The sequence below is a fragment of the Phoenix dactylifera genome, chromosome 3 (genome assembly GCF_009389715.1).
Source record: "Phoenix dactylifera cultivar Barhee BC4 chromosome 3, palm_55x_up_171113_PBpolish2nd_filt_p, whole genome shotgun sequence".
NCBI lineage: Eukaryota > Viridiplantae > Streptophyta > Magnoliopsida > Arecales > Arecaceae > Phoenix > Phoenix dactylifera.
This window is the reverse complement of record NC_052394.1, coordinates 17,208,680-17,350,774: the sequence shown is the minus strand read 5'-3', so window position 1 is coordinate 17,350,774 and position 142,095 is coordinate 17,208,680. Positions and strand designations below refer to the sequence as shown.

Here is a 142,095-nt window from a genome sequence, read left to right as displayed (position 1 = left end):
AGAATAGCAACATCATTGGCACATCAAACCTTGTGTTTCGATCTTCATGCTTCTCAATAGGACAAGTTAGCATGTTAAAATAACCTAAGACATCAGATCCATATGACTGATGTTGTCTGTAATCATATTGCATGCTTGCTTCCAGATTTGACTGATCTTGAGATGGTATCTCTATACAACAAACTATCATCCCTATGAGAAAGCTTTCATCTAGTAAATGAAGAACTTTCAGTCAACCGTCATGTTTATCACCTTATCAGCTTTCATGCCCATCATCTATTTCCTTTGTTCACAACTTGTCACCATTACCTCGCGCTTGTCCTTTATTGTTGAATATCTGTCATATCAGATGCCTTTTTTCATATGGCTGCATAGTTTCTGGAGTTGGCTAGAAGTTTTATCATTGACAACATTCAGGCACTTTCTTTAAAGGCACTTATTCCAGAACTTTTGAGGTTAAACTAAGAAATTATACAAGTACATGATAGATGGAATAAAGCTACGGAAACATGTTTGTATGTTTTCAATATATTAAATTATAGAACCTATAACTGCAGGATGTAAAAATAATCTAGCTTACATTCTCAAGGTCATTTCTAATCTCAGAAACCGCTCTGCGTACTTCTGACCGAACAGTTTCATATATTCCATCAGTTCCAGTATCCTCAGAGGATTGGTCAATCTGAAAAGATTCACAACCATAGACAAATAAACCTTAAATCAGGGTAATAAACCAATGACATCAAGAGTTACAACTGAAGATCTAAAATGTAAACATCCTGAATAGTAACCTTATGCATTAGCTACAAATGACAACTGAAAGAATCAAAAGCACCTTCATCTCTTCGCAGAATGCCCTGATAGTTGCCTCCTCTGATTCAGACAAAGAACTTGTTGAAATCCCATCCTCCCAATTCCGAACTAGCGTGCATGTCTTAAAGAGTCCAAACCAACTATATTATACATCTACAGATCACACAAATTCGACTACTAATAATCAACAAAAAAGGCTTTAATAATCCATTAGTGACTCACACTAGAGGTATCCCACGTCTCAGAAATTGGGTGCCTACTTGTCCATGTTTGCAAATTCCTCGTTTGTTCCGGCAGTTCAAAGTCATTCACAGCCATGTCGGTCTTCTTCTCATGACCATTGTGTGAAAAGCTACCTGTCTCTGTGTTTCTCAAACTTGAAGATGACCCATATCCGTGTTCTATTTCATTCTGATTGAAAAAAATAAGAATGAAGCCTCAAACACAACGCATAAGCTTCAACCAGAAATCAAATTTTGACATGAATACGTTCAAACCTCAGAATTCCCATGGTGCCCCCTCGAAACGGACCGGAGCCGCCTCCCGGTACCAATCCTCGACAAACTCCGACCGGATTCACTCCGACTGCCCGAGCCTTCAGCCCCAATACCCGAGCTTCTCGACATCGACCGCCCTTTCCTGCTTCCAGAAACATCACTACCCCCTTTCGTAGCACTAACCCTACCTTCAGATTCCGGCGACGACGAACTTGAGCAGCCGAACAGGGGATTATCCCTCGTATTCGAGTACTCCGACACCACGGACGAAGCCAGCGGTGGCTTGGCATAACTTCTCGGTACGGCGCTCACGCTCCTCGACCTCCGATTTGGGATCTTCTTCCGGGAATCCTCTGTGGGCCGATCCTTTGAGCTAGAAATGGTACGAGAAGAGGACGCGTAGCTCCCCCTCTTGGACGCCGATTTGAAGGCCGAGGCCGACATTTTCGAGCGAAATCCAGCGAGAAAGATGAAACCTCGCAAAGGTTTGACCTTTGGATTCGAGCCGGAGGAACCAATGCAGCAGGGGAGGCCAACAAGAGGCTGTTTTTAAGGATCGGAAAGCCCTAGGAACGGCTTTCGAGGAGGATTTAGAGGGTTTTGGTGAAGGGATCCGAAAGGGAGAAGGGGTTGAACGCGGAACAGGGGAGGAGAGGAGGTCGCTTTGGGCTGGAAATGGAATCTTTGAGGAAAGGGGGAGGGACCGAGCTGTACAAATATGGCCCAATTGGTCTCTGATACTGCACCATGTGGCTTATAGTTTTATGGAAGTGGATTAACCATCTAAGTATTTTTTTTTAGTGATAATGCACCAGAATAACAAGGATAGTGGTGGGTTAAATGTTGGGGGAAAAAAAGATCAAGATTAGACTAGTAATTATCAATAGGTTATATTCATTGTAAAATGATTTATGTACGTATTTATTAAACCGTGAGTAGTATTTTACATGCTATTAGTCAACTCGCGAATATGTAATATATTTTTTTTTTGTCCCTTATCTAGTGTTTGTGAATTATTCAATGTACTTCGTTTCTCAGAAATATATTCACTAACAATGAAATATATAAAAATATACTTATTATGGTTCAAGCGCCTAATTTATTGGAATATTTTTAGTTTGTACAACAAAGACATGATATGTGAGTGATGATTTTATACTATGAGAATAATGTAGTTTATATATAAATAGAAAAGATATTGTACTTTATGTAGCTCTTAGTTTCGCAAAAGTATATTCACTAAAAATGGAATATATACAAATTTTACAAAATATAGTTATGGGATGATAATATATTGCAAGAATAATGTAATTTATATGTAAATTAAAAGGACAAATTACGAACAAAAACTTTATGCAGTTATTAAAGAGGCACGTTGATTCAACGGACTCTACCTAAATGTCTAGTTTAAGGTCAAATTTACAGTGGTCTTTGTCTAAGTAAGTTGGCAGGCTAGTCATATCTTTGTTAAGGTATAAAAAATAAGGTGACGTCACGTTGGGCTTTCCTCATGGTTGGTTTATACGTACCCAACTGACCGTTATGCGACAGAAAAAACTTGCAAATGAATAAAAAATCATAAATATAAAGGAAAAAAGGCAAATTGGAGATGCAGGGGATCGAACCCTGTACCTCTCGCATGCAAAGCGAGCGCTCTACCATTTGAGCTACATCCCCAGTTGGGAGCCTTTCCCTATAGATAAAAGTGATGTAATTACATTAGACTTGTAGCGAAAAAAAAAAAAAAGATTTTGCTAGGTATGTCAAAATTACTTATTTATCCATCTCCATGGCTCTCGAAGCAAAATAAAATAGTAAATTCCATAGCAACAACCTTCCTTGAATTTTCTAATGGGTATGGTGTACTTAACTACCCAAGAGTCCCATGCAAATCGGATGCAAGCTCCAACATAAAACAGTGGAATCCCCCTGCTCGCTAGGAGGATTATCAGGCCGGATGATGGTTTTTGTGAGCTATGTTCTGATCAGTAGGAGGACATTAACTAAGTATGTTTCCATTCACTGTGTCTTTGCACAAACTTGCTGGTCGGTCTTTCACGATTGCATACATTTGTTGCCAGTGCCCATCTCTTTGCTGGCACTACAAAATTAATATTCTAACCAGTGCCTTCGTAGAGAGGGGCAATAAGGCTCTATGCTTATATATTTTGTGGTCACTATGGAAAGCAAGGAATCAATGACTGTTTGAACATGTAATGGTAAGCCCTCTACAACCAGTAAGGTCTGTGGTATATTTTGTAGATGATCTCTATTCAATATAGTGGCAATAGGGCCTTTCAGCATTGTCAGGGAACTAGGATATGTTGCCTAATTCTTCTCAGCCTTCTATTTCTCCAATATATGCCCACTGGGTACACCCTGCCCCCTAGGTGTCGTTAGTTAGGAGAATCTTAATGTTCCTAATATCTAATACTTACCCAGCAGCGGCTTTTATTATCAAAGATGCTCGGTACATTGATTAGAGTAGCTGAATTGAGGTTAAACCAGTGCATGCATGGTGCTGATGGCCAAGCTTCTAGGCGGTTGGGCAGAACTGTGGCTTCATCTTAAAGCATCGAAAGGTGGGCTTAAAGGCGACTCGTCTACAGTTATTGGTAGGATTAGGAACCCTTTATCACCTAAATGTGCAGGTCACCTGTTACTTAGGGCTTGTTTGGTTCGCGGGAAAAGAAGGGGGGAAAGTGTGGTCAATAGAAAAATAATGAGATGCCTCTTGTTTGGTTGGAGTTTTCAAAGGAAAGAGATGAGAAAGTTGTATTTACATGGGAATATGATTCCCACATTTCGGGCTCGTTTGGTTCGCAGGAAAAGAAGAGGGGAAAGCGTGGTCAACGGGAAAGTAATGAGATGCCTCTTATTTGGTTGGAGTTTTCAAAGGAGAGAGATGGAAAAGTTGTATTCCAATGGGAATATGATTCCCACATTTCATGGAAAAGTCTTTCCCATGAGAAACATGAGAAAGTTACTTTCCCATGAGGTGGGAATCACTCCTTTTTTATTTTTTCCCAAAAAGACCCTTCAGCATTAAAGAGGTATTAAAAACCTAACTTTTATTAAGGGCATAATAGGAATTATACATAACTTTTCCAGAAAAGTGGATGGTTAACCAAATATAAGCACTTTGGAAATTTGTCACTTTCCCATGTTCAACCGAACATGCCAAAAATACTTTTCTAGGTATTCTCTTCCTGGGAATCAGGAATCATATTCCTAATGAGGGAAAATATTTTCGGCGAACCAAACGAGCCCTTCATGGGAAAGTTACGGAAATCACTCCATTTTTATTTTTTCCCAAAAAGGCCCTTCAGCATTAAAGAGGCATTAAAGACCTAATTTTTATTAAGGGCATAATAGGAATTATACATAACTTTTCCAAAAAAGTGGATGGCCAACTAAACATAAGCACTTTGGACTTCCCATGGTCAACCAAACATGCCAAATGTACTTTTCTAGGCATTCTCTTCCTAGAAATTTGTTTCTCAGAAATTATATTCCTAGGAGGAAAAATGCTTCCCGCGAACCAAACGAGCCCTTAAAGATAACCTTCAATGGAAAAAATATATTCTATGTCTATCTTGAGGCTAATCAGGCGGCAGACTGGATTGTTGCACATACATAGAAGTTTACTAGGGATCTCTATATTGGGGACCAAATCCCTTATTTGCTGCAGCACTAACCATTAGTTGATTGCTTGGGTGTATATTTTGTAAGATTTTAACTTATTTCACACGCTATGCCTCTTACCGTATCAAATATATATATATATATATATATATATATATATATATATATATATATATATATATATATATATATATATAATAGTGGAGGGGGGCATTTTTTTTTTCTTTCCATTTTGTTGGATGACGGCATTTTCGTATAGGTTGTCCACCTTTTATATATATATATATAATAGTGGAGAGGGGCTCTTTTTTTTTTCTTTCCATTTTGTTGGATGACGACATTTTCGTATAGGTTGTCCACCTTGGGCCTATCTCAATATAACAATAAAACAGTCAACTAAGAAAATTCTATATGAAAGAATACAATTGAGCCATCCATGCAGTGACATGATATATATTAGATGCCATTAGACATGGGAGCGTGAAAACAAAGGTGCTGCCAGACAAGTCTTCGGACCAATACTACGTGACACCTTAATTTCGATCATGAAATCTTAAAATTATGGGACCTCAAATGCTTTTCTGTCTAATAAGCTGGAGGACTCTAAAAAAAAACAGTGAAAAGAAAAGGAGAGAAACTTTGGAGTTGCATCCCACATTGGGTCCTAGCTCTTAATATTTTCTAAAACAATAAATGCAGAATTTCGCATATCTTTGCCATGTCATTCTTAATACCAGAATGAGATTCCTCCAACCCCAAATATTTTTATGTTTTGCAATTCAAATTAAGAGAAGAAAACCTTCTGTTGAAAGAAAAGTTCTCTAGAGAAGGAGGGAGAGAGAGAGAGAGAGAGAGAGAGTCCTTTGGTGGAACCTGGATTCCTTTTTCTTCTAATAGGGGGTGGGGGCGTGGGGGGTCTAGAATTTTGAATGGTCCCTTAGCAAGAAAGCAACAAGCACTGCAATCATATTTGGTGGTTCTTTTAGCAGCAGGAGGAGACATGAAGGATTCATACGTACCGGGGACCGACGCCTGAGGAAATTTTAAACGTCCATAGTGTGCATGCCCTTGGAGGACCCAGCGACGATCTCCTCGTCACGAGTTTAATATAGCTCATGGCATGTAACTTAAATATAAGTGGGAGATTCTGATATGTTTGAACGTAGGTCATGTAAGCTTAATTTGGGAAAGGTTGCATAAGGGATTATGTAATTCTAAGAGGTTAATCATTGCCAAATATCATTATTAGCACCATCCCTCATCACTGTCATTATTATAAATTTATAATCCCTTCAATTTGAAGGGTTAACAGAAGGGAAAATGCTCTTTTCTTTTTATCTCTTGCGTCCCTATTGTAAAAAGGCCCGAACTGGTGCTGTTTTCTTTTCCTTTACAATTATATATCTTTCCAGAAGATGCATTTGATATGTGGGAAATAGACATAAAAAGCTAAAGCAAATAATCGACAGGAAGTGAAACAAATCTTGTATCAAAAGTAGCTTGAGAGCATCATAATTGTAGCACATGGTTCTTCACTTCATTTGGTTTAGGGTTTACAGTATGTTGTTAAAGTTAAGGTAGTTCAACTATCATTTGTTTGTAAGAGCATTTATTTGCTTAAAATCTTTATTGTCTGTGATTTCTGAGCTAAATTTGTTAAGCCTAAATAAATGATTCAATTATGTAGGTGCAAACATATCATCCAAATAATTAACCCTAAGGTCAAAACTTCACATTTTTATTTTGAGAATTTAATCATGCATGATAGGACTCCTAGCCAAACTCATTGCAAACTGAGCAGCCAAGGGGCATCTCTCTCTCTCTCTCTCAATACAGTGGTAGCGTCTCACCATTGGGATTGAACATTGGACTCCTCATAGGGGTAAGCTCAGTAAGTCAATTAGGAGAGAGGTGCCAACCATTATTTCCAAGTCCCAATGGTGCATGGGCTATTTCTTTTGATCTCCTGGAGTCACTCAACTTATTAGTGCAATGAGATTTTGAAAACAAGCATTAGAAAAGTCAAGGGATGAGCTTTAAAGAACAAGATTATAGCAATCTATTGAGCCTTATGTGAAATGATCTTCCTTATAAGGGAATATGCCTTTAAATCTCCAGACTAATTGATTTTAAAATATTCAAAAGCTTGGATACAGGAATTCTATATCTAGCATATAAAATATGTGATTTTTAATTGCCACAGTCACCTGGTAATAAAGAAAGATTTTACAAATTTGTTTGCAGGATGTGTTTTTTGTGGGGAACATCAGTTTGGACTCTTAAAAAAAAATAATGTTTGGTGTTCCCTAAAGCGCACCTTAATTGGATTTTTTTTTGCTCGACTGCCAGGGATAAAATGGGCAATGAAGCTTATTTTAATGCACTTAGCATTGTATCCATTGGCTAAATGTTAGATTCTCATTGATACATAAAACAAAGGCTGGGGCCTCCCTCTCTCTCTCACCATCAGAAAGATTGCATTAAAAAAAAAGGGGCCGTCCTAGGTTTAACAAAAGATAATGCCTTAAATATAAAGAAGTATGGAACCACTCCAGTCATGCAGGCACTTTCATGACTTAAAATAGTTTAAAGGAAGCAGAGCAAGTGAGCGAGCCCGAACTCATCTCGATCTAACCTATATTCCATATTACAAAATTGTTTCGAGTGTGGATGCCAAATCTAGATCAAGATTTCTGATAAATTTAGATATAGATACGGCAGTGGACATGACATGATCAAACTTGATTAGAGCCCATTAGATGCAGCAAATATTAAACAAGAAACACCTAGATGTGGGCGTGTGATGCTTCTTAGACGATATTGGAACCCAACAAGTCCTGATCCAACAAGTAGATGGATCAAATCTAGATCGAAGCTGTTGGCCTTGTAGTGGCTCAAGGGCTTGGGGAAGGGAACTACCCGGTCGTTGGTTCTTATTTTCACCAACTCTCATTTCTCCCTTCATCACCTCCTTTCCAATTTGTTGGAATGGTAGAACTATTCTCTTCTATTTGAAGCCCCAAATGCTCTACAAAGTATTTGACCTCCTTTTCTCAACTTCATTTACTCTTCTCAATATGAGACCTCAAGTATATTTTTCCATATGTAGGATATCATACATGGACAGTTATTATGCATGCACAAACCCCCTAAGGCTAATGACAATACAAAAAGTTCGCATGAACATCATTTAAGGTATAACTTTATGCAGTCCTTTAATCAAACTTCACCATTTCTTTGCAACAAAGAAGTCATCATAATGTAGAAGAAGAACCAAAAGTAACCATTGGTTTTTCATGCACTATAGCACCTAGCAACTACCATAAGCACATCAAAACCTCAAAATGTTTAAAATTACACACGCACACACATATAAGAAATTCTACATGTGTTAAATCCTAGCAACAATATATCCCCAATGCACTTGGTAGGTTGAGATTGCCAAATAATCAATATTTATATTAATATAGATTAATGTCTACTAGAAATTCAAAATGGGGAGTGGTCAAATGGTAAGGTAGTAGATTTTGGTCCCGTTACTCGGATGTTCGCATCCTTTTGTCCTAGATCGTTTCAATTAGAAACAAAAGATGTATCCCACATGAAACATATATTTGTTAACGAGAACATAAACGTAGATGATGAAGAAATTGGTTGTATGTAGACGTAGATGAAGCAAAAATTGGCTATATATTTTTTCATGACGATAGATGTCGGCATCTCCTTATATCAATCATGAGCGAAGTTTTTTGTTGCCAATTAGATGCACATAAGATTTGTTAATTTTGTCATGTTACAAGAGCATAGACGTGGATAATGAAAAATTGGTTATGCGTAGATATCGATGAAGCAAAAATTGGCTATATGCCTTTTCATGACGATAGATGTCGGCATCTCCTTATATCAATCATGAGCGAATCTTTTTGCCGCCAATTAGATATGCATAAGATTTGCTAATTTTGTCGTGTTACAAGAGCATAGACATGGATAATGAAGAAATTGGCTGTGCGTAGACGTCTATGAAGCAAAAATTGGCTATATGTTTTTTCACGACGACAGATGTCAGCATCTCCTTATATCGATCATGAGTGAATCTTTTTGTCGCCAATTAGATACGCACAAGATTTGCAAATTTTGTCATATTACAAGTGCTTGATCTTAGATCAAGACCAGCAAAATAATAGAATGCACCTTCCTAATCTATTGTTCATAACTTAACAGGTGTTTAGCAAGCCTAAACCCTCACAAATATATTGGAAGCCATGTCTCCACCTTGAGCTCTGATGAGATTCAGATTGTCCCATTGCATGCATCTTTAGGGTTTCTCTGATGAGATTGTGAGAAAATGAAGCACAAGTCCACCTTGGTGGGGCCCACCTCTAGGAGTCCCTTCCCTCAGATCTACAAGTACTTACCATTCCCTATCAAATATATACATAAATATATAAATACTGACCATTTTCTACAAAAAGAAAACATATATATTACTATATATAAATACCCACCTCGGGGAGTTTAGTGGAGAGTGAGTTTTTGTCACCCTTTCTCTCTCCGTCACTCCCTATCAGTTCGACTCGATTCGAGGAAGACAATGGGGGAATGAGTGGTGGTGTTCAGAGGATCTGATCCAATTGATGGTGAGTACCGAAAAAAGTTCGGATTTTGCTTTATATCTAGTCAGAATTTCTCGCATTTTGTGTTCTTTCATGGATTGTGGAGGAGTTCGGGGGTGGAAGTTTGCGGAAAAGGAAAAGATCGAGGGCAAAGGGTTCTTATTCCTAGAGGCCTTTTTGGGGAGGCAAGGTCACATTTTGGGGGGTGGGCTTTGTTGGATGTGTTTGCTTCCATTCCAAATTGGATGCCCTCAATCTCCTTTTATGCCTGCTGGATTGAATTCTTGTTCCGTGGGGTTGCTTTCAGTGCGGTCTTTTCCTCTTTCTTTTTTTTTTTGTTGGTTTTCTGTTTAAACCGTTTTTTCTTTGCTTAAAATGAGATTTTTCATTTTTGGCCATTTCGAGATGTTCAGGTTTGAATTCATGATGGGATTGTTCTGGTTTTGGGGTTTTGGGATTGGGGATTGGATTGGGATTGGAAGGAATGGCTTCGATGTGGGAAAGTTGGTATTTTTAACTTTTTATTTTATTTTATTTTATTTTGGTGTTGGAATTGATGAAAACTTTCAGCCTTTTTTTAAGTATTCGGGAATCTCTTTTTTAAGGGCATCTTGAGTTCTTTTATGGGTAGACCAAGATGGGGTGCTCTGAACAGAGTTCTTAGGATCACTGGGTTTGTTTCATGAGTTGTGTTCTTTTGATCGGCAGATTGGGTGTTGGAAGGATAGAAGGTATTTGTAGGTGATTTGAACAAAAAAAAAACATTAGAAGATAAGATTTTTTTTTCTTTTTTGGTGCATTTTTAGGTCCTTTGTGCATTTTAGGGTGTTCAAAGATTTTGCACGTGGAGTCTGAGCCTGAGTCTCTGATTGCTGAGATTTGGGTGAGGAGCCGGTGAATGGGGATTCAGACAATGGGGTCGCAGGGCAGCGGCGGCACTGGCGAGCAGCGATCTGAGATTCAGAGCTTGGCGAGGCAAGGATCCCTTTATTGTCTCACTCTCAATGAGGTTCAGAACCACTTGGGGGAACCCTTGAGCAGTATGAACCTTGATGAGCTCCTCAAAAGTGTGTTCCCGGAGAGCAACCAATCCTTGGGAATGAACCTTGACTGTGCCACCAGCCAATATACCTCTGGTTCTGGCCTCCAGCGCCAGGGAAGCATTACCATGCCACGGGCCCTAAGCAAGAAGACAGTGGATGAGGTGTGGAGAGACATCCAGCAGGTGCAGCAGAAGAGCAACGAGGAGCAGAGATCGGGCCATGGGAGGCAGTTGACGCTTGGGGAGATGACACTGGAGGACTTTCTGGTGAAGGCTGGGGTGGTCGTAGAGGGCTCTGCTAAGGATGCGAATGATATAATGGGGAATGTAGGTCCTGGTGGAAGTTCTGACCCGATGGCTGGGGTGCAGGATTTTGGACAACGGGTACATTGGTTGCAGCAGTACCATCAGATGGCTGCTGTGGATCAGCAGCAGCAGGGGCAGCAAAGCTTGATGGGTGCTTATGTGCCAAGCCATCCAGTCCCACAGCCTTTGGCTTTGGGTGTTGGCACCAGCCCCATTCTGGATGCCGTCTTCCCTGATGGCCAGTTGAACATTTCATCTCCAGGGATGGGGGCATTCTCTGATCCACAGACACCAGGTCGTAAACGAGCTGCTTCAGGGGACATGCTTGATAAATTAATGGAGAGGAGGCAGAAGAGGATGATCAAGAATCGGGAGTCTGCTGCCCGTTCAAGAGCTAGGAAGCAGGTCGGGGTCCATTTTGTGTTTTTCTAAAGCTTGTTTTTGTGCACCTTCCTTCAGTTTGCTATAATGTGGTATATGATGCTCAGTATTTGTTATCATTTTATTCAACCATTAGTTATCTTACAAAAGGTTTATATTGTTATGGTAGGCCTACACAAATGAGCTGGAACATAAGGTTTCTCGCCTGGAAGAGGAAAATGAGAGGCTGAAGAAGCAGAAGGTAAATTTGTATTCTTGTCTGTTAGGATTTTGATGGATGTAGCCTTATTCATGAGTATTTAGTATTCCATATTGTCAGACACAAATTTCTTGTGGTGGCCTCTTATTTCATTATTTGATGGTTATCTAAGATGCTGAAACTTTTGATTTCTTGACTCATTTCGCTTAAGATTTCGTATGTTGCTGTCATGAGCCAAGAGTTTTAACAATAAGATTACTGTATCTATTCTGGCAATTGCTCATAGTTTGACTCTACTGAGTAGCACTCACTGTTGAAAAAGTGGTTCTTCAAAATTCAGATACTTGGTGCATGGATGTACATTTTATATATTCCATTTTTACAGAATACATTAGCAATTCAACTAACATTCATTAAGTGTTTGCATAACTTGGTGGTGAAGTGTGAGTGCAACAAAGTACTTTGAATTGGATATTTACTTGACAAATTGTTGGTGAATGTATGTTCCTGTCATTAAAAATCTTATGGTCTATTACTTCTTTCTGTCAATTTGCAATCTCCTAATGCTTAGACTGAATATTCCCCCCATCACTATCAGACTAAACTTGAAATCTTTTATTGGTTTATTTGGTTGAGAGATTTGTGAGGGATATATCTTTTTGTGAATGTGTTCTGATTGTTAACATGTTTCTTGTAATCAATTTTAGAAGGTTAACGACACCATCTTGAGTAGACAAGCAAGCATTTTATTATGTAGTTCTCATCCTGAATGATCTTCTTGCTTTTGTAAAACAAATAGGAGATCATATATTTTAGCACCATTCGTAAATTTGTGTACTTTATTTTTTAGTTGTCTGTAGTGATCTCTGCAATAATCATCTTAGACATCAGATCTTCTTGATACACCCCAAATTAATATTATTGTTTTTTAGTTATCACCATTCTATCTCTAAGTGGATGGAAAAACACATTTGGATTTTTTTTTGCTTTTGGATTATATAACTTTTGTAACAAAACTGCCCAAGTAAAGAAATTTCAATATTTGACCATGCTACCAAACATATCTCTCATGGATCTTAATCTATGCCCGCCATATCTCTTTTACCTATGTGATATATGAATGCTAACCAACTTTTGCATTCGTACTTAATCATTTTATGGCTTAATCATATCTCTTGTTTAATAAGCTTGAAAACTACCAAGAATTTTTGTTTGCCTTTGGTATTTACAAAAACTTCTCTTAGTTGCTACATATTCTCTCTTTTTCTGTTATTCATATTACACTTTGATGCAAATGCATTCCCAATGTGAGATTCTTAATCGAGGTAAACTTTCATTTGACAAGCCTTTGTTTTTCCCCTATCCTTGTCAATGCTCTGAGTGAGATCTGTATTTCCAATTATCCTCTTCTAAGTTGGCTAATTTTTAGAATTTATCACTCATACATAAAGTGACAAATGTTGGATGTGTATATGCATGGATGCGCATAAATATATACACATTTATCTAAGTTGGTTTAGTTGCTGAACCCCACATAGCTGGGAAAAGGCTGGATGGCTATGGCATGGTATCAAAACTGATTTACTCTGGTGCCAAGAAAAAAACTGACCTATTCTTCTAATAATTTTTCTAGAAAAGATCCCAATCTGTGATAACCCAAGAAAAAGATGAAAGTAGTTAGATAACATTTGCTTGCATGTCATTTTTGCTTTTTTCTTTTTCCTTTTTTTTAAGTTAAATCAACTGTTCAGAATCTTACAATTTCACCAGTTTGCTTGTGATTTGGAAATAGACAAGGGTTATGGGCTGTTTCAATTCTATTTGGGATCTCATGTCTATATCTGACGTAAGGAGTTTTGGGATATTAATGAATTTTATAAGAAAAGCATATGGGTCATGCATAGAATATGTGCGTCAAGTTGGAAGGGTATGGAGAGGGGCTGAGATTTTGTTGTGTTTATGTTTTCTTAGGTTTGAGGGCCATACCCTTTTTTTTCCGCATGCACGTGTGTGTGTGTGTGTGTTACTAATGTGGATCCAGTTGTAGGTGGGAGTTGCCCTTAAACCATTTGAATATTACAGTTCAAATCTTAGATAATTTGGCCGAGGAGAAGGTTCAAATTGTTTTCTTTCATATCCTTCGCAGCCACCCTGATTTACCAAGTAAAATCACTTTTAGTTGGTTTGCACCAAACTTGTCTTGTCCACATGCAAATATTGCTTGAGGAATTCTGCCTACAGGAATGCCTGTAAGAAACTCACTAAAAATAAGAGGGCTCTGACTTCCTCTGATCTTTTTCAACTCTTCTTGATTTCTTTCCACTCTAGTGGCTCCTTAGAAAGGCTGTTATACACCCCAACCTCACATTCTGCATAATATGAACTAAAGTCTCTTAATTATATAATACTTCAAATGATGAATATTGAAGAATGTGTTTGATGACAATAAGAAATCTTGACAATTTATGGGTGCATGACATGTGCTCATGTTCTTACTAACTAGATCTTTACCCCATGTCTTTTACTCACTGTTGCACACTGAAACTTTTTGTGTTATAAGATAGTGAACATGGTAGGTGAGTTAAAACTCATATCTAAGCTATGAGCAATAGTGTGGCTTAAATAGTAGGTCATATATTTTAGCACCATTGCTTAAATTTGTGTACTTTATTTTTTAGTTGTCTGTACTGATCTCTGCAATAATCATCTTAGACATCAGATCTTCTTGATACACCCCAAATTAATATTATTGTTTTTCGCTTTTGGATTATATAGCTTTTGCAACAAAACTGCCCAAGTAAGAAATTTCAATATTTGACCATGCTACCAAACGTACCTCTCATGGATCTTAATCTATGCCCACCATATCTCTTTTACCTATGTGGTATATGAATGCTGACCAACTTTTGCATTCCATACTTAATCATTTTATAGCTTAATCATATCTCTTGTTTAATAAGCTAGAAAACTACCAAGAATTTTTGTTTGTCCTTGGTATTTACAAAACCTGTCTTATTTGCTACATATTCTCTCTTTTTCTGTTATTCATATTACACTTTGATGCAAATGCATTCCCAATGTGAGATTCTTAATCGAGGTAAACTTTGTTTTTTCCCCCTTTTGTAAAACAATTAGGAGGTCATATATTTTAGCACCATTGCTTAAATTTGTGTACTTTATTTTTTAGTTGTCTGTAGTGATCTCTGCAATGTTGACATTAACTTGATTGATATGAGAATCTTGAAGCACATTCACATTAACTTTTTTTCCCCAAAAAAATATAATATGCAAACACATTCTAAAACTTTTGCGTCAGTTGGCCTTTATTGATGCCCTAGTTTGTATCCATTTGCAATTTATTATATAAGGTCGAGAAGCCTATGCTGGGCACATACCTTGTCATTGTAAGCTGCTTCATGTATATTGAAATGCTCGAAGTTTCTCATAGATCATTAGCCCTTCACCTTCATCCATCGATAGTTTTTCTGCTTTTTTATGCCTTTGCAGCCCCCACTGTCTCAAGAACATGCCTTGGCATCTCTGACAACCTTAATAATCAAGCATTTACATGTCATTGGACCATTCCTTCTTCTTCAATTCTTCCTTTAGTTCTTCCTTAATTATCATATTCTATAAGCAAACAGCTTCAGTATAGCAGCGAATAGTGAAGAGTAAAAGGGTAGTGTCAACTATTTTTTGGCCTGCATTATTGAGTTCTCTTTGACCCAGGTGTGTTTCGAAAAGATAAAGTTCATCCCTAGAGGGTGATTCTGCCACCGTTATCAGTTGGATCCGAGAGGGTCCTAAGGGTGACGGTAGTGACCACCCTTTGCTTCGTGATATATGGACTATGGCGAGGGATGGAGGGGCCTTTCAGGCCAAGCACATCTACCGTGAAGCCAATGGGGCTGCGGATTGGGTGGCTGCATTTGTAGCTCGCCATTCCGGAGACACATTGTGGACTGGTGATGGGGAGTTGCCTTTGGCACTCCGAGGTATCCTATTTTTTGACTTTATTGGGTGTATCCGTACCCGACAGGTATGATCCACCCGTATTAGCAAAAAAAAAAAAAAAAAAAAAAAAAAAAAAAAAAAAAAGAAGATAAAGTTCATGACCAATTCTGGGTATGGGAGGGTAGTAGCTTGATGATGATGATGTTGTAGACAAATTGGTTTAACTACTTCATACTACTAACTATTTAGCATGCATGCATAACCATAACGAACATAGGTTAACCTGTCAACGAGGACTAGGGTTAACAATTTTTCATCTCGAGCTTTTCCAATCCATTATATTCTTTCTTCTCAAGCTTCATTCTATCCCTTTCTCTGCTTCAGCCTAGCTCCTTCCTGTTTCTTTTCTTTTATTTTTTTCAGACCATCAGTAGAAATTAGAATTCTTGTCCTCACTGGTCACTTCTGCTCTCCATGTACATAATCTTTTTTTTTTTTTTAATCTAAGTGAGATTTCCCTTTTAATATCATACATTCATGCTATCCTTGTAACTTAATGGAGCATAAAATTTTGTTAATATAGCCTTCCTGATGTTTCACCTTAGCCACTTGAAGCATTGTTTGCATGTGGCAGTCAAACAAAAATGTGGGAATGGATCAGTTTGCTTTGTTGTTCCAGGACAGCAAATTTTCAAACCCAAATGAAAGGCAGGTTGCCTTAGCCTCCACTAGAATGCCAAAAGCAACGGTCGACAGTGAAGTGTCTCTGCATTGCATGTTTTGAAGCGGGTCTTTATTAAACTCACCAATTTCTGCTCTGATAGAGTGTACTTTTCATGTCGGTTGCATTTTATTAGGATCATCTGTAACTAGACTAACATAATAGTTAATTTTCAAGCGAATAATAACACTGATCTTATCTGGGTGAACCTACGTACTTCATTATTTTTATTTCTTATGTTAGTGCTCTTTACAGTTGGGAAATATTTTTTGTCAGTGCTTATTGAGGTGTTTGGAGGAGAGTTTTCTATTAGTCTGTACTTCTTGTTAAAAATTAAAAAGCCATAGTTTTGTTATTTTGTTTCATTCCAACAAGCAAAGATATATTCAGAAATAGTGAGTCAAATTTGCTAAGCAGCACTAGGGTTGTGTAGGTTAGTTTGGGGCTTCTGAAGCAGGTCTAGTTATTCATATTTTCTGTGAATGAAAGTTGAATTGGCATATTTTAGTTTTATCTTCCTTGTAGGGACACATGCGGTCTTTGAGTGGGAAAAGCATCTCTATTGGTGACTGATCATGAAGACTAGAATTTCTGAATGGCAAATTCAATAAGAAAGGATAAGATGCCAACAGTTGTTTGCATAGTTGGTTAGCCTCCCCTCTCCTGAAGGCTTCCTTGGGGAGGTCCAGGGTTTGAATCTTGATGGTGGCACATTGTCTCTGTATTTCTCCCAAAGTAAGATTGGAAAAAAGGAATATGATGTAACCTGACTTCAATGATTCTTATTCCATTCTGCATCCTAGTGATACAATTGAGCATTTTCCCACATTAGACAAGAAAAGTGTTAAATCATCAATTGCTCCTTGAATAAATCTGTGTTAAGGATAATACCTTAAGCTATATCATAAAGAATTATACCTACTTTTACATGATAGATAAAGGTTGATATGGAGGCACCTGGAAGTAGCTGCTCAAATTTGTGTACGATCCTATGACTCAGTAATTGTTGTTGGAACAGATACAGTTTTTTCCCCCTTTTTTTTTTTAAGATCGTGCGGTGCCAGTTTCTGTTTCTGTTTAATTCCCCTTTCACATTTTAATGCCTGCTATTCTAAGATTCTGCAGGACTGGTTTGTGCCACTAATTCTTTGAAATTTTCACTTGACAATTGTCTTATTGGTATCTTTGCATACTCATTGGCTTCTCTTTTTACCAAGACACCTCTGCATCTCACCACACGTATTACTAATTCATCTTCTACAATCTTGTGGTTGTTTTTATGTTCATTTTGTTAAGAATATTGCTTCTGACAGTTACAATCAAAGGAAATAATTAAGTTTCTTTTGTACATTCTCTTATTAATAAATATTTCCAACCTATATGGGGAAAAGAACTTTAGTTTTGATCCTGTAGAATTTCTCCCTTAGTTTATTCAGTGCAAAAAACCAGATACGTATATTTCCATAGGATATTCCATTTGCGGGTATAAAGAACAATAAAGTGGTTCATGACCAGGGTTTTATGTATTTAGCTTCTGATCATTGGTGAAAGCTGGATGCTTTTTTTTTTACCAACTTGCAGAATTGGACAAGTTACTGTTCTCGTACCTCTACCAGAGCGAGGTATCAGCTCGGCGACCAAGTTCAACCCCCTTCTGATCATGTTCATATTGAGTTTTGTAGATTGAAATGGGATGTTATCTTGCATTTGGGTTAGAAATAATTCGGTAGGTTTGAGTTTTTAGCTGTCCAACTCTGGGTATTAAGATTCTGGGAGGCCCCTGCATATGCTGGTGCTGCCATTACTCCCTGTTTTCAGCTTCTATTAAGGCTTTGTTCGATGTAAATCTGCTGACACATGAGCACTTCTATGAATTCTTTTATATATCTTCATGTGTCGTTTTTTTTACATTTTAGCATTGGTGGCTATTAAACTAGGGGATAAAAGGTGAAGATGTGCGCAAACTGCAGCTCTGATAATTATGGGGGGTAAGATATATAAAAATGCTGCAGCACTTGAAAGGTTAATTTCAGTACTCTTTGTATGTTTAAGTGAATTCTTCCTGAACCGTAAACGGAGACATCATGCTTTTTCATATAAAGTTGCTGCAGGATTTGTATGATACATATGGCTTGTAAATTCCAACTTGAACATTGGAGGTTCGGTTAAAAAAATTTTGTAGTCCAAGATATTTGCCATGCCTGAGTTTTGTCGGTTGATGCAATCAGAATTCATATGATGTATTTGATACGGCATTATCTTCTTTGAAACATTTATTTGGATAATGAGATGAAGCATTAGTAATGGATGTGAAGCAGGTTGCGGGTATCATTCAGACCTCTTGGATTTGAAGCCAATTCTGGAGTTAATTGTTTTGGAGAACCGAGATTTGAAGCAATCATTCATAACGAGGCATGCTGACCAAATGTTTGCCTTCAGAGGTAATTTAGTGGTAATCTCCTTCTAAGAATTTTAGCCAATGGGAAAATCCATTGGACTCACTCAGCATGGCATCTACCATGGGCAGGAGTTTGTTATATCACCCTCCTTCTGGAACTTTGTTTACCTAAGGAGCTAAGAATTTCTTATGAGGGCTGTTGTCATAGGTTTCCAACGCAATCTCCTTAGAGAGGAGCCTCACAAAAGGGTTAAGATGGGTTAATCACTGCAAACACTAGGCCTGTCATTGAAAATTGGGCACTTGCATGCTGCAAGGAAATTAGTTAAAACGTATCTCATGTCATTGCTATAGGGATTTATCAATGTCTTAGAAAACCTTGTAGCATTTCTCTTTACTTGTAAAAAGCACAGAGCTTAATCAGAAACATTCTATTCATTAATGAAAATTCTCTTGATGTGTTAATGAACATATTCTAAAGAAAAACCATCCAAGTTTCTCTCTCATTGCATGTTTCTGAAGGATGTCATGGTCAATGTTGTTATCAAAGATGCTGTAGCCTGTCTGACTAAACATTAAAGAGGAAATTGATCATGGTACACCTTTCTTTACGAGACAACCGGCTAGACTTTTCTGCAAAAGGGAGCCAAAGGGGTATAAAATGGAAGCTCCAACCAAACATGAACCCACCGGAGAAATACGTGTAGAATTATCTCCCCCAAATGAAGCATCTTTCGTTATTGATCTACTAACTATGTAGTGGACGAGGCATCTGACCTATTTACATGTTTCGGCCGATCTCCCAAATATTTTAAGGGTATTATTTATAAAATTCATGAACACCATTTTTTTCTTTTGTAGGAAGAGTCTAGAATTGAACATGTTAATTTGGATATTTTTTTATTCTTCTATAAAAGACAGCCCAGTGCACAAGGCTTCTGCTATCTATGGTCCGGGTGAGATTCAAATGTACATAACCTTATCCTTATATGTGGAAAGGCTGTGTACTTTAAATATGTAATCTTCATATTAGGATGGACCGATTTTATTATTGCGCTAAGACTCATCCTTTTTGCCGTTAACAAAAAAAAAGAAAAAAAAGTACTAGCAATCAAAAGTAGAAGCACCGTATCATCTAATTTAATGCTAAAATCCTCGTGATCTTGACATCACAGCTATTCATTTTACTTTAACATGCACACATTTGTTCAACGCTTGTATGCAATCAAAGTCATTTCTATGTGCATGATTGAACAACGTAAAATAGGAATCATAATTTCCCACTAGATTACTAAGTGGGGATAGTAGAGGGCACGATGATGTTCCCTCTTTGAGCAAACAATTCAACATGCAACGAGACAGCGCAAAAGCTAGAAGTCATCAAGATCCACATGTGTTTAGAGTGGTTTTAAAAATCAAATCAGAACCATGTGTTTACATCATATAGCAGTCAATGGAACTATAGATGACATATAATAACTATTACCATGACAATGGCATTCTCCATCCTCAGAAAGCTCAATCATTTAGACATGGTTTCTTCTATAGCAAACTTCTAACTTGCAAAGGGCAGATAGAAAAAAAATACACTGTTGACAAAATCTAACACATATCCTTTACCTTATTCCACCCATGTATTCCTCAAGGCTAGGATCACCAAAAGGAGAAGAATATAACAGTGTCCTCTTCACCATGTATCACCTTAAGTTTGCTTCCTCTCTTAGCCTCCTTGCCCGAATATATATGCTCTCGGCACAATCTATCTAAGCAAGATTTTATATATGGAAGAGATGTTGGCATTTGACATCACTAGTTTTTTCAACCTTTTTTGTTTATGCTACAAAGGCAAACGACACCTTCTGCAGCTCTGATGAACAAACCATTCATGGCTCAAGGGAAAATTCTTCCTCCAATTAGTAGGACAGTCCTATAAAGGCTCGAGGGGATCCATCATTCATGGTGATAGAAACATAATATGGCACATCCAGCCTTCTATCTAAAAGGAGTTAGCTAAGCTAGACCATATTCGAACAATGTCAGACTACCTGAACCAAGGGGGTTAGCTGCAGGGGTGTCAAACAAGCAAGACATTCACAAGCTAGCTCGATTTTGTCTTAAGTTGGCTCGCTCGATTATCAATTAAGCTATTAAGCTCGAGCTAGGGTTTTGCTCGCTCGAATTCAGCTCGTGAAATATCAATGATTTACATATATTATATACTATTTAACTATCATCATCTATGCATAATTTTATTTTTACACATAAATCAATATAAAGTCGTATAAAATAGAATGTATTTCAGCTATAAAATTAAAATATAACCAGGATTATTAGTCCAAAGTGTATGAATGAAAAGTTTTGAAGGCCTTATCTCTCACTTGATCTCTTAAACCAGTTGTTTCTAAAAAGGCTTGAATTAATTAGCTGGCTCTGCATTGACTCGATTATAGAATAAGCTGAGCTAGGGCTAGGCCTAACTTGCTGGCTTCAGCTTGTTTGCACCCATGTTAGCTGCACTTTAACTATACAATTAGAATGGAACGTATATTGCTTTATTGGCAAACTAGAAGTTATATCTTAAGATAATCATGTAAACTGACTGAAAATTTCAGCCAATCATCCCCTGTCCTAAAATGTGGAGCCCAATGGCATGGCATCTCTTGACATTTGTGGGTGGAATTATTCATGAGGTTAATCCGATGGGGCAAAACAGTGGTCTGAGACCATCATTTTCGGTTTTTAGATGACAACTAAGGTTTTGTTCAATATAACAGCATTGGTGGTTATCAAACTAGTGGATAGAAGGTGAATATGTGCACCATGGCAGCTCTGACAATTTGTGGGCATAAGAATTAGCGAAATGCTGCAGCAGTCAAGTGTAATTCAGTACTCTCTTTATGTTGAAAGTGAATGTTTCCTGAACTATGTGCCGATTCATCATTTCAGAAACAAATTGTGCTTTTTTGAGATGCAAAGTTGCTGCCGGATTAACTTCATTCATTTGACTTGTAAATTCTGCCTTGCAGGTTGGGGATTATCAGTTTCTTAAAAAAAAATGCAGTTCAAGATATTTGCCATGCTAAATTGGTTTTTCCAGTTCATGTAATCAGCATTGCATAATGGAGTTGATGATGCATTACCTTCATCCAAACGTTTATTTAAGGAATGAGGTGAGACATTAATATACTTGACTGTAGGGAAGCAAGTTGGGAGTACTTCGAGGACTATGGATTTGAAGCCAATTATTAGATAAAGTTACATTACTTGATTGCTTGAAGGACTCAATCACATGCTTATTATTATGGATTTTCGAAGGAGGCACTCATTTGGTTTGCGCAAAGAGGTGGAAAGACTGAAAAATAAAAAAATGACTCATATTTGGTTGGAGCTTTCAAAGAAAAAGAGATGGAAAAGTAGCTTTTCTATGAAAATAAATTCTATGTTTTATGAGAAGGAAAAATCCATGTAGGATATGGAAAAGTCTAATTTTCACTGGTTGAAAATTAGGATTTTTTTTCTAAAAGCGCCTTTAAGGCTTTAGATAGAATAGAGTAAGAGCTTTTCTTTATTAAAAGCATAACATATACTTTATATAACTTTTTCTTAGAAAAACAAATGCTCAACCAAATATAAGCCATTTTGGAATGTGCCACACTTTTATGGTCAACCAAACCAACAAAAACCACTTTTTCAGTCATCATATACCCGGGCATCAGCTTTCCAGTAAAAATATTCCAATAAAGAGGAATTCCTTTTGCGAACGCAAAGGAGTCCTTCCTAAGCACTAACCAATTGTTTCGCCTAAGCAATATTGTTAACATGGCCCTCCAATTGCCTTTTTCCCAATTTCAAATGAGAAAAATCCACAGAGACTTGCTTAGGCGTGAAATCTACTCACCAGAGTTTGTGGCATCACCATCTATCTGGAATCTACTTACCTGCGAGCAGAATTCCATTGATGTCCAAAGCACTGCTTTGCAGGGAGAAAGATCACACAAAGGCAGGATAATCACTGCAAACACCAGGCATAGCTTCTTCATACTGGGAATGTGCAAAGGAGATTACTTCAACACTTTTGCCCAAGATTTTAAGCACCGATTGTGGTGCTTGTACCAAAGCATGCCCAACTGATACACAGCATTGATTCCTACTATTACAGCATACGACGTACCGGCCAGTATAGTCTAATACTCAAAACCATACTTTTATCATCATATCATTTCTATATGATTTATCAAAGTCTTGGCCAACTTTAGACCATTTATCTTATCCTTTATCTATAATAAAGTATGAAAAAACGAAAAAAAAAAAAACATCAACTAAGATAGACATGCTTTTATTCTTATAACAACCTTTTAACTTGGCAGGGCAGAAATTTGCTATAGATAAAATCCAACTCATATCTTTACCCTATCCACCATGTATCCTTATGGCTAGAGTCGCCAAATGGGGAGATGATGATCATATCCACTTCACCATGGATCACCTCAAGTTTGCTTCCTCTCTCGGCCTCCTTCACCAAATATAGATGATCTCGGCATATGGGACAGGTCCTTCCTTGATGCTCCACCCATCTATCCAAGCAAACTTTGTGAAAGAGATGTTGGCACTTGAGATCTCTAATCTTTTCGCCTTTTTCAATACTACGGAGGCAAAACAACGCATTCCACTTCATCACTTAGCTCGACGGAGCTGACCAGAATTTTTCTGAAAGATGAGGCCAGAAAGCTGGCATGAGCCTCTGAAGGATGGATTTGATGGAGAGGAAGAAGATGGCAAGGTGTTTGGAGCAGGAGTTTGGGAAAAGGTTGAGGAAGAGTTGATGTTGGCAAAGCCATTGGCTAGGACTTGGGAGTAGTGGCTGTGAAAGTTTTTAATCCTCTAATATTCTTACAGGAGAGTAGTGGAAGGACCTCTTAATAAATAGAAGGAGGACTGCTCTATTGGTGGTGTGTTTTGAATGTTCCTTGAGGTCCTTGGGAGCTTGCCATGTCATCCTTATCTCGGATAGCAAACAGCTTTTGTGCTATGATGGAAATATTGGGCAGGGACTCCATTGGTAAATTCCTGCATCAGTGGAGCCGATAGATGCGTCGACGTCCAATCTTAAACTCCTGCCCACGCAATACTGGACACCAATGGAATCCACACTATTGAACCCATGTGGTTCCATAACACATTTTCTTTTTCTTTTTCTCAAAGGAGTGTCCGACATAAAAGCCACTGAATTGGATCTGTCTCAAAGAATCTACCCCCCGAGTCTCTGTTCTCTCAAACTTCCTTTCCGCGCAAAGGACCTACCTACTATTGAATAATGTGGCCCACTCCTCAGGGACATCCGCAGACTGTAACTTATTTCGTATTGTTTATGTATATCGAAAGACAAATAGAGCTGCAGACTGGATCGCTTCTTTCACTGTTCACCATTCAGAAAAGATTCTTTGGATATGCTTTGTAACCGCCCCTCCAATCTTATACATCTCATTTCTCTCGACTCTATTGCTTGCACTCATACTAGAGCAGTATCAACAATCATCGTACGAAAAAAAAAGGGCGATAGATATATTATTGTTTCTCTCTCAAGGAGTCCTCATGAACCTCTTTCTTGGGCATAACATTTCTCTCTCTAAGCAATGTCTAACATACTAGCAAAGAAAAACAAACGTGTAGTCTTTTTCAAGTGAGAAAAAACCACTCTTTTCATGGAGCGGGTTCAGATTCTAGCGTGGCTTGGGAAAGAAAAAGAAATGAAAATTCCTAAACAAGAAAGAAGAGATGATCGATCGATCTCTCTCCCCTAGGGGGACGTTTGGTAACCCCAACAGGATCGCATGGTGATCTAAAATCCATAATGATCTAAGATCAATGTGTTTGGTAGGCCATAGTCCAGTGATTAAAAATTTCTGACTATCCATGAGTAACTTGTTTGGTATGGTACGAAGATCCAAAATCACCGACCACATAATACTACAAATACCCCTGTGAATTTTTTGTGTTTTTAATTCTCATGAATAAAAAATATAAGTCAATATGCTAATTCCTATAATAGCTCCATAATTTTGTCACATATTCTACTTTTAGTAGCCCTTATCATATATTTATTAATCATATAAAATATATTATAATAAAATATTAATATATTTATTAATATATTAATTATTAATATATTCTATAAAAATATATTTGTTACTCCTATAAATTATTAATTATATAAAAATATGTTGTTTTTCATTATAGAATTAATATTTTTATTTATACTTATAATTATTTTGATAAGAAAAATAAGGTAAATAAGAGTAATATGTTAAATATTTTCATTATATAAATATAAAATATAATAATATATTCTACTATAATTTAAAATTATCCTTCAATAATAATATGATTAGTAATATATTATAATATAATATATATCATTAATATAATATATAATATCAATATAATAATATATATATATATATAATATTTACATAATATATTGATGGTATATTAATATATCAATTTTTCTGTTAAATTGAGAGATATTTTTTGTCTTTAACTTTCAACCCCAGGATCACTGCTCTAGGATGATCTTGAATTTCCGACCTTAAGGATGGACATCCCATCACCGGATTGGACAGTAATTTGAGGAGTGGATGTAATTTAAGATCACCGTCACGTAAGATCACCATAGTGCAATCAAATGCGGTGATCTCATCACCTCTACCTACATCACTCTTGATTCTGGGACGATCAACCCGTACCAAACGTCTCTTAGAGTTTGAAAGGAGACAGACTTTTAAAACCTCCCTCAATAATATCCATGAGAAAGGGCAATTGTATTGGCACCAAAGATAAAGGGAAAGCGACCGCACCGCTTGTTTCCATAAGGTCGTTTTTGGAAGACAGAAGAAGAAATATCATTCTTCGTAGTCGTAGATGATGGTGTGGAGTACAATGATGTGAAAGATACTGCCACTAAGTTTGGCATTTTCTTGAGTGATCTTTTTGGATATGCCCACTCTCCCTTGATTTTTTATTAAAGTTGTCTATAGGATGGGCTTGAGCATAGAAAATGACAAATTTTATGTAGAACTGACCTACAGCCCGATTAAAAATGAATAGAATTTAGGCTTGAAGCCCGGCTCATGAGCAGTTCTAATCTCCATCAATTGGAGTTCTCTCTTTGTGTAAACCCCGGACCAGATGGACCGAAGTCGGCGGTCCATCTGGGTGATTTCGAGAATAAGGCGGTGGAGAACGGCAGCTGTTGAGGCAGTTAAAACTGCCTAACAGCCGCGGTCCCCCACCCCTCCGAGCTGGATGAGGAGCTACAAAAGCCCATGGAGTCACAGAGAACTCCATCGACCACCTCTTACCTCCCTTACTCTTTGTCTTCTGTGCAAGGAGCCGGACCGAGAGCAGTGGCGCCGGAGGAGGGAGGATCTCCAGCTTGTCATCACCTTCTGCCGCCGGAGCAGGCACAGTAGTCGCCGGGAATACTTCACGGCTCATCGGAATGAGGTAAACCCTAACCCTTCTCCCCATTCATGATTTACATGTTAATAGCTTAGATCCAATCTAGCTAGAAGAGGATTAACAGAGAAAGATGGGTAGGGAGATGATGTAGAGGGGAAGATCTTATCATGGGCGGCATTCATCCGGCACTGGGTCCATCGACCGAAAACCATTGACGGCCCGTGTTGAAGAACCTTCCCCTCCACTCAACAGTGGCTTCCCCTTCCCATTAAAACCCTAGATCTAAAGATGTAAAGAATCAACCTACCTTAGATGCACGGAAGGACCCTCGGCTCGGACAGATCTGGTTCCCAGGGGTGGAACCGGTGTGATCTTCGCTGGAGGGGATCGGAGAAGACGGCCGAAGGGAGATTTCCCTGTTGACCGTGGGTGGCTGCCGGCTTGAAGCATGATGGACGCCATCAGGCTGACCGTGGACGTCGGCCGTACATTTCGCGGGCACCACCGGCTTCGGCGGGGCTCCTCTACATCTCGGTGGTACCCGCAACCCACCTCCTCCACCGGAGGTGGAGAAGGAGAGGGGCCAGCCGGGCCGCGGCCGCTGCAGGCACCGCCGGTTGGCTGCAGCGCCGCCGGCTTCGGGCCGGCCTCATCCCGAGCCCCCTTCCGAGCTCGCCCCTAGCTTCGTGGGGGGAAAGAAGAGAAGAGGAGGAGGGGATCGGGATGGAAAATGGAAGAAGAAAGAAAGAGAAGAGAAGAAAAAGAAAGAAAAAAAAGGAAAAGAAAAGAAAAAAAAAAAAGAGGCTGTGGGCCTGATTCCGGAGTGGGCTTCAAATAAACTTGGATTTAGAAGCCTGAAGCCGGGCTGGGCCCTGGCCCGAGCTAAATAATTTTTAACCCAGAATTTACTGAACCATTAATTGGGTCAGATCTGAGCCAATATGCAATTGACTCAGACCTGAACCAGAAATTGGGTCAAACCTGAACCAATATGCAACGGACCCAGATCTGAACTAGAAATGGAATCAAATCCAAACCAGAAATTAGCTTAGGCCTGAACCAGAAATTGAATTAGGCTATGGACCCGAAAATGAAATTGAGTCCTATGGATGGGTTGTAAATGACTTTAAGATTATAAATAAATAGAAATTAAATATATAAGTGACATGTAATTTAATGATCTTGCTAGGTCTTGAAGAATTGGCATTTGATGGGCAAATTAAGGTAAGTAACATGTCTTAATCTCATTATGGATCATGTATCACGTTTTATATGGTGAAAAAGTATTATTTATAGAATTGGAATTGTGAATATGAATTGTGGAAAATATAAGTAACCCGGATATAATCTTATGTTTTATCAAATACTTGTGACTATTTGATTATAAAATTGTATATGATTATTTATATTTTCACAAAATTATGATCCAACATGTGTTAGCAAATGATTGCATGATTTTGGATAAATAGCATCCATAATGATTATTATATTATTTACACATTATTATGATGAGGTAGAAAGATGCATGAAAAGAAAAATAAAGTTTTCAGCATGATCATGAATTTTATTCAGCATGATGCCATTACTCACTTTCCAATGTACCGATGAGAAAAGATTTATGAAAAGCATGATATGTTTTTAAGAACTCTCAGATCGCTATGTACGGCCCTCGCCAGCGGGTTATAGTAGCTTGGTTTAGACCCTGCCAACGGGGAACCACTACCAGAAAACACGCGTATAGTGACGGAAATTCCCGTCACTATACCATGTTTTCGGTCACTAATACGAAATTTGTGACCGGAGCTTCCGTCACTGAATTGGTTACAAAAACACGCGTCACTAAATTCTCAGTGACGGTGGCGATTCCCGTCACTAAACTCCGTGACAGAATCACCGTCACTAAACCATTACAAATCCAAAAATTAAATATTTAAGAATTATGTATTTCCCGTCACTAACCAGTCATTGAGTTAGTGACAAAGATAACTTGGTCACTGATTTGTCACAGAATTCGGTCACAAATTTGGTCACTGATCTGTCACAACCTTCAGTGACAAATTTAGTCGTCACAGACATGGTCACAAATTTTGTCACTAAATTTGTTATTAATTCCGTCACTGATCTAGTGACAAGGTTATCGTCACTAATTTGTCACAACTCACTAAGCATAATCAATTTTTAGTAATCAAAATTCTGTCACTAAATTTATGGCTGCTCGTCACAATACTTGGTAAACAATTCAGTAAGCAAATTTAATCACTGATCACATTCCAATAATCTAGTACATTTGGTACATTGATTGGCTCATAATAATAATAATAATATCATTAATAGCAAAGGCATTCAACATTACACAAGTTTTTTAACATGTCATTCAAAATAGGCATCAACATGTCCTAAATCCATCAAAATTAAAATACAAAAAGTATGTCATAACAGAGATTTCATTCCTCCTAGAAATGCAAAGACCTATCATCTAAGGCCAAAGAAATTATAATGAAGCATGATCAGCAGAACCAGAATCACCATTACCCCCCGTTCTGCCGCCATGGTCCAAAGCCAATCTCTTCTCTCATCTTTTGAAGAACCTTCTCTTGCCATTTTTCTTTTAGTGCTCAAAAATACCTAGAAGATCTTCACGCGAGTACAGCTCTGGAGCTTGACTTGTAGAGGTAGAAGAGGATGATGATTGCCCAATAATTCCAGTGAGATCCTCCAGGGGACTAAAGCCATAGCTGAGGCGCCGGACATAAAATGGTGTCGTTCGTCAAAGGACCTAGCTCTCTTGAGGGCATCCTTAACCCTTGGCCAGCATGCTGCTCACCACATCCTCTGCCTTCCTCACTGCAGACTCAGTTGACGAGAGCTTCCCTTCCTTCTTCAAGTGAAAACTATAAGATGCTTTTCAAGTGAACACTATAAGATGCTTCAAGTGATAACCAAAATTCGGAATGAAGATGTCATGCATAAAACTTAAGAGGCACAAATAGAAGCATTTAGTTGGTTAAAATGAGTATGTTTACCTTTGCTTGCTGTTCTTCAGGAGACAAGGCTTTCTCAACAGCACTCGATCTTGATTTTCTCAAAGGCATTGTTATATAATTTAGCAAACTTCTGGAAGATCTAAAAATTAAATTAAAATGAGTACATCTGTATACCAGTAAGAAGATCAATAACAAAGACTTTTTAAAGTAGAATATTATCTCTCTTTATAGTAGTCATCTGATCATGTCATAACTGTTTGTTGTCCTAATTAATCCACAAGTCTATGCTGTTCTAACTTGTAATTTCAACATTGGATGCTTCTTTTTTCCTCCTTTTCTTTTAGCTGTGGTTCAGACTTTATTTGGATTAGTGGCAAACACTCTTGCAACCTGCTTGGATATTGAAGAATTAAAATAAAATTCTGCAAGAGGAAAGAATTAATAATAATTCAAAGTCAGACCAACTTACCAAATTAAATGCTACTTAGTGCTTATGCCACAGGACATAAATATAAGTAAAAATATGGACTGCAATACAGGTTTATTGTGCCTGAGAAAAAAAAAAAGCTTCTTGCTTTGTGTAATTTTTTTTGTTCTTGTCAGTACTTCTTTAAATGCAGTGCTTATTTGTAGAATTTAAGATATTCCCAAAGTTGGGAGAAATTTAAGAAATTGGGACTTCCTTATTGTTATTTTATTTTATTTTTTGCGACTTTTTTCTTTTAACAAGGTAAAAATCAATGAGTGATTTTTGAGAAACACTTACAATTGATGGTGAATCCGAACTGCGGTCTTGAAGGCAAGAAGTTGTTGGTCATGTTGAACCAAGAACCTTAATTTAGGTGCTATGATGGTGGTGATAAAAGAAATTTCCTGGTAGTTGTGTGATAGATTTTTTAAATGCTGTTATTTAGAGTGGTTGAGTTGAAGAAAGAATGCATATGATTGAAGTCACGTGACTATTGTTCAATGTAATATGTTCTTGATATCATTAGCAAATCTGGAATAGTTTTTTGGTTAATGGAGGAGGGCTTATGGGCAAGATTAATGAGGCAAAATGTTGATGTTGGTTTATTGAGATCCAAGATGACTCGTGTTAAGGCCCTAGAAATTAATCTGGCATGGTTTATTTTCTCTGGAAGGGCACAATGAAATATGAAGCATATAATAAAAATGGATCATACATCCAGAATCAACAGCATGACTCTGTGAAAACTGACATTGGGACTAAACAAATGCAAAACCATACCTGTACCAATGACACAAAAAGAAGAAAATAATCTCTTAGTTTGATCACTCAATCCACTACATGTTAGTTTGATAACAAATGCAAAACCATACCCGTATCATGTTAAAGAACCGTATAATCCGCTACACTATTTTGCATTGTGCTAGACCAAGTTTGAATCTTGTCACCCAATTGACCGGGATTGAACAGACAAGACTCAACCAGATTAATTCTTAAAGGCATTAACACTTTCACTTCCAGACGCAGGTATGAACTGCCCGTCTGCCCCCCAATCCCCATCAACTTTTGACCTCCGGCCAGATGCAAACAACCCTCTCGAATAAAAAGGAACAAAGCCCAGAAAACACTTCAAGAAGATGAAAGAAAACCACCATCAAACCGGATATTAAACCAGGCTCTTTACTTGTTCAATCAAAACCACAATTATTGTTCTCCCTGATGATTTAGAACGCAAACAGATCGAGCTATGAATCTATGATGGAGAATTAATAACAAGGGACATAATTTTAAAAGAAAAAAAAAACAAAACCGATCAATTTCTCAATATAGGGATCGATGCAGAGGAAATGAATGCATTTCTAAACCAAAAAAGAAAAAAAAAAACCGTTTTCTTTTCAAGGAAGTCCCGCAAGAACATGGACACAGCAGAAAAAACTGAGGGAAAGAAAAGGGAGAGATCTTGGATTCTTGATGAACAAGGAAAAGTTATCAAAAAGCCTGCCTATGGTAAGAAAAATCGTTGACTTTCCAAGCGAAGGCGGCTTAGTTGCTGTTGGCTGCGCCACATCAAAAAACCCCAACTTTCAAGAGCTCCATACCAGAAATCCACACAGAGAACATCAAGAACCAGATCTCAGATATCAAAAACCAAGAACAGAACCAAAACCTAAATGATCAAGAATGCCCTTCCTAACCAAAATCAAAAGGACCCACCAGAAAACACTTCGATCATCCACAAACGAGGAGAAAAAGAACAAAAAGGGAAAACGGAAAAAAACACAAGAGCTAATACATGGAAGATGAATCTTTCTTACCTCAGTAGAGCAGAGGATCTGACCTCGCGTAGATGGATCTTTCTTGCCCCGTCGAGCCGCCGCAGTCGCCGTCGATGGGGAGGCGGAAGTAGTCGGCAAGGGGAAGGAGAGAGCGGAGGCGGAGGTCTGGAGGAGGGGGCTCGGGAGGCGAAGAATCCGGAGGAGAGGAGAGGAGAGAGGAGAGGGGAGAGAGACGCTGAGGGAATAGACACTTGAGGGGCGGCTGCAGGGGCTAGGGTTTTGGTGTTGGCGCTGGGCGGGTCGGGGAATTAGAAATTAAGCGCGGGTCGGGGGGGGGGGTGTCGGGGAATTAGAAATTAAGCGCGGCACACTTAGTTCATTTTAGATTTCCTCCTTTTATCTTTTTTTTTAAAATTTATAATTACTTAAAAATATTATTTTTAATATTTTTGGAATTAGACATTAAATTTGGTGACGAAAATTTCTGTCAATAATCCGTCACTATCAAAAATAACCTTTTAAAAATTTATAAACATTTGGGTTACGATTTTTGTGACGGGTGAATTTGTCACTGTCTTGTTGCAATTTCGGTTACCAGTTTTGTGACAGATATCCCGTCACTACGGTGGTCACTAAATTTTGGCGCCCACCCTACCCGCGTATTTTGTGACCGGTCAGTCACTAATCTGTCACTAAGTTCACGCCACGGTGACCAAATTTCTGTCTGTCACTAATCCGTCACAAATAGTGACTGATAATGGGCCGTCACTAATTTTTCGTCACTATACGCGTGTTTTCTGGTAGTGAACAATAGTTGGCAAAGATTATGGCCCTCGTCAGCGGGTTACAGTAGCTCGGCATACGGCCCTCGCCAGCGGGTTATAGTAGCTTGGTTTAGACCCTGCCAACGGGGAACAATAGTTGGCAAAGATTATGGCCCTCGCCAGCGGGTTACAGTAGCTCGGCATACGGCCCTCGCCAGCGGGTTATAGTAGCTTGGTTTAGACCCTGCCAACGGGGAACAATAGTTGGCAAAGATTATGGCCCTCGCCAGCGGGTTACAGTAGCTCGGCATACGGCCCTCGCCAGCGGGTTATAGTAGCTTGGTTTAGACCCTGCCAACGGGGAACAATAGTTGGCAAAGATTATGGCCCTCGCCAGCGGGTTACAGTAGCTCGGCATACGGCCCTCGCCAGCGGGTTATAGTAGCTTGGCTTAGACCCTGCCAACGGGGAATAATAGTTGGTAAAGATTATGGCCTTGTCACGGGTAATAATAGTGACCATAGCTGCACTATCATCTGAGAGCACGAATTTCAAAGCATGAATAATGATGAGTACGGATTTCAAAGCATGAATAATGATGAGTATGGATTTCAAAGCATGAATAATGACGAGTACGGACTTCAAAGCATGAATAATGATGAGCATGAATTTCAAAGCATGAATAATGACGAGTACGGATTTCAAAGCATGGGATAATGACCAAAGTTTTATAATGCATAGCCATGTTTATGACGTTGCATAAATGGACATGCATAGTTTTATGACTGGTTTGTTTTATGAAATGTTTTCTTTATTACAACTGTTTGTTCTTCAAATAGTGCATTGGCATACAAAAATATTATGATTGATCAGATAAGATTATGCATGGTTACTTACTGAGCTTTATAGCTCATACCCATTTATTTATGTTCTTACAGATGAATAGGAGATGCTAGGAACGAGGAGCGTGACATGCTTCAAGGTTATGGGGAAAAGAAAATGACACATTAAATGTTTCTATTTTTAGATGCTTTGTAATCAATCTTTTATTGATGAAACATTTGTTAACATTCAAGAAAGAAATTGTTCATAATTGATTTAAAGTTTTAAAGTGGCTGCGTGTTATTGCGGGCAAGGGTTCGCAATAGCACGGCCGTGTCATGAACCGAATTCGGGGCGTGACATTTAGTGGTATCAGAGCAATAAGTTTAACCATGATTTAAAAATTTTAAAAATTAATCATGGGAATGGGTAGCTAAGTTAGCTTTCACATGATTGGAGTCACAGTAAGAACAATAATGACATTTTAAATATTAAATAAATAAAAATAATAGCAATAATAATAATAAGAGAAAATTTCTATATATATATTTAAATACATATATATATATAATGTGATGAAATGGATAATGATTAATACTATATTTTGATAGGTGACGATGAGTGATAGCGAGAATGAAGTTCTGGCTAACTATAAAAGGAAAGGAGTGAAAGCATCAACCCAAGAAGCTACCAACATGCCAGCTAGGCCAGCCCCAAATGTTGTAGCTACTCAGGCAAATCTTGCTGGGGTATGCCAAGTAGTGGCACAGCTTCTTCGATAGCAGCAGCAGACGCAGCTCTCCTTCCGACCTGTGTCGTCTACCGATACCTATTATGAGAAATTTCGGAGGCTGCACCCTCCAATGTTTGAGGGAGGTGCTGATTACTTGGCTGCGGAGGCTTGGATTCGGGAGATAGAGGAGATGTATGATGCCCTACAATTTCCCGAGGAGGTCAAGGTCAAATTGGCGGTTCCTATGCTCAAAGGAAACGCTAAGTTCTGGTGGATAGCTATGAAGGCTGCTGTTCAAGGAAATGGTGAACAACTGACATGGGAGGAATTTAAAGGTAAATTATACAACCAATACTTTCCTCAGTCAGTGAGATTGGTGAAGCAGAACGAATTCTTGGCCCTGAAACAGACCGAGAATATGACAGTATTGGAATATGCCAGCAAGTTTAATGAATTGGGCAGGTTTTGTCCTCAGTTCATGGAGGAAGAGATAAGTAAAGCTAATAGGTTTGAACAAGGCCTGAGATATGGGATCAGGTCCAGGTTGGCTGTTCTGCTTTTCACTAGTTACCAGGATGTATTGGAAAGGGCTCTAAAATTAGAAGCCGAATTGAAGAGATCAGAAAAAGAAAGAAGTGACCAGAAGAGACTCAAGATGACAGAAAGTCTGAGTGACAGGCCACAGAACCTTGAAAGTAGTACAAATAAGAAGAAGAGGTTTGAGGTCTGTACCTACTGTGGCAAGACTCATGGGGGCCTTGTTTTAAGAAGATGGGAGTCTGCTTCACTTGTGGTCAACATGGACATTTCGCACGGGATTGTCCAAATAAAAAGAAGAATGATTCGGAACCTACTAAATCGGAAGCTCAGCTTTTGCATTGACTCAGTAGAATGCTGGTACAAATGATCAAATAGTGACAAATATCATCCTAGATAATGCCATGAAGGCCAGGTGTCAATTAATTGTAAATCTTCTGACACCTTTGTATCTTCTGGGTTTCTAACCCTCTAAAATGCACGTCATAAGAATTGAACCAGTCTTTATGTGATGTCATCTCTCTTAAAAAAAAAAAAAAAAAGCTATTCTTATGGATGTTATGTTTAAGAATCTTTTCACTTAAGTGAGAAAGTTAGAGTTAATACAAATTGAGACTGAGCCTTTGATATGTTGGGCTCAATCAAAGTTGCGCAGCGGAAGTCTAGTGGAATATTAGATAAAAGACTAAGTATCTTCATTTGTTTAAGGATTAAAGTATGTAAAATTTCGAGGACGAAATTTCTTTTAAGGAGGGAAGAATGTAAACCCCGGACCAGATGGACCGAAGTCGGCGGTCCATCTGGTGATTTCGGGAATAAGGCGGTGGAGAACGGCAGCTGTTGAGGCAGTTAAAACTGCCTAACAGCCGCGGTCCCCCACCCCTCCGAGCTGGATGAGGAGCTACAAAAGCCCATGGAGTCACAGAGAACTCCATCGACCACCTCTTACCTCCCTTACTCTTTGTCTTTTGTGCAAGGAGCCGGACCGAGAGCAGTGGCGCCGGAGGAGGGAGGATCTCCAGCTTGTCATCACCTTCTGCCGCCGGAGCAGGCACAGTAGTCGCCGGGAATACTTCACGGCTCATCGGAATGAGGTAAACCCTAACCCTTCTCCCCATTCATGATTTACATGTTAATAGCTTAGATCCAATCTAGCTAGAAGAGGATTAACAGAGAAAGATGGGTAGGGAGATGATGTAGAGGGGAAGATCTTATCATGGGCGGCATTCATCCGGCACTGGGTCCATCGACCGAAAACCATTGACGGCCCGTGTTGAAGAACCTTCCCCTCCACTCAACAGTGGCTTCCCCTTTCCATTAAAACCCTAGATCTAAAGATGTAAAGAATCAACCTACCTTAGATGCACGGAAGGACCCTCGGCTCGGACAGATCTGGTTCCCAGGGGTGGAACCGGTGTGATCTTCGCTGGAGGGGATCGGAGAAGACGGCCGAAGGGAGATTTCCCTGTTGACCGTGGGTGGCTGCCGGCTTGAAGCATGATGGACGCCATCAGGCTGACCGTGGACGTCGGCCGTACATTTCGCGGGCACCACCGGCTTCGGCGGGGCTCCTCTACATCTCGGTGGTACCCGCAACCCACCTCCTCCACCGGAGGTGGAGAAGGAGAGGGGCCAGCCGGGCCGCGGCCGCTGCAGGCACCGCCGGTTGGCTGCAGCGCCGCCGGCTTCGGGCCGGCCTCATCCCGAGCCCCCTTCCGAGCTCGCCCCTAGCTTCGTGGGGGGAAAGAAGAGAAGAGGAGGAGGGGATCGGGATGGAAAATGGAAGAAGAAAGAAAGAGAAGAGAAGAAAAAGAAAGAAAAAAAAAGGAAAAGAAAAGAAAAAAAAAAAAGAGGCTGTGGGCCTGATTCCGGAGTGGGCTTCAAATAAACTTGGATTTAGAAGCCTGAAGCCGGGCTGGGCCCTGGCCCGAGCTAAATAATTTTTAACCCAGAATTTACTGAACCATTAATTGGGTCAGATCTGAGCCAATATGCAATTGACTCAGACCTGAACCAGAAATTGGGTCAAACCTGAACCAATATGCAACGGACCCAGATCTGAACTAGAAATGGAATCAAATCCAAACCAGAAATTAGCTTAGGCCTGAACCAGAAATTGAATTAGGCTATGGACCCGAAAATGAAATTGAGTCCTATGGATGGGTTGTAAATGACTTTAAGATTATAAATAAATAGAAATTAAATATGTAAGTGACATGTAATTTAATGATCTTGCTAGGTCTTGAAGAATTGGCATTTGATGGGCAAATTAAGGTAAGTAACATGTCTTAATCTCATTATGGATCATGTATCACGTTTTATATGGTGAAAAAGTATTATTTATAGAATTGGAATTATGAATATGAATTGTGGAAAATATAAGTAACCCGGATATAATCTTATGTTTTATCAAATACTTGTGACTATTTGATTATAAAATTGTATATGATTATTTATATTTTCACAAAATTATGATCCAACATGTGTTAGCAAATGATTGCATGATTTTGGATAAATAGCATCCATAATGATTATTATATTATTTACACATTATTATGATGAGGTAGAAAGATGCATGAAAAGAAAAATAAAGTTTTCAGCATGATCATGAATTTTATTCAGCATGATGTCATTACTCACTTTCCAATGTACCGATGAGAAAAGATTTATGAAAAGCATGATATGTTTTTAAGAACTCTCAGATCGCTATGTACGGCCCTCGCCAGCGGGTTATAGTAGCTTGGTTTAGACCCTGCCAACGGGGAACAATAGTTGGCAAAGATTATGGCCCTCGTCAGCGGGTTACAGTAGCTCGGCATACGGCCCTCGCCAGCGGGTTATAGTAGCTTGGTTTAGACCCTGCCAACGGGGAACAATAGTTGGCAAAGATTATGGCCCTCGCCAGCGGGTTACAGTAGCTCGGCATACGGCCCTCGCCAACGGGTTATAGTAGCTTGGTTTAGACCCTGCCAACGGGGAACAATAGTTGGCAAAGATTATGGCCCTCGCCAGCGGGTTACAGTAGCTCGGCATACGGCCCTCGCCAGCGGGTTATAGTAGCTTGGTTTAGACCCTGCCAACGGGGAACAATAGTTGGCAAAGATTATGGCCCTCGCCAGCGGGTTACAGTAGCTCGGCATACGACCCTCGCCAGCGGGTTATAGTAGCTTGGCTTAGACCCTGCCAACGGGGAATAATAGTTGGTAAAGATTATGGCCTTGTCACGGGTAATAATAGTGACCATAGCTGCACTATCATCAGAGAGCACGAATTTCAAAGCATGAATAATGATGAGTACGGATTTCAAAGCATGAATAATAATGAGTATGGATTTCAAAGCATGAATAATGACGAGTACGGACTTCAAAGCATGAATAATGATGAGCATGAATTTCAAAGCATGAATAATGACGAGTACGGATTTCAAAGCATGGGATAATGACCAAAGTTTTATAATGCATAGCCATGTTTATGAAGTTGCATAAATGGACATGCATAGTTTTATGACTGGTTTGTTTTATGAAATGTTTTCTTTATTACAACTGTTTGTTCTTCAAATAGTGCATTGGCATACAAAAATATTATGATTGATCAGATAAGATTATGCATGGTTACTTACTGAGCTTTATAGCTCATACCCATTTATTTATGTTCTTACAGATGAATAGGAGATGCTAGGAACGAGGAGCGTGACATGCTTCAGGGTTATGGGGAAAAGAAAATGACACATTAAATGTTTCTATTTTTAGATGCTTTGTAATCAATCTTTTATTGATGAAACATTTGTTAACATTCAAGAAAGAAATTGTTCATAATTGATTTAAAGTTTTAAAGTGGCTGCGTGTTATTGCGGGCAAGGGTTCGCAATAGCACGGCCGTGTCATGAACCGAATTCGGGGCGTGACACTTTGGAGATTGTCTTCTTGATCTTAGCACTCACGTAGATTAATTGAACACTGAGGAAGTAAGGAATACAGCCTTCTCTTTGGAAGGTTCAAAGGCTCATGGGCCGGATGGGTTCTCCTTCTCTTTCTTTCACAGATATTGGAGCCTCATTAGTGGTGATCTCTTGGCATTGCTGCAGGACTTTTATAGAGGTGATCTTCATCTCCACAGACGGAACTTTTCCTTTACATCCTTAATCCCCATAAAAAGAGGGTGTGCTTTCCATTCGAGACTTCATACTGATCAATCTACTCAATCACCTCTTCAAAATCATCACTAAGATCCTTGCTCCCAGATTGGCCAAATTCCTCCCTTTTTTGGTGGATGAGTCGCAATCTGCCTTCATCAAAGGCCACTCCATCGTCAAGAATTTCCTGTCAACTCATGAAATGATTGCCTACTATCGAAGAACAGGCCACTGGGGTGTTCTTTGCAAACTGGACTTTGAAAAACCATTTGATAAAGTTAACTGGGACTTCCTTATTGCAGTACTAAGGGTGAGAAACTTCCCCTCCCGATGGTTCGGTTGGATTCAGAATATTCTTTCTTCTGCCTCCATTGCAGTGTTAGTGCATGGCACGCCTAGCAATTGGATCAAATACAAACAGGGCTTGCTTCAAGGTGACCGCTTCTCTCCGGCACTTTTTATTTTAGTTACTGATGTTCTTGCTCGACTTCTCAAGCAATCTAGCTCCCTCAGAATTATTGAAGGCATTGGAAATAAGTTGAGTTTCAAGGGTACTCGTAGCCTTCATTTTGTAGATGATACACTTCTCTTCTACTGCGAAAAGAGAGATAGCATCTAGGCCACAAAGGCAATCCTTCTTGCTTTAAGGAAGCTTTGGGTCTAAAGATTAATTTTCATAAAAGCTCAGTCTTGCGCATCAGCATTGACGACGAGGAAGCTTCGAGTTTTGCTATACTTATGAACTATAAGCAAGGTTCTCTCCCTTGCACTTATCTTGGTTTGCCTACTTTTGATAGGAAACTACCCAAGCATTGTTGGATGTCCCTTATGGAAAAGATCTGTTCTAGATTGGCGTCCTGGAAAGGGCAGCTTCTTTCTTTTGGTGGCAAAGTAACCTTGATCAATGCCATTCTATCTGCCATGCCATCCTATTTTATGTCTGGTTTTAAGCTTCCACATTGGGTCATCAACAAAATCGATCCAATGAGAAGAGCCTTTCTTTGGAAGAGGAAAAAGAGCATCAGTGGATTTCATTGCCTTGTTAACTGAAACAATATTTGCCACTCTCAAGAGAAAGCTGGGCATGCTCATTGCCTTGTTGGCCAAATGAGCATGGAAAATGCTCTTTAGACTTGGTGCCATTTGGTTCAGACAGATTAAGAGTGCATACTATTCCCGAAAAAGGTTCGACATGAGAGTTAAGAAGAGCCTTACCAACCTCTCGCCAATTTGGAAAGATATCAGCAGGGATTTAGATGCCTTTTGGAATTGTACTGCATTTAAGTTGGGCAATGGAAGTTGAATCAGATTTTAGAAGATTATTGCGTCGCTTCAATTCTGCTTGCTCTCCTCTATAATATTTTTTTCTCCAGAGCAGTGAAGGAAAATACTTCAATCGCCTCCCATTGGAACCAGAGATCCCATTGTTGGAGAATTAGACTACATGGCTCGCTCATTCAGCATCAACACTCTTAATTGGTGCACCTGCTCGATCTTCTTTCTCTCATTAGACCATCATGTATAGATGATTCTCCTACTTGGAAACTCTCCAGAGATGATATCTTCTCAATAATTTTCTCAATAATTGAGGTTTGATCACCCCATTCTACAAAGTAATTTGGAAGGTTGTGAGGTGAGAGTGTTTCTTTGGCTTACCTTGAAAAACAAACTGGTGTACAAACGAAATTCTTGCGAAAAAAAGGGGTCAGTGCCATATGTCCTCTCTGCAGTTCCAATTCCAAGATGTCGACCCATTTATTATTCTTTTTGCTAAATGTTATCTATATTTAAGACGTGCCTCAATCTTGGAGGGTGGCCATCTAATCCTACTTCCTTTTAGACAACTTAGAGGCAGAAGAGATTCAAGTTATTCTCTCTCCCTAATTGGATCACTTTTGTTCCTCTATCGTTATTCTCCTTGGTTGGTAACTCCTTTCTGCTGGCTAGGGCTATATATTTGGTAAATTCCTCCCTAAATAAAAGCTAGGTGATGGCTATGCTGCCTCTAAAAGAAAAAGAAAAAGAAAAAGAAAGAATCTAAAAGAATCGTTCTTTAATTTCTGTTTGGTCGATCAATGTACAATATTCTGGATCCTCATTTCTAATGAAATTGAAAATGCTATCTATATTGAGAGAGAAATCTAAGTTAGTTTTTCATAAGGTTTCGGATCACTGCAGCAACATCTCACTGTTACACAGACATTTGGAGTCTGTGATTTGTCCGCTCAATGGCCCGGAAGTTATTTAAGAACCCTGACTCTTGGGTTTAGGGTGTATATACGATAAAGTAAGGAATTTGAGATAGAAAGCTATAGGATGGCTGTGGCAATAACTAAGATTTCGGTGACGTGAAGGTATTTTTCTACAGTTCTAGCAGGTGATCATTTATATTTGTTCCAAGGGATAAATATTGTAAGAGGATTCAATGTCCTTGCTTTCTATGTTGGATTATCTCTCTATGTTTTTGGGTTGTAGATGTAGCCTGATTTTGGATGAATCATGTAAATTTTGATGTCTTCTTTTTTAAATTTATTTCTTTACTTGCATATTTTTTTTCTTATTGTGTTTTCCATCCTCGAAGGCTATTTTCTACAACAGTTCCTGTTAGGGATGTAAAGGGGGTCACAAACCTTTAGTTTCATACTGCTTGAGTAGTGGAAAGGATTGTACTTATAAGGGGTCTCCATCCCCTTTCCCTCGCGAGGCGTCTTTTGGACAAAGCCATGAGGGGTATCTCTCATCTTGAAAAGGTGGAGGGACTTTCTAAAGTGGATAATATCTCGTGATGATGTAAAAGAGGGCCATAAACCTTTAGTTTCATACTGCTTGAGTAGTGGAAAGGATTGTGCTTATAAGGGGTCTTCATTTCTTTTTCCTTACGAGGCGCCTTTTGGATAAAGTTGTGAGGGTTATCTCTCGTCCAGAAAAGATGAGGGGACTCTCTAAAGCGGACAATATCTCGTGACAGGATGCAACTCTGAATGTTTCTATTGCTAAACTCATGGTGGCAAGGAAGGTGTTTTAGGTGGCCATGGATCAACTACAAGCTGAGAAGATTTGGATCAAAGGCGACTCCGTAGCTGGGGCGTATTGGTTGAACTCAAATCTCTACATACAGCCTCATCTACGAGCCTCCTTTGCGTTTGATTCGATAAAAAAAAAAAAATCAAACGGCCAAGATGCTGCCTACGAGTTGATAGATTCTTCGTAAGGGATACAATGACTAAAATACCCTCAATGATGAAAGCGACTCCAATCGCGGCCCAATGTGGCGAGGTTCCGCAGGGGCAATGCCGTAAAAGGCCATCCCAATTCTACAAGGGCGAGCAGGGAAGGAGGGCATGAAGGGTAGTTCTAAATACACCCCCCCTATTGCTCAGGACACCCCCCAAAAATTAAAAAAAAATTAAATACTCTCTACACCCCCCCATTTGCTAAGGACACCCCTAAAAAATTAAAAATTCCTAAATTACCCCCACCCTCCCCACCCCCCCACCCCCCGCCTCTGCCTCCTCCTCCTCCCCTCTCCTCATCCTCCTCCTCCCCCTCCCCCTCTTCCCGCCCACCTCTGCCTCCCCCTCATCCCTCTCCCCTCCTCCTCCGCTCGGCCTCTGCCTCCTCCTCCTCCCCCCTCCTCATCCTCCTCCTCCCCCTCCTCCTCTTCCCGCCCACCTCTGCCTCCCCCTCATCCCTCTCCCCTCCTCCTCCTCCCCCCTCCTCATCCTCCTCCTCCCCCTCCCCCTCTTCCCGCCCACCTCTGCCTCCCCCTCATCCCTCTCCCCTCCTCCTCCGCCTATTCACCCTCCTCCTCCTCCTCCCTCCTCCCTCCTCCCTCCTCCTACTCCTCCACCCCTCTACCTCCGCCTCCCATCCCCATCCCCTCTTACTCTGCATCCCCCTCCGCCTTCTCCCCCTTCTTTGCCTCCTCCTCCACCCCCTATTCCTCCCTGCTCCCATTCCTCCTCCTCCTCCTACCCCTCCTCCCCCTTCTCCTCCACCTCCCCCTCCTCCTCCTCCTCCACCTCCTCCTCCTCCAACTACCCCTCCTACCCCTCCCCCCTCCGCCGCCTCCTCCCCACCCTCCTACCCCTCCTCCCCTCCCCTCCGCCGAACAGAAGGATTCTGTTCGGTTGAGGGTTGCCGAACAGAAGCCTTCTGTTCGGCACCGTTCAGCCGAACAGAAGCCTTCTGTTCGGCGATCCAGTGCCGAACGAAGCACGAAACGGAGGAGGAAGGGGGTGTACTGAAAAAATTTCAAGGGCAATATGGTAATTACACTAAAGGTTAGTTTGGGTATTTTTTTTTTAATTTTTGGGGGGTGTCCTGAGCAATAGGGGGGGTGTATTTAGAACTACCCGGGCATGAACCAGGGCAGCGGGAATAACGAGAGCAGGACGAGATTTGGGGTTTTGAGCTCTCACTTCCGCCCCTCGCCCTTTCCCCCTCCTCCTCCTCGTTCTCGCATGGCCTCCTCGGAGAAGGACGCCGCTCTTGCCGCCGTTCCCTCCGATGCTCCCACCATGTGAGAGATGCTCCTCTCCTCACCCTTTCTCCCCCTCTCTCTTTTCCCCCTTTTCTTGATCCGGTTTTGGGTATTTGTGTCGATCGTTCGGTTTATTTGTTTATTCTTCTGTTTTGATCGGAGTGGTATAGATGGGGTGTTTTTTTTCTCTTTTGTTCTGATTGAATGTATAAAGTTTGGTTTTTGGATTGAGCGGAATGGACTGGAATTTGGGAGATTGAAATATTTGTAAAAAATTGAAATTTTTTGGAACATCTGAAGGTTATTTTGTTTTATTGGGGCCTATTGATGCTTCATTGGATTGAATTGTGTCAATTACGTGGTTGGATTGAGCGTAGATGACGTGAGTTTTGTTCAAAGATCGAATTAGGAAGTGAAAGGGCATAGTTCCTATTAATGCTTCATTGGATTGAATTGTGTCAATTACGTGGTTGGATTGAGCGTAGTTGACGTGAGTTTTGTTCAAAGATCGAATTAGGAAGTGAAAGGGCATAGTTTCTATTCGTGCCTTTAGTTTTTATGCGTAAATAAGAGTTTTTTTTTCTGAATTTTCTTATTGTTCCTTTATTTTCCATCCTTCTTATGGTGATTCAACCCGCGATGCATTTGATGCTACATAAGAAGCTAGTGCAATAGAAATTGTACTGGATTGCAGTTGGCGCCTGCAAGCATGTCTTGGTAGCAAACTAGCACGTGGTTTGGATCGAGGTTTTACTTGTACACGTACCCTTTGCCAGATTATTTTTTCTCTCCTTACCTTTTTTGTCATATGCGTCTTAGTATTTCTTCTGTTGCACATGTTTCCGTAGTTATTTATCTTCTCAATCTAGAGTATATTCCATGATTTTCTATTATGTGGTCATTTTATGCTGTATCTTGTTGATGGAAAAGCCAGTGTGCTTTTTAAGATCAGGCTAAACATTAATACCACTTCAGCTTTGTGCTTAAATATGATACTGATAGAAACAAGATTTTGATTGTGCTGAACTGTTTTTAATCATCAAATCCTGTTCTATGATGCAGCTTTGACAAAATTATAAAGAAGGAAATTCCTTCCACAGTGGTTTTTGAGGATGACAAGGTACTTTACAGTATTTGGAGTTATAAGTGCCACATTCTATAGGATTTCTCTTTTTTTTTGGAATGTTCAAGTGGTTTTTTTAGGATGACAAGGTACTTTACGGTATTTGGAGTTATAAGTGCCACATTCTGTAGGATTTTTTTTTGGGAATATTCAAGTTTCAAATTTTCCTAAACTAATAGAAATTTATTCATTATTTTTGTCATCTATCCTGAAATTAAATTGCTCGTGACAATATGACTCTTGAATCACCAGTGCACAAGTATGTCCATTTGCTTGTGCAGGTGGAGTGAAAAGGGTAGGGTGGTTAGTTGGAGAAAGGGATTGAAGAGAGAAAAGTAGTTTTGCTGTTCAAAGTGTACTAACTGAGCTCTTTCCAGTGTTTATCTAAGTTTCCTGATGGTTTTGATTCTAAACTTGCATGTCACATCAGCAACTGGTGAGTTGACTAAAATAATGATACGTAGTCTCGTCCATAGGAAACCAATGCGTTGCATCTTCTTTCTTTTCAATTATCTAAAGATTTCTAATTAATTTCACAATCTGTACTGTTATTTTATTTAGATCATGCTCCCTTTTAATTTACTGAGTTTCTAGGAATTTGATGGGCATTTATAGGGAGTTGGCTATTTATCTTGATTCAAAAGTTTGAAGTACTTAGTGTAGAGGTGTACCTTGTTATTTACTGGCATGGTAGGCACCACATTATGCCGCACATCCACTCATGGTTTGCTGATTTGAGATGCTATGGTGTGTAGTATGTACTGGTCGTACTGAAGTATGAGTGGTGCATATTGTGGTACGTCAAGTTTTCAAGCCTTGGTTTTTCAAATGATGTGGTTGATATATTAAGCATTTTATTTGCCACTTCTAATGAGTTTTCAAGCTTATACTTCATGGGATAATATATTTGGCAAAGCAATTTTGGTGCACAGGAGCCATTAGTCTCCAAATTCAGGGCCTTAACAATTGTGCATGCATTACTTTAAAACATGTAATAATGTTTCAATATCTCCAGGCTTGAAAAGTGTGGAATACGTGACATTTCTATATATACATACAATATAAGGATACATCCTTGTCAGGTTTGCGAATTAGTGAGCTCAGTTGGTTAAGATAAAAAGTTCTTTGAATTATTCCATGAGAACACTGAACATGCATTGTAGAACATGAGAATGTAAACATAGGCGGGAACTGGGAAGCCTTCTAATTGGCATTTCAATTGCAAGCTGACAGAGGAATCCATACAGCATAACTCATTGACTGTGACCTGCATCATCACCTGTGGCAGGTTATGGAAAATTCATTATGGAAACAATTTTTTCAAGAAAAAAGTTTGATTCATTTATGGGTATAAAAGGAAGAACTGACATGAAGCTGGCAAAGGCTTTATTCTTACAAGTTTTTTTCCTGTAAAAGAGCTTAATTCAGTGGATGGACCATGATAATTTTTTTTTAAAAAAAAAGTTTCATGAAATAGCTTTTAGGTTCTTGTATAACCTTTTAGATTTTTTCTTCCCTCTACCGAACAATGGATCTTGTCTATTATGGATTAAGCATCATGCTTTTCAAAGTTGATCATAAGATTGTTGGCCATAGTTATCTGTGGTGTGGGGGTGGGGGTGTTGGGGAGGCAGAGAGGTGGTTCTGGTATCGTATAAACATGGAACATGCATGTGGAAGTGAACTTTTTTGTGTCTTTTCCTTACTACTGAATCTTTTTTCAAGGAAAAAAAATGCGGATTTTTGGATGTTCACTTGCTTTTTCTTAACTTTTCACAATGCTTTGGATATCCATCTCTTAAATTTGCATGGTTTTGTAATATTGAAAAAGTATCTTTCAACTGTTCTGCAAATACACAGAAGGGTACTGTTTAGCTTCACTATGAAGTGAAAGATTCAGTGTGGTGGGCTGGATATCAAGAAATGTGCTAAAGGAGCATGATATGGGCTTCAGTCAGCCCCTGAACCGGTCTGCTAGCATAAATTGTCTATCATGAATCACAAAATCAATCCATATCTCACACCAAGAGGATTTTGTTGGATTTCTAGTAAATATATTCCTGAGTTGGTTGTAAATTTGTTTATCAGAAGAGTGACTTATTGCATTTAAAGAAGTTTAAATTAAGTGTATATCCATAGGCTCTCTAATGTTGCTTAGATATTCTTGTTCTCAACAAGTCATTGAAATTCTTACTTCTTAATTGATTGCTGTCATCATGAGTGTTCATTTCAACAGGTTCTTGCATTTAGAGATATATCTCCCCAAGCTCCCACGCATATCATAATCATCCCCAAAGTTAAAGATGGATTGTCTCAACTTTCAAAGGTACCTTTATATGATTCTACATTATGTGCTTCGATATATCAATGTTTCTCTTTCTTGAAACCAAGGGTCGTCGTCTTGGTACAGGATCTGGTACCAGTGCCACACTAGCACTATATCAATATGGGGTCTTTTTGGCATACTGAGTGTCGATACGCCACCTGTACTGGGTACCAGTACCAAATCAGGCAGTATGATGCCCGGTTCTGGCCGGTATGGCGAACCATGCATAAAACCTTTTTGATTGACAAGAAAAAGCACATTTTGTCAGCTTTTGTTTTGGGCATAAAGCATGCATAAGGATTGGAATAAGCCTTATGCCAGCAAACCACAACCTAGAAATATTTATGTACTCCATGGTGGAAGCTGTCATAAGCTATTTTGTGGCATAAAGGCATAATTGATCCATACATTTTTACTCTTTTTATGGACAAAAAAACTTCATCCAAAAGTTATTCCAAATATTTTAGCCAAGCAAAAATTTGAAATGTTCTTGGCATAGCAATTTCAATTTTTATTTTTCTTATTGCTGAACCAAATGTAGCCTTAATGATTAGAGCCATACAACAAAGTGACCACTTAGTTAGGACTAATAACTTTCTTTTTATTTGGTGAGAAGCAACACTTTACTAAAAGAATAGTTTACTTAATTTGCTTGAATGTGGTCAATTCACATTCAAATGAGGAGCTAGTTACTATAAATAAAATAAATGAGGATAGTCTCTATGGTTTTATTATCATTTCACTGGCCAGATTTGAGGCACAGACATATTTATGCATAGTAGCTCATATATTAGATGGCATCAATCCTGAATTTTGGTTTGGGTTGGACATGGGTCACTCTGTACTGTTTCAAGGTCCAGAAAATTTGACCCAAACTGATCTGACAACCCTACAAATTGACGACAAAGGTGATCTGAAGCTAACCTAGTAAAAGATTAGATTAGGAATGACAGCAGATCCAGGTGGGATTGGGTGGAATATGTGTAGGGTTAAAAAATCCTCAACCCATTGGATTTATAATCAGGTTGAGAAGTATAAATTCATGCACGGATCATTTATTTTATTTGGAGTAGTACCCAACCTGCCAAACATTTGTTGGTCTTGTTAGCCATACGCCTCAAAAAAATAAAACAAAATAGGGTCAGGGAAAAGGCACTTTGGGTTGGGTGCCTAAAATAATCAAGAGAGACATGTCTTGCACTCCTTTGTTCTCTTCATTTTTTTCTTTTAACGGCCGGTAGAACTAGACATTGACTAGCTTATGGCCCACTTCACTGTGACCACTACTCTTGGGACGCAGAACTAGATTTTAAAGGTTTTCCAACCTGTGGTGTTGATCTATTGGGTTGAACAACCAAATCTGTTTGTAATTAGGTAAGTCTTGGCTAACCAAATTGCACTCGATTGTTAAAAAACGCTCACCCAGATTTTTTTTCAGGCAGTTTGGTGCGTCCAGGTCAAATATGCCACCCCTAGATACCTAATCTACCTATTTCATCAGAGTCGGGGTTGCAGTTAGTTAGGGTTGGTGGGTGGATTTGGCTCGGGGATGAGCCAGAGGAGGGCAGTGGTGGTGATCATGGTTGCCCCAACTAGTAGGTCAGTTTCCAGCTGTTTGAAAGTGCTGGGCTGTGCCGCCATCATGGGCCAAGTTAGCAAGTTTTGGGACTTGGGCTGGTTGATGGCGACCAGTGCAATGCATGAGAGGTTGCACTCAATCAGCATGTGGTCCTCCAGGGAGGGCGCATCACTTTGATTGATGGCAGGCCATGGAGATCACATTGGAATGGTGAGGCATGGAGAAGTCTTTTATTTAATTTATGGGGGAAGTCAGGATGAGGGTGGGGCAGAGGTGGATGGAGGCTTTTACCATCAGAGGCCAGTGAGGGTAGAGAAAGAGAGAGGGGCAATGGACGTTTCCATATTATTCTATTTTTTATCCTTATGATCTGCTTATGGTTAATGATAACCTTCCAGCCCTGCTGGATAGTGAGCAGAAATTATGCATATGTCAATATATAATCATCTTAACAGCTCAAAGTTTTGTGTATATTAATGTCAAATGCTCAGTTACGAGGTACAGTAAATGAGGCCATCATGAGTTTTAAGTATTTTGATATATGATCACCATGATTATAGTTATAATAAACTGAACTTCCGAAATCCAAATCAAATTGTCATAGTTTATGGATGCTCTATTGCCATTGATTTCTAACTGAGACCAAGTTGTCTGAATTTAAAACATCAACAACTTCCAAATTAATCCTATTTGATCCTGCCACGCTTCCTTCAGAATCTTCACCATGAATGCCATTTAATTCCTCACCAGGCTGTCATAGACCTATCCTGCAAATATTTGAAACAATATTAAATAGTTTTCTAGGACTTCCTTGTTCTAATTGAGCCGCGGCAGTCCATTGTCTGATAAAATCACTGACTTTATCCGGGGCATTTTTATAACACTTTTTCCAATATATTTGTTTATCTAGCATTCTGTGTCCATGAACCTATCACACTGACTTTATACTTGTACCAGTAGAATTGCTGTCTATAGTATTAGTATATAATTCAAATTCATGATTTACTAATTTATTATGAATGGCAACACTGCTTTGATTCTTCTCTCCACATATGTTTTTCATAAGTAAATTCCTATATTGTGTCTTTCAAGAGAAAGAGAACACGAAATTGCTTAAAAAACAAACTGCTATGCATTAGGTGCAATTTGTCCATTTTCCTGGTAGTCAATGGCATTTCTTCCTATCTTTAACAGAGGAGCATTTCATTTTCTACAATTTATTGCTTGTTTTTGCAGGCAGAAGAGAGGCATATTGAGATACTTGGTTACCTTCTCTACGTAGCCAAACTTGTTGCAAAGCAGGAAGGGCTTGATGATGGCTTTAGAATTGTCATCAACGACGGGCCCAAAGGATGTGAGTCTCAACATGCTTTTAATTTAGATCCTGATTTGAGTTCTCTCATTCTCGTGTTGATCATTTTCGTTTTTTCTTTTTGTTTCCTCAGGCCAATCTGTCTACCATATTCATGTTCATCTTCTCGGGGGCCGACAGATGAACTGGCCTCCTGGCTGATCAGTGATTCTCAGTTCTCATAGTTTTCTAATAAAGTGAATCGATAAGTGCAGTAGTGTGGAACTGCTAGTGCCTGGGTTGTTTCTTTTTATGATCTTGAGATCCTGCACTGATGTTTGCTTGAAACTGTCTCTGCTTTTGAGGCCAAAACATTTATGTATCTCAGGATAATGCAGACTAAAGACTTGGAATCGAAATCAGATGAGGATGCACTTGTAGTTGGTATTGTCTGCACCGACATTGCTGAAGTGCTTTAATTATAATGTTCTTACTGTGATGAATGTGTCCAAATTTGAGCTGCAAAACAGTGACCTAGAGGAAATTAATGGTTAACCTCAAAGCATTTGAGACCTTGCAGCTCCTAGTTAAGTTCATGGTGGGATAATCACGCATAGGGACAAACAAAAGGTGGAAGAGGGGTCTCATATGCCTTCTAGCCTGTCTTGGGGGAGATGGACATTTCATTACCCACTTGCAATACCTAATTGGATCGAAGCAGTTATATGCTCCTCAAATTTTGATCGTACTGATGAATGCTGAACCATGTAGAAAGGTTTTCAAATGCTTACATAGAGCAATCTAAAATTGATTTTGATGCTTGAATTTTGCATTCAGATAACATAGTTAGCAATTACAAAAAAGTTATTTCAGATCATTGTACAATCGGTCTGAAATTGCTGTAGCCATATGTGACTACTTAGATAACAGAGGTTTTGTGAAGTAACAAAGGTGTAAAAGTGAAACGGATTTGCTGCACCAAAAATAGCAGGGAAGGATCATTCAAATCAAAATTCTCAGAGTCGTCAATCTTTAAGATATGTTGGTATTTGGTATTTCGGAAGCTAGTTGAATTATGACAGGTGAAGCAGACGTAGGGGAGTCAAAACGAATTTCTACTGAATGGATAAGCACATATGTTGTTATTCCTTCTTAAGGGACACAAAAGAATAATAGCAGAACGAAGACAACAATGATGCAATTAAACAAACAATGCTATGCCAACCAAAAAACGAAAAATGGGAAGCGGAGGTTGGAAGGGAGGCACGGCAGCTAAACGACCGCCTGTAAAAAAATCAGCCAAGGTTATCCAGAAGTGTCTGGCTTTCTGTTGTTCTTCACTAATCAAGATTACTTTATAAAAGAAACATTTCTTTCTATAATAAATTGAATAAATTAATTTAAGTGCGTGCATATGCAAGCACTGGTAGAATAGTTGGAGACTCTCTTTCCTAAGAAAAAAGATCCAGATATTCGGTTCAACAAGACGACATTCTCCATTCCATGATGTCAAAATGCTTCAGACAAACGGCATCATCTCAAACAAACCATCCATCAATTTCACAAACAGATTCTAAGTAAGTCGCCTATATTCTTAATAAAGATGTCGCCATTTTCGTAAGCCTATCAAAGATTCAATAATTATAATATCTCAAAAACACCATAGAAACTTGCAGATCCAAGCAACCATCTTTGTCGTAGATTGGCGTCGCAATGGTTGAGGGAGTTGCTCCGGATATATGGGTGATTTTTGTCTTAACACCAACACAGTTGAAGTACAAGAATAATATTACCTACACTACAGAAAGGCTATGAAGTAAATAAAATCATGTAAGGGTGGTGTGATGTAATTTGCTGTTTTCTGTTCATTATTTTGGGCACTCATAGGCTTAAAACATACTCCAACAGGTTACAGTTTGGTCAGTCATGCTAATTGCAGTTAATATTGATTCTGTGACATTTTAATCAAACTATGTGTTCAAGAAAAATACATGATGATATGAAACATATGAAAGATATGTTTGTGTTGCCGCCAGCATTACTTTAGAGGACACCGAGATACATGAGGAAAGAATTGCCACCCTTTTGCTGCTTTATTTCGTTATTCAACTAATAGAAATGCTATCTCATTGGGCATCTGTACAGGAGAACCATCACCTTTATAGATTATAACACCACTGCTTCCTCGGTTCCTGGTGTTGAGTTGCAAGCTATATGGGCGGGGTCTTCGATTTGCGCGACACGTCCTGCAGGCCAGCTTTATCATTTTGGAGAACAACTCCGCTACAATGATAGGTTGGATACAGGAAGCCCGAGTGGGTGGGTGGGGGGGGGGGGGGGGGGGGGCACCACTCTCTGATTCGAGATAGTTAAGAAGACCAATGAAGCCGCAGATTGGGCGGCTGCTTATGTAGCTAACCATTCGGGCGGTACTCTATGGACCCAGGAGACGGAGCTACCTAGGGCATTCCGTGATATTTTGTTTTTAGATTTTATTGGGTGTATTCGTACTCGTGTAGTAATCGTTTATTACATGCTTTGCTTTCCTTTCATCTTTTACGTCTTGAATGATGATGAAACTTGCGGGTGTTCGACACAATGCGTGATTTTTTTCCAATGAGGAACCTATTTTATGAGGTTATTAGATGATATTTTTGTTGCATTTCTTTGTGTTCTTGTCTTGATTATTGTTATTCATATTTTTCATTGGTTTCTTATAAAAAAAAAAAGAAGACGTGCTTGGCAACCAAAATCATCTACTGTTACAAACTTTCAACATCTTGTCATCAGCAACACCAAATACTGAAAACTTGCACCCTTCTTAAGCTTTTTCTCAGGTATTCATGAGACTCAGAAATACGATGCTTAATCTTCATGAAATAATATGTTACACTCTTAACCGTTAAAAAAACCATTCTATCATATGGCCCGAAATTTTTTGACATGAAGAAATGGCAACTACTTCTTAAATGAGGAACTCTTGCATCAACAGCATGCTTCCTTATTAGCATTGATTATGATTTATACCCACAAAAGATTTATTTAGATCAAATTTAGCACATTTACAAACAGATATATACGGAGCTCTGAGAAGTAAGTATATGAGTAAATCAATGACCATATTGAGCACAAGTACAAATATAAGCAAGCCTGAGGGGAACACACCGGTAATCAAAAAACCTTATTTTACAAACACAATTCTATGTTAAGCCAATCAAATTTCCAACATAATAGCTGACAACCCACACACAGAATAATAAATAATAAAATTATCATTAAGATATTTCTTCTTCCGAAATCTGTATAAGTGTTATCTCATTCAGAAGTTACAAAAAACAAAAGACAAGAGGGGTAAATCCCCAGACTGTTCATTATTCCAAAAATCCAGGACATAAATTACCCCCAACTCACAACATTCTTGCAACAAATCCCACTTGAAATAAGGATACCACATCCTTACTTCACCCTCTTTCTTTCCAAACAATTCCAATGTTTTCTGGACTTCTGGGAAAATTATAAGTTAAGAAACAGTAGCAGAAAATCACTTACTTGGCTCTCTTCTCTGCAACTCGCCATCTCCAACCTCCGCAGGAAATCCTTAAATGGCTGCTCTCTGATTCCATCAGATGCTTGAAGGCATGAACCTTGGCAGTTGCATTCTCCGGCATGGGCTTTATGGCTGAAAATCTTCGGCTCTGATACCATGACAAGCTAGTGAGAAAAAATGGCTCACACACTCCATGCGAGTCCTTTAACTTGATAAATAATGAGGAGGAGGCTACCAGAGATGACATCCTGTAGGAAATGGTCATATCAACTTACAACAACTTATTCAGTGATCACAACAATATAACTATAGTGGTTACTACATAATATATAATTAAACCTAACACATTTTATGAGAGTGGATTTTGTTTATATGAGCAAAGTTTTTTTTTCATTTTATTTTATTTTATTTTACTAAAGATTCAGATCCAGTCAGAGGACTCTAACAAATCCTAAAACAAATAACAAACGTTGGAAAGGAATTTCTCTTAGATCAAAAAATTTGGTAAATCAATGTAAGTTTAAGGGTGCCAATGTTACTGCATTTGGCTATCATTTATATAATAACATTGCAGGAGAGCTTTAGAAAATCCTCAATAAATCAATAGAAAGCGTTGGTGAAGTCAAGTTTTAGATATCAAGAAGCAAATCCAATCCTGCTATTATCTAGATTTTGACCAGATTTCCTCTCATCCAGTCATCCTAATTCATATTAAAGGAAAAAAAAACAAATATCAACATATTAACCTATGACTTGGTATCCATTCATTTCCATGGGCCGTAACGAACCGGCCATACGAACCGGTTCAGGTTCAGCAAACCTATGCACAATTTGAGCGGTTCATTTCTCAAGACGGCCTAGAAACCCTAATTTTTCTGGCCCCCTCGAGGCTATATAACTACGTTACCAAAGCCCTAAACCCCAATGTCCCAACTCTAAAAGCCCTAGTCTTCTCCTCCTTTTGGAGGTATCCTTGTTTTCTTTGCCCCGATATTCTTCGATTACCAAATCCAATACCTGTTGTTTTTCAAAACTCTAAATCCGTCACCAGAACTCCATGATCTCGTTTTATTGAAAGCTTTTAGGAGTTCTATGTGTTGGTGGAGGGTTGCTTTGGATCCGTATTTTGCGGGCAAATGAGGAATCTCATATTTAAATGGGTAATTTGCGTCTGAATGATTCCATTGATGCTATCACCTAGGAGATCTGATGCCCTGATCTTATTGTTTTATCCATTTATTTACGTTTTTTTTATTCGATGGGTTGTTGTTGTTTACAGTTTAAACTTCTTTTTAATTATAGAGTTTTGATGGAGAGTTGCTTTGGATCAGTATTTTGTGGGCAGATGAGGAATCTCATATTAAATGGGTAATTTGCGTCTGAATTATTCCATTGATGCTATCACCTAGGAGATCTGATGCCCTGATCTTATTGTTTTTTCCATTTATTTACGTTTTTTTTATTCGATGTGTTGTTGTTTACAATTTAAACTTCTTTTTAATTATAGAGTTTTGAGAATGGTACATGGGGGGCAATGAAGAGTAGGTGAGGTGATGATCATGACAAGTGTCCCTATTGGTTTGACAGCCGGGATGATGGCTTTCATTGTATTAGCTCTATCTGATCCCATCTCTTCTTGGCCTTCCCACTGTTATTTTTGTTTATTTCATATTTTGATTAAATTACTTTGTTTTTATTTGTAGGAAGGAGGTTTCATAAGTTTTGTCATCATGGTTCACTGATTTATATTTTTTTTAATTTGAAACTGTTAAAAAGCTTGCAGTTTTCCTTTTTCTTTTTGATGCAGGTAGAGGAAGGAAGACCTTCTCCCAAATTTTAATCAAAAAGCTTACAGTTTTTATTATGATTTAGTTACTTTCATCTGATTGGCTTTTGCGTTAGGATATAATCTGTTATTTATTCAAGTTTTAATGCAATGAGAGATTTGGAGAGGAGGAAGCTTGTTTTTATTGGTAGGAAGAAGGTTTGATAAGTTTTGTCATCGTGGTTCACTGATTTATATTTTTTAAATTTGAAACTGTTAAAAAAAGCTTACAGTTTTCCTTTTTCTTTTTGATGCGAGTAGAGAAAGGAAGACCTTCTCCCAAATTTTAATCAAAAAGCTTACAGTTTTCATTATGATTTAGTTACTTTAATGTGGTTGGCTTTTTTTAGGATATAATCTATTTTATTTATTCAAGTTTTAATGCAATGAGAGATTTGGAGAGGAGGAAAATGGATGAAACAACAGTTATGGAGAGAAATGGAGAGAAGAAAGTTGAACATGAGATTTTTTTCAAATTTGAAGGGAAAGGATAGGAACTCTTCCCTCACAAAAGAAGGGAAGGGGACGTTTCTTTCTCTAGCAAGATCTAACTAAAAATCTAATTTCCTGTCTCTTCTCTCATGTTCATCCTGACAAGGAGAGAGTTCTTTTTCTTATCCAAAAATTTTCTTTTCCCTACCCTGAAATTTGCATCCAAATTTTATGTAAAAGAGATAATGGTCAGAATAATGTTTTTGAAGCATAAGCAATATATAAAAAAGATAATCTGGTTTAAAACATAATCGATTTTTTAATTTGCTAAGAAATATCAATTGATGATTTGATTAGAACAAATGATTGGTGATGCTGAGGATGAAATTGGCAGACTGTAGCGTCAGAAACAGAAAGAGAAGACAAGGATAAGCTTATATGGATTGGAGATCAATTGGGGACGACTTTTGTTCGGGAGGATGGTCCGTTTCTGAGCTCTTTCATCTGCTAAGGCATCATAAGAAAGATAGGCAGAAAGATATGCTGAAAGAGGCCGCCCTGAAGCTGGTGAAAATTGGGCCAAAGTTACAGACCATATATTGTTATGAAATCAATATCCCTTCTTTAGAACATGTTTCTGTGTTCAGTTGTCCTGAACTGAAGAAGATCCTATTCCAAAGCACAGCCTGCAAACAACAAAAAGTTGCAGATATGGTGTCTTCAACAAAATTAGAATCTCCAAAACTCTTTCTTCAAAGAATGGAAGAAGGTCTGCTTCATTTGGCAACCATAACCGCAACATTCAGTTAGTTGCACCTATGGGCTAGTTTTTGCCCTCCCCTCTTGCTGTCTCATTGAGTTGGTCATAATAGCCTTCATGAAATAAGCATATGTAATTAACCCTCTTTAGATTGGTCCGAGTAGGCCTCATTATATGAGCATATTTGGTAATCGTCCTTTAAATCTATTGCTTTTTTTTGGTAAACAAATCTATTGTATTTTTACTGGGGGATATTCAGCAGAGAATTCTGTTTTGCAGGCAATGAGAAAGGAGTTTTTTTTTTTTCCATAATTCTAAGGGATGTTAACAACTAAGCACTTCATCAAAAAGGCTAATCAGAAGATGTTATTTGGGTTCTTTGGCTCTATATAAGTTTCTAAGATCTACCCAGGATGGGTTCTCATAGATATAAGATCTGTTTGAATTTTATTAAATAGAAGAAAAGAGATAGAAAAAGCTTCAGAAGTTAAACCTGCTTCCAAAAAGCTCCAGAACTCTTGTCAATATCATGGCTTTTTCTTTGATAAGAAATGTTTTGGATTCGGCGAATGTTGTTTGTTCATTTTTTTTTCATTTCTCTCCTTTGATATTGACCAGCATAAAGCACAAAGAAGCTGAATCTAATCTTTTTGAGTCTTCTTTTTCCACCAATAAGTCCAAAATGAGGGTAGAGATGGAACACCATCTCTAAGATTCAAATTATTAAACAGGGACCAGACCTTCTTGGAGTAGTGGCAAGAGAAAAGGTGGATATTTGATTCAGTCTGTGATCCACACAAAGGACAGCATGAAATATTAAGACATTTCTTCACCAATATCTGCCTGGTGTTCAGTTTATCATGAAAGGCAAGCCACATAAAGATTTTTACTCTCGCATATGCATATGGCACTTTGATATTTCATCCCCAGATCATTTTCTAAACCAAGACCTAGCAGAGCTCTCCTTTTTCCTTTCTGAATGACATATCAAGATAAGGCCAATTTAGTGGCAGATCTCCAATCCATGCAATTTAGTTTCTCCTATACACTTAAATTTTTTAATGTGGGTTGCAATTTAGCAATCCGCATCAAGAATTATTTATGCAATTGGAGTTTGGAGGTGATCTGCAATATTATTTTATTTTATTTTATTTTATTTTTATTTTTGAGAGAGAGATCAGAGTACCTAGATGTTCAGTTTTGATCAAATAAAACTAAATAAATTAGTAGTTTCCTTCTAGAAGTCATTGATCAAACATCCTCAGCTATAATAAACTAGTAGCTAGCTCAGTTTTTGTAGGACCGGTGTGAGGGTGGGGGAGCTCTCCCAGGTGCTCCGGCCGGAGCATGAGTCGGGTCCTGAGTGTGCCTGGGTCTGGTGCCTAGGCCTCCATCCGAGGGTCGCACTGTTCTTATGGAAGGTCGTTTGGAATCGGCTTCCGACGAGAGCAATACTTAGCGGACGGGGACTGAGGCTGCCCTCTGAGTGCAGGGCATGCGGAGCCGATGAGTCGGTGGACCATGCACTGTTTCAGTGCACATGGGCGAGGGCGACGTGGCGTGCGGCGGGGCTGCTACGATAGGGTTGGTCTCAGGGAGACCAGTTTTTACGGACCATCCATTGGTGGTCGGGCAACCCATTGACACGCCAAGAGGCGGTTAGAGCGACCTGCACAACATACTAGATATGACTGGCAAAGAATGCTCGAACCTTCAGCGAGCAAAACATGTCACCTAGGCTCGTAGCGGAGAGCGCCTGGCCGCAGGCGGCAGAGATTGGTTGTGTTTCCTCCTTAGTAGGACTTTTGATAGCTCGGGATATGTGGGACTCTCACTTTGCCGCGACAGCTTCTTGTACGATGTTTTTCACCAAGGAACCCCTACCCCCAAGCTTCCTCAAGGTCAATTTTGATGGATCGGTGCTGGATGGTGGCACAAAGGATGGAGCGGGTTTCGTTATTAGAGATCCGAACTCCAAGGTCGTAGCGGCGGGAGGTTGTCAGTTATTTGACTGCACGGTTTCTGGAGCAGAGCTGAGAGCTGCCTGGGCGGATCTTCGACACGCTCAGCGTGTGCTATCAGCTAATTCAGTTATTTTGGAGGGTAACTCGGCTACGGTCATCAGTTGGATCCAGGGGGGTCAGACGGTCGATGCTGCCGACCATCCCTTGATTCGCAATATCTGGATGATGATGACGGACAGAGGGGTGGTCCGGGCGAAGCATGTGTTTAGAGAAGCCAACGGAGCTACGAATTGGGTGGCTACGTATGTGGCTAACCATACCGGTAGTACCCTAGGGGCAGGGGATGGGGAGTTGCCTCGGAAGCTCTGTGATATTTTGTTTTCCGATTTTATTGGGTGCATCCATACACGTATTGTATAGTTCACTCGGCCTGGCAAAAAAAAAAAAAAAGAGGCTATTATTTCTTCTTTCATCCTCACTCATTAAGCAACTTACTTTTTCTTCTTCGACGTCGTCTCCTTCATGTTCTTATTAATATTCTATATATTCTTTTTGTTTTGTTCTTGGTAACGGCCTTTTTCTCTTCAGTTTTAGTGATGGAAATTTCTTGTTAGATAAGCTAGATTTGGTGACCATTAAACTAGATTTGTTGTTACCTAGATTATCATGATGTGCAGTAGCTTCATCATGAGCAAAGGCATCTAATTCCCACACAGGTACGTCAAAAGGAACAAGAATATAACAAAACATGTTGAGTATTAGTTAATTTGCCATACTTTTATTCGACAAACACAGCCACACCGGTACGTCAAAGTGAGCACGATTATAACAAAATATGTTGAGCTTTAGTTAATTTGTTGTACTTTTATTCGAGAAACACAGCAGAGGCATTTGTTAGGTATTTGATTAGTGATTGCAGATCTTTAATCCCGCCAACCATGAAAAAATATTTGGGATTATATCTTTTAGTTTTTTGTCAAAAAAAAAAACTTTTGTTCATGTAAAGAGATGAAAGATGCTCTCGCTAGTTGATTTATTCTCTGGTTTTTCTCTAAAATATTAAAGAGAGAGAGCTAATTATAAACTTACAAGAAATAAATCATGTTGTGCCCTAATTTCCTCCATGACCTTAATGATTGAAACTTACAAAAACAACTCAAGCGAACCTCTCTTCTTTAAAAAACCTGTTCCCTCGCTATGCGAGAATGGTGAGTGCAACAAGAAGCACAGGCTTAACTTTAGATAGTGGCGAGTTAGTAGCAGTAAAAACTTTAGTTTTTTTTGGGCCATCACATTTATGTATTTACGATTCATATAACTGTATTGATGATATTGAAGAGTGTTCTAATTAATTATTGAAGCATAAAGGCATGTTTGCATAAGGGGAAAGTTTCTTAACAAAGGCAGATGATTTCTTTGAAAAGGAGCATAAATTTCACTGACATCTTTCTTTGCGTAGTAGAAGCTTAGAACAACCAACAAGTTACCATTACCAAACACCTCTTTTGATACTATATTGATACTATTTTTTCAGAACAATTACCAAACACCAATTGCTTTGAGAATGTTTGTTCCAGAGTCTTTTTTATGAATCCCTGGCCCCTCGCGTACGGTTGATGAAGCGGTTCACCAAATCCCGCGGGTCCCAGCACATCAATACTAATGATGGAGACACTGACATCAAAAGAGAGAACCATATCTGGAATTTCTTGGGTTAAACAAACTTCTTAAGGTTTGTCACTGAAAAAACAAATCTATTACGATTTGCAATGCATTTTTGACACTAGATGATCTGCAACTTTATATCTGGCATGAATCAATGAAAAAAATAAAATAAATGATAATACATTAGCAATATACAGTGCTTATTGTACAGAAGGAAATTGGAATGATTGGTAGGAATTTGTTCAATATTTAGAAAAGATCGATAATTGAGTTGCCAAGCTAACATTATTTGCGTAATTTTGTTTATATAATTTTGCCAAGAACAGGTGAAAATGCTTTGAAAAATATAATTTATGTAATTGATTTTTTTTTTTTTGAAGAAAACTATACTTATTTGGCTTTTTCAGATTTTCTATCTAAAAGAAGAGGGATATCATGCATCATAGTAAGAGAATAAGCTACCCCACTAGCCAAAAAGGTCAATAGAGGATTATCTCCTCATTTATTCTCTATCCAAGTACTGCCTCATAAAATAATCAGACACATCAGGAGTAGTTCGGATTATATCTTTCATATGAAAGAATGATTAATTTTCCTTCTTTTCCTGTGTCATCCTTTAAATTGTATTCCACTTAAAGCATTTTAAACTTTCTCATTCATTAATTTGCACATCTCTCGAAGCAATGTTTGCTCGAACCATCGGTGGATTTATGCAAATAAAAAATATAAATATTTTTTTGCACGGAGGATACATCTCCTACTCCATTAGGAGTGGATTTGGTGGACACGAGACCCATTTTTTATTGAAACTTTTTCACATTAATTATATAAGAAAACATTTATATCACATACTAAAAGATTTAAGTGTATAAATAATGCAACATAAATGGAGGCTCTAGAAACTGCATACAGGAAACGGCGAACGGAATCAGAGAACTCCGAGTGGCCTCTTTTTATAGTGGACAAATTGGTGACACCCGACCCTCTCGTCTTAAAAAATTGTCCTCTTCCAACGGATGGATATCGACACAACTACTACCCGGCCAGCGACGGAATGGATCGTCAATGTACATAACTGCCCTTGCGTATAGTTTTATGGGCTCCTGCTTTGGTATCTCGGAGGCTTGGTAGTAAAAAATAAGGAAGATTCTATCATCCTAGGCTCATAAAATTCTCATAGCAAAACTATTTTTTACACCTTGAGTAATACATGGAATACTCTTTCAGTAGGGGCGAGGGGATTATTTGGTGCATTTCGAAATCTGTTATTTTTCGACTTTTGAACTGTATCCATACCCATAATATGTGATACATCCATTTTAGTTTTTAAAAAAAGTAATACATGAAATGAGAGTCATCTATGCTGGCGAATGTAAATAGGGTAGGTCCACTTATCTTTCAAGGGTTTTGTGTATAATCCTGTGTGACACATTGGTATTATAGTGGAACTCTACTTTATGATAACCTAATTAAGTGGATTATATAATTGGGCAATATTTTTTTTAATTTATAAATCCCATTTTGAGCACTTCTAAAAATAGATTGTTTGCTGACTTAAAAAGAAAAATACCTTTTATAACCTAATTTGCATTATATTTGGATAAATTGAGTCTTTTTTTTTTTAGGGGAGGGGGGGGGGGGGATTCATGTAAATCTTCTGAATAAAACAAACCACGAGAAGCGAGGCAAGTGTGTAATTTGTAAAATAGCGATGAATAAAGAAAAGTATGACATTAGTTATAGAAAAACAAATAATTGTCATCATATTATTTATGTAATCTCATTAGTAGTGTTAAATGATAATTTTGGATAATTAATTATGAATAAACTTAAGATTTTCATTTATTCTTGGGACGATCCCAAATTAACTTGACTAGTAGCCATCACCAATTGTTGGCTTGCACCAACTTTTAGCGGACCATACAATTTCTATAACATAGAGTTGATGTAGGAAAACTCTTTTAAGCCATCAAAATTTTGATAGGATTGATTGATACATAGCACATGTAATAAGTAAACAAACTCACCTCTTTCTTATGTACCTAATTAATGGACTAACATCAATAATTAAACATTAGTATAGCCAAAAATGAATGAATTTGAAGATCCAAAGTTAGCATCCAAATACTTTTTCTTATAGGAGGGTTCTTACCAAGGTAAATGCCTAAGTAAATGTTAACCCTAATCTTGTAGATACTATTTTGCCCATAATTGATAATCAATAATATCATAAACATCTCAAACAAAGAAATATATTATTTAATTGATACAACAAGTGCATGTCATGTGGGCCAAAACTCATGAACCTTTTTCAACGGTGACACTTGATTGCATGTATAAATATATTTAAGGATGCAACGATTAATTAAAATTTTTATCCTATACAAATATTAATAAGATCCAAGCATTGCATGAACCACTAAAAAGTCATGAGCCCAGCAAGAAAAGAGCTCCAAAATTCTAAATTAGCTTACAAAAGAATCGTGCGCAAATCAATCACATCCAAATCTTATTTAAATTATTCAAATCCAACTGCAGAATAGCTATTAAAATTTTAGTAAAATTTAAATTGATTATACGATAGAGTTTATATAGAAAAGATATATTATACTATGGGGGCATGATAGTAAATATGTGCAACAGAAATGGCAAACACCAGCTCCCACGCGCCCCATGCCATCTTCCTTAAAATCCTCCAACGCCGCCGTTTCTCTCCGCACTCTCTCTCTTCGGAGAAATTTCAAAAAAATAAAAATAAAAAGGCGAAGAAAAATTCGTTCGATCGATTCCAGCAAATCGGCACGCTTTCGCGACCATCAGAAAGCAATATTTTTCTTTAATTTCTTGGAATTTTTGAATTCTTTGGAGCTCGAAGTTCAAAAAAAAAGCGAGGGATTCGGACTTCGGAGGACAATCTAACGGTAACTTTCTTGTTCCTAGTAATTAATGAGAGAATAAACGTATTCCGTTTCGTTCCATTGATGCCCTAAAAAGTCCTTTGTTTGATTTGTTTTAGTTTTCGGGGGCTTTGGTCTGAGTCCGTGAGTAGCAAGCAGAAGAGAGCAAGCTTCGAGGTACTTTTCTTTTCTTGATTTCTGAATTTTTCTGGATTTCATCGAAATCTCTTTCTTTTTTAACTTGAATTTTATTGCGGGTTCTTTTTCTTCTTTTTTCTTCACTTGTTTTTGTTTTTTTTTGGAATTTTGGATTAAGGAGTTCGATGATTTCATTTGAAGATGTTATCGGATGACTTCGATTGGAATATCGTACTGTAGCTCGTTTTTATTTTTTCGTAATTCTGAATTTTGTTTTTAGGGTTTAAGGGAGTATAGTTAAAGGAAGTTATTTTCCGTAATTCGAAATCAAGAGTCAAGATTTGATATTTCTGTAATCTGATTATATATTTATATGAAGACATGCTAGTGGAATAACCAAAGTTTTTTCTTAAAAAAAATATTTTAAAACTCTATTTTCTTCTTACTTCTGTTCGTAGTATTTCTACTCTGCCCTCGAAGAAATAGTGATGGTTGTTGAATTCCATAGGGTACACTAGTTTATCTTTTTCTTAATTTTTCGCTCACTTTTTGATAATATTATTCCCTTGCATGTTCAAAAGGATGGGAAGGTTCTTGTTTGTCTCATCTGGGTTTGTCTTATTTCTATCATTGTTGCATCTAATAATTTCTTATTAAGTTTCTGCTTAAGATTCTTCTTTAGTTTTATACATGTATTTAATTTCTACTTCAAATTTTTAACATATTTGACATCATAATCTATCCTTTTATAGATTTTATTGACTGTGGTTTCTTTGCATCCTTAGATGGGATTCTTTCACTTCTGGATTGATTCTTTGATCTTTCTCCTTATTCCTTGACAAAGGACTTATGTTTGACCATTTTGTGTTTGTCTTTTAGGATTTTAAGTTATTGATATCAATTTTGACATCTGATAATTTTGGCAGTCTTCTATGTGCTTATATCTCATTAGGATAAGTGATTCTTAGAGGGGCTGCATCTTTTTACTTGAGATTGTGGTGGGGTTTTAAGAAGTTTCTTCACCTCCTGTCAGACCTGTTTCATTATTTTTTAAGGGTTCTTAGCTTATATGCTTCTTTTTCATTTTTTTTTGGGTTTCGTATGTTTTTTATACTCTTATTTTGTGATGTTTCTTGATCAGGGGTTCTGCTACCCTGCTGATTGAAGCTTTTGAGGAAAGAAAAGTGTTTAACTTGCCTTTTGGAAGATACCTTCTGTGACCCACATGAGCATAAATCTGCAAGTTTTCAGAAATGAGGAAGTTCTTTTCTTTTAGAGCTTCAGCATCCAGCAGTGCAAACAGCAACCCAACACCTACGGTTCCTCCATCTTCCAGCAAGGAGAACATCTATTGGGAGACACCACGGCAGAATGATGGAAAAATTCCAGTGGGTGAAAAGATTCGGGATGGCTCTCAAATGCTCAAGGATTCGGCTTTTAAACCAGTGAATCGATACCCAGAATGTGAGGTTATGCCTTGTTCGCATCATAGAAGAGACCCTTCATTTTGCTCTGCAATTCATAGTAGTACAGGAGAAGGAAATATGTATTGCTTAAGCAATTTAAGCAGATCGCCATCTGCTTATGGCAGTTCACCCTATCATGTCACTGAATGCCATGCCCAGTAAGTGTTTATATACATGAATTACTGAAATTTATGTTTGTGGTTCCTAGGGGTTTCTCTTGCTTCCGTTTCTTCGATTTTCTTGTGTTGAACTGTGATTGTAGCCGATTCTCGATAACTAGACTTGGGTGTTTTTGCTTGTTTCAGTTGAAGTCAACTTTTAGAATTCTATTTGTATTTATGAGTGAAACATCACTTGCATCTTGTAGGCACTCTTAGATTTCTAGTTTTAATTAATTAAATAGGTAATCTGGTTATTTCTTTTTTGGATAAGAATTCCTATATATAGATCAATTCGCATATGACACACTTTTATGTGTTTATTTTTATATTGCATCATTTGTTGAATTGGATATGTCCTGCATAATTACATTATGGAGCTTTACATGCTCTCTCTCTCTCTCTCTCTCTCTCTCAAGAATTGACAAGGGACCACTTATACATTTAAATCACTATGATGATGGTTTTATGATAGAAGTGCTTTTAAGGCATTTCCATCCATTTACTCCACCTACGTTTGTTTGGAGAGAAATGGACTGATTCATAATTTCTGATTGTCAAGTAGCTTGATAGCATGATCTATAATTTTATTGGGCCAACTCACCAAGCATGCAGTATGGTGATGCCAATGCATCTGCCCTTGTGGGCATGCTTGGAGTGGCATAACCTCACATTAATCTTAATTTACATTGGTTTGCTGCTTAATTGTTGCATGGTACTCCAGTTGTTTTGATAATCAAAGATAGTAAATAACAAATAACTTGTTTTAATTGATATATACATATAGTCATATATGCTACATGGTTGCTCAAGTTGTAGTTATTTTTGTTTGCTACTCCTTTCTAATTTCTTCTGCAGTCCTCTTCTGCGAGAATAAAGAACAATTCCTTTCATTGTTGCTCTAAGTTTTTAGATGCATGTGCCTCCACAAAACTTCATAGCATGTTGGAATTGAAAAGAATTGACTTTCACTGCAGTTGCATGCTGTCACATCCTACTCAGAAATTTTCTTCCTTAATTTTTGCCTAAAATGTGGGGAAACAGTTTTCTTTCATATTTGACTTATTTTCACCTCCCACGTCATACTTCATTGGCTGGTTAAAAGTTAAGTATTATTTGAAATATGACGATTTATCCTATTGCTGAAAATGGCATTTGTATCACTTTTAGTTTTTTGATCGCCTTCATACTTTCTCTTAAGCAAGAATCAGATAAAATCGAAATGCATAAAATTCAATTGGCAATATATATTGCATGATAATGATGACCCAACAATATGGGGCAGCGTGGTTGCATTTTGGATTTCTGAAAAGAAATGATGATAACTTATTTTGTGTGTTTAATGTAAAATAGAAGATGTGTGGAGCAGGAGTTCTGATTTTTGCAGAAGTCATTTTCCATATTTATTAACTTTATTATGCTTTTTATATAAAACAGGTTTTATGAAAAGTGATAGAGCAATTTCTAAAATCAACTTCTCTAATGTGTGGCAGAAGTGGGTGGAGAGGCATTAGTTTGTTTTTATAAGACTTGGGAAGCAAACAGCTTAGAAATTTAAGATTATGTTCCTTGGTTAAAAAGATTTATGATATTTCAGATTTGTTGTCTGGACCGACATCATTCTTATAAAAATATTATGATGGGGAAACTCAAATAAGCTTTACTCTAAAATTGCTTAAAATATGTGAGATAAGTCATTGATAATGTCATGTTTCTGACCCTGTTTGCAGTTTCTTGGATATGGGTTTCTCAGAATTGATAACAAAATTTCTGAAAAAAGTGCGTGAATGACGTAATATCACTTTTTGCCATCTTTATTGATTCATACAACATCTCAGAAAAGAATAGCATAAAGTGGTGGCAGTGTCCAGGATTTTTTTCTTGGAACGACGCACCTAAATGCCATTCCTCACCCTATGTTTCTAGGGAAATTTATTATTACACTCCCCTTTCTGTGATAGCATAATTTCCCCATTCTATATAAGAGTTAGAATTATATGTTAGCCACAACATCTCGCATATGCAATATATTTGGTGATGCTAGACCTGGGAATGAGTAGCATGTTGAAGTTTAAGCTGTTTGTTATGCATGCCTTGATAGGTGATAAGCTTATAGCTTCCAGCAATTTCAAATTACAGAAATTCTCACTACAAAAAATCCGAGATAGAGAAAGATTACAGTTAAGCATTCATTAGCAGTTCCCTTTTGTGTCTGTATATGTTCATTTGCATTTTTCACTAGCGATGTTTCCTGTTGGTGCTCACTGCGGCCCTAATTGATCATATGTCAGTGATATTTTTCGGTTAAATAGATCAGGCTTTTGACTGATAGAAGATTTTTGCTATGTATATTAAGATATTGCTTCTTTCTTGACAGCATTACCATTCTTGGTATCACTGCTTTCTCTTTCCCCCCTCCCTCCTGTTTTCCTTCCCCCATCTGACTCTGTTTGGTGGTAACCATTCAGTCATACATACATACATACAATTAGTCCATCCATCCATCCATCTATTTGCATGTATATATGTATAAACTGTATTTACGTACATATGTACATACATATGAATGTATAAATTGTCTCCCTTTTGGACACGCACATATGGTTGTGCACTTGGACACGGAAATGTGCATGTGTCTTTAGACATGGTGCACACTTGCTTGTGATGGATTCAAAGATGGATTCAAACTTTGCCCTCCCAAATTGGAGAGGTTTCTTAGTTCTAGAACCAACCATCTGGATGTGCTCCTTATTTGGTGTCTTTTTGGATAAATTTCTGATCTTGTTTTGAACTGTTTGTCTGACTGTATGATATTTTTCCTTTTACTTCAGCTTGGATCCCCAGACTCCGGAAGGGTGTACACAACCTAAAGGTGGTGGTCGGTCTGCGGTTCATCATTTGCATGGTGTTGAAAAATTAGATTCTCCTTGTTCATCCAGACATTGGCAATGTTCATCAGGAAATTCACCTTTCAACTCTCCAATTCCACTGAGATGCAGGACTGCTCGCCTAACTCAGGTTTTAGATAGAAACGGAATTCTAGACCGCTACGTTGATGGGGAGATTCAGGATATCAAATCCCAGAAAGATTCTCAGAAATATGTTCTCGATACTGAAAATGATTGTAGTATGTCAGAGAATAGAGTATTTCCCAGCTCAGGAAGGCCACCACAGGTTCAGTCTACAGCACCATCTTCACCATCATATTGCAAAGATCACCTTAGAACCCACTTATTTCGGGAGGTAAAAGATGTCCATCGACACCTTTCTGCACGAGATTGGACAAGAGATGATCTCAGGCCAGCATCCCCAAAGAGGCACATGAAAAAGACTCAAGAGAATTCATTGCTTGCATTGCATGAGAAATCTATGATGAAGTCTCAAGATTATGACTCTGAAACTATTACAACAATTGAAGATATTTATGAGGATTCATCAGAACCACTGCCCTCTTTGACTTTAAATGACATTGGCCAACATTGTTCTACTGATTGCACTCCACCTTTTGAGAATTTTAACAACTGTTGTAGTAAGGAGTGGTTGGGTTTTCAAAGTCAAAATTCTTTTCCCAAAAATGGTTCAATGGACACTAAAAATGATAAAGGCACAAGTTCTGTGCTATTGGAATGGGATATAGATGAAGAGTTACTTAAAAAGGTGAAGGAGGTAGAACAAATGATCATGCTTCTATCAGAGGAAGATTTTGAGCTGGAAGAACTTCAGAACCGCAGTTTGAATGTGCCATCATTGCTTCAGACTATTAGGAATATTACTGAAGAGAGGAAAAACTTGGCAGTTGAGCTCTTATCACAAATAAAGTTCCGGCTTGTAGAGAGATCATCTACAAAAGAGGGATTGAAACATGCTAAGTTAGAACTAGACATTCGAACTAGGAGGTTGGAAAAGGAGAAGAATGAACTGCAATCAAGTTTAGAGAAAGAATTGGACCGAAGGTCCGGCGACTGGTCCACGAAGCTTGAAAAGTTTCAATCTGAAGAACAGAGGCTTCGGGAACGGGTAAGGGAACTGGCAGAGCAAAATGTGTCTCTTCAGAGGGAAATATCTTCACTTAAAGGTTCTGAAGTGGATACTAGAAATAGGATTATGAATTCTGAAATGCAAGTAAATGATCTGACAGCTAGTTTGGAGCAAGTGAAGACAGAGAATCACAAGCTCCATCAAGGCTCATCTAAATTGCAGGAACAATTAAATGGCGCAGAAGAGGATCGAGATTTTATCAGAAGAAGCTACAAGGAGAAAGAGAGGGAGAACAAGGAACTGCAGAAAGTGGTTGTACGGTTGCAAAGGGTCTGCAATGAACAAGATAAGACAATTAATGGTTTGAGACAGAGCTATAATGATGAGACTGGAAAGCAATCTGTAGAGAGAGATGATCGTGTAAGTAGGTTGCAGATGGAGCAATTACGTCTGACAGGTGTGGAACAGAACCTGAGGAAGGAGGTAGAGTCTCTCAGGCATGAGCTGGAATCCCTTAGGCATGAAAACATGGGCCTCTTGAGTCGCCTGCAAGCTACTGGAAATGGCTATGGGTTCTCAGCAATTAAGCTTGACCAGGAGCTTTGTGCCCAGGTAGATTTCTTGCAGAATAAGGGCTTTTCCTTGCTCCATGATTTTGATCACTTTAGTGGTGAGCTATTGGGCTTTATAAATCGTAAGAAGTATGAACATGGCCAAGAAGCTAATGATGATCAATATTCATTTGCTGACTGCACTGTGAAATATCAGAGTTTAAGGAGGGGGCATGAAAACTTTAGAAGAAGTTTGCAAACAATAGCAGCAATATTAGTCGAGAAGTCCAGTTCACAAGCATTGGATTGTCAGCCAGAGACTACAGAAGGTGACGGGTCAAAACATTCAAAGGTATAATCTACTTTTAACTTTCTTTGATTTTTATAGACAAAATTAGAATTTTAATATTTTAAATCCAACCCCACTTCTAACATCATCTCAAGAACTCTATAAGTGGATATATCTGTAATCTGGATAGTTGATATTTGAAATGCCTGAGTCAGGTGCAATCTTGCATATTAGTCTAGGGGAGAATCTCTGATTACTGCATTGAGTACTAGACAGTTTATTCCATTTACATGTGGCGGCAAATGTGTGGACATGCAATCCATTGTCTTCTTTCTTCATGCCATCACTGCCAACCTCTCATTCATGAGCAGGGAGCAGCGGTTATGACATGAGAAAGTAGACAGATGGATGGCACATGCCCACTTATGCCTCCAGGAAAAAAAATGAAATTTTTGGTGCTGGAGATGGAATATGATATCTACAGTAATAGTAACAAAAGTCCTACAAATTATGGAATACATAATAGTGTTCAGCTTCATGATAATAAGTCTTTGGAAAGATCCTTCTCCCCTGATGGTATCTATAGGTTTTTTTCTCTTGAAATTCCTTTTTGCCTGATGTTTTCCTTCTACTGATCTAGGATGAATTAGAACTTGAATTGAAGGCAGAGACTATGGTAACGAGAGTACTGCGAGAGAAACTATGCTATAAAGAACTGGAACTTGATCAACTACAGGCAGAGATGGCTTCTTCAATAAGGGTTCATGATGTCTTGCAAACTGAGATTCAGAGGCTGCAGGATGAACTATCCTGTCTCACCCACAAGATGAAGGATATGGAGCTTCAGGTGTGGCATTGTCTGCTAAATATATCTTCCATTAGTATTATCTTGTTAACAAAATGGATATGTTCCATACATGTGCAATATAATGACCATCTGGCGCTGACAATTTCCTATACATATTAAGAATTAAATGTACAAGTAAGGGATGTCTCTACATATTAATGGCATCGCACAATGCTATACAGCTTGAATTGTTTCTAAATTGATATTTCTATTCTTCTGTGTTTGTGATATCTTTGATGAATATCTGCCTTCATATTTTATGCAAATGTCCATGTTTAGATATGTATATAGGTGTGTCTAATTCTGCTGCTTGCGATCTAGGTCAAGCATGCAGCCTGGAAGATAAAAGAGAAAACATTAGATAAAGATTATTAGATCATTTTCTACATTTTTACTTTTGGCCAGAGGGTGGGGGGGGGGGGATGGGTTGCAGCATCCTGATTTACAAGTTGAATACTTAATCTATAGCTGGCATAATGATAAAGCCTATGGATGTATGTTTATGTTTTGTACGGAACTATACATAAATGGATGCATATTTTTTCTTTTTGATTTCTTTTTTGAACCTTTTTTTCTTTTTGTAAATATACGTCTTTTGCTTTCTTAAGGCTTCTTTTTTACAGACCAAGAAAAAGGTTTCTCATCTTGTCTTTTTTAGTGTCTTGATGTAAAAAGTTACATGGTACAGTTGTTCCAGCAAAGCATTATGGATTGTATTAATAGACACTAGCCACCATGACATACATCCAGATCCCTCCCAGTTGGCTTCTGAACTTCTAATTCAGATTCACTATGTCATTCCCCTGTTGCAGATGCTTCCTACTTGCTTTACAGACCAATAGATAGAGTGTCAATTTATTGGTCTTAATGACAAAAATCTACATGGTTCACTGCTAGCAGTAAAATTTATTTAAATATACAGGACACCAGTTACCATGATCTGCACATGGTTTTTATTCTTTCCATTTATTTAATACAGAATTGAGAAAGGCTACAGTGGTATGTGTTAGCCACTAACTACCCATTTAAATTATGGTCTTTTCCTACTGTTATTTGTTCTATATCCAATAATGGTGACAGTGATAATAATAAACAGATGCTGAAGAAAAATGAAAGCATCAACCAGCTCCAGCATGACCTTCAAGAGTGCACGAAGGAACTGACTGCAACACGCAATATACTTATGAAAATTTCTGAGGAGAGGGACCATATGTGGGAGGAAGTGAAGCGTTCAAGAGAGGAAGTTATGCTTCTGAATCACGAGGTTCTTTTTCTTAAAAAGAAAATTGAAGAACTTGACGAAGAGGTTCTCACCAAAGAGGGGCAGATTGCTATCCTGAAAGACAGCCTTGGCGACAAGCCATTTGACATCCTCGGTAGTCCTAGATCAGTGAAAGAATTTTCACTGGAATGAGTAAAAATGAGATGAAGACTGATGAATGTAAGTCTGTTAACCGTTCCATGCTAGTTTTCTTTGCCTTTTCTTTTAACATGTTTTTCTTGTTTCTTTATTGGGTAACGTGAGAGTGCCAGTTTCTGCTAAAGTTTTTTTAAATATAAACTACATGTCTTTTTCAGTATTTTTTGGAAGTGTTCTTGCTTATATTTAAAAGAATTAACTGTTTGAGGAGAGTTTTTTACTCTGCTCTCAATTCAAAATATTTTTTAACCTTGCTATGAACCATATATCTCCTTGGAGTATATGTTCTATTTTATTTGAACAAGGCAGTTATATAAACAAAACTCTTGGAAATGTAGAGGACGTTTAGATGCATGTAACAGGCTAGGCCAATTATATAAGCATTCTAAGAAGTAAGAAGTTGATCATGAGCCTCAAATGGTTGTTAGTTGTTATGTTTTTTAGTAATGGTGTTGGTTATTGCTTAGAAACTTTTGAAATGGTTCCAAGGATTTGTTGATTACTTGAAAGTTTGAATTCACTCCAATGCAAAAGGAATGCTTATCCCCTGAAATTGTGGACCTATATTCTAAAAGACTAATTAAACAAAAAAAATTTATTTGGAGCTAATAATTAAACAAAAAAATGAGAAAATGTATTGTGCATAGATGTTCTGTCTATTATTTTTGTCCCTGTTCCTTGGAGACTAGTGACAATTTTATAAATTAACAATAAGCCCCTCAAGTTGCGTGAGTCAGACTGTTAAACAATAAAAATTTTCTAAGAAAAGAAGATGAATGTGATGGGAATAAGAATATTGAGATGAATATGTGGTAAAACTATGGAGGATAGAGTTAGGTCACATTAAAATAAGATGATGAAAGCATGTTCTTCGAAAATCAGAGGAGGTCCTAATAAGTAGAGGCACTTGAATATGTGGAAAAGGACCTAGGGAGTAGCCAGAAGGGCTAGAGCAGTTGTGAGAAAGGGTATGGAAAAGCTTGTAGTGATACTGAAGATAAACATTAAGACATGTTACTAGAAGAAAAGCTAACCTCAAAATTATGGTTTTGTTTATAGATTTAAACACACCGACTTTGTTGTTATGAGTGTCTGGATGGAATGCTCGATAGAAAATTGTAGATTTGTACCTACTTATATCCTTTGCCTAACAGTGGCTTTGTGTGTTGATGAACAGTGCATTTTACTCCCAATATATGCTTCTCAAGCTGACCATTGACGTCTATAAAACTTGTGTGACTGACCCTAGCATAGATACCAAAAATTGGTAGAGGTACATTTGAGACCCATTTTCCAACTAAAAAAGGAAAAGGTCTTAGCAGATCTATCATACAAGGGTTGAAAACGGGACGGACATAATCCAACCACATCCATTTCCATATCCGGTTCGATTTGAATTCGGATAGGAGTTCCAGCATCGAATGGATCCGGATCCGAATTCGAATATCTACTTATCAATCTTGTCTGATCCGGATTCGAAATCTTAGTCTAAAATCTGTAGCATATCCATTGAAAAGAATTCTTCAAACTCATATGGCAAGTGCTTAACCGCCAAGCTACAACATCCTTTTTACTTCTATATTAATAGTTTATTTTTCTTATCATATGAATTCAGGTAATTAAATAACAATTTGAAGTATATTTTCATATTTTATATTTGATCATTATTTTTATAAAATCATATTCTTTATCTTTGATAAAAAAAACTGAAAATCGAATATACTTTGTTTTATTTTCTAGAATATAACCTATTCATGAGAAAAGTCCAAAAGATTTGGATTTCTCTTTCAATAACCATCATCATAAGAGCTGCACATATGAATTCAAATTGATCAACAAATTGGTTAATATTTCAATATTAATTCAAATTATTTATTCAGTATGAAATAATTTGAAGTATTTATTCAATATAAACATATTTATTATTTAGTTAAATCAATTCAATTATAAACATATATTTATAGCCCTACCTTGCCATCCCTTATTGGTTAGACAATCATCCAGACGGTCTCACTTGAACAAGTGAAGGCATTATCTCCATACAAAAAGACGCCCTAGATCTTGGGATTCTTCTTCTCTAGCAAATTATTTACCTTTTCTTCCAGAAACAATAGAAACAAGGGTTGTGGTACCAAATAGAAGTTTTGCTTGGAAGAGGCACAGGAGGAAGTCTTCTTTCTATAATAATAATAATAAAATTATAAATAGAATAAAAATTATGATAAAAAATATTAAAAATTATATTAGTTATTATATAATATACTGTACATAATATTATAATTATAATAAAGTATAATAATAGCATATTAAATTAATTCTGAAAATTAGATTAGAATAAAAATTTATTATATGTAAAATATCAATTTATTCAACACTTCATTGTTAAAAAAATTAAAATTAATAACTTTTATGTGTTTCTACATTTATATGATTTTCTTACAAGATATATAAAAAGTAGATAATTCATGTTTATTTTATTGATGATATAATTAAAGAATAATGATGGAATTTGATGTAAAAAATTATTAATATTTTTATATAATTTTTTATTTGCAATATTCTAATACAAACTCGATCGAACTAGTGACCTGAACGATCGGTATCGGCACAGGTTTAATAACTATATCTTAGATCTTTAGTTACTTATATGTTGATTGCGATCTGCATGGTAAATTCTATTTCCGTCCTAATGGTTATATAACTAATATTAATTTTCATCACTAAATGCCACTAAAATTTGGTTTATATCTGAATAATAGCCGACTTATATTAATATTTTGATAAAAATGGATATAACTAATATTTGACTTGTATCCATATCCGTTCAGAACAAATATGGATATGCTTAATATTCGATTCGTATCCATATCCGTTGAGAGCAAATATGGATACTAATTTTGGTATTCGTTTAATATCCATATTTGTATTTCTTATGGATATAAATATGGTTATACCAGCAGCCGATTTATATCCGATCCATATTCAGCCTACATATGCTGGTACATGACTCAATTTACACTGCATTTGCTCCAATATATGCTTCTTAAGATGACCACACACATCTACGGAACTTATGCGACCAACCAGCATGAATACCAAAAAATTGGTAGTGATACTTAAGACCCAGTTACCAACCAGAAGAGGTTTTAGCAGTAACCAGCAGCGTGCAGATCTGTCATACACTGATACCTCTGTCATATACTGATACACTACTCTTGACTTCTGCGGTAATCACTATGTGACAAATACCAGATTGGCTCATTTACCTGAAATTGCAAATCTTGCATTTAATCATCTGTTAGCAATTTAGCACATCAGAGCAACGTGGATGTTTGAAATCAACTGATTCTAATGTGAGCATAACTCAAGCTTTATTTTTTTACAGGTTCCATTTGCTGGGATTGTTGTTCTAGGCTTCTTGCTGCTTAAATCAAATATCAGAAGAAATCTCTCAGAGTTTGACTGTCATGCTGGATGAACAAACATTGTTGCTAGAAAACAAATAGTACTTTTTTTGTATATATATTTTTTTAGGTATGCTTTTCCATTTTTTTCATTGATTGAACTCATATAGAGTAAGTTTATTGGTGAACAGATTTTTTTTTTTCCCCTCTAGTTTCTTTTATAGGTATCCAAAGGTTTAAGGGGGGACATTATTGATACAGGAAAGCAGGTGTTATTTGATATTTTCTGTACATATATGAGGTTGCAATCAAACTTTATGCAATAAAACTTGTCTCACTGAATTAGCTGGTAAGTGCAATGTAGATGAAATATTTAAATGTGAATTATCATGCGTGCGCTGAGGAAATTACCGGTGTTCTAACTTGAAATTTTTCGATTATATAGAACTACTAAAACAAGTTCAATGAGTTTATCCATTGCCTGCAAGGATGCAAATGGTTCGACAATTTTAACAATTTTTATATTATTTTTTCTAATTGATAAACCTATTTCTTATGTTGTTTCCTTGCAATTGAATTCATTCAACAATTTTAACAGTGAGATTAACCCGCCAGGGGACCCCACCCCAACCCACTCTCCTCTTTTTTGTATACCAGATCACTTATACTGCAAATTTTGAAGCCAAGTTCTGTTGGCATTGGTTAAATGGAATGCCACAGAAAGTTTTGTTGCGAATTAGAAGAACCTATTATGGCAGATACGTTACTCTTTTTTTGTTCATGTCACAGTTGGTATGTAGTTAACCTTCATATGTTATGTACTTCAAAGCAATTATGGATTATACTTTTGACAATTGCCAATAAAATGTGATGTGACCAATGCGAACAAGAATATAGATGTCTGTGGAAAATGCTCGGTTCATAAAACAGTCCTGATTTCCACACCTAACCTCTGCTTATAATTATTTTCTTGTATGAGTATAGAACTAGAAGATTAAATTGAAGGAACCCTGGATTGCATGGTTTTGGATTTGGTTGCTTTCATAAACTTATTAGACAAAAATCCATTTGTTTTTCGGGTATCTCCCCTAGACTCGAGAAATACAGAGATCTTCATGTGGCGGTACTCCTTTTAATTCCCCTTCTGTCATGTATTCTGAAAGCAGATAAAGAAAAAAAAAAAACAAAAGCACCCTCGTAATAATAAAAATAAGCAGAGATAACCTCACTACTGAAGCAATGATAGAAAGGAACATACTAGTTCGCTCAAAAAAAGAAATGGAGATACGTAGTAGAAGGAAAGCTACCATCTTGAGGAAGCATCGTAATTGTCCCTTGAGATGGATGCTGGTGTTAGGCATCTGAGTAATATTAAGAAGCCTACAAATTGCTGAAATCCATGATTTATATGCTAGAAATTTGACACAGAGGCAAATGACCTAATTGCTGAAATCCATTTTGCATGTGGAAGTCTATTGACTGGTTTCTTTCCACCAAACTCATGGCATTTTCGTTACAAATCTATGGGCCAAAGGAATCCAGAACACGTAACTTCTATGTCTTACCTGATTTGTTTCTGATATGTGCCCTGGAAAGCTTGCTCACCCAGCTAACCTAAGCTAAGTCAACCCATCTAAATCTTGACCTGCTTGCAAGTAAAATATCAGATGCTATTGTTTGATTACTAGTACCTCTTGACATCACTGGCATGGTCACATAGACTCGTACAAACTATGGTGAAAGTCTGATAACACCAAACCGATGCCATGTTACTATCCCAACCCAGGCGTTTAAATGGATGGTTCTAAGAGTATATAAGCACCACAAGAATGCTTAACTTATCCGATCTGGAACTATTATTCGTCAACAGTTATTAACACTATCTATAGGTAGGAGATTACATTGAATTCCAAAAAGATAAGATGAGGTTTGTTTGTTGTGGGAGTTAGTGGTCCTTTCAAGAGTGATATGTCCGTACAAAGTTGTGACTTGTAAGGTATAATACATACCACAAGGTGCATCATGCCTTTCTACCACGTGATGGGGTATGGACTGAAATCGCATGCTTCATGAGGAATTCTTTTTTCGAAACAAGAAATTTCTCTGCCTTCAATGCTGATACATCTGGTGCTGAACTTGCACATGACACAAAGCAGGCCATGATATAAATCAACATAAGCAGCTCAAAATCGAAGGATAAAAATGATTTTATTAACCAGTGGGTTTGTGTAATCCTCTTGTAACATGGTATCTCCTGCCTCAGTAATACTTTTTGTTTCTTTATTTTATTTTACTTTATTTTTGGTAGAATACTTCTTGTTTCTTTATTCAGTCAGCTGAAGTGTCATTTTTTCCCTTTATCTATTGCCTTTACTGCAAATTTGTCTTCTTAAGGTGTAATAATGGGGTCAGAGATCATATATAAATGGACATCGCTTAACCATCCCAAGTCCCAACCAACCATGAAAGCCATCTTCAGAGCTCTTTCTTTCCTCTCTGTTTTGATTCTACTGCATTTTTATGCAAGCTTTCCATCACCCCCCTCCTTGGAGAGAGAATCTCTAGAAGAGAAGGTCCAAATAAGAAGGCTGTTGGAGCCTGTGGCTACCAACTCTGGAAATCTGAGAGGCTTCCGTGCAGCAGCAGACAAGCAAACTGAGACAGAGGTCGGCGCAAGCTTGAGGAGGCTGCCACCAACTAGCAAGTCAAATCCAACACAGAATTAGGTGAAGAGATCTTAACAGGAAAGAGAAAATATTCTCTGCCAATATTTTGGTAGATAGCTTTAATCTTTCTTTGCATTTTCTGACTTTGTAGGAGAGTTCGCTCCTTGATCTTCTGTTATAGCTCTGATAACTTAATGAGTTTCTTTGTAGCCCATGGTATGTAGATGACAAGGAAGGTAAGTTTGTAATGTCCATACAAGAAATCAAAGTTAATATTTCTCCTATCAGATAGCAAAATCATCAGCACTCTACTATAAAGTTACTAGGAAGATTAATGGAAACTTAGCCTTCTGATTCAGAGAATGCATTCACTACCTGCTAATTATTCTTGAGACAAAAATTATCCAATTTCCTTTTGATCACCAGTTTATTGGAAACCTTGGTTAATAAAAATTAAAGCCAGATTTTTTTGTTGTTCTTTCACATATTCTTTTTCTATGTTTCTCGAGAATGTATTAGTAGATAGATTAGCTAATGACTTGCAAGGAGAGTGGGAGGTGATTAGTTTCATGCATATCCCCACCAAGAAGCTCTGAGACAGTGGTCGAAAGGCAGGTGGATATACAGGGAAGAAGTACAAGGAAACGATAAATCCAGCCTTTAAAGGTTAAAAGGCATATCTTCCAACATGTAAGGTCGTGGCAACATGTCCAACCTCCTTTTTCCTTCCGTACAAGTAATGCACATGAGATTTGTCCTTCTTCCTGGAAAATTTAAGGTGGTTCACACCCTGTGCCCATGAGCTTCCCAATCAGTAGCCATTCCATGGTGCGAGGAGAGACTGAAATATTCCAATTTATCAGCCAATAGGCTATCAAAATATCTACCAATTTTTTCTAATCAGTTTTTACTATATAAAATAAATATTTAAATCAGTTTCTTAATATATTATTTAATTTCTAACTCATTTTATTTATCAAAATTTTGATATTGAAATTCTCCAAACATCGGCCAAGGATATTTTGAGATCACATGGTTTCTAAACATTGTTGAAACGCGCTTCCCAGCTAATGCGCAGATGGTGCAACCTCATTTACTGAAGTTTTGTTTTTCACCATGATCATCATCAAAAAAAAAAAAAGTTACTAAAGTTTTTCTCACTCATCTTTTAAAATTTTTTGCCATCTATTTTATCCAAATTTAACACCAAAATTGCATTGAACCACGGAATCAAAATCTAAGCGCACAACACGGGTCCTACGCAATTAAACTAGGGGAAATTTTAATTTATCTATGTAAACCAAACCAAACAAACTCCATCACCGTCTTATCCTCCTATTTTGTGGATATATGAATCAGCAACAACACTGCACTTTAATCCTTTTCGTTCCAGCATTTGATGCTCTGATCCATTTCTTTAATTTTTAGGTGGTAGATCTTTTACTGATCGATTAATTGCCTTAACATCAGGCCTCTGAGCGAGGCAAAGCATGGTGTCCAAGCAATGGCAAATTAACCATAAGATATGACATTTAGGCCTAAGCATCCTTCTCACAAAAGCAACCATGCAACGGGACTGTCCGAGAACCTTTCAAAGCCACAATTATGTTAAGGGTTCACAAACCTTTGAGCAGATTTTCTTTGCACCTATATGATTGCCCATATCTATAAGATTCACCATCAAGGCTCGGTTTGCACTAATCCAAAAACAACATCGTAAGTGAGAAGTGAAAAGGCGAGGGTTGTTAAAGTTTACCTTTGCTCTCAGTGCCATCAACAGTTATTGGGTCATCCTCCGGTGAGAACAAAAACCATCTACGTTGGATATGTTGAGCTTACAGAGGATGAAGGCATGCATGCCCCCACAGATATTCTCAGGAGATCTCATATTTTATCTATGACCAACAGTTACAGATAAGAAATTCATGCTTCCGTCAACAGACATTTCCATTTCAGTGCTGATCCCTGCTTTGCCTTGACCATATCTACCTATTTCATGAAAATATGATATATTCCCAGAAAAAGGGGCTATTAATATACATATCAAGACAGAATGGGTCGTGCAAACGACCCATAGCAATTGTGGATACTTTCATTGTCGTTGGACTGGCGAAGTTGTCTGCACTTGCCCATAAAAACCAACTCCTGGGGACTGATAAAACCCTGTTGTACCTGATTGCAGCTGCTGTGGTTGCTGCTGCTGCAGCAGCGGTGGCAGCGGCGGTGGTGGCGGAGGTGGTGGAGCACCAGGTCTTGTCAAGCCCACGGATACGTGGGTCGGCAGAGGAGGCGGCGGGGGGAGAGAATTACCCACATACCCAAAAGGCACCACCCCGACCATCATTCCACTAGTCTGTACATACTGCTGCTGTACTGGTGGTGGTGGAAGTGGTGGCAGAGGTGGGGGAGGTGGTGGAAAGGGTTGAGCTGCCTGGTTAGCCTGGGATAATTGTTGCATAGTTGTGGCTGAGCCTTGGGGCAGTGAAAGAGGAACAGATGCCATTTGCTGCTGCAACTGCTGCTGGGCCTGTCCAAAATAAGAGGTACTACTCATATCAGAGACACTCATGGGTTTCTCGAGTCTAGGCCTTTTATCCACTGGGAAAATGGGTGCGCTGCTGGAGAAGGCACCAGTACTCAGACCGCTATTCTTGGAAGCGGCTTCTTCGGCAGCCAAAGATGACAGAATAGAGGTCAGCACTTGTGCTGAGGAAGATGAAGCGGTGAGCTTCGCTGCAACAGCAGCTGCGGCTTTCTTGTGTTCCTCTTCTGCACTGCTTAAGGTATTTGCAAAAGTTGTCACAGGTTGGGGTGGTTGAACTTGTGGGGCGATGGGTTTTGTGGGGGATGGACTGGGTTCTATTACAGGGGTTGTTTCTGGTGGAAGAGTCATGATAGGCTGGGTCATGTTGCGAGGGGTGGGGCTAGGGCTCAGACCGGTGCTGCTGGGGGCTGAACCAAGTCTCTGCCCCATGTTGCTGGCATGTTCAATCTCAGATTGTGCAACCTGTAAATGACACACATTCAGACCTGTGTGAATACAAGCAACAGTGGTTTCATAAAAACTAGCTCCAAGTATCAGCATGCAGATTGTGGACGATACTTAAAATTTAGTTCACTCCCCTTTGCTAGAGAAAGATGTGGAGCAAAAGCCATGACTAATCATAATATGGGATGAAAAAGGTCCTGCTACTTTAAAAAACTCATGGAGGCAGATCAACTCACCCATTCTAATGGTGTGAGAAAACACGGTCATACAAATCATCATGGTTTATTTGCTAAGATATAAAAATATATGTAGTTCAAAACTTTGACTTGAGAGGTGTGGTAGAACAAAAACGCTGCCAATATTAAAGCAGCCAGTATGACAGCATTCTAAGAACTGGCACAATGGTTGCCATCTCACAAAATGAAACATTTATATGACCCTTCGAAATCCCTATATATGATTGATTGAAGCTGCTCGTCAAGACTAACCCCAACAAAAGGCCTTCACCAAGATGCTCCTCTTGGTTTCCTGCGCATTCCTTTTTATGATGGTCAAAGCCTCTGCAGTACTAGAATAGTTCATCCTTTCCCCTTCCTGGACCATTCCATCATCAAGATCTCCGAAAACCGTTGGTCCCCACCAAAGAGAAGCACATACCATCCATGGGGCATGAGTGCAACTCTCAGTGAAAGCTAGTTTCAAGTCCCTCTTGTCCTTGGAACCATCTTCATCTCCTTCCCGTAGCAAGAGGTTAGCTTTTAGTGCTTTCAAAAAACCCAGCCTGCTAGTGACCCTCTGACATTCCATTACCATGCCTTATAACCCTTCCCGTGGTCAAAAGTTGGCACAGAAAGCTAGTACTCTAAAACTTGTGCCCCTTAACATGGCTGAACAAGGCCGCACATCAAGCAATTCTTCTTGTACCACATATATAAGAAGAATGCCTTTGCTTGAGGTAATTTGCACGTACACCAACCTTTGATTTTCTGATCCTTTGGAAGAAAGATCTAGTGAATTAATTATTTTTGTACATACAATTTACAATTTGAAGATGACTATCATTAATGACAACCATAGGGTGAATGCCAAGCAAAATACTTTCCTAGACCGGTTCACCTCATTGAAAGACTGTTCCCAGAGCTACGGCACCTTTGGCAAGAGACAAGTCCACTTAGCCAAAATGAATTTTGATGATTGATGATGATTCCACAGGGATTGTCCACATGTTTTCTAGATTGATCATTGTATGAAAGAATTATTTCAAGTGATGTCATGTCCAATGAGAGATCAGTTCGCATAGCCTACATGAATTTTTAAGAGCCAAGCTTACAAGGGAAGCAAGATAAACTGGCTCACTAAGGACCCTTGTTTAGTTCATTTGCGCAAGATGAAATAGCTCCTCAAGAAGAAATCACTACTTCCAAGGAGATTCTTGTTCCTAGGCAAGCAGTATTTTTATTGGCTACCAAAAGCCTCTTGCCAACACCGTATCTCAGAGCTATTTGGTGAATCATCAGGGAACTAAACTATTTCTACTGCTCTGACATTTGCAGAGGAGGAAATAATGATCGACTTTGAAAATTGAACCAACTTTAAAAAATAAACTTGCAGAAGGGAAAGGATTTCACAAAATCCTTCACCAGTTATATTTGCGGAGTCCAAGACCTTCTGCACTTACTGCCTATATGAAAGTTCTTTTGTAGGTTAAAATGAATTTTGCATCTGACAGGGTGATCAACATGTTCATATTGTCTGTTGAGACACCCCCACACACATACACCACAGAACTGGAGAATGCAATGATCATCCTTGTCAATAATTATGTCAAGTTTTCTTTGTGTTTTAAAAGCTTTGGAGACTCTATAGCATGATGCAATACATATGTAGGTCATGCGCTATCATCTTGACTTTTAATCTGCAACTAAGAGATGCAATATGGTGAGATGTGTACACCTTTGCCTGTGTGGAGAAGTTGTACTAGTGTGCAAGCCAATGGAGCACAAATAAAAAAGAATAGAAAAAGAAAATTTCAATGGGGTGAAAAGAGTTACATAGACAAAATTGAGTAAGAACAACAGCTTGAGCCTCAAAATGACCTATGGGAAGATACAATAGAAGATGAACAATAAGAAAGCAATTGCATAGAAACAGAGAGCAAGAAACCCAAGTGAGCTTATTGAAGAGAACGGAGCGCCATTAATATCAGATATCATGCAATTATGCCTGATGAAGGATAAGGGACATCTCTCACTTTCATCCATCTTATGATGTGACTTCCAACTAGGTCAATATGTATGACGGGATTCCTTAAAAACCAATATGAGCATGAATGGATCAGGAATATCAAACTACTATCGTATAGACTGAAGTAAAGATGAGGGCCATAAAATGAACGCCATGTTAAGATCGAAGGTACCATCTTGTCAAGCTGGTAAAATATTTGGCAGTTGTATCAAATACCTGGGATCAAATCCCACCTTCACCAGATTTGGGGGGTAGGGATATTTGGGGGAGGGCTACCCCCCGTTAAGATGGCTAAAGAACTAAAGAATTTGCAAAAAAAGAGACAAATGGCTTTTAAGGATAGAATGTTAAACGAGGGAATATACGATTTAAATAAAAAATCAGTACCCTATAGGACAAGATGGCTAACAGTATTAAGAAAAGTTTAACAAAGGAATTAGGAGAATCAAAGAGAAAAGAGTCATCTTAAAAGGAAACTTGGTAATGGAATGAGAAAGTTTAGTTGACAGATAAGGTTAAAAGAGAGTATTACAGAAGACATCTAAATATAAGAATAAAGAAGCTTATGAACACTATAAGATGGCTAGAAAGAAAGTATTGAAGGTAGTAGGAGAGGCTAGATTCAAAGCATATGAACTATAAAGAGTTATATCACAAGTTAGAAACTAAGGATAGAAAGAATCTATGGATTGCAAGATTAAGAGAAAAGGAGACTGCAAACTTGGCTCAGGTTAAAATGGTTAAGGAAGACAAGTTCAAAGAAAGATGGAGACGTTATTTTAATAAGCTATTCAATGAAAGTCACGTGACTAATTTTGGATTCCTTGCTAGTTCCATGGAAGATAGAAATATTAAGTATAACATAAAATTAGAGTACCTAAAGTAAAGGAGGGTATGAAAAATGAAACTACGAAAAGTGGTAGGAAATTCCTATTGAGGTTTAAAGTGTTTAGGTGACGTAGGAGAAACTTAGTTGACTAATTTGTTCAATAAGATTTTAAAGACCAAAGAAACCTGATGAATGAAGGAAGAGCAGCATAGTACCGCTTTACAAGAATAACAGTGATATTCAAAATTATTGTAACTATCGTGGTTTAAACTTTTGAACCACACTATGAAACTTTTGGAGAGGGTGATATGAGCACATATTGAGGTATGGCACAAAAATATCAGAAAAACGATTTGGTTTTACGGCAATTATTATGGCAGTTATTTTTCTTGTTCAGACTTTAATGGAAGAATACAGACAAAAGAGACGAGATCTTCATATAGTTTTTATTAATTTAGAAAAAGCATATGATTGAGTCCATAGAGAAGTCTCATGGAGGGCATTAGATAAGAAAGGAGTCTCCGTTAGTTATATTAATGTAATTAAGGACATCTATAATGAAGCAGCGACCAGCAAGAACTATTAGTACTGCTGGTAAGTTTCCAATTACAATAAGTTTACACCAAGGATCTGCTCTAAGTCCTTACCTTTTTGCACTAGTTATAGAGGAGCTTACTAAGCATGTTCAGGATGATATTCCTTAGTGCATACTACTCATTAACGATACAGTAGTGGATGAAACTAAGATTGGAGCTAATCATAAGTTGGAATGATGGAGGAGTGCATTAGAATCTAAAGATTCAAGTAGGACCAAAACAAAATGCATGAAATGTACTTTCAGTAAAATTAGAAATGGACATGAAAATGGAGTGAAAATTGAGGATTATAGAGTTCCTAAAATTTCATTTTAGTATTTAGGATCGATTATTCATAAAAGAAAGAAAGATTGAGGAGGATATTATTCATAGGATTAAACTAAAATGGTTAAAATGGAGAAATGCAACTGGGATATTATGCGATCACAAAATACCTACAAAATTAAAGAGAATTTTACAGGATAGCCATACAACTAGCTATGCTTTATGGTACAAAATGTTAGACAAAAAAAACATGTGCATAAGATGAGTATAGCTGAAATAAGAAAGTTGAGATAGATGTGTGGTAATTTAAGAAAAGATAGATAAGAAATGTCATTCGTAGAAGTTCAAGATAGAAGTAATTAAGAACAAACCGATAGAAGGACGACTAAGGCCATGTTTGGCAAAGCTTTTGGTGGGCTACAAAGAACTTTCTAGCCCTCCAAAAGCACTTTTGGATGATAGAGTAGTGTTTGGTAAAAAATCGAAAAGTTGTTTTGGCTTTGCTAGAAAGTTGAAAACATCTATTTGGAAAAAAACTCTATTTTGGAGCTTCTCTCCAAAAGTGCTTTTTGGCCAATGTCAGAAAGTTGTTTTGGTTTTAATAAAATTTTTCTAATAACCAAAATACCCACCAACAAATCTCATGATTACATCTTATATTATATCATATCATAATATACTATTATATTATAAATATAATATAATATAATAATCAATTAATAAAATATTGTATTATATTATATTTTATATTACATTATAATAGTATAATATATTATATTATTGTAGTAATACATTGTTATAATATAATATATTCTTATATTATATTATAAGCATAATATAACATATCATTGCAATCATAATATATATTATAATAATAATAGTTAATTTTTGATAATATAATATATTATTATTATAATATTATAGTATACTATTAATAATATAACAAGATAGTATATTATATTATATTACAATAATACAATTCAATATAATAATATTTAATAATAATATAGTATTATTATACTACAATATATTATATTATATTATAATCTATTATTAGATTAGATTCTAATCCATTATATTGTTATATTATATTACAGTATTATTATATAATATTATACTATATATTATGTCATAATTATAATAATATTATATTACATTGTAGTAATATTGTACTATTAATAATACATTATTATATCATATTATACCATATCATATTATGTTTTATTAGTATTCAATATTATATTATACTATATTATAATAATATTATACATAACAATAATATTTTAACATATAATAAAATATTATATTATATTATACTCTACTATGCAATATGCAATATCCTTTATTGTCATTTTATCATATAAAAAGCACTTTCTTATTTTGGTTATCAAATATATATTAAAGTTTCACAACACTTTGAAAATATAGTTACCAAAAAACTCTAAAAAACTCTACTGCCAACAGCAATCCGAAACAGGGCATAAGATGGTTTGGACATGTAATGTAGACCGAGGGATGCATCAGTATAAAAGAGTGATTTTACATGTAGAAAAAACGAGGGGTAAAGGCAGACCGAAAAACAAATGGAATGAAGTAATAAGCAAAAACTTAATATTGCTACATCTTTCTGAAAATGTGACCCTAAACAAAATGGAATGGAGGAAAAGGATGCATCAAGCCGACTCTAACTAGTTTGGGATTAAGGCTTAGTTGAGTTGTTTGTAGAATTCAACTTTTGAAAGATATAAGTATTATCATACCTAAAAATCCATGAGAATTTGCACGTAAGTTCTTTTGTAATTTTGTATTATTTTCTGTCTGCATTTAAGATTCTACTCAACTTCATAATTTTGTGGGTTTTCATAATTTTGCTTTAATTTCTATCTGCATTTAAGATTCTCTTAACAGAGGGGTTCAATCAAGGTTTGCCACACCATACCGAACCGGATGATATGGGACGTACTGTATTGTACCGATTCGGTACTAGTACACAGTAGGAGGGTGTATCGACACTTGGTATGCCGAACTGACCCCGTATCATATCGTACTGACATAGTGATAGTCTAGCACCGGTACTGAGATGGTGTACCTTGGATTAAATAACCTTTTAAATCAGAGCATAAGCCTTCAATAATCTCTATAGGGAAGGGGTAATTTTCTAATTATATTCTATATTTCTTGAACTACAATGACCCAAGATAACCTATATAAAAGCTACCATCCCTACTCGGGAAAAAATTAACTTCATTTAGTTCAATAAATAAATGATTCCTCTTCCTTCATAATGTGACTTAATGACTTGAAGGCATGACCCCTTTTGACTCTAGCTGCAAAATCTAGCTTTTAGAAGTGTGACTCCATTTATCCATTCTATCTTCTCTTTTTAGTTATTACATTTCTACAGAAATCACTGAAAAATAAAGTAATCCATCCCCTTGCCCTCTTCTTCATTTCTAAGGATACTACAACTTAAACAGGCCACTAAACTTGGTTCTAGCAAAACTTGAAAATGTTTAAAAGTCTATGATAGAACCTCTCGTATCCCTAAATTGCCTCCAAATTATTTTCCTTAAATCAAACTCTCCATTAGATTGATTTCTCCTAAAGGTTTGGACCTTCATAGATAAAATTAAGCAATCTCATTCATCTAAGACAAACCTTCAAACTTCAGTTTTAGTTTTGAATTTTTTTATTCATCTTTTATTGGCAAAACTCTTGAATTACACTAACAAGCTCATTTCTAATTTATTGCTCCTTGTTGTGTACCATACATCCACCACAACATTCTTATAAGTGCACATTCTTTCACCCCATAAACTGCATCCTTGATCTATATGGTAAGGTTTGACTCATAACTTTCAATGATTTAATGGTACTTAATGATTCAAACTCTCTTGAATGTAAATCAGTACATATCTACTTAGTCCACCCTATTTTGATTTTCATTTTTCTAAGACATCATATTCTATCTAGCCATCCTATCATATAAAATAACCAAGTTAGCAATAATGATGCATCTAAAGAACCATTCTTAGCTAGTAATTCTACTAGTGCTTCTCTAATTTCTTGCTTGCAATCCACTCACTTGGTCCAGCTAGTTTTTGACCTTTAATGTATTCTCAAAATTCGTGAATTACTTTAACTTCATCACTCTACCATCATAGAATCAACCCAGAAGTAATTTACCCAGGGCACTTCTACATATCAGCAACAATTGATACTTTTATTACAATGTGAAAAGATAAAAAGCTAACACTTGGTGAAGCTAGTTGCCACCAAGTACTCCTTTGTCTCTTCAAAACTCTTAATCATATAGTTGTCCCTTCATACATGTCTTAAAACTAACTATAGTGCAAGCAATATGATGCCTTATGCTTTTTCAAATTCTTTATCTGATTCAATCATTCAATTGTCCTAAGGACACAGTCATGAAAATTGGCCTTCCTCACATGGAGCATAATTGGAGGTTGATCGAACAACCTCCAATGTCCTATGTGGTGACCCCTTAGAGGCCTAGCTAGGAAGGAGCCTAAAGGTCAAACCACCTAATTTTTTTTTATGAATATAAACATTAAGAATATAACTCTGCATATATATTCCATAGTTTCCCGACAAAAAAAAAAGACACAAAACTTCGACAATTAAAATCTATGGGGTGAAAAAAAGCATCCATAATACCTAAAAAGAAAAAGGATTAACTCATGACAAGGTGTCCATAACATTCAAATAATCCATCAAACATTTTAACAAGGAAATGGCTATCTAAGGAATTGTAAATAGATTTAATTGATTCAAGGAGGAAGGAGAATGTTACGAATGGTTATTATTATCATAAACCGGTTGACTACTTAGATGGATTCACAGTCTTCATGTATCTATCTGAATTATTACTTCGAGCATATTATAAGAGTGTATTTACTAAAGAAGAGATTATGTTTACATAAGTTAATTGATAAATATTTTCCCCAGTTCTATTTTTAACTCTTATGTTTACTAGGTAACCAACCAACAAGCAGGCGAGGAACTTTGCCCACTAGACAATCAACCTACTTGGAGATATTGTACTTTTGTTGGGAAAGGAGAGATGGATGAGTAAGCACTAGTCATGTTTTGTCTATTGTACAGTGACCAGCATCACATGTGACTAATAATTGTGCACTTTAATGACTTCATTTTCTGAACTTTGGGAGGTTTTGCTATTGCACTACATTTTTATGATAATTACTGTGCATCTTATGTATTACAGCCAAAGGTGCTTTGTCGCAAGAGCTTTTGCTATAAAGATCCAATTCAAGCAACACTTATATTTATGCTTTGGCTCGAGAGGAAAGGTGTCAAAACAATTATAATGTCATAACAGTCCACACATGGCTTATTATATGCACTTTTTTTTGCAATTTATCAATGGTGTGAGCATAATCATCCTTAACCAATTCTGACAAAAATAGGTGAAAAAGGAATCATATAGCGATGCAATATGGCCAAAGGAAAAATCAACTTGGGGTTTAGAATGAAATAACAAGGTGAGGAATTATTTAATGGTTCACTAGTTTTTCTTTATTAGGGAAAAAAAGAGTGACCTGACACTACCATGAAACTAGGTCTCGCACTTAGGGCTGTAGATCTCATGTTTGTTTTAAGACATCAGAAATTGGGGAAAAAAGACAGTTATCAGAACCAGAATGGACATCGACTAAGTTATAGGACTCAACCTATAATGAGATACTTATAAAACAAAATTATGTAAGGAAAAAAGTAAAACTTATTCGCAACTTTATTAATTTTAAATACTAAAAGCCTGAAATGTATCCCTCATTAAAATACCAGAAAATAGGGCAGATTAATGATTGATTTTGGTTAGTAAGACTTTACAAAATCAACTAAAAGACCTAACGGTTGCATAAATGTCACAAATTAATTGGATAATCAGCAAAATAAATGAACTGACCTAAGCCTTTGCTAAGTAATTTTTTTTCCGAAAACAGATAAAAAAAAGAACGCACTAAATGATCATACAGAACCATCATTGTCATATTTCCTTTTGCCAAGAGGACCATTGAGGCTTGAGAACATGGAGAAAAATAGGTAACCTCAAGCTAGGGACCAGGGACGGGATGGTCGATGGCACCAGAGAGTGGATAGGAGTGTTATCAAGCTGGGTCCTGGCACCAGTCAACCTAGGCCTATTGGGACGTTTTGTTCTAAATTCTGACCCAAACTGGGTCCATCAATCAGGTCAGGTTCAGTTTGACATAAAATTGTAAGACTGATCGGGTTTATAGGTCAAGTATGCATAGAATATGGATTGAATCCAGGTCCATGTACTGAACAGGTCCACTTGCTTCAAAAGGCAAGAGGGAATCAAGGGAAAAAAATCAGAGATGACAACAGAGAATGATAGCCGAAGGTGGGATGGAGCTAGTGACGGACCCTATGGTGGGAGGTGACATGGGGACCAATCAGTCATGGTAAGAAAAAACTTTAAATTTGTTAATATATTTATAAAAATTAAAGTATAAAAGAAATTATACATTATGTAATATATATATATATAAGGTAAATCAACAAATATTTTCACCAGACCCAAATGTGAACATGAAATTCTTTATGGGCCTATCTTTGGAACCATGCCTTGTCCAAATGTCTATGAGTCCAAATTGGATTTCAAATAGTTCCTGGTTTACATATCAAAGTAATAACCCTAAAGCAAAAACGACCACAGGGGGGAGTCCAGTGTCGGTAGGCATTAGAGAATGGATCGATAGATCATTGGCCAAGCAAAGAGAAAATACATGCCTCAGGCCCTTACATGCAGTCTTCTCTTTCACTTTTGAAGATGGAATAATGGGAAAAATCAAGAACTCTTTTTTTTTCGATAATTGAGGCGGGAACTCTATTGATTGAAGCAGAGATTGCTTTCACAACACCAAACGCTATATGATATAAATGTACAAAAACATCGATAGATTTATGACTAATGGGATATTAAATTGAGGAAAACTAAACGTTTTTTGCTGACTAAAAAACCTGCCAATTATTTAGATCACCTTGTTTGCAGTTTCAAAGAAGATAAAATGATTTTCCTACATTTCGTATATTCCTAATCCTTTTGCAGGAACTAGATTGGCCAGGAAGCTGGATCACCGATATTCTTATCTGAAAGACCAGGCCTTTAAAGCTTTGATAACAACAAGAAAAAAACAATAATTTCATTAAGTTTCTGCACGAAATCCAATTACATAAAGAACTGGCCCTCTTTCTGCATTGACTTCTATTCAAACTCCCAGCTCAAGTTAGGAACTTCAAACTTCTTAGCAAAGACCTTCTTATAACCCCCAAAAAAATCATGAAATTCAGATTCCCATGAACTCCATATTGAAAGGTTGAAACAAAAAGCCTAGTATCAATGATTTGAAGCATTCTCTAACCAACCAATAGCTAAAATAGATGCAGTTAAAGAGTTACCTAAAATATAGGACTAAAAAGCTAACAAGTATAGCTTAAAAAATCAACCCAAAAATTGCAATATAATTGAAACAAAAAACCGCTTAACCATTCTTGACTCTCTTCTACTAAATCTTAGCAATGCTTCTGCACCGTTTGCTTTTGCTAAGCAGGGTTTGCAGTATTCCTATTATCATAAGTCATCACATGAGGAATGTGTTCAGATAATATGGCATAAAACTAGATAAGAGTAATAACCAACTAGCAATAAATAATGCAAATTTCTGCTCATTGAGATGAATAATGATTTATATCAGTTTCAGCAAATAGAAATATAAAAAAAAAATGTCTAGCACAATCAAAGAGTGAAGAAAAGTGCTGGCACTTTAGACCAATGGCAGCAGCGTAAAACAAGAATTAATGGAAGAATAAAAAGAGGGAGAGAGAACTTAACAAAGAAAGACATATCTACTAATATATACTAGGAAAGGCTTTTTCCTATAGAAAGGAAACCAAATGCTACTGCAACGAGATTACCAAGGTAATAATATAACAGTCGTTAAAAACAGTTTCCAAGGCCTCTTATTATGTTATTTAGCAATAACAAGCTTTAAGATAATGACTACCATTCAGCTACTATTTTGTTATAAGAGATGTTACATAATGGGGTTCATGGACTTAATTTGATATTTGCATTATTCATAGTTTTTTTATATTCAAATCTTCATGCTAGCTAGAAAAAATAATTTCTATTTAATGATTTGTAACATCAAATAACACCAATATTTTGCTGCTGTTACATGTCATTTTCCATTATAAAGCATTGTGATGGCCATGATAATGGCAATTATTCTATTGTCAAATAAACTTGATCCAAACCTGATTTGAATAAATACAAGTCAATATTTCAATTGCAACAATGGCTTTAGCAACGACCACCTAACCATCCCAAACCAGGCGATTCATGGTGCACCAGCGGACAAATGGGTTACCTAGACAGTTCGGACGGTCAATCCAGTTCAACCAAAACCTTTTTGTACAAATCTCCGTCAAACTTCTCCCTCTCGATTGTTCCCTCTCTCCCCTTCTCTCCAAATCTCTCTCTCTCTCTTGATTCTCCTCCCAATCTTCCTCTTCCCTCTCCCCTCTCTCTCAATGCTCTGTGATGACAACGAAGAGGCAATGACATCGGCTCCACGACAATGATGCAGGTTAGGGTTCCACAACAACGATGGTGATGCAACAATGTGATTATGACGGCTCTGCAACAACAATGCCGGCTAGGATTAGGGTTAAGTGACAATGACAACCAGTTCGCCTTCTTCCCCTCCCCCTCCCTCTCTCCCTCCCTCCTTTTCCTTTTTCTTTTCAAAATTTCTTCGGTTTAAAATTCTATAATTTATTTGACGCATCTCTTGTGTCTCATACACATATTAATTCTATGCCCAATCTGTATCCGGTCTGATATCTGATTCATATTCAAACCCGTTTATAGATATAGAACTAATATCCAACTTGTATTGGTATATATTTTCAACAAAAATGGAACTAATAATATCTAATTCATATCAGAATCTATTTATAAAAATTATAGATACAAACTTCAAAATTGTGTTTGTATACGTATCCATTGAATACAAACAGGTATGGATGTGGAATGCTGATACCAATCCACATCTCATCAGTTTTCAGCCCTATTTAGTATGTTAAGACCTCCGAACCTAACATATATTAGATCATCAGCAGTCCAACAACATTAAAAAATACAATGTCACACTACAACAAAATGAAAAAATGACACAAAAAGATATGCTTCTAGCATGATATCATTAAAAAAAAACATAAGAGCGAAGTGATTTTAACCGGTAGTATGATTTAGATATTACCCACTGGAGTGGGATTTCATAAAAACAGTACAACCTCAAAATAGTTCTAGTGGGAGATGACAAATTCTTACTCGTATTTGAGTGTGGATAAGCTCCAGCTTAGATTCCTGAAATATTGGAGTCCAATAAGAACATATAGAAATCATGAAACCTCAAGATTAAGTATGGATACTGCTCCATTTAACACAACCAATACCTGTTCTTTAAGTGCTTCCTTTAGCTGAGCAACCAAGGATGATCTAGCCAATTCGACACTTTCAAGTTGCTCAATGCATTGCTTTAGAATAGTTTCCTGCTCCTGAAGGTCATTTAACAATGGTAATCCTTGCTGATTACCTAAACAAGCAAAAAAATTTAATCAGGAAAAACCAGGATCAAGAGGATGAAATGGAAATGATTCCATGTGATGTTAAAAGAGGAAGCATAAAAGGAGAACTAGTAAAATTATCGGCTGTAGTCAAAATGTAAGTATATCTTCAACCATGGGTTTGTATCTCATAGTCTTGACAATGTTTATAGGAACACATACTCAGGACTAAGGTTTAGTCTGACAGGATGGAGGTAGGGAAAATTAGAAATTGAAACTTGAAAATTGAAAGATATCACAAACATCTTAATGAGGTGGAATTCAGCAAACCATCAAGAACTTTTTAAAAAAAATTCAAATTAATTCTTTGACAATAATATAAATCTTGTCATAAGACTGAAATAAACAATTATTTAATTGACAGGATAAAATGGGAGAAAACACTTTCACAATAAGCTCAGAATAAATGAAGTATTCTTTAATAATTTAAAGATCTTTGCAACTAGGCTTGGATGAGTATTCAGCAAAATCCAACAAAGATAATTAATGCACATTCCAGTAGAATTCAACACACAATATTCCACATCCAAAAAAGTTTTTCTATAGAGGACACCATTTTGTGACAAAGGTATATGTTTCAGTCAACAATATTGGCTTTAAAAGAAAAAAGATTTTTAAACTCATCAAGGATCAAGCGCGCACACGCAGTTGCTCCCCGTCCCCGCCCTGTGCAGGCCCACAGCCCCCAGCTTGCACGCAAGCATACATGTATATGTGTGCATATAAGTAATGCATATAAATGTATATATGTAGATACATATACATATATACATATGTGCGTGTGTGTGTGTGTACAGGCATACTGTTGAGAACCCCCGCAAGCCCGCACCGCAAGCCAAGCAACGATCATGCACCAACCGAGGGCCAAAGCGGCCAACTGATGTGTCTTGTGGCCGGCCGACCCTTGGCCGACCACGAGGTTCATCCACGATATCGGCACCGCGTAGGATCAGCCCGCGCGCCAGACCTCGCCCCGTCAACCCAACGGACGTTTGGCACGGATGGCCGTGCGCATAGGATAGCGCACACAGCACGACCATGCCGAGTGCAGCCCTAGCGTGCCCACGCCCGCGCGCACAACTAGCCTTGCCACTCGCGCGGCATGGCCGCCCGCTCGCGGACTGGGACCCGCTCAACTGGGATGCGTTCTGTGCATCCAGGATGCGCGTCCCAGCAAGCCATGCATCCCAGCCGTCCATCAGCTGCATCCAACGGAGGAAGACCAAGTCAAACATCCAGGACGCGTGAGCTGTGCATCCTGGACGTGGGATCCATGCAAATCCGGGAGATAGAGATTTGAGGCCTTATAGGACCCCTCCAAGCCATTGATCACATGCCAATCAACGGTGGAGAAGCCTTGGATCCGTGGGAAGACGATTTTCCATGTTTATCTTAGGAAGAGTTACTTAAATTTGTCTAGGGTCTTAGGTTTATAAAAGTTGTAAGGGGCCCCATTGTGAGGCATCCCATAGTTGAGTTTAGTCTTATTCTTTTGTGAGAGAGTCGGCCGAAACGCTTGGGCGGCGTTGTGCCGATCTTAGTCCTTAGATCTTGTATTCTAGGACTTGGGCTAGTGGTTGATACATCAATCTCCACTAGATTGGGCTAGAAAGGGATTCCTTCAATCCTTGCTAGATTTCTTTTGCTTTCATTGTTCTTGTTATTTTGTTCTTCAATTTGAGTGCAATAAAATTCAGTTTAGCCATATTGTTGATCTTGTATTGATTTATTCCACCGAGGTTACCTACAATCGGTCCATCGTTAGCAATTTTCAAAGGCGCACGCAAGGAGCGCAGGGCAAGGGGCTTGGTGAGGGGCTTTGGACCGTGAGCCCCCATCACATACATACGTACATACGTACGTATGTACGTGCATACGTAATGTATGTATGTATGTATCTGCATATGTGAGTCACATACCGTGGATATCCTGCCAAGCTGGTCCATGTCATCATATGTAGCGTGCCACCCATAAATGGCACAATGCAAAGGATACATACCTGTGTATCCTGCATGTTGGCCTGTGCTGGTCCACATTGGAAAGGTTCATGCGTGGGGGAGCTGGAAGTAGATCCCAATTAGCTTGAAGAGGGAGCAGGTTCAAGTATGGGAGAGAAATGATAGGTTTCAGAAACTTGACATTGAAAATGATGTCTTGCACCACAAAGGTTCATAGTAAATTGAAGTATCAGATTTTCTAGCATAAGCACTAAAAGAAAGACAAGTTTCTTGTGCACGACTCAAGATAAATCAGAAAAGCATCATACTTTATTATGTTGTTCTCTTTTAATACACATATTGGGTCATATAATTCAAAAGAAAAGAGTGGTTCTAATCTGTCTGTAAAAGACAAATGGAAGCGGTACAAAATTTTCTCGACCAGATTAGTATCATTACTAGCAGCCGAGGTTATTCTGACTGATTCTAGCCTTCCAGGAAAAGGCAAAATAACTGATGAATAATGCATTAAACCTTAGCATATAGGTGCTTACATGTGTACATGAATATGCATATAATATATCTTGCCAAAAAAAGTATAGGTTTCTTTAGGAAGTGGTGGCAGTAAATGAGATAGATGATCAAGCATATGATAATGAAAATTAGTTGACTGCACGACCCCGTCAAAACATTGAACTAGAACAAATCGAAAAGAAAGATTTGAAACCAAGTGGATTTATTTTTTGTCCCATATTTTTCTATTATGTTCTCTTTCCATTCATATTTTTAATATGAATCTAAATCTGGCTTTCCACCTCCCGCGGTCAATTATCAAATTTTTGAAGCGAATCTTTCTATTTCCTCATAGATGGTGCACAGTAACATCTATTTTCACTAGATTCACAAACATTCATAAGATACTGAAAATGGTCCTAAAGAACTGTTCATACCTTGAGTGCAGGCATCATCAACATCCTTCTCCATCTTCTCAACAAGTCGAGCAGCAGACTTACATTTATTTAAGGCAGTGTCTTCATTGAAATGTTCATCGAGTACAGCTTGATATGCAGTTACTATTTTCTCAGGCATTCCTCCAACAGCCAGTTTCTAAATATGGAACAAACATCATGAATTCATGATACAAATATGAATTTATGATTTTATCTGAATGGAAATCAATGAAAAGGAACAGAGAAAGGACCCATGTAGAAGGAAAATTTTAGTAACTCACAAATCTTACTGCACTCGCATCTTTCTTTACTACTTTTATGGGGTTTGAACTCTTTCCATTGTTATCCAACAAAGGAGGAGTGTTACCAAGAAGATCATCTCTAAGGCTTCGTCCACGAGAACCAAAGACTTTCCTTTCATCCCATATTTCTACCTGAACATTAAGGAAAGAGAAGATGACGATCAAAATTTCAAAATATAATTAAGTTAATTGTTAGCAGATAGATCAAGCTGCCTAGCAGGAACAATGGTCGTTTCCTCATTCTTCTAGAAACAGTCAGTATATCATTGTCTATTGAAATCCTTGGAAACCAAAGAAATAAAATCACCATTACATCACATGTATTAAATGATGAGGTAGCAGTGAATATACTACAGGAAACCCTCAATTAGTTGAAAATGGCTTTCAGCTGCAACAAAGGATTATATTTGAGAAATTCAGATAGGAAACTTGCATAAAGATCAATTAAACTAAAATTGTAATTATTTGGAATTTCAAGAACCAAAAAAATAATAATTCCAGAGCACTGCTTTCTTTTGTCACAATTAATCCAGTGTTCCTGCATAAAATCGTCAGTCCATCCTTTCCCTAAAAAGGCTTTGTCTATCAAGATCTTGGAGTAAATTGTGCATAGAAACAACAAAATCATATATATTATAATTGAGATGAAAGAGTATATTGTGCATGGGCCTACAGCAGCGAGGAAATTAAACCTAACCAAATAGGTGGCTATTTATTCATACCCTACATCCAGATGCTACGAGATAGCTACTTCATTTTACATACATTTGAATAAATATGAAACCATGCCAAATCTGATAAACCTAAAATACAGAAGTTTGCAGATCACTCTCTAAAGATGTATGTCCAGCCTAAGGGCAGAAGCTATTATATAATACCTAAATCAACATCTAAATCTTCAGAAAAAAAATATGAATTGGGTTGCAAGAACAACTGAGCACTTTCAATCCAAAATTTCTAAATTTTATTATATGTCAGCTATTTTTACACCATATTGCCAACATTATCTAGGAAACAATTTGTTTGTTATAGTCCAATCTTTATCAAAAGGACACCTACAATCAAGGGAAGTGACCTTGACTGGCAAGAACAGTAAAGATGTCAGACATTTAGAACTCAACCAAAAAATAATTGTTAAGCATCATACGAGAAAGGACAATGACATAAAATAAAACATAATATAACTGTAAAAAAGTAGATTTGAATAGAAAGGATGCAAGCAAAATGACCTAATTAATAAATCAATAGCCTAAGCATACAAGCTACAGATATAAGCATATCAATAGAGAAAAAGTGCCAAGGTCTTAAACGAAATAAAGAAGTAGAGAATATACCAATCTCATGACCACTTTCTTTCCATTTTCTTCCCCATTCTCATATGCATTTTTCAAACATCCAGGAAGGACCTTCCAAAACTCATTTACGAACTCACTCCCCTTGCGCCTGCTGTTCTGTAGAATATCATTTGCAAGATATAGAAAAGAGACTTTTTGTTCTTTTGGGGAGCTATTAAACAGCTTCTCCCATGTCTCAACAACCTGTTTGGCCTTCTTCCGGTGAAAAATGCACCAATGCGACAACGCTGATCCAGAGTTAAGAAACGCAAACAAAAACAAGCAGAACTAAGCAAAACAATGTTGCTGCATTGATTAAAGAAAAATGGCTAAAAGGTATGAGAAAACTATAAGTCCAGCCAGAGAAAGGATTATAGTTGTTATTACATGACAAGTGAATTGAAACTCAAATCCTGAAGTATATGTTCATGTTACAGAAAAGGGGGCATAATCACAAGCTATTAATATTTGTATAAATAAACAAAAAAATGCTGGAACTCCGGGCACTCTGAGCCACTTCTAAAATATGGCATGCACCAACTCATAAATGTTATCTAAATGTAGCTTTATAAGAGAGATACAAACTAATAAAAAAATTAAAACGGCTAATAATACAATAAACACATACTAGCATGATAAACTTTGCAACTTTACACACCATATAACACCATATACTAACATTCATCAAAACACTAACATTCTTGATATGACATATACAATTTTGTGGGATCTAAACATCACAAATCCAAGTTATCTCAAATGCATATGCTGAGTTGCACAAGCAATATCCACCACAAATGGCATTTTCCTAATTTTAATATTGTCACAAAACAAGTATCTTGTTAGCTTCATATAACACTGTAACACAGTAAGACAGTTGAAACAAGCACGGCATTATTTTAAAAAATTAACAAGGATAAGTACAAAGGTGACTTAGGTGAAATATGTGCAGACATAGAAGAACATGGAAGACAAAAATATCAACAAACATAAGCAACCATTTTAAATCTAATTGTGCAGGATTATCAATACAAATGTATGTAAGTATTCTCCTCATCTTTCAGAAGGACGGCTATCACTGTATTTACTCAACATATAACATAGCTACCTAAACTAAAATATAGTCATATACATGTACCCTTATATCAGTTAGACAAGAACCATCAAGCCCAAAGAAGATCAAAGACCAGAAGGTCGCCCAGGAGAAAGTGAAATTACTATTATGTGAGACTACGTGTATGTCTTGTTTGACTCCAAGAGGACAAGGTTAATGCAAAACAAACAATTTTTAAACTTAGCTTCAATTAGATGCTAAGCTGCAGGACACATAATGGAAGGCTGTTATCTTCAACGGCTGTCATGTTTTCTTGGAGACTTGCAACTAGAGGAAGCTGATTCCACTTTTCAGAATTTGGATTAGGCATGTAAAAAGGACATGTCTTAGAGTTTCAGGTATCTACCCTGTTTGTGTGAATTTCTCTATTAATTGCTGGCGACTTCATTAGTTTAGCCAGTATTCTTCTTCTCCTTCCTTTGATTGTCATAGAACATGAACGAAACACATTTTCATCAAGGAATTCATTTTTGCAGTCTTGTTTCCCTAAGCCCTAGTTTCTGTCTTCATTTATGCTCATCCACATTGCATGGTACTTCACAACAAGAGTCCAATCCCATATTTGGGTTTTCTATTCATTTTCAAATTTTATGGCCATCCATTGTCATGGTACACCACAAGTACCTTGATCTCAAGTTGACCAATATAGGCATGACATCCAGTCTGCGTAGTGTGAAAAGTAATATGAAATTCTTTTGGCAATATCTGTTAATAAGGCAAATGTAAGCCAAATAAAATCATTTTACCAATTTCTTTTTGCAATATTTCAGTTAAGTGCAGCAACCTCTACATTGTGAATAGAGCTGATTCAATAGATTGCTCAAAAGCCTACCAATTTCAATATCTAATTGAAGAGATCTACTAATAGTAATACATAAAATAATTCAAGCAAAGGATACTTTCAATGCTTTGTTGTGAAATTGTTGAGCTTTAGAGAGCTTTTCAGCTAAAACTTGGTTGTTGAAAGTGTTGTTCATTCCGCCCTTCTTACCAGCAAGTCCTCATATATATTCCAGATTCCTGTCCCAAGAGTCACAAACTAAGATACGATGTAGTAAAGTGAAAATCAGGATCAGTAAAGACAGAGTAGAAGTGCTATCAACTTGCTAAATAAAAGCCTTTTATTAACAAAGAAATCTGAAAGCCAACCAAACATACAGAATATAGTCATTTCATCTTGTAGCATGGGGTTGAAGGATGGGGGTGGGGTGGGGGCTGCAGATATGAACTGCAGTACCAGACTCTCTTCGAGATGTGCCTTTTACAAGTTGTGAAGATACTTGGAGAACTGAAATCATAATGACAAACTACTCATCTATAATACAAGAATGATCATGCTTGAAAAGAGGGAGGGAGGGGCATGGGTTGCTGTGTTCTTCAGCATTGAGAAGAATAAGACAACTAATTAAAATGGAAAAACAGGCTTACAAAGATTGATATACTTAAAAAATACATCAAAAAGAAGATATAGGAGTTGATTAAACAATCTATATAAAGTTATTAGAGTTAATCAATTTCCTCCAAAGCCCTTTAAACGGTTTCAGCATCTTATTGAAATATGCTATGATATTTCATGGTTCACACCACACTAAAGTGTGGCATACATTGGACTTTGGAGTCCATAGGTGCTCTTTTTCCCCTCAAGTATCCAAGCATTTGGTGTGTGCATTTAGAAAAGAGGAATTGAGAGTACCGCTGAACACATCATATCTGTTCAAGCTATAGGTGAGGCTAGGTATCACATCATACAGTTGCCATGTATATCATTGGAATAGGAATGATTTTGCATCAAACGAAACAAGTTGAATAGTTGCGCTACTGGTGGTTGTGTTTGACATCAACACGTTAAACATTGTCAACCTATTTCATGAAACCACTCTCGAAGATTGTGATATAAATTCCAAATGCAGAATTTGTGAGTGGTCCCCAAATTTAAAAGGCATGACCAACTACAGGTTTTTTTTTTTTACTGTGAGCAATTCTGAAAAGATAATAAAAGAGAAGGGTAGTGATCCATTAGAGGTGGATCTTCCTCCATTTTCCTCTACTCAAGACAGGAGTTTTGGTGGCTTAGATCTGATGATCAATGTCTATTTAGCATGCCAGGAAATACATTCGTATGGTGTTAACCAAATAACACGCTCCCGTTCTACTACTTACATTTGGATGACCACTCAACCACAAGTCCATCATTTTCCTACTAGAACTCAAACTAAGTTTGAGTCTTTCAACCACTACTCACGAACTTAAAATAAGACTACAACACGGATAACAGTAAATACTCAAAGAACATAATACTAATATTCATAATGTGTTACATGACACATACCATCCATAATAACCCTCCTTAGCTTCATGTTATCCTCAAGGTGAAGAAGCCTAATAATGTTTGGATCTCCCTTATTTCTATCAAGCTCATCACCATCGCTGTTAAAAAACATAGCAAGAAGAAGAAGAAGAAGAAGACTGGTATTTTAACAGTGGTGACCTGGCTGAAATTTTCATCGCAATAATAAAGCCCATTTCATGACATTGTCGAGCTTCCTCAATGATATATGCTTAGCCAATGGTGGGGCCAAAGGTGGTGGTGAAGTAGTCGGTAGAGGCCTCCATTGTGCCATCCACATGTTCTTGAAGATGATCAGTAAGATAGGCCAAACACTCAAAACTCGCATCAATAATCTTAGGCTAAGGCACCCAATATGATCCTCATACTCAGCCCAAAACATGAGTTCAGAGGCATGATAAATATAGGCCATGTCAAAGTGTTGATTTTATGTCAAAAGGCCTCCCCTACATATGAAACCAAGCAATATTAGAGCATTGGTTCAAGGGAGTTTAGTAGTAGGAGAAGAGGTTACTCTGCTTGATAGACCCGTCCTCTCTAGTTCCACCATGGTACCTACATCCTCTCTAGTTCCACCATGGTACCATTTATTGGGATCTAGTTCCACCATTCCAACTGACTACTAGTATGGATTCCTTTGCTCAACAAGGAATCCAAGGTACATAGCCCTTCAAGGATAGAATGGCCAAGCCCATGATTCTAGCTAGGCATGGATCGTATTATCAAGTTAGTGTTGCTTTTGATAACGGTAATATTTATTGAATACCTAATTTATCAAACTTTTCACATGAAATAATTTTAGGTATTGATAGGGTCTAGTCTAATATTGGGGCTTAATAGCCACAAATGAAATGGTTACAAGCAAGGTCTTAAGTATCACAGTAGGGGGCATACTGGTTTTCCATGGAACAGGACACCCCACATACCGTACTATCCTAACACATACACGCCCAAGACACTCAAGACTAGCACGCATCGAATGTCAGATCTCAAGGGTAAAATGGGCATTAAAGCCTGGAATAGCCTTTTAAAGCCTTGAATTTGCTGGTCCAAGACATTCAGTCCTCCCCTTTGTTACACAGACGAGGGGAAGGAACCCCAGCTCCCCTCCCCTTAGAACACTCAGATTGCCATCATCCCTTTCTCCCGGGTCCACCTCTACCTCTCTTGTGGTAGCTGCCTTCCCCTACTTGGCCAAAGGTGCTAGGCAATGGCAGAGTGACTGTGAAGGGTAAACCATTGTGAACCGCCATAAATGGAGACTATTGCCCTTCTCTGTCTCTACGTCCTCCACGACACCCCGCCGCCGCCTTCTTCTTCTCCAACACCACCCTATCATGTTCCACCATGTTTCCATGTCTCAAACCCCATCTCGTTCCCATTTTTCCCACTAGAACAATATCACACCATCATGTGTGTCCTGTTTCAGCAATACTTGAAACCATGTTTACAAATATGAAAATGATAAAGTAAGATGGAGACAATGGATCGCAACAAATAACTGTGCAAGGGAGGATCATCTAGTTGCAACTTGTCTATTCAAGGTCTAAATATAAAACCACATTAAAATGTAATCTGATGTTGGTCATGATAGATAAGATGTAACTTATAGTTGGCCTATATAGGGACAAGTTTCGATAAGCAAGAACAGAGGAAACTTGGTCTAAGGCCCCGTTTGGGGAGCTTTTGGAGGGCCAAAAAGCAATTTCTAGCCCTCCAAAAGCACTTTTGGATGAAAAGAGTGTTTGGTAAAAATTTCGAAAAGTTGTTTTAGCTTTCTCAGAAAGCTAAAAACAGTTTTTTTAGGAAAAGCTCCATTTTGAGACTTTCCGAAAAAGCTATTTTGAGCTTTATCGGAAAGCTATTTTTTTGACCAAAATACTCATATAAAATATAATAATTACATACTTTTTCTTTTATAAACCTAAAAATCTGTTGGAGCCCTAACAAAGAACTCTAGCCGTGGATCATACTTCCTTCCATGCAAGAAACGGTATTCTTGTTTCTTATTATTGTATTATACTATAAATATAATATTATATTACATTATATCATAATACATTAATATGTTATATTAAATAATTTAATATTATGTTATATTATAGAAAATTAATGTACGCTAATAATTATAATATTTATACCTTTATTATTGTATTATACTATAAATATAATATTATATTACATTATATCATAATATATTGACATGTTATGGTTAAATAATTTAATATTATATTAATTATTATGCTATAGTATGCAATATTATATTTGCTATATTATAATAATATTATATTATATTACAGTAATATTATATTATATCGTATATTTATGTAATTAATATGTTATATTTTATTATGCTTTGTTGTATTAATACCATGCAATGTCCTTTATGGCAATTTTATCATACAAAAGTACTTTCTCAGTTGTTTACCAAACACATGTTAAAATACCACAGCACTTTAGAAATGTAATTACCAAACAGCAAATGACTTTTTATAAAAGCTCTACTTCTAACAGCTCTACTTCCAAAAGCTTTACTGGCAGCAGCTCCCCCAAACAGGGCTCAAGTCATATTTTTTCTTTTCTTCCATTCTCACCTAAGTTTGAGCTAGCCTCAAACTCCTCTTGCTTACCTCCTTCAAGGGTGCCACATTTCTAAATCCTTGCAAAGGCCAGTTCCACATGGTATATCTCTAGTATGTATTTAAGGAGAGTGGCTTTTTGGAGCCGAAATCCCCTTCTTTCTAGTTAGACCTTCCATGCTTTGGTGGATCTCCTTCTTACTCAAGCCACCTATTTAATGCTATCTAGAATAAATCATATGCATTGTAGGTGCATGAGTCTAGTGTTTATGTGTGCATGTGTATTATAGAATATCTAATGCCCCTAGCGAGAAGGCACCAATGAAGTGAGAGGGAAGAAATAGAAGGGTATTACAATGAATACTGGCTCTGACCAAGGACTTTTGGATGAATATGGCAATTTCTTATGCTATGTAGGTCATTTCAACCAATGATTTCGGGGTACCGACCATATCGTACCAACTCGAGAGGGTACTAGTACAATTAAGGCTGCAAATGGTCGGGTCGACCGGGACCCGACCCGCGTAGACCCGACCCAACCCAAATTTTAAGACCCATGGGTCCGGATCGGGTCCTAAAATTGGACCCGAATCATTTTCTAGGTCGGGTTTGGGTTTACCGAACGGATCCGACCCGACCCGAATGGACCCGAAGAGAGAGAGAGGGGGGGGGAAGCAAAGAGAGTCTTTTCTTTTTTTGTCTGTGGGTCCATGGTACTATTGGTCGTTTTTAAGAGAATTTATGGCAGGTTTTTCAAGGCAAACAGGAAGGAGATATGGGTTTCTTAGGAGCTTGTTAGCTTGCTCCCCAAGGGATGGGAAATGCCAGCCAACGAGGAGGGAAAGCTTTGTACCCAAAAAAAAAAGAGGAAAATCCCTAAGGAGAGTAGGGTTCAAGCGTGGAAGGATAGCAACAAGCGTAGGTTCACAGAATCCAAAGGAACCTCGGCCCGTCAGGATTCTCTCTCGATCTATTACACTGTTGATACCTCTGGTGTCTCGATAGCTAGCTTTTTTTTTTCCTTTTGTTTTTGAGTTTTTGTTTCTTTTAACTTTTGAAGGGAGAAAGTGAGGGAACACTGAACTGAATATGGGTCATGTGCCAGTTTTCTGCAATGGAATTGGATTTTGGAAGAAGGTCTGGGATTTTTTTTGCCCTCGTGAGAGGGGAGCTGGGAGACACCAAGTTCCGTCCAATCATTCATATAGATAAAAATAGTGTGATATGAAATTTGGCTTGTAGACCGACTTAGTTAGAAAGTCATGGGTCATCTGTTCTGACTGGAGGTCATTTGCAAGTCTTTCAAGTAATGGGTCACCCAACACCTCATAATTATGATATGACCAAATTAGATTTGCCCAAATTCTTTCCCAAAAGCACAAAAGAAAGTGGACCCGATTCGGACCCGAACCCGGACCCGACCCAGACCCGACTCGAACCCGACCCAACCCGATCTTCAACCGGGTTGGGTCTGGGTCCAAAATTAGGACCCGAACAAAAAACCGAATCGAGTTGGGGTTCCTCAAGACCCGACCCGACTCATTTGCACCCCTAAGTACGATAGGAGGGCTTCATAAAGTGCATAGCCATTGTCCCGTCTCCAACAATGTACCATGACTAGGTATAGTGACATAACTTACCAATCTGATCCGTACCACTAAGCTAATGGTACAGGATTCCGTACCAAGATTGAAAACCTTCATTTCAACTAACTTCTATCATAAATTTAAAATGCAAGCATATGATTCTTGTTCCTCTTATACTATTCTCTTGGTTGTGTTCTTTCACTGATTACTAAGAAGGAAAAGTGTCCTTCTCATTGTGCTTGCCCCAGACCCTCGCTTGATCTATAAAATATTGTGTTCTTCAAACTGTTCATTACAAGACAATTACCTCCCACATTATTATACATACCGTCCCAAGGAACTGGCTAGACTAGCAAACCACTACCTCTAAAAACTTCGAGACATGAAGCACCCACATGAGATACTAGTTGAAATCAATATAACCTTAGAAGATCCAAGGCTCATAGAAAAGTACGAGCCTTGTTTGATAATTCCAGTGCTCTACATTAATGGTAATTTTTGTATGCATACCTTGAGGCCCTTTAAATATGTTTCTCAAAATTGCAAATTAAATGTATCAATATTAATTTTTCTCTTCATAGAGGCAAAGAGATATAAGACAACCCCTTCATCACTCGACAAATTCTAATGTAGGTTCTCAAATGCAACTTGAACTTCATTTGCAATCCCTTTTTGTTTTTCATTTCTTTTTCAATCAATCCATTGGCTTTCCTCTTCTCATTACTATCATTCAAATCTTAAGATCTCAACCCCTAGGTGTCTGAATAAATGACCTAAAAGCCTCATATATCTTGAGATCAATAAATAACTCTTCCTAATCCATCATGACATGTGCATCAAGTAAATTCTAGAAGTCTAACAGAAAGCTTCATAGCATCAAGCTTTTAAATCATATCTCTACAAAAAAAAAGGTCAGTTCAAGCTTGGAGAACAAAGCCTCCTAAGGCTGTCATTTTCAATATGTAAACCAAAGCTTCAACTACAGCCTATGTTGGTGAAAACATCGAACAAACAAATTGAGATATTGGCTCTCTAAAATGAGAATAGGTGTCCAAGTTTTTGCAAAATATGATACATTAAATGGTTAGAGCTTGACTAGCAAGCAAGTATTCCCAATTCATGAGTTATAAGTTAATTTACTCCTATTTATGAAAGAACCATTTTTCATGGGCATTAAATCAACCTAGTTCATTTCTTCTAGATGTTCCTCTTTGATTAGGATTGCTAATTCCTCTAAATTAATTGCTCTCGTCCTATTCTGAAAGGGCAAATAAACACCTTATCAATTGAAACTGATAGAAAGGATATAATTGGCTATGATGTTAGAACCAACTCAAGACACTAAAGAAACCTATAGACTACTATGACTACCACCACGAAAGACCTTAAAAACAGAATCATCGAAGGTGATAGGGTCCTTAGAATTGACCATCGAAGATCGCCAAGACATCTAAAATCTCAAAAGCATTTGTTAAACCAAATCTAGCTATTCAATTTTGCTCTCACTAACCCATCGATTAATTTGGACCATAGGAGTTATGAAGGAATTTTTTGCCATTTTCCTTCTCTTTAATCTTTTTGCACTGCATTCTCACCTAAACTTCATTTTCAATTAAAAGAATTATTGGTACCTCATCTAAATGACACCTAGGTGAGATGTCTCAGTAAACCAAGACAAATGCAATACTCCCTGACCCAATTTCAAGCAAATGTACTTGACCAACTACTACTTATTTACAGGATTGTCCTAAACTAAGCTTTAGATGCAAATGTTGAAACACAATAAGGATAACCCAAGTACCTAGTAGCTAGTTGAAACACCTACAATGAAGTCTAAGCCACCACCAAGATCAATTGCTTCCTAGCATGCATGTTCGACAAAATCAGCTGATATAATAAAACTCTACCATTAGTAGCAAGAAGCTTGTGCCTATGGTAATACACCCATTTTAGAATCTCCATAGAAACCTACACCTACTTCCAAAGCACTTCCTTATTCTAATCTGGTCCAACAAAACCATCAAAGCTAAAATATAGCTAGTAAAACTACTAGATGAATTGAAAGCCATCCCCCTTATAATTTCCTTCTTCAAGAGGAGAAAACACTTGGCAAATCAACTCCCATCCATCTCTTCTAAACATTTTATTCACATAAAAGAGTTGCATTTTCAATTTATGGCTAAGATTCTCAACTTTTAACAAATTTTTTTGCTTAGAATCTCCGAAAAATATCAATATTTGCACTTGCCCCTATGTGGCTAAATACCATAAAGCTCTTGATGCTTCAAAAAATAGAAGTATATAGTGGGACCTCCGATCTGAACTTTTTTCTGAGGGTAGCTATGAAGATAATATTTTATGATCATGAATATAATAAAACCCATTAAGGTTGACCTAATGCGAAGGAGTAATTAAAGGAAAGATGGCTCCAAAATATAAAAAGCAACAAAAGAAAAGAAAGAAAACAATCCAATTCAAGCTCAAAGTTGCAGCAAGGAAAGATGAAAATGGAGCCATCAATCAGCACCCCACATGGCCACCAAATAACTCTATCCACAATCTAACTCTTAACTTTTTAAAACCATTGTTCCCCGATAAAACATCCCATCAAATGGAAAAGTAGACAAGATCCCACCTTCCCCCCTCTTTGTCAACAGACCACAATCTAACTCTTAACTTTTTTAAAACCATTGTTCCCCAATAAAGCATCCCAAGAAATGGAAAAGTAGACAAGATCCCACTTCCTTTCTTTGTCAGCAGTAATTATGTTAATCGACATAGTGCACTTACAGATGTTGGAATAGGCCATTATTTCTAACTTAAGTCACCAAAAATCTTCCTATTAGTATGGAAAACTAGAATGAGATATCATAATCGTCCTCATATAGCAATACACATGTAGTTCAAGTTTGACCTACTTCAACAATCATCATATGCAATGATCCCCTAAATATCACAATCAAGCAAGAAATGTCTCGGCTACTCAAAGAACCAGAAGTTTCCAAATCAAACTCTAAAATTAAGAAGTCAATAATTATTTTTCTCCTTCTTTGTCCCTCGATTTTTTTTCCCTTTTGCCAATCAAAGAGGGGACAAAAAAGGAAAAAAAGAAAAAAAGAAAGGGAAGACATCATCACCCATTTATCCATTAATAAAATCACATTGAAAGGCCCCATCTTCACCACTAGAAAAGAAGGGGGAAGGGTTCTCACACCAACCCCACCTCTCTATCAGCTGCTGGTGACTGGAAGACAATATCTAGACCCATATCGCTGCCTTCCTATGACTTTTATGCTTAACATAAGTCGTCAAATCGAAGTTGGTTTGCAAACCACATCACATGTGGAAATTCCCTTGTCTTCAGACATCTAGTGAAGGCACTGGAAGTTGACGATCACTAAATTTACTCTTGGCGCATAAAAAATTTGCTCTCAGAGGCTTCTGTATCATAAAAATCATGCAGCAACAGCAAAAAAATACATAATCAGTAATTGGGGGGGGGAAGCAGCCAATGTGGACTGCAATCGTGGGTCCCTATAAACCAGATCCACCCAGAAACAGACAGACGGTAAGACCAAAACAGAAACAGCAAAAGGAGATGCCTTTCTACTCAGAGCCCATTAGCCAGAGAGAGGTTACACCAATACCCTCCAATGTTCATCACAAAACACAGCGAGAAACCTATACCCATGATTTATTTTCTCAGTCGAGGCATCAAGATTTCTCACAAACCAAACTAAATACTTCCATAGCGCGCCAAGAATGCCACATAACGCTACGAACTATTCCCCTGCTCTTCTTGAAACGGTTGATCACAGGAAAAAATGGCGCCCTTTCACTTCCTTCTTCTCCCACGCAAAACAACCGGTAAAATTCCTTGCTTCTAAAGAAAAAACAATAGAGTCCAAGAATTCAAGATAAATAACGGGCCCTGATCTGAAACAAGAAACAGCTAAAAAAACCTACCCATAGCGTCAGGAGACCAAGAAAAAGGGAAGGAAGAATTTATACCGATCCTCTTGCAGGAATTTATTTAGGGCAGAACGAGAAGAAGAACAGACGTAGTCGAAAGATTCAGCCGTTCCAAAGCTCCCCTCTAAAGCCTTCTGCGATCCGATCTACGAACCAGCGTATCCAAGAATCTCTTCGGTGGCGAGAGAAGAGGGAATATGGTTCCCTCCTCCCCTGTATCGCTCGCTCGCTGTCTCTACAGGAAAAAAGGAGAAGAAGGGATGGGTTTTTAGGACGCCATCCAAGAACCTCTTTTGGCCGAACTCCGCCGGGGCCTGGGGTTGATGCCGAACGTCTTGTAAAATCCGCGTTGTATTGGATAGATCCGGTTCAAGACGACCGGTTCACCCAAAGTCTTAAACCAAACAAAACCCTCCGCTCTAACAACCCCAAAAAAAAAAAAAAAAAAAAGAAAATTACATAAATACCCTCTTAAATATCAAATTTTATATAAATATCCTTTCAAAATTGATATTTACATGTATGTCATCTTAAAATACTTGTTTTACTATTTTACCCCTTTTTTTATCCTTATTTTTATATATACACCCACGCCATCTAACGCTATTAAAAAATTAACGGTTTCAAATTAAAATGACTAAAATATCTTTAATGGATAGATGTGCAAAAGAAAATATTTATAGCAGAATCGTAATGAAGGACAAACAAATAATTTCAAAATTTTATTTTATTTTTAATTAAAATAAATATGATTTTTATTAACAGTATTAGAAGAACCGTTATATTAGGAGCATTTGTGCAAAAACAGTGTTTTATGAGAATACAGAAATAAATATAAATTTGAAAAAAATATTCACACAAATTTAAATTTTTAGAAAAAAATTATAAAAATTGTAATTAAAAAAAAAAACCAAGGCAGTGACTTCCGGGCTTTACCATGACTGCCCTTTCTGCCAATAGATAGCATTGGCTATTACTTTGTTGCCTAGGGGTTGTGTGGGGACCATGTGCCACTGCAAGTAGTTGTGTCTCATTGGCATGTATATAGTTTTTGGTCAGATTGGATTTGTGCCAGTAGAAAAATCATCATGTAGGGGCAATAAGTAAGCTATGCAGGTGTATGCAAGTATTTACTATAGATGTTAATGCAATGTGCAATGTCCAGGAACACATGAACCTCTGCATGACCACAAAATTATGTACTAATTGTTTGAGTATGCTAGTTGCTTTTCGAGCATAACTAATTTATCTCCATCATTACATATGCACTTCGTCTAATGTATAAACATTTAATGTGTATGATTTGTTGGGTTCTCTATATAAATGTTTTCCTTATGCTTCTCTCAATAATGAAACATTTTAGACAGTTCTTACATAATTATTGTCGGTTATATATGGATTGTTGTTTAATAAATATTGATTGTTTTGGGCAAATTATGCTGCTAGTTTGTTTCTTCGTAAACTTAATTTGACACGGGATAGATAGCGTGCTTTGTTTTAACTAAAGCTTCTTTCATCATCGGCTCCACATAAACCTTTTTTCATAATGATGATGAGTTAATCATCTTGGAACTTTGTTTTTCTCGCTTTCTCTTCCATTTTTTTTTATAACCCACATGCTAGTCTCATTCGTAATATGTTTCTTGATTTTATGTCTAAACAGCAAAGCCTAATGGATGGTTTATTTCTCGCCCAAAAAGAAGGTCAATAGAATTATTTTCCATATAAAGATATGTAAAAATGTTTGTATATAAACTTGGATGCATTACATCATGATATATGAAGTAGGTGAGAAGTGATTTGGCAGAAGACTTTACCCATAATAAATTATTGACAATGATTTATTAGCTAGTCCCTAGATATATTATGCATGCATATACTACAATTGATTTAGGAAAAGTAAGGGTTAGAGAAAAGGGATCATTTATCAATATAAACAAGAAAAGATTAGTATACATATAAACATGTATTATATGCATGCGTGCATGTATTTGTGAAAAGATTAATTTTTATGTTTTATTTATGAAAATATTAGTTATTATGTTTAAACCAAAAAAAAATAAGTGATATATCTTTTTATTCACATTCCATTATAAAATTTATTGATTGCACTAAGGTCTCGTAGCTTAATGAATTAAGTTAAGCTTGTATTAAGAAAGAAGAATAAGTTTAATTGTTGGGAAACATAGGCATGCACAAAAAAATGAATTTGGGGCTCCCACTTTTTTCTTCGATAAAATTTTTTTGCATCAATCTAAAACATTGTTTAAAGGAGGAGAAGAAGAAGAAGAAGAAGAAAAAGAACTAATTATAATAACTTAATTAAATAAGATAAAATTTCTTATGATGCAACTTTTGTAATTTATCATAAAACTGAGCTATTGCTTATTTAATTTAGCGGTGGTCTAACTTGATCAGATTGCCACGAAGGATTTATGAAATAAAGTTTTAAATAGATAAAGCTAAAGATCAATTAAACACGATGAAAATAGAATCTATATGACTAATAATAACAAGGAGGATAATATAAATAACTGCAACTTTCCCTAAAATTGTATATTGAGTTGGGCAGGCTACATGTATCAAGAATCATACTAGCTATATGATTTAAACTTCAAACAAACCAATAGTTAGTATTATATATTATGTGGGGTGATCAACCCATTGGTGTATTGATTATTTGCAAAATCATCATAGTAAGCATGGAGCTTGAAACACATCTCCCCATCCCAAGATTTATAAAGTAGTGAATATGTAATAAATTCCTAAGCTTGTTATGGATGCATTTTTTCTCATTGGATGGCCTTTTGTGACAGGATTATTTTGTTTTTGTTAAGAGCCCTGACTTTACTATTGAAAGAGAATAAAATTGAGGGGGGAGAGGGGCAAAAAGAGGGATGTCTGAGAGTTCAACATGTAAGAGTTCGACACGTGTTTAAACATGGATCCAACAATGCATGCATTTGCATCAAAAGAAAAAACCTCTATTGGTTGATGGCATCATAATCATCCATTAACTGCCTTTTGAGCATACCTTGTATAACCCATATGCAGAACTAGTACTGTAAGGACCCATGCGAGAGTGTGTTAATCCCACATCAGTTATTTGTGACTAAGGAACCCAAAAAATACCTTCCACCTAGTCTTTTTGAGTAAAGTCCTGGATTGTTATAAATAGTATCAAAACAAACCCAACTTGTAGTTTATGTAAACTAGAAGACATTACAATACGGATTCATAGAGAAGGACCACGTAACTTAGTTTAACGAAGACATCAAAACTTAAACGAGAAAAGTATATGAGAACCCATGCAAGTGTGTATTTAATCCCACATTGGTTATTCGCCAAAAAGATTTTGGATACTCATACAAGACTAAATTCTCTGTGATCTGAATAGGTCAAATATTCAGTAAAAATTCTACATTAAGTTTTCTCAAGTCTCAAGCCGAACTCTATTTGATGCAGAAACCAAACTGATTGATTAATCATATGAGAAAAAAAATTAAGATCCATGGCATGAACCCTTTAACAGCATTTGCATACAGCATTTGCATATCCAATGTTACAAAATTCCTTATAAATTTGCATTGCTTGAGAATGCATGCAACACTGACATTCAGTGAGACTCATATAACTTTATTGAGGATTCAAAAATCTTTGATTATCGTGCATTAAATGCAATCAGAAATAGTTCTTACCCTTATCATGGTCAACACATAAATGAGGCAATAGAGTCAGTAGCCAATTTGAGCCCTGTAACATGCATCACTAACTTCTGGTACAGTAGATGATTGACAAAACTGAGGGACCATATTATCGTATTTGGTAAGAACTTCCATTGCGCCGCAAACATGAAATAGAAGGGCTAGAATTCCTTCACAATCCACAGTTTGAAGAGTCCTCGAGAGATGCTAGATCATTCTCAGCATAGATCAGCAAGCCTACTCAAAGTCCCCAGGCAATGAAAGCTACTAAGAATGCATCATGCAAAAAAACATCCAGCTAATGCTAACCATTAGAGCAAATCCACATGGATGGGAAACTAGTTGTGCAATCTTGAAACACAATTATTTGCATTACAAGGCCAGCAAGATAAAAAGACCCACAAGAAGTGCCTAATTTTAATAAATCTGCAGCCAATATGATGAGGGAACTTAGCATATCGTAAAGCATACCATATGCCACAAACTGATACCAATAAAGATTTAATTTCACAAAACTTATAGAAATATCATATTTCTGAAATGCCGGTGTATGAAAAATGCTCTAGCTTCAACAAATATCTGACAGTCGCAATTCATTAATAATGGTTAGCAAACCTATAAGCTCTCAATCACATCACAGAAAGCCCAAGGTTGCCAGGCAAGTAAAATACTGCTTCCTACATTGTAAATTTACAGACATGTCAAGTTGTTCGCAGATTGGCTTGGAACTCCAAATTTGCAAAGGTAGGGAGAATGATACTCAAAAAGTTAGATATCAGAAGAAGACATGCTAATGGTACAAACAATCACCAATCCTGTGTAGAGTGCTTTAATTTGTCTCATCTCACCAGTGCCTTTTCCCAGCAATTCGCCTTGCCAGCTGTATATCCTTTTGCACTGCATCAAAAAGCATCATATTTTAAACAAAAGGGTATGTCAAGCGAGTAGAGAAAATTGACTGTTAATTTCACAGCATATGCTATCTGATAGTGATGCTTTATAGAACTCGAATTGATCATATGCAGACGAATTCATAGTTGTGCTATGCACAGTTATAATCTCTTAGAATTCTCTCTATTAAACTTAAAATCAAGCTGATAACTGGAAATAATTATGGACTTGAATTTAATTTAATCACTTGACAGTTACTCATATTGGCATCCAAAGCTAGGCTTAAAACTTTAACTTGTACTGGTTTTAAAAAAAGCAATAACTTCAACGACAGTGCAGCATGCACAGTAAACATCCCCTGGCCAAGTTGATATTTTAAAGCTCCCAATCACATTTTTATCATTGGGCTCTATGTCTCATCACTTTTTTTATGGTGATGGAGAGAATTGTGATGAAGGATATGAAAAAGCTTGCAATGATAACAAAATTTGGTGATGTTTGACCATTATGTAGCCAAATATGGAGGCAATACAGTGACATGAGGAGATGTTAAAAGTCAATGCATTGTAGAGAGGGAATCATATGGGGACCATAAAAGCAGGATGTCCCAAAGCACCTCAACTATTATATATAGACAACATAGATGGCATAAGATGAGAAAGAACTGAATTTATCATAATTGCCAGATTCGGCTCAAGAAGAGGATGGTAAAGTGCAATCTGCAGGCAGAAAACAATAAAAGATGTAACAGAGAGATATAAATATCTTCCCATGAATAATTTTAGTTTTGACTAAATCATCAAGCCCTAAATGCAAATTGGAGCTTCTTAAAGTACTGCACAAAGGAAAACCTTGAGGCAACTCTGAACACGACTAGCCTGACAAAAGCCTTCTCAAGCAAACACGGTAATATTTGGGCTGCAAGAAAATAGTTATCATTCTCAAAATAGACTTGTGAAAGTTAGTTAAAATCTGGTCTCTTAATAAAAAAAGCCTCCAACTTACGGCATATCATACCTTGATCACTAAAGCCAAACCCATGCAGGTGGGACAAGACTTGTTGGTTAAGTTGCTAGGACACATGCATCTATTTAGAGACGCAACATCATGTTTGGCTTACATGAGGGTTATCATGATGATGTCAAGGCCATTTTAGCCTTCTTCCAATTGATCTACATCCAGTCCTATGAGCTTCAGTCTTCCTTTGCAGTCCTCGATGTAATACCGTTTGCCAAAATTGTAGTAATTGTCTTCCCCTTTTTCAGTAATGATCTGTCTGCTTCTCTGAAAGAGCTTGCCTATTCTTTAAAAAGTTGAAGGCATCCTTTTCTTTTGAACAATATGTTCATTGCCAAGATTTATTCAACCACAGAATCACCCTTAAAATGGGTTCCTACATCAACCCTCTTGTATCAGTTCAACTAATTTGGAGACAACCAACTTACCCTAGAATGCATCTTCATTACAAAAACCAGTCCATCAACATGGATGTATTTCTTAACAAAGAAAGTCAAAACTAGAAATTTCGATGGGGGCATATATTCACCTAGAAGCTTGACTATTAGATAGCCCTTCACTTGCAGAGACACAACCTTATCATGTTCAGCTATCCACTCGCTTCAGTTAATATTTATGACCATTAAATTTGCCATGGTCCTCGAGAGCACCCCTTGCATCTTTTAACGAAAGGTTACTCTTATTCACAAGCACTCCAAATTAATTCTTTTCCAAGAGATGGTCATTGGAACTGTCACTTGCAAGGACGTCAAAGGATACTTTCAGCCTACCGAATCTAAGGATACTTTCAGCCAACCGAATCTAGAGGAGAGGAGGGGACAAGGGAGAGACCCTAAAAGTTTCCAGATGAGAAGCCCTCAACTTGGTGGTGACAGACTTTGACCAATGCATAGGGGGCAAAGTCAAAGTCGGTGAGGTACGTGATGCAGTTGGAGAGGGGAGAAGAATGCGGGATTGGTGATGAAGAGGATGAGGCAGGATTTGGCAGAGTGGACAATGGCAGCCTAGTGGGCGGGAGACATTGTAGTGGATGATGGCGGCACTGGCAAAGGTGGCCATCTCGATGGCCATGGCAAACTAAGAGTTGGTGTCCATGCGGAAGGCGACGCAAGGGATGGAGAAGGAGATGCAGCTTGAGAGGCGGATGGAGAGGTCCTGTGAGAACCCAAGAGTTCAAAAGAAAATCATGGGTGAACCAAAGCAGATCAGCCAATCTAACCGGTTTATCCGATTCTCACGAATTTGACCGAGTTTTGACTATTTTCAAAACATCCTTTGAGTCGAATCAGACAAGCGACCAATTCCTGATTCAATTAGTCGAATCAGCCGATGCGGTCTAGCTTTCAAAATATTGCTAATTAATGGCACTCATATTGCCACTACCTAGTAAATGAATAGAGTGGCAACACTACCTACTACTCTTGGTAATAGTGGCCCATATGGCATGCAATGGAAAAAATAAGTGTCAAGGTAGTTAATGAGGATCACTTATAAATATCATATTATAATGCTAAAAAAAAGAACCCTTCAACACATTTATCAATCTAATTTATCTTTAATATCTTTGTATTATTTTTATTTTATCTTGCTCTTAGATTACCAATACGACTCTACCTTAGGGGTAGTAGTTTTCTTCAACTATAACCCCAACTACACCCTGTCCAACCCTGTCGACCTTCAAACAAGCAATTTGATGGTAGCGAAAATCCTTGAAGGTCAAGATAACTGGATCCATGTTATTCAAATCATTTTTATTCAATTATCCTCTTTTTTGCTAATTCAATACCGATAGCATGTCCACGCATCTACCTAGTCTAGCCACGGGAATTGTCACCACTCTTCGCTCGCCAACAAATTCCTTTTGGCACACCCCTTTGCCTCCAGATTGTTGAAGAAGAGAGAAAGGGGAAATGGAAGTATTTTGAATGAATTTGGTCAAATGCATTAAGATTGGTTTTGAAATTGTTTAATTCTCAAAATTGCTACAAAAAGTTTGAAAATAAAATCCTAAACATGGTAAATACCATTTATGAATTGGACAACAATAAATAGTTTTCTATATGAAAAATATGTTAGTTTACTTGAGCCATAGCACTTTGATTTGATTAGCATAGCCAAGCATGGACTCTTCATATGCATGTAAATTTTATTAGGGGTGTGCAGAATTGGGTGGTTTAAGGCCATTTTTGAAACCGAACCAACTTGAATTGATTTTTTAAGATCAAAACCAAAACCAAACTAACCATATGTGAAAATCAATTCAAACCGACCCACAAAATTTAATTCGGTTCAATTCATCGAGTTGCTAGGCTAAATAGGCTCCTGTGAAATGGGCTAGGCTAAATGGGCTTCACGAGCTTCTATCAAATTAGTAAGAAAAAGAACAAAATCTAGCGATGAAAGGAAAAAAATAATGAGAGCAAGAAGAGCAACTTCAAGGCCATTACCCACCAAGAAGAAGAAGACCACCAGCCAAACATGAGAAAGAAAGCCAATCAAAGACCTACGGTTCATAGGCTCAAAAGGGATTCTTGATCAGATGACCTTGTAGACCTTATCGTAGGCTCTCCATCAATTCTTGCAAACCTTGTCATAACCCCTGTATCATTTCATAATATTGAAGAGCCAGCAAAGATCCAATACATCACCCTCAAGCATAACAATCCACTTCTGCTTCTTGCCAAGGTGGTCCTCCAAGAACTAGCGATACTAGAGATCGAAGGTCTCAAGATCACAGGAGGGCAGGCAAGCCTGAAGTTGATAGATGGCTTGAGACTTAGTGGGGAAGGAGAAGGTGTCATGACCAAGGGAAGGGAGGGGGGGAGGAGGTTCTAGGACTTAAAGGGCACGATGTGGCAGATGCCAAAGGGCTCGGCTTGGGGCTGGATCTTGTAGATGAACTCCAAGGGATCCTTGAACGCCACCTCATTGGGGTAGAAGACGGGGGTCTAAGGACGATGGCGAAGGATGGGGAGGAGGAGTCTATAGCTATGCCCTTGAGCGCCCTACTCAACGGCACGTGGTCATCCCTTCCCGATGGAGGGAGGGAGGGCATGGGGGAGAGGGACTACAGTGTGGTTCTTGATCTAAAGCTCGACATGGATTTTGAGGGAAAAACTTATAAGGGGTTAGCACGGTTTGGTTTGCATTAGTTTTTTTTTAAAAAAAAAACTCAAATCGAAACTAAACCAAATTTTTTGGTTCAAATCTTTCTCAAACTAACACCAAACCAGATTTTAGAAGAACCGATTTAAACTGAACCAAAAAGACAAACTTAGGTTAGGTTCATGGTTCAACTAGTTTTTTGCACACCCCTAAATTTATATAACTGGACTGCCACCTAAGCATCCGTAGGAGTTGAAAATATTAAATGATATTCTGCAAAAAAGGAAGAAAAGAAGAACCATGTGTTGGTTTTTCAACTTACTGAGAGTCACACGTTTTGCATGAATTGCACATAGATTTGCATCTTCAAATAATCCTAGTATATAACACTCTGCTGCCTGCGAGAATTTGACACATGAATGATATAATGCATCAAAGACTTTGAAGGTGGATCGTATTTGATGCTATTCAGACACCTAACATACTTTTGGTCTTAAAAAATAGAAATAGGAGTACATTTGTATCACAAAAATTGTTGCATTACTACAATCACCCAAAAAAGAGGAAATAAGAGAGAGCAAAAGTAGTGGTCACCTCTTGAATTGCAACCAGAGCTTCAGGTGTCCAACGAGACACATCTCTCGAATAGAAGTTAGTAATCTCCCTCACCTAGAAATATTAACAAACACAATTAGAACCAAAGCAGACAATCATTCCATTTCTCCATAAACCCCAACTTATCATCTGAAAAGAAAGTAAACGGGCAGGATAACATACAGAACTACCCAAATCTTCAAAATCAAACTATCAGCTAATCAATTGCAGAATCCATATCAACACATAACAGTACATATACTTAAACTCACATACCACTCCAGAGTACAAGTTCCACCATCCCTGCCCTAACTATCGATCCAGAAGCTAGAATTACGGTTACCACCACTAGCATTTCGCAGATTTAACCAAATACCTAATAATTCCAGGGGGAGGGGGAAGAAGTGATTTAGTAGCAAGTACTAACAAGTCTGACGAAGGGTGCAGCCGGGATCAGCAGCGTCCAAGTCTTCTGCAGCTTCCGGATCTCACGCAGGGCCACGGTCCCCGGCCGGAACCTCCGGCGCTTGCGGGCCTGGGTTGCAGGAGTTCCTCCCTCTCCTAAAATAACCTTTTTTTTAATCAAAAAAAAGAAGGCCAATCCCCAAGAAAACTCGGAGAAACCAAAGAAGCAAAAATCAAAAACTAATATCCAACAAGAATCAAACCTGGAGTCGCCTCTGCTTCGCTGCTTCTCGCATTCGACTCCCCTCGCTGCCATTTTCACGCACAACACCAAATACTTATCAACAAAATTAGTAAAAAAGGAGTAAATATGAGACAAAATGAGGGATATTGGAGGCTCACATGCGTAGAGCGAGACGGCGTCCCCGAGGTACTCGCTTCGCCTGGACGTAAGATTGGGGATTAGGGTTTCATAGATTTAGAATCAGAGAGAGAGAGAGAGAGAAGAGTAACCGAACCAGCTTGCTGCTGCGAAGGCTGGTTCCATTGAAGCCTTTTTCTCGAGCGGGAGCGGGGCTTGTTAGAGAAGTGCTTCGTCCTCGCCATGGGAGGACGCGGAGAGAAGGAGCCAAGCCCAGAGAGGGAGGCGGGTGCGGTGGGTTTGTTTTTTTTTAATTTGGAGGGCCTTTTTTTTGTCTTCGGCGGGGCTTAATCTTTTCGAAATGGATTGTGATCCGTTCGTAAACGCGTACAGAAATTTATATGCAGGAGTCTTACCTACCGTCCGATCGGCTCGCCTGAAGCCATCTCGTCCGCTCGTTTCGGAGTCTCAGCGTGGGAGGGAGCTATAGAGCCTGTGTGCTCATAGAAATATCCGTGCGCGCGTCTGGAAGATACCGTTTATACCCACGTCTGGATCGAACAGTTGAGAGTCGCCCCGGTCCTGCTTCAGCCCTTCTGGGAAAGTTCCCGCCAAATTTTTAAGCTGGCTCGCTCGTTTGAACTTATGTACGGTTGAGCTACAACATCATAATGTGGACGTAGTTAGAATGAATTAACACCCTACTTTTTTTTTTTCTATTTGTTTCGTTTTCTCTTTCTCATATTTGTTTAATTATTCATTCTGCTGGAGGTTGTGTTGGGTCATAAGTAGATTTTATTTTTATTTATTTATTTAATATTTGCCTAATACATTTTTTATGTTTCCTATTCAATACTATTTATTAGTTAATATTTTATTTTTATTTTACATGCATGCATTTGCTGTTATATGGTGTATATTGCATATTTAAGTAATAATTGATATAATATTACAGTTCATACTCTCTGACATTGTTACTATTCTATAATAAATAATATTTTTTATAATTTTAAAGTTTTTTTATTTTATCTTAGTTACTGATAGTTAATTTTATATCAAATAAAATTTATTTATTATTATTTTATGCTGCAGATAATAACAATTAGAATGTTATTGAAAATATCATTCTTTTCTTTTCATTGTCGGAATCTTTCCTTTCTTGTACAAGTGAAATTGCCCTTCATTCAAATGATTATCTTGGTTCCAAAGAAAATGTTGTTACATCCATTGTTGTCATAACAAATATTAAAATGGGACAAAAGCTGGAAATCCTATTCCGATGCCCGTTCCATTAAACTAGATATAATGCAATACCCTTGTTTATAATTGAGGTTCCAAAGAAGTTAGGCCGAACCAAGGTATGCTTGAATTCGACCAGTTTGATATTCAAGCCATGTTTCCGGACCCAAATCCAATGCATTAGCTAATCAAGTTGGGCTAGGTCGGGTGCATGAAAAAGAACTTTAGACCTGATTGGGTTCACTTGAGGTCAAGTATAATCTAGGCCCAACCTAAAATATTTAGGTTCGAACTAGGTCGAACCAAGTTTGCCATTCGAGTCAAGCATTTATGATTAAAATATCATAATTGATAATTAAGAATGGAATATAAAATTTAAAAATAAAATAAAAATATTTAAATCAAATTTTCATTCAAAATTTTTTAATATTATCCAAGTTATTGATGCATTATAAATAAAAATCCAACAAAACAAACATTCAAATAAGAGTGTTTTTAAATAAAATTTTTAAATATAGTTAAGTGAAAATAGGCAAAAAAAGATATAATTTTTGAAACATAAAAAAGAGGACTTAGTTTAAATAAAAGTTCATTCAATAAATTAAGAAAAATATTTACAGTGAAAAAAAAGGCTTATAAAATTTAAGTTTTTGGGTCAGAGACCGGGTACAGATCAAGTGAGGTATATTTTTTTTGTTAACAAAAACTAGGCCCAAATGATACGAGGTTGGGTCGGGCCGGGTCGGATCCAGTTGACAATATTACGTTCCGAACCGGCCTAGGACTTAGATTGAATCTAATATCTGAACTTATCCCACCCTTCAAATACGGATCAAGTTTGAGTCAAATCAGGTCGGATCACATATGGATGTGACCTAAGTCCTGCTATCAACGTTCACTCGAACACCATTATCTCGGCCCCATCAAATCCCATCATGTCCCAACATCCATTGGCCCTCCACCACCCACGCCTTCTCCATCAGCCATCTCTCAAGACCCTCACCAAGGATCACCTATTGAATGGCTTTGATGGCATAAAGATTCCAGTATCCTCTTTTTTTTCCCCTCTATGACCGGTCTAACACCGACACCATAACTGCACCATCCTGCAATCACCAACGCTATCCTAGCAACTTCAATTCGGCTTTGAGACCCACCAGATCCCATGCATCTTAGATTTTCTCATAGGTATTTCATCGAGAAAGAAAAGTGAACTGGCTGGCTAAAATACTAAAGATCTATATCAGTTTGTGGTCAATATTAATGAATTCGTACTGCAGTGTCCTCTAATCCATATAAATTATGGGCACTCTAATCCATATAAATTATGGGTAGAATTCATTCTGATACCACTTTATTACAACCTATGAGCTCACCCAAACAAATTATTCGAAAAGTATTATTTGGATAGCACAGTTATTTCCATCCCGATATCTCCATTGCATTTTTCAACTTACAACGGTTGATATTTAATATTTAAAAATAATTACAATAAAAGCAAAACTCTACGTGGTCACATGTTCAGCAGCGAAGGAAAAATAAGTTGTGTACAAATAAGCGGGAAAGGTAATACCTGTGAACATGAAATACGATGCAGTGATGAACATGATGGCTGCTAAAATTCCTTGTTTTACTGGGTGAAGCCATTCTCAGGGCTCGTTTGGTTCGCGGGAAGCATTTTTCTTCCTAGAAATATGATTCCTGGGAAACAAATTCCTAGGAAGAGAATGCCTAGGAAAGTATTTTTGGCATGTTTGGTTGACCATGGGAAAGTGACAAATTTCCAAGGTGCTTATGTTTGGTTGGCCATCCACTTTCCTAGGAAAGTTATATATAATTCCTATTATGCCCTTAATAAAAATTAGGTTTTTAATGCCTCTTTAATGCTTCTTTAATGCTGAAGGGACTTTTTGGGAAAAAGTAAAAATGGAGTGATTCCCGCCTCATGGGAAAGTAACCTTCTCATGTTTCTCATGGGAAAGACTTTCTCATGAAATGTGGGAATCACATTCCCATGGGAATATAACTTTCCCTTCTCTCTCCTTTGAAAACTCCAACCAAACAAGAGGCATCTCATTACTTTCCCGTTGACCACACTTTCCCCCCTTCTTTTCCCGCGAACCAAACGAGCCCTCAGAGTCAGAGGTATGCTGGTTGCATAGAAAAACACTCCCAAGACGAGTCAGGTGGGGAGATGAAGTGATTGTTTTGGTTGCTGAATGCTTTTTTCATCTTAACTGGTATCCCAAATATCACCTATGTTGCATTGGCTATCCAAAATTGATGGTCATTGATCGATATAATGATGCTTTAGTGCCATTAAGCCATGCACTTGCGAGAGATATCCTTTATTTTGTTTTCTTAGAAGCAAGATCAAGATAATTTTTCTGCGTGCCCCAAAGCTTGCACACCAGAATTTTAGCTCTCTAAACGCATGCCAAGTTCATAAACTTTACACGGGCAATTCAGTTAGGATGCTAATAGAAAGTTACATCAGCGCCTTAATATGTTTCCATGAAAACCTTCTTTCAAATGACAAAAAACCACAAATGTTTACATGGAAAAAGCTGAGCTCTTAAAATGGATATCCAGTTGATCTAATCTGAAAGGAGACAACTTTTGCAAATTGAAGAGTGAAAAATTACCTCATGTTGTCTTTTCATGGCTTTTTCAACAACAGTTTACTGTTTTTTTATCACTGCCTTCAAAGAATAAATCCCTGAGAACAGATTAATTGAACTTTATCTGAGTTTGACATACATAACACTGCTTAGACAATAATGTTTACACAATCAACTCTGTCTATTTCGAGTCAACAAATTTTCCATCGATCCCTTACCGTGTCGTCCAAAATATTATACATTTATACCAATACATCTGTCAGATATTTCCAAGCACCTCATCGGCACCATACTTCCAAAGATTGATATATTGGTCCCAAAACTTTTCCATGACCATGACTGTCCTCATAATTATTTTAGGATAACCTCAGTTCTGACCTAGAGGGGAAGGCAAAAGGCAACAAACCTAACTGGCCAAACAACAGCTCAATTGGAACAACCAACAGTTCAAACTAACCTTTACCTTCAGAAAATCCAAATGTAACTTATGAAACAGGTTAGAGAAGACTGACAAATTCCAAACATAAACCAAGCATCGAAATTCTAGTCATTCTCAATTTTCTTTTTAAGAGAAAATCTTTACAGAAGAAAAAGTCTGGTAGCAAACCAAGGCATGACACTTAATGTGCAAAGCATACATGCTAGACTAACCGTGATTTCCAACAGAAGTTCCTCTTAGGCTACATACTTCTTCTTGGCTTTGCTCCATTCCCCAGAAGGGAAAAAAATCTTAATTCACCCTGACAACAAATAGATGACCCCCTTTTACTTATTTGAGATGAACTATTAGCACTTTTTGATCCCTTAGTAAATTCAGGAATTTTCTGTATGCATTGTAAGGACATGATCTGGGATTGATCCCATGCTTCAGTATTCTCTAATCTAAATGATGAGGCATTTCACAAAATGCCATCTGACCATCTTTGCCATTCCCTATGACTAAACAAGCAGCAAATACAGAAGCAACATGATCATTGAAATAGAAATCCAAGGCAATGACAATGAAATACCCGTCCGACAGCAAGGTCAACCATCCTGTTCTTCGATGCTTTTAGAGTACAGGATGATCCTAGTAGAAAGGCTAATTATTAGAGCTTCCCTATGTTCGTCCATTCCTCTCAATTAAAATGGATACAAGATGACCCCTGAAGGAAAGGTTAATTGCTGCTTTCTTGATTCTATAGCAAGGGACAAGGCCTGAAAAGAAGAGAGCTAGAGTGGTCGCAATGAAGATAAGACTACATCTTGCAAAGAGCTATCTCTCTGCATAGCAGCCTTAAATTCATCAAATGTGACCTTCCCATCATTGTTGACATCCATCTGATCAAAGATCTCATCCAGCTTACCAGGTTCCGCTATATCAGCTGGAAGGCAATCCTCAGGCAAGGCCTGCATATAAGATGATGCATATTACTGTTGTTGGATTAACAAAAGAACTGGTAATGGCTTGGAAGAAGAAGAGTGATGAGCAAGATTACTCGAAGCATAGATGCTAACTCTTCCTTACTGATGCATCCGGATCTGTCGGCGTCATACATCTGATGGTATCACATAACAAGTAAACCACAGGTATATTAAGAACAGATTGGACATAAGAATGTCAGAAGCATATGTTCTAAATCATTTTCTCTCAAAAAAATAGACAACCTAAAACACCATTTCCATGTATAAATTCAACCAAATATATCTCATGGATATGTTCCATAAAAAGCATGCATCTTAATATAAATATGATTGTCGTCAACCATTAGAAAAAGGTCCGGAGGTTATTACACTTGAAATGACCAGGTGATTTAGCTTCAGTCTAAGTCACAGGAGCATCAGACTTCTATGTTTCCATAGAATATAATGCATGAACCTACCAGAGTGACCATCTCTAAAAATCAAGTAGGGAATTCATGCAAACAAATGAGTGTGTTAGAACTAGTAATGGCTCTAAATGACATCTTCATAAGTGGACATATTTCAGTTTTCATTCCAAACTCCTTGATCCAAGGAATATACCGTGGAAGAAAGAAATTAGAATCAGCAACTAGTGAGCTTATTTAATCCTATGAACCAAGTTGTGGTTGACAGTTTATAAGATGATCCAGTTGTTTATTGTTCTTTCATTACAAGTTTCTTAAGGCATTTATTATTAGTATTTTGATGAATGACTACTGATGTGGGATGATAAATGAGCATAACAGGATAAAAACAAAGAGCTCAGGGTTAGAAATCCCTTTTCCTACCTCTTTAGTCAAAACATGAGATAATGAAGAGAGAGAGAGAAGAAAAAATGAGAATCAGCGTCACCTGAAAACAGAGTTGAAGAGCATCATCTCCTTGTGAATTCTTGAGACTAGATAGCCCACATAGGAGCTCTCTCATGTCCACAGTTCCATCACGATTGTTGTCAAATAAATCAAATACACGTGGAGCTAAAGGGATCAGTGAATGCATTTTCATTGCTTTCAGCACTTCCTCAAACTCAGCTAAGGTGGCATTCTCTCCATTTGCACATCTGCATCGAGGAGAATTTGCTTAAGAAATGGAAGACTGATGGAACAAATGTGTAGTGGCAAATGCAGGACTCACTTGATATGAAAGAAAGCTTGTTTCCCTGTTTCCGACATAATTCAAGAAACAATATATAGTTGTGGATGTTCTGGTACAAAAGGAATGACCGGTTCTAAGCACATGCTTTTGAATGTTCTTGTTATTTTTGAACAACAGATAGGCCATTAACTTGTGCTCCTGTGAACTAGATTAAATGAACCTTACTGGATATAAGCATCTTTAAACATTTGATGTAAGTAACTCCATTATCAAGTTGCCCTCAAACATCTATAGAAAGAGTTACACTGACAAGAAAATTGAAATGCCACTGTAGCCGCAAGAGCATCTTCTAGTTCCCCATATGTGTAAGACTGTTAATAACATAAGCATAATAATAACTCAATACTGCAAAAACTTAACCTACATTAATGAAGAGAGCCCTAAAAAGTACCTAGCAAACAAATCACAGATATTATGTGAGAAAAGGTAAAGAAACAGTAATTACACATGATAATTTATTTAGTTGTTCGATTATTTTCCATATAAATTCAGGGGCAAAACAGTGCATATATTTTGCATTATGCAAGTCTAGTAACTAGAGTAATATGGTATCATAATCTATTCAAATTTGAAACCTTTAGTCATTAGAAGGTTACCAATATTATAGAGATCTCTATTTAAACATCTCCCTGACAACAAAAACATAGAAGATTCCAGTCTGAGCATGTAATATTCAATGCTTCCTTTAATCCTCAAAATAAACTAAGCTCCTGAGACATACACTGTTTTCATTTCTAAATATCATAAAATCTCTCCATTGCAATTACATAGCAGGTAAATATCTTTGAAACCTAAATGACTTACACTGAACACTACTTACACGAAATGGAAGTCTGAGTTTGTGCAATTTAGACTTCAGGCATGGGTGATAAGCTTTTGAAATCATGGGTTCTTAAAGGAAAAAAAAAGGACTGTCAGCCATATCATTAATGTAATATGCAAAGTACCAAAAGACTTACATCCTTCTGAAGTGTGCACGTAAATTTTCAAGTTCCTCTGGGGTGAGATCATGGGATCCTAGTAGACTTTTCAGTTTCTTTGTTCTCAACATAACCTTGCTACTCAATACACTGGCTATGGCGGCTGCACGTAATTTACGCCGGGCATTGAAACTTTGCAGCTTAGAAACAACCTCTGCATCCATGAGGTCTTGTTTGGCAGAGTCCCCTATCACCCAAGGATGCTTCAAAAGCTGTTTACATACAAGATTGCCAAGGAAGAGGAAAAGAAATGATATTTGTAAGGGAGTTATATGCAATTATCAAAGATATCAGACGATAACCATCTTAAAATACAGACAAAGTACTGTCATACTTCATCAGCAGTTGGTCTTTTATATGGTTCAACAGCAAGAAGACGGGAAATCAAATCCTTTGCTGATGAAGATATGGTCTTCCATGTCTGATCCTCAAAATTGAAGTCACCCTGGATGAATAGCAAAAATCTTGATAACTAGAAACATAAAAGGAAAAAAGGGTCTTGCACGAGATATAAGTATCACAGAATGTAAAGCAAAGCCATGATTGATGAGAGAAAAAAATATAATTTAATATAGCATATAAAATGTCCAAAACTGCAACTTTGAGAAAGAATACAGATTAGTTGTATATTAAAAGGGCCCTTATTGTTAAATTTAATATTTTCGATGTATGAGTTAGTTTTTATTTTTTCTGCCACATATTCCCGTCATTTTTTTCTCATCATGGATAAAAGGCCAAGCCATTACTATGACTTGTAGACCTTTATGTAAATTATATAAGTTTGGTTGTCTTAAAATAATTGTAGTTGATGAAGCTGATTGAACAATATAAAAACTCTCATACTTTAACAATCAAGAAACATATCCCGAATATTCATTTCCATTAAGGATTACATTCTCTATCAATACAAATTCCTTTTATCCCCTCTACCAATTTTTGTCCAACTTTTCTTCAATTATCCCCTTCATTATCCCAAATCTACCAACATATATCTATGCTTTCGCATTATTACGGCTCATCAGGACTTGCCCGTGCCATCTAAATTGGCATTCCTAGTTTCTGTTGTGAATGGTTGAAGCTATAACACTTGCTATTAATTTATTCATGTTGCATTACATCATTCCTACGTCTAACAAGCATCCTTATCAACATCCTTGTCTGTTCCATATCCTGGTTTTTACAAGTAGGAATTTTGCATGTATACCTCAAAATTCCTCATTTGGGTACTTGTCCTTCAAAAAGTAGAAAGTGCATATATGCCCCTCAAGGAGTCTGGGGTTTGCAAATATATCCTTCTTGTCACGTTGTGCTCACTTCTGTTACTTTAACCTGAGAACAGTTAGGACTTAGGTCAAAAGTTAACTCAAATTGCCCGTTGTTATTTTACTCTTAATTAAACACAAATTTCAAAAGTATTGTGAGGCGCATTTGAAACTATTTTGTGTCAATGATTCTGTACTTTTCACTTTTGAATGGGTAAACAATTAAGCATTTCATAGAAAGTATATTTGCAAAAATCCTTTAAGGGATGAAACAATGTGGTTACATTATTTTTCATTTGGAGGATGTTATTTAATTGCAAGGCATATATACAACTTCAGGTTTTCGGAGGGGCATATATGCAAATTTTAGATTTTAAAAGAGAGATCTGTGCAACTTTTAGACTTTTGAGGTGTATATATGCATTTTTGCTTTTTGAAGGTCAATAAGCAACAAAGCACCTTTGAAGGGTAGAATTCAAAATTTATATTCTCAATTAGCTATGTTTTTTTCTGGAAAAAAAATACAAGCAAAGACAAGCAGTGCTCACATAATACCTTAAAACACCTCTCTATTTCAAACCTTCTATGCTTGTTCTGCAACATGTTTTCCTCACATCCGACTTCTTTTTTCTTTTGCATAATAAACCCAAAACAGCAAATTGGTCACGGTGAGGTACTTTTCCCATCCATTTCAAAAGAGGGCTCACTTTCATTTCTTTCCCCACAAAACTGTATCTCGTACACTGTTTACTTCTAACCCTGAGCACTTCCTCCAAAGAATATTTTTCTAAAATTTCACTCAATATATTTAAACTATTTTAGTCTAAGTAATTAACAGGTCGTGTCTTCATGTATACCACCACCCAAATTTACATATGACAGTTTTAAAGAGGTAAAGCTATAGGTCAAACCAAGGTAGGCCGAACTGGTACCGGTAGGCGTACCAGTCAGCCACTGGACCAGTTCGGACTGGTTTGGACCGGTACCAAACAGGTCGTGTTAACATAGCACTCGTGGTGCGCTATAGTTGACGCAATGCCCGCGCGGCGCACTGTGGCACTGGAATTGGTGCAAACCGGTTTGGTTCGCACCAGTTTCTAGCCATACCAGAACCGGCCCGGTTCCGTCCGGTATGCATCTGGTACCGGCCGGTTCTGGCCCGGTACTGCTTGGTTTCGGCCCCATAGAGGCCGGAACTATTTCTTAAGGCCGAAGTGGACCGGTTTAGTACGGGCGGAACCGGCCGGTACCGGCGGTTCAGCATACCTTGGGTCAAACTCTTTTGTCAGGTTTATTACAAGTAGACTCTTTCTTGTCTTCTCATATCTACTTTTGACATGTCTCACTAGTCTTTCATATTTTAAACTTTTGGTGAGAAAGCCAAGAATTCATCTACTATTTGTTCTATTTATTTATCCATGGGCTCCCATATGATGGGGTGGATTGTATAGAACTTTTGTTGATCAATTGAACACAAAATGGCTGGTATAAATAAAGTTAGTGTTAAAATGGATCAGAAGGCAGTAAATTTTGGATCCATACCGTTGACTATGATATCTATATCTTTAACCATTGATGGACTACAAAATAAACTTTAACAGGTATAGGTGCTTATAAATTACTTTGTCTCACACCATTCAAACTTCTACTTTTGGACCCTTCGATGCATAGGTAAAAAGCCTCCTAAATACAAGGTTTACAGTTATCAGGAATAGCCAGTGTGAACCTTAAATTTATGTTGCCCATTATTGACTTTGCATCAATAACATTGAAGTATCAATCCTACAGGGAGGAGAGTAGCATATCAATCTCCATAACATAGTTATGTGTTCCATATATCCCACCATCTCCATATCCAACTTTCAGAATTTGTAATATCAGCATATCCCTATCTTGCACTGGCAATTCATAAATGTGTCATGCTTCTTGCCTTCGATAGCTTTAATCTTTCAATACTTCTGTGTAATTAAATATCCCATTGAATTCCTAAATTATTCATCTTCTGTAGTTAATATCCAATTCTCTCTAATTCTATTTATGATAGCTACGGCCTTCCCCCCTTTCCAACATCAGGTCATACTCTCTATCGAGCTTCGCAATTTGCATAACAGATATCATGAACAAAACTCTCTCACAGACTCATGGTCATTCCCAAGTTTATGGTAAGTAAAAAGTTCAAAGTTCAAAACTACTTTTTAAGGATCTACCAAAAGTGGGGAAGGCATTAATTTACCAATTGGGGCACATCGTCTTGACCTTTTTGGATCTCTCTGTTCAAAACCCTTTTTGCTCTTACTTCCTTTTAGGTGTAAACGATTTACTTCCTATAAAAAAAAAATTATATGGGAAAATCTCTCCTGTCTGCAACTTGAACTGCTCAAAGTAAATGTTTGTGTGATATAGAACTTGAATATTGGTAAGGAAAAAAGAAGAAGAAGAATATCACTTTACACAGAATTAAAGGAGTCATTCTTGAAAAATAAATCTCCTTAAAAACATGCATCTGCTATAGAGACAAAACAAATTTATAAGGCAGCGGTATTAAATTTTGTAGCAAGAAGCAAGCATACATTATATATTAAACCAAGTAGCGAAGACATGATACAAAGAAAAAAAGACAATGAAAAATTTTCTCAGGTTTTGCACTCTTGATAGACTTACAGCCAGTATACGCTGTTGCTTTTCTCGATTTGTCGGTGCATGGAATGGTGGGCACCTGAAGCATTCAAAATTAAATAAATAAATTAAAAAAGTGGCAAACATAATCACCCGTAATGAAAGATCTAGAAATAGGGATCTCACTGTATTTATGATAAATTTCAATAACAAGATCAGCAGCATACCCGGAAAGAAGGATATACAGAATCACCCCAACAGACCACATATCACTTGCTGCAGTAACTTGCTGCCGAGACAGAGCTTCAGGAGATACGTAATCTATCGACCCAAACAATGCAACAATCGGATCGGTAAAATCCTCTACAGAACTCAAGCCAAAGTCCATTATTTTTAGACCAGAATTTGGACTGCTGTCTAAGAAAAGGCAATTCTCTGGCTTTAAGTCACGGTGAACAATGTTAGCTTTGTGAAGTGCAGTTAACCCTTCAGCTATCTGCCGAACAACCACGGCTGCTTCGAATTCTGAATAACGATCATGAGAAACAATCCTGTCAAAAAGTTCCCCACCAGAACAAAGCTCCAAAACAAGGTGAACTCCGTTCGCATCTTCATAGACATCGTAAAGGTTTATCACATTGGGGTGAGGAGAAACTTTCTCCACTATCCTCTTCATGACCAGAATTTCATTTGTAAGTAATGCATCCGATATCGATACCTTCTTCCAGGCAGGCAACCCCAAAGAGGCCAGACCCTTCTGTTCGGCTTGGTTCCGCGGCATCCCTGGGGGCATGAATCCTAATCTTCTGAGTGTCTTGATAGCAACAACATTCTTTTCGCCACTGGACTTCCTGACTCCCCTTCTCACAATGGAGAAGCCACCTCTACCGAGGACATCAGCAACTTCGTAATCATCAGACAGCTTTCTGCTTTCGTACCTCGACATTTAGCCCAGGTTTTGGATAAAAGCAACGCTAGCTTTAAAAGTTAGGTTCTAATTAGAGCAAAGTCAAACTCCCTACGCTAGTGTTCAGGTTTTCTATGAACAAATGAGCTAGCAAATGCAAAGAAAGCTATGCAATTCCTTTGGAATTTCCAATTACAATATCTTTCAAAATCAAAAGCTCAAACCAATTCAAGAAGCTGCCATGCTCTTATTATTAGATCTAATCCACTTAAGTTTGCCATGCAGCATCAAAATCCTAAAATAGAAATCAGAAAAATCCAAACTCAGTGACCTGCTTGAAATCTCAAAAACAAAACCGAACCAAATAAAATCAAGAAACAACAGAACCTAAAAAAGATAGCATCAAGACAGATTTAAACCAACAACAAAGCAGAGGAACTGAAGATGGATATTCAGAAAATAAAGAAGAACTCAATAATAAAAATACTCAAAAAAGAAGAAAAAGAAGAAGAAAACCCGGACAGCCGTTTGCCGATCAAAGATCCAGGGAGAGCCAAGCTGTCGTTTGAACCTGAAGAGCCAACTAGCGAAGTATGAGGCACGATAGGATTTTGTGGAATACTGGGGTAAAGAGAAGGGCTGGTGTGGAACCAACAAAGCTCAATGGAGAGTTTGGTGGGAGGAGAAAGGGACTGAGGGAGAAGAATAAACCCATGAACAGTGTTTGCTACTAAAAAAAAAAGGTTTACACTGTAGAGAAATGAAGGGAGAGGGATTATAGGATTATAAAAATGGAGGAGAAGGAATAATTCCAGGAGAACGGGTGATTGGGAAAAAGAGACGAGGACGAAAGGAGGACAAGGAGAAGGTGAGGTCAACTAGAAACCAGAGCAAGACCAAGACCACCATGGTTAGTTAGTTAATGGGATCTTTCCCTTCGCGGGGTGGTTTACTTCTTTCTTTTTTTTTCTTTTTTTTCTTTTTGCTTAAAAAAAAAAAAAAAAAAAAAAGAAAAAAAAAAAGGAGGATAGGCAGGAAGGAAAGGACAAGCCCACCCCCGCCCATCCTTTGATGCGGGCAAAAATGGCCGTTTGTTGGGCACCCCAATCGATTTTACTGATGCCTTTTCCACCTATGGGTCCGGCTCAGCTATCCCTCTGGGCTCTGACTCGAGTCCCAAGTATGAGTACGTCATATCTGGCACCATCCCAGCTACTAGCGGTCCAAAAATGATCATATACCTCAAATTCAAGCAATGGCCGAAGCCACATTTTAATTGTGACTGCAGCGACTCGAACTTGGGATCATGATATTAGAATTTCCGTCCAACACCACTAGGCTACCACATCGGTGACAGGGGTAATTTACTTCGGCAGCGAAATCTGGAGGCAGCTTGGCGTGGCGGCGGATCACCAGAGGCGCTAATTGACCAGGTTTGGGCCGTGTCACGTCTTGGACCGTAATAGCATAACCCTGGAACTTAAGTTTGGCTCGGGTACAAATAATTTATGAGACCGAATACTTGTACTAAACGATAACACTAAGGCGAGGTCCATATCCCTTACCAGCTACGCACTCCCATTATTTCTTGTGTCTTTTCCTAACATTTTTTTAGATAGATAGATAGAGGGTGTATGATGTCACATAAGATTTATAGTATCCAATAAGTTAAGGTCGGAAATTTTGGAACGCCAAAAAGCATTTTAGACCCTCAAATTTTTTTTATATGAAGTAAAGATATTTGATAAAAATTTTAAAAAGTTGTTTTAGCTTTCCCATAAAGCTACGAGCAGTTTTTTGGAAGAAGCTCCATTTTGGAGCTTTTCGAAAAAACACTTTTAGGCCCGGTGGGAAAGCAATTTTTTTACCCAAATACCGGTGATAAAATATAACAATTACACAAAATGTCCTTTTAATAATTTTTTAACTAATTTTATCACATAGCTAGAAAATTTGTTATACTATAAAAAATTAATTTATACTAATAATTATAACATTTTATATCTTTATTATTGTATTATACTATAAATATAATATTATATTACATTATATCATAATATATTGATATATTATGTTAAATAATTTAATATTATATTAAATTATTATGTTATAGTATATAATATAATATTACTATATTATAATAATATTATACTATATTATATATTTATGTATCAATACATATTATATCTATTATGCTCTATTGTATAATACTATGCAATATTATTTATGGTCATTTCATCGTACCAACAGTATTTTGATAGTTTGTTTACCAAATACTTGTTAAAGTGGCACAACACTTTTGTTGCTGGAAATTGGACCTGGGGGCCGCCGTGAAGCCGGGGAAGGAGGAGCTCCGCTGCTGCAGGGGGCGGACGGCGGTGCGCCGACTGGCTGCGTCCTCCGCTGCGGGGGGGGTGTGCAAGTCCTGCAAGAAAAACCGGTGGCCGGGCTCCCCGGCGCCGGCCCTCCGATGCCTAAGTCAGAGGGGGCAAGTATGTGGAGAGAGCAGGGAAGAGAGTATATGGAGAAGACAGCAAGAACATTTGGATAAGATAAAGAAGACGAAGAGGATGATGTCCTCAATTGTGTCTGTGCTTCCCGGAGGGTTCAGTCCCGGGGATCTGTTTCCGTTTTTGTTGTCCTCCCCCTCCCTTGGTTCTCCCAGGTTCCCTTTTATAGGAGGGGATTACGTTACCTGGGAGGTAACCGGGGGATTTGTCCCTGTCTGTAATAATTGGGCACGATTTGGCCCATTTATGGCGTAGTGGAGAACGCGGCCGAATCAGACCGGAACCAGGGAGTTGTCACGGTCGATCGGACCTGTTGGAGTGGTTGAACCGCCGGCCGTAGCGGGCTTGGGGTCTGTGGATGGTAAGTGCATTTATTACCGAATGAACCGGCGGTCAGGTAGAGCCATGCGCTCTGATGGTTCAGTGATCCGGAGATCGTCTTGGGCCGTGTTCATTAAATGCCTGAGTGCATCGGAGACTTGAGGGAGTCTCATGCATTAATGGCAGGTCGTGCCGAACGCCTGCGGAAATCTTATGCCTTGATGGCTTGGAGATAGTGGCAGGTCGCAAGCCGTAGGAGTTGTCAAGTCCCTTGGACTTTAGGCGGAGGTTGAACATTTGGTTAAGGCATCGGCTCGGCAAGGGTGCCGAGCCGAGCTGGTCGCCCAATGGGGCGCCCTGTGGCGGGGCTGCTTTGAGCACTCCTGGTCGGCGCCCTTTAGGCGAGCACCTTCTAGCAGAGCGCCTCGGCGCTGTCTTTGGTCGGCACTTTCTAACCGAGCAGCTTATTTTGGTTGGGCACCTCTTGGCGCGCACTCTGGTCGGCGCCCTCTAGTCGAGCACCTTCCTGGTCGGCATCCTTTGGCCGAGCAGCTTTCTGGCCGGTACTCCTTGGCCGAGCAGCTTCCGGTCGGCGCTCTTCGGCCGAGCGGCTTTCCGGTCGGCGTACTTCGGCCGAGCGCCTCCGTGGATGTATGACTTGGGGTTTTTCTCCCAACACTACCCCCCGACTTCCGAGCTCCAGTTGGCTACCAGCTGGAGCGCGGGAAGTAGCTTTAATTGGGTCATTACGAATTCCGAAAATTTCGATTTACTGCGCGTTTTGAGTTATCGAACGCTTCGAGGTGCCTTTAATAGGCGGCGTCTCTTCTTTCCCGAAGAGCCTCATTATTGGGACACCTTTTGTGAAGCGTCCTCGCGTCGTGGGCTCATGATGGGGCCGCACGATCTTCGATTGCGGACGCCTTTCCGCGCGATCCGATGGGGCACTTCGACTTTCGAAGCGCTAGCCCTAATTAAATGCGTCGTTCTGTCTTTTAGACCGACACGTGTTATCATCTAACCAGGACGCAGCGCTTTCTTCGCTGATCCGGGCCGTTGGGGAGGTCTATATAAACTCTCCCCCGGCCCCCTGTTCTCTCTCTATTGCTTTCTGCTTCCAGCTTCCTATTCTCCCAGTCTTCCTCAGACCGAAGTCCCTTCTCTCCGGCATCCTTCCCAGGTCCCCCTTCTTTTTGATTTCCCTCTCTTGCAATGGGTTCTTTGCCTAGCGAAGTAGTGTCCACCATGAGTGTCCTGGAGGTCGAGATGGCCGAAGAGTGGTTTTTCCCTCTTCACGGGTTTCGCTTGGAACCCGCCAGGCGAAGGGATCGGGTAACCGATCCTCCGGTAGGCCGGATCGGAGTGCACTCGGAGTCACTCTGGGCCGGCCTCCGATTTTCTCTCCACAGCTTTGTGAATGAGTTGCTGGCGGTATGCCAGTTGGTTCCGGCGCAACTCACTCCAAACGCTTGGAGGACAGTGATGGGTTTCCTGTCACTGTGTTTACTACAGGGGATTCCTACCTCTGTCAACGTCTTCCGGCGACTTTTTATTTTCAAGTCGAACCCGGGAGACGGGGAGTGGCTCTACATCGCCCTCCGGGCAGGTCGGCCACTTTTTCATGGTGCCCCCTCATCCATTCATGGTTGGAAGGAGAAATTCTTCTTCCTGGGCTCTGAACGGTCCTGGGGGTTTGACCCCAGGTGGAGGCCGGCCCAGCTTAAATCCATCAACAGGCTCCCCCAGCTTTCTCTGCGTGAGCAGGAGATCTTTGACACCATCCACAGCCTTGGGGACGGGATTTTGCTGAACGGCCTCATTAGCGAGGACGCCCTGGTGAACGTGGGCTTGAGCTCGGCACGTCCTCAGGGTAAGGATAGTTACAGCAACTTTTTATTTCCTTATTGTTCTAATATTCTAATTTTGCTTATCTTTGCAGACATCGCAAAAATGGTGACCAAGAGCGAAGTCCTTTACGCCCGCTTCCAGAAGAGGGCAGCCGAGCTCTCGGGGGAGCCTGCGGAGCCGAGAAAGAAGCAGAAGGTCTCGGTAACCTCGACTCCCTCGGCGGCAGTGGTGGCCGAGGCGGGTCCTTCCCGCCCTGCGCATCCCGAGGCGGGGCCTTCTCGCCCCGCTATCTCCGAGGCGGGGCCTTCTCAGCCCGCGCGCCCTGAGGCTGATCGGAGAGAGGGCGCGGGCTCTGGGGGCTCGGGCTCCAGAACCCCGATGGCGCCCCCATGCCCGGCGCCCTTGATGCAGGTCCCTGGTCGGCAGGACGCTCCAGTTGCCGACCAGGGGAGGAGTTCAGCGGGTCCCGTGCTTGCACGCCCCGCTATAGTTGTGCGGCGGTTAGACCAGCCGCTCGCCCGACCCCAGCCCCTTAGCTCCCAGCCGGGGAGCAGTCAAGGAGCCTCGGGGTCGGCTCCACCTAGGCCAGATGGCGCTGGCCTCCCGGGCCCTTTGAGCTCGGAAGAACGGGTGCCCTTCGCACCCACCTGGTCGGTGTTCGAGGGCGATTCGGCCCTCGAAAACCCGCGAGTGGCGCGCGAAGTTTTTCGGCTCGCGCTGCTCCCGGCCGACCGGGCCATGATGCAGTCCATGAGCTACAACGCTTTTATGGACGCTACGCGCTGCAACTCCGTTCGGGTAAGTAAAATTTTTCGCCTATGTAATCTGTATAGTTTTTCTACTAGCGGCGCCTTATGTTTTTCTTTTCGTCTCTTTTACAGTATTTGCACGAGACGGAGATGCTGATGCACCTGGTTCAAGAATACCGGAAGAAAGCCCGGAGGTGCCAGCGCAGCTATGAGGAGGCCCAGAAAAGGTACATGGCCACCGAGGCGAAGTACCAAGCCTCCGAAGAGAAGTACCAGGCCTCTGAGGCCGAACAACGGGTGCTCCAAGAGAAGGTCGGAGCATCCGATGAAAGGATTCGAGCTCTGACCGCCGAGCTCGATGAAGAGAAGGGCGCGCACGCATTGGCAAGGTCCGAGCTGCGCGCCGCGGAGGCTCGATTGGCCAAGGCCGAGCAGGCGTTGGCCTCCCGCGAGCAGGAGGTGGGAAATGCCCGCCTCCGACATTCGGAGCTCGAGCAGGAGCTGAGGGGACTCGAGCAGAGAGCCGCTTACCACGAGGCCCGGGAGATAGAGGCCCGGGAGAACGCCCAAAACGCAGTGAAGCTCTTCCGTGAGTCGGAAGAGTTTCACGAACTCATGGCTGAGGAGGGCGTGAACGGGCTGATCCAAGGCTTCCGGGATTTCCGCAATCAGTTGCGGCGGCTTCTCCCGGATTTTGATGTTAACCTGCTCCAGCCGGGAGCAGGGAGGGCGGAAGCGGAGGCAGAAACTCCGGAGGCGGAGGCAGAAACTCCGGGGGCCGAGGCGGCCGTAACTGTCCCCGAAGTGACCGAGGTCGCCCCCGAGGCTACTCCTATTGCTGCCGAGGCCATCGAAGAGGTCCCGACAGCCGAGCCAACCACTACTGGTACTGCCGAGGCCGAGGTGGTCGAGCTCGAGCCTCCGATGTAATTTTTGTTATTTCTTGTAAAGTCGGGATGGCTTCCCATACTTGTAAGGGCCAAACCCGGATTTTGTACTTAGCCTACGGGCCTTTTTGAAATGAATATACATTTCTTTTTTGAAAACTCGTCTGTCGTAGCCTAAGTTTTTCTGCTCGGATCCATTTTAGGTTCCGAGGATATGGGCTCTAGGGCCTCATCTTTTCCCGCCACAGGGTTTGAGTTTGAGTTTGGCTTGCCGAGCTCCATTGCTCGGTTCTTCGACTAGTGGTATAGCAACCCTTGTGCTTATACCAAGGATTTGGGCTCGGAAAGTTTTTCCGAGCCTAGTCCAGAATTCGACCAAGCCCTAGGGCGGTCGTTAGGACTTAAGACTTCTTAATGCGGCGAATTTCGAATCCGGGCCTCGAGTTGCCGGGGCGAACCGGATTCTTCTCTTACAAATGGACTGCATACTCGTCAGCTCGTGACGGGGATTCACCGGGCTTGGTACAATGTGTCGGTGTCATGAGCACTTCTTCGCCGAGGCGATCGAAGACGCTCCTCTGTTCGGTGTCCGTTCTTTGAGGACATTGGCAGAGAAATAGATAAAATGATGTAGCAACATTAAATACATGGGTACCTTGTACCATGTGCGTCCTGGCGTCGAGGCGACTGAAGACGCTTCTCTGCTCGGACTCCGTTCTTGGAGGGCATCGACAGAGAAATCCAAGAATAGGTAATGTAATGTAAAAACATTAAATAAATAGGTACCTTGTACCGTGTGCGTCCTGACGCCGAGGCGATTGAAGACGCTTCTTTGCTCGGACTCCGTTCTTGGAGGGCGTCGACAGAGAAATCCAAGAATAGGTAATGTAATGTAAAAACATTAAATAAATAGGTACCTTGTACCGTGTGCGCCCTGACGCCGAGGCGGCTGAAGACGCTTCTCTGCTCGGACTCCGTTCTTGGAGGGCGTCGACAGAGAAATCCAAGAATAGGTAATGTAATGTAAAAATATTAAATAAATAGATACCTTGTACCGTGTGCGTCCTGACGCCGAGGCGACTGAAGACGCTTCTCTGCTCGGACTCCGTTCTTGGAGGGCGTCGACAGAGAAATCCAATGACGAAGAGCGGGCCGGACTCGTTGGCTGAAGCCGATGGAGCACGAGCCGAGCTCGTCCGGTCAGAGAGGACCGCTAACTCATCTCGATGTCTCGAGCATCCCTATAGTTGGGGCATCCCGACGTCTCGGGGCATCCTGACCGTGGTCAGGGTAGGAGCACGAGCCGAGCTCGTCCGGTCAGAGAGGACCGCTAACTCATAGCCGATGGAGCACGAGCCGAGCTCGTCCGGTCAGAGAGGACCGCTAACTCATAGCCGATGGAGCACGAGCCGAGCTCGTCCGGTCAGAGAGGACCGCTAACTCATCTCCCGACGTCTCGGGCATCCCTATAGCCGGGGCATCCCGACGTCTCGGGACATCCCGACGGATCGAGGCATCCCGACGTCTCGGGGCATCCTGACCGTGGTCAGGGTAGGAGCACGAGCCGAGCTCGTCCGGTCAGAGAGGACCGCTAACTCATAGCCGATGGAGCACGAGCCGAGCTCGTCCGGTCAGAGAGGACCGCTAACTCATATCCCGACGTCTCGGGCCATCCCGACAGATCGGGGCATCCCGTTGCGGCAGGGCATCCCAATATATTGGGGCATCCTGACGTCTCAGGGTAGGAGCACGAGCCGAGCTCGTCCGGTCAGAGAGGACCGCTAACTCATAGCCGATGGAGCACGAGCCGAGCTCGTCCGGTCAGAGAGGACCGCTAACTCATAGCCGATGGAGCACGAGCCGAGCTCGTCCGGTCAGAGAGGACCGCTAACTCATTGCCGATGTCTCGGACCATCCCGACGAATCGGGGCATCCCGTTGTGGCAGGGCATCCTGACCGTGGTCAGGGTAGGAGAAATAAACCTGACATCATGAGATAATCAGGAAAAATTGGTGAGCTCAAAATGGGTATACGGACCGTAAGTTTATTATAAAATGGAATTCATAAAACGAGGTTCAATAATTGAATAATGGGGAACCCCTTAGGGTTCTACTGATGGTACACGCGGAGGTTTTCAGAGCTCCAGCTCCGCGGAATGGGCGTCCCGTCTGGGGACTCCAGCTGGTAAGTTCCGGGCCGGCGAACGCGCGTGACTCGGTACGGTCCTTCCCAATTGGGGGCCAGCTTTCCTTGCTCAGCAGGTCGGGAGGCTTCAGCTCTTCTGAGGACAAGGTCCCCTGGTCTGAAGGATTTGATTTTGACCCTGGCGTTGTAGTACTGAGCTGTCTTTTGCTGGTACCTCGCCATACGAACTCGGGCGGCCTCCCTTGTTTCCTCGATCAAGTCAAGGTTACTTCTGAGCTGCGAAGAGTTGGAGCTGGCATCATGACGCTCGACTCTTGGAGAGGGAAGCCCAATCTCCAGTGGGATGACGGCCTCCATCCCATATGTTAAGTTAAAGGGAGTCTCGCCGGTGGGGACACGGAACGTGGTCCGGTAAGCCCACAGGATATTATATAGGTCTTCGACCCATTGTCCTTTGGATTTGTCGAGCCCGGCTTTAAGACCCTGCAAAATGGTACGATTTGTTACCTCGGTTTCTCCGTTTGTTTGAGGGTGCGCGACCGAGGTGAAGCGGTGGTCAATGCCAAGCTCGGAGCAGAACTCTCTGAAGTGGATGTTGTCGAACTGGCGACCGTTGTCAGAAATAAGGATGCGGGGAAGTCCGAATCTGCAAATAATGGACTTCCAGACAAAATCCCGCATCTTCTGCTCGGTGATCCGGGCAAGGGGCTCGGCTTCTACCCACTTGGTGAAGTAGTCGATGGAGACGACCAGAAATTTTCTTTGCCCGGTGGCCAGTGAAAATGGCCCTAGGATGTCAATTCCCCACTGGGCAAAAGGCCAAGGGGAACTGATAGAAGTCAAGGGAGCCGAGGGCCGGCGCTGAACATTGGCATTCCTTTGGCACCGGTCACATCTTTGGACAAAGTCCATGGCATTCTTCTGGAGTGTCGGCCAATAATATCCTTGGCGCAAAATTTTGTGGGCCAGCGCTCGCCCTCCTAGATGGTTTCCACAGATTCCTTCGTGGACTTCACGCAGGGCATAATCCGTCTCTGTTGGGCGGAGGCATCTGAGGAGTGGAGAAGTGAAGGATCTTCGATAGAGGTTTCCCTCGTATAGTATGTACCGGGTGGCGAGGCGCTTGACTCGGCGAGCCTCTCGTTCATCAGTGGGGAGGACTCAGTGCATCCCAGTGCAGAAGGTCTTGTAGATAGCTGATGAGTTCGTCCATCCAGCTTGGCTCGAACTCAGTGCAGAAGGTCTGCTCGGGCTCGTCTGTACTGGGCTTTTGAAGATACTCCAGCACGGCCCCCTTGGGAAGCTCGCTCATACGAGAGGACGCCAGCTTTGACAGCTGGTCGGCCCTGAGATTCTCCGACCTGGCAATATGTTGGATGTGGAAAGAGTCCAAGGTCGAGGCGAGATCCCGTACCTTCTGAAGATACTTCTGCATGGTCGGGTCTCTGGCTTCGAAGTTGCCCATAATTTGGTTGACGGCGAGCTGAGAATCACTGAAGGCCCTCAAGTCCTTCACTCCTAGCTCCTTGGCTAGCTTGAGCCCAGCAACGAGCGCTTCGTACTCCGCCATATTACTAGAGGCAGGAAACTCCAGGCGCAAGGCTTGCTCGGCGACCACCCCTTCTGGGCTGGTGAGAATGAGCCCTGCTCCGCTACCCCCCGAGTTTGAAGAGCCATCGACATGCAAGGTCCATGTCAAACTCGGGGTCTGCTCCGTGAGTGGCTCTGGCTCGGGTTCGTCCTCGTCCGGTATGGTGCACTCGGCTATAAAGTCTGCGAGTGCTTGTGCTTTGATTGCCGGTCTGGGTCGGTACTCGATGTCAAATTCCCCGTGCTCAATGGCCCATTTTGTGATCCGGCCGGCACGGTCTGATCTCTGTAGGATCTGCTTGACCGGCTGGTCGGTCAACACAGCCACTGTATGGGCTTGGAAGTAGGATCGGAGCCTCCGAGCCGAAATGACCAGAGCATAGGCGGTCTTCTCGAGCTTGGCGTATCGGGTCTCGGCGTCCCTCAAGACCCGGCTGGTGTAATACACTGGCTTTTGAAGTTTGCCCTCCTCTCGGACCAAGACCGAGCTTACCGCAACAGGGGAGACAGCTAGATATAAGTAGAGGATCTCACCCTGTTGCGGCTTTGTGAGCAGGGGAGGGGAAGCCAGGAGATGTTTGAGCTCTTCAAAAGATTGCTGGCACTCGTCTGACCACAAAAAGTTCTTCGGCTTCTTGAGGGCCGCGAAAAATGAAAGGCAGCGCTCAGCCGAGCGGGAGATGAACCTCCCGAGAGCTGCAACTCGGCCTGTGAGCCGTTGTACCTCCTTGACCGTCCTAGGAGGCGTCATCTTTTGAAGGGCTCGGATCTTCTCTAGATTGGCCTCGATTCCTCGCTGTGTAATGATGAAGCCGAGGAATTTGCCGGAGGTGACTCCGAATGCACATTTAGCTGGATTGAGCTTCATCTGGTACTTTCGGAGCGTGGAGAATGCTTCATTGAGGTCGGCTATATGGTTTTGTGCCACCTTGCTTTTCACTAGCATGTCATCC

General features: G+C 38.6%; 10 protein-coding genes, 2 long non-coding RNA genes and 4 other non-coding genes across 27 annotated transcripts in view; 8 read left to right on the top strand and 8 right to left on the bottom strand.

Annotated features, from left to right (window-relative positions):
* LOC103709064 overlaps positions 1-2,011 on the bottom strand; it is a 6,202-nt gene extending 4,191 nt beyond the window's left edge. The window contains exons 1-4 of the mRNA XM_008794243.4: positions 1,311-2,011; positions 1,036-1,224; positions 836-934; positions 581-682 (exon numbers count right to left, since the gene is read on the bottom strand). Coding sequence (XP_008792465.2) covers positions 581-682; positions 836-934; positions 1,036-1,224; positions 1,311-1,754 — 834 coding nt within the window. The 5' untranslated portion in view covers positions 1,755-2,011. The remainder of the gene's footprint in view (positions 1-580; positions 683-835; positions 935-1,035; positions 1,225-1,310) is intronic.
* Positions 2,012-2,914: 903 nt separating this feature from the next.
* Positions 2,915-2,987, bottom strand: TRNAA-UGC. Its single transcript has one exon. It is a non-coding gene; the product is annotated as a tRNA-Ala (tRNA).
* Positions 2,988-9,443: 6,456 nt separating this feature from the next.
* LOC103709063 (ABSCISIC ACID-INSENSITIVE 5-like protein 2) lies at positions 9,444-18,347 on the top strand. 3 transcript variants are annotated; one of them, XM_039124821.1, is made up of 5 exons: positions 9,444-9,592; positions 10,375-11,321; positions 11,467-11,538; positions 16,697-16,905; positions 17,751-18,347. In XM_039124821.1, the coding sequence occupies exons 2-4, from the start codon at positions 10,467-10,469 to the stop codon at positions 16,742-16,744; spliced, it is 975 nt and encodes a 324-aa protein (XP_038980749.1). In that variant the 5' UTR covers positions 9,444-9,592; positions 10,375-10,466; the 3' UTR covers positions 16,745-16,905; positions 17,751-18,347. The 3 variants fall into 3 exon arrangements, with proteins under 3 accessions (XP_038980749.1, XP_038980750.1, XP_038980747.1); XM_039124822.1 differs by having other exon boundaries at positions 16,680-16,905; XM_039124819.1 differs by lacking the exon at positions 16,697-16,905 and having other exon boundaries at positions 9,448-9,592; positions 10,393-11,321; positions 17,752-18,347.
* A 7,359-nt stretch (positions 18,348-25,706) lies between these two features.
* LOC120110118 lies at positions 25,707-26,779 on the bottom strand. The gene is made up of 2 exons (XM_039124056.1): positions 26,335-26,779; positions 25,707-26,085 (listed from the first exon to the last, which is right to left on the bottom strand). Exons 1-2 carry the CDS (start codon positions 26,487-26,489, stop codon positions 25,707-25,709), a joined length of 534 nt encoding a protein of 177 aa, XP_038979984.1. The 5' UTR covers positions 26,490-26,779.
* On the top strand, positions 25,935-34,637 carry LOC120110278. Of its 2 annotated transcripts, XM_039124816.1 has the most exons (3): positions 25,988-26,072; positions 27,217-27,251; positions 32,958-34,637. In XM_039124816.1, exon 3 carries the CDS (start codon positions 33,705-33,707, stop codon positions 34,479-34,481), a length of 777 nt encoding a protein of 258 aa, XP_038980744.1. In that variant the 5' UTR covers positions 25,988-26,072; positions 27,217-27,251; positions 32,958-33,704; the 3' UTR covers positions 34,482-34,637. The 2 variants fall into 2 exon arrangements, with proteins under 2 accessions (XP_038980745.1, XP_038980744.1); XM_039124817.1 differs by lacking the exon at positions 27,217-27,251 and having other exon boundaries at positions 25,935-26,072.
* Positions 28,327-31,580, bottom strand: LOC120110280. Of its 5 annotated transcripts, none has more exons than XR_005511118.1 (3): positions 31,295-31,580; positions 29,051-29,433; positions 28,327-28,918 (listed from the first exon to the last, which is right to left on the bottom strand). It is a non-coding gene; the product is annotated as an uncharacterized LOC120110280 (long non-coding RNA). The 5 variants fall into 5 exon arrangements; XR_005511119.1 differs by having other exon boundaries at positions 28,327-28,928; positions 29,051-29,401; XR_005511117.1 differs by having other exon boundaries at positions 29,051-29,401.
* Positions 34,123-35,924, bottom strand: LOC120110279. The gene is made up of 2 exons (XM_039124818.1): positions 35,468-35,924; positions 34,123-35,218 (listed from the first exon to the last, which is right to left on the bottom strand). The coding sequence occupies exons 1-2, from the start codon at positions 35,620-35,622 to the stop codon at positions 34,822-34,824; spliced, it is 552 nt and encodes a 183-aa protein (XP_038980746.1). The 5' UTR covers positions 35,623-35,924; the 3' UTR covers positions 34,123-34,821.
* LOC120110281 lies at positions 35,121-37,807 on the top strand. Its single transcript, XR_005511122.1, has 3 exons — positions 35,121-35,205; positions 36,351-36,385; positions 37,772-37,807. It is a non-coding gene; the product is annotated as an uncharacterized LOC120110281 (long non-coding RNA).
* A 3,754-nt stretch (positions 37,808-41,561) lies between these two features.
* Positions 41,562-49,540, top strand: LOC103709060 (14 kDa zinc-binding protein). 2 transcript variants are annotated; one of them, XM_039124815.1, is made up of 5 exons: positions 41,562-41,580; positions 42,601-42,765; positions 43,789-43,846; positions 48,991-49,108; positions 49,200-49,540. In XM_039124815.1, exons 2-5 carry the CDS (start codon positions 42,605-42,607, stop codon positions 49,265-49,267), a joined length of 405 nt encoding a protein of 134 aa, XP_038980743.1. In that variant the 5' UTR covers positions 41,562-41,580; positions 42,601-42,604; the 3' UTR covers positions 49,268-49,540. The 2 variants fall into 2 exon arrangements, with proteins under 2 accessions (XP_038980743.1, XP_038980742.1); XM_039124814.1 differs by lacking the exon at positions 41,562-41,580 and adding an exon at positions 46,086-46,175.
* A 4,179-nt stretch (positions 49,541-53,719) lies between these two features.
* On the top strand, positions 53,720-53,810 carry LOC113462853. Its single transcript, XR_003386085.1, has one exon. It is a non-coding gene; the product is annotated as a small nucleolar RNA Z101 (small nucleolar RNA).
* Positions 53,811-53,928: 118 nt separating this feature from the next.
* LOC113462852 lies at positions 53,929-54,018 on the top strand. Its single transcript, XR_003386084.1, has one exon. It is a non-coding gene; the product is annotated as a small nucleolar RNA Z101 (small nucleolar RNA).
* A 117-nt stretch (positions 54,019-54,135) lies between these two features.
* Positions 54,136-54,224, top strand: LOC113462854. The gene has a single exon (XR_003386086.2). It is a non-coding gene; the product is annotated as a small nucleolar RNA Z102/R77 (small nucleolar RNA).
* A 7,713-nt stretch (positions 54,225-61,937) lies between these two features.
* Positions 61,938-74,731, top strand: LOC103709058 (golgin subfamily B member 1-like). Of its 2 annotated transcripts, XM_008794235.3 has the most exons (7): positions 61,939-62,159; positions 62,255-62,312; positions 63,415-63,897; positions 66,729-68,778; positions 69,356-69,562; positions 70,659-71,003; positions 74,368-74,731. In XM_008794235.3, exons 3-6 carry the CDS (start codon positions 63,527-63,529, stop codon positions 70,974-70,976), a joined length of 2,946 nt encoding a protein of 981 aa, XP_008792457.2. In that variant the 5' UTR covers positions 61,939-62,159; positions 62,255-62,312; positions 63,415-63,526; the 3' UTR covers positions 70,977-71,003; positions 74,368-74,731. The 2 variants fall into 2 exon arrangements, with proteins under 2 accessions (XP_026661184.2, XP_008792457.2); XM_026805383.2 differs by lacking the exon at positions 74,368-74,731 and having other exon boundaries at positions 61,938-62,159; positions 70,643-70,776.
* A 4,101-nt stretch (positions 74,732-78,832) lies between these two features.
* LOC103709057 (UPF0400 protein C337.03-like) lies at positions 78,833-102,037 on the bottom strand. The gene is made up of 8 exons (XM_039124055.1): positions 101,925-102,037; positions 100,638-100,735; positions 97,195-97,442; positions 95,840-95,992; positions 95,559-95,715; positions 92,501-92,640; positions 92,376-92,411; positions 78,833-80,059 (listed from the first exon to the last, which is right to left on the bottom strand). The coding sequence occupies exons 1-8, from the start codon at positions 102,035-102,037 to the stop codon at positions 79,145-79,147; spliced, it is 1,860 nt and encodes a 619-aa protein (XP_038979983.1). The 3' UTR covers positions 78,833-79,144.
* An 11,008-nt stretch (positions 102,038-113,045) lies between these two features.
* On the bottom strand, positions 113,046-119,195 carry LOC103709056 (histone H3-like). Of its 2 annotated transcripts, XM_039124812.1 has the most exons (7): positions 119,027-119,192; positions 118,911-118,951; positions 118,772-118,817; positions 118,531-118,664; positions 118,104-118,178; positions 117,832-117,907; positions 113,046-113,393 (listed from the first exon to the last, which is right to left on the bottom strand). In XM_039124812.1, exons 1-7 carry the CDS (start codon positions 119,112-119,114, stop codon positions 113,341-113,343), a joined length of 513 nt encoding a protein of 170 aa, XP_038980740.1. In that variant the 5' UTR covers positions 119,115-119,192; the 3' UTR covers positions 113,046-113,340. The 2 variants fall into 2 exon arrangements, with proteins under 2 accessions (XP_038980740.1, XP_038980741.1); XM_039124813.1 differs by lacking the exon at positions 117,832-117,907 and having other exon boundaries at positions 119,027-119,195.
* Positions 119,196-123,669: 4,474 nt separating this feature from the next.
* LOC103709055 (calcium and calcium/calmodulin-dependent serine/threonine-protein kinase-like) lies at positions 123,670-131,962 on the bottom strand. 2 transcript variants are annotated; one of them, XM_008794231.4, is made up of 8 exons: positions 131,609-131,962; positions 130,413-131,387; positions 130,231-130,285; positions 126,642-126,752; positions 126,287-126,519; positions 125,025-125,232; positions 124,208-124,267; positions 123,670-124,118 (listed from the first exon to the last, which is right to left on the bottom strand). In XM_008794231.4, exons 2-8 carry the CDS (start codon positions 131,129-131,131, stop codon positions 123,942-123,944), a joined length of 1,563 nt encoding a protein of 520 aa, XP_008792453.1. In that variant the 5' UTR covers positions 131,132-131,387; positions 131,609-131,962; the 3' UTR covers positions 123,670-123,941. The 2 variants fall into 2 exon arrangements, with proteins under 2 accessions (XP_008792453.1, XP_038980739.1); XM_039124811.1 differs by having other exon boundaries at positions 131,615-131,962.
* Between the last annotated feature and the right edge of the window lie 10,133 nt (positions 131,963-142,095).

What these genes read in the sequence shown, in the direction of transcription:
- LOC103709063 (XM_039124819.1), top strand. Translation starts at nt 10,467, where the DNA reads ATGGGGATTCAGACAATGGGGTCGCAGGGCAGCGGCGGCACTGGCGAG. An exon ending in GTTCAAGAGCTAGGAAGCAG is followed by an intron (nt 11,322 to 11,466) that starts GTCGGGGTCCAT and finishes TTGTTATGGTAG; the next exon opens with GCCTACACAAATGAGCTGGA. An exon ending in AGAGGCTGAAGAAGCAGAAG is followed by an intron (nt 11,539 to 17,751) that starts GTAAATTTGTAT and finishes TACCAACTTGCA; the next exon opens with GAATTGGACAAGTTACTGTT.
- LOC120110118 (XM_039124056.1), bottom strand. Translation starts at nt 26,489, where the DNA reads ATGGCGTCCATCATGCTTCAAGCCGGCAGCCACCCACGGTCAACAGGG. An exon ending in GGTCCTTCCGTGCATCTAAG is followed by an intron (nt 26,086 to 26,334) that starts GTAGGTTGATTC and finishes AATGGGGAGAAG; the next exon opens with GGTTAGGGTTTACCTCATTC.
- LOC120110278 (XM_039124817.1), top strand. Translation starts at nt 33,705, where the DNA reads ATGTTTGAGGGAGGTGCTGATTACTTGGCTGCGGAGGCTTGGATTCGG.
- LOC120110279 (XM_039124818.1), bottom strand. Translation starts at nt 35,622, where the DNA reads ATGGCGTCCATCATGCTTCAAGCCGGCAGCCACCCACGGTCAACAGGG. An exon ending in GGTCCTTCCGTGCATCTAAG is followed by an intron (nt 35,219 to 35,467) that starts GTAGGTTGATTC and finishes AATGGGGAGAAG; the next exon opens with GGTTAGGGTTTACCTCATTC.
- LOC103709060 (XM_039124814.1), top strand. Translation starts at nt 42,605, where the DNA reads ATGAACCAGGGCAGCGGGAATAACGAGAGCAGGACGAGATTTGGGGTT. An exon ending in TGGTTTTTGAGGATGACAAG is followed by an intron (nt 43,847 to 46,085) that starts GTACTTTACAGT and finishes TCATTTCAACAG; the next exon opens with GTTCTTGCATTTAGAGATAT. An exon ending in GATTGTCTCAACTTTCAAAG is followed by an intron (nt 46,176 to 48,990) that starts GTACCTTTATAT and finishes TTGTTTTTGCAG; the next exon opens with GCAGAAGAGAGGCATATTGA.
- LOC103709058 (XM_008794235.3), top strand. Translation starts at nt 63,527, where the DNA reads ATGAGGAAGTTCTTTTCTTTTAGAGCTTCAGCATCCAGCAGTGCAAAC. An exon ending in GTCACTGAATGCCATGCCCA is followed by an intron (nt 63,898 to 66,728) that starts GTAAGTGTTTAT and finishes CTTTTACTTCAG; the next exon opens with CTTGGATCCCCAGACTCCGG. An exon ending in ACGGGTCAAAACATTCAAAG is followed by an intron (nt 68,779 to 69,355) that starts GTATAATCTACT and finishes CTACTGATCTAG; the next exon opens with GATGAATTAGAACTTGAATT.
- LOC103709057 (XM_039124055.1), bottom strand. Translation starts at nt 102,037, where the DNA reads ATGGGAACGAGATGGGGTTTGAGACATGGAAACATGGTGGAACATGAT. An exon ending in GGACGTAGAGACAGAGAAGG is followed by an intron (nt 100,736 to 101,924) that starts GCAATAGTCTCC and finishes GTTTTTTAACAG; the next exon opens with CGATGGTGATGAGCTTGATA. An exon ending in ATGCGAGTGCAGTAAGATTT is followed by an intron (nt 95,716 to 95,839) that starts GTGAGTTACTAA and finishes TTCCATATTTAG; the next exon opens with AAACTGGCTGTTGGAGGAAT.
- LOC103709056 (XM_039124813.1), bottom strand. Translation starts at nt 119,114, where the DNA reads ATGGCGAGGACGAAGCACTTCTCTAACAAGCCCCGCTCCCGCTCGAGA. An exon ending in GCCTTCGCAGCAGCAAGCTG is followed by an intron (nt 118,952 to 119,026) that starts GTTCGGTTACTC and finishes TCTTACGTCCAG; the next exon opens with GCGAAGCGAGTACCTCGGGG. An exon ending in CTGCACCCTTCGTCAGACTT is followed by an intron (nt 118,179 to 118,530) that starts GTTAGTACTTGC and finishes TAATATTTCTAG; the next exon opens with GTGAGGGAGATTACTAACTT.
- LOC103709055 (XM_008794231.4), bottom strand. Translation starts at nt 131,131, where the DNA reads ATGTCGAGGTACGAAAGCAGAAAGCTGTCTGATGATTACGAAGTTGCT. An exon ending in AGCAACAGCGTATACTGGCT is followed by an intron (nt 126,753 to 130,230) that starts GTAAGTCTATCA and finishes CTATTCATCCAG; the next exon opens with GGTGACTTCAATTTTGAGGA. An exon ending in AGTTAGCATCTATGCTTCGA is followed by an intron (nt 124,119 to 124,207) that starts GTAATCTTGCTC and finishes TCTTATATGCAG; the next exon opens with GCCTTGCCTGAGGATTGCCT.